General features: G+C 39.7%; 1 protein-coding gene across 3 annotated transcripts; it reads right to left on the bottom strand.

Annotated features, from left to right (window-relative positions):
- Positions 1–60,130: 60,130 nt before the first annotated feature.
- Positions 60,131–137,334, bottom strand: Lrrc3b (leucine rich repeat containing 3B). 3 transcript variants are annotated; one of them, XM_090355243.1, is made up of 3 exons: positions 137,151–137,334; positions 134,892–135,036; positions 60,131–61,422 (listed from the first exon to the last, which is right to left on the bottom strand). In XM_090355243.1, the coding sequence occupies exon 3, from the start codon at positions 61,258–61,260 to the stop codon at positions 60,481–60,483; it is 780 nt and encodes a 259-aa protein (XP_090211369.1). In that variant the 5' UTR covers positions 61,261–61,422; positions 134,892–135,036; positions 137,151–137,334; the 3' UTR covers positions 60,131–60,480. The 3 variants fall into 3 exon arrangements, with proteins under 3 accessions (XP_090211369.1, XP_090211374.1, XP_090211380.1); XM_090355248.1 differs by lacking the exon at positions 137,151–137,334 and adding an exon at positions 136,651–136,716; XM_090355254.1 differs by lacking the exon at positions 137,151–137,334 and adding an exon at positions 135,607–135,661.
- Between the last annotated feature and the right edge of the window lie 6,845 nt (positions 137,335–144,179).

Below are 144,179 nucleotides of genomic sequence, written 5' to 3'. Positions count from 1 at the left end.
TAAGAAAGAAAATAGAAAATATATCAAAACAACTAGCCAACCTTTGCCAAGAAATTCTAATAAGTCTGTTCATGCTACACAGAAAAAATGACTTATTTTCCACACACTTTTTCCCAAGAATACTTGAAAATGAGGTTTAAATAAGCAGATTATAAAATTTATCTGAGAAGGAAGATGGCACAGAGACAATAGGGACGCTGCCTAGCTCTCTCTCACAAAAAGAGAGAACCAGGGAGTCCCACGAGCCAACTACCTTAAGAAATCCACAACAACAAACTCAAAAAGCAACAGAGAAGTACTCAAACCGGAAAAGAAATCCAGATAAAGCTCACATCCAACTTTCTCAAAGAATTCGGAACGCGAGGGCCCCTCCCCCACCTCTCGCCGCTGGATCCAAGCCGCGAAAGCCACGGAAAGCCGCGAAAAGTGGTGGCTGGCGCCGGCTCCAAGCCGTGAAAAGCGGCTGCGGGTGCCGGCTCCACACCGGGAAAGCGGCGGCGGGCACCGGCTCCAAGCCACGAAAAGCAGCGGCAGTGGAGGGCGCCAGGCCGGGAGCCCAACTGCTACAGAAACCAGTACAGAACTGGGCCAGCGAACGGCGGAAGCAGGGGAACCCAGACTTAGACGACAGGCAGCAGCGGAGACCCGAGGGGAGTGAAAGACTCCCCACCACCGTGGAGCACCCGCAGACGGACGCAGAGGCATGAGTAATACAGCGCGTCCCCAAACACATCGGGAAAGCAGAGCAGGTGCCAAGCAATAGAACTTAACTCAGACCCCAACACCCCGCGCCGAGAAAGACTGGCGGGAGCAGGGGGGCAAGGAATTTAGAATCCTGTCCCTTCCCTCAACAGCCCCCTCCCTCAGGCCATTGACTGGAGATTGACAGGCGGGCTACCTAAGACCCAGCACCCCACCAAGGGAGCCGGAGCTGTCCCAACTCCCACCCGCCCAACGGGCTCAACCCCCAGCCCTCTGACTGGAGACTGACAAGCGGGTGGACCCTAAGACTCAGCACCCCACAAGGGGAGACGGAGCTGTCCCAGCTCCCACCCGCCCACCAGGCTCCTCTCCCAGGCCTCTGGATCTGGAGAGTGGAGGGCACTGGGACCCTGCCTTACAACAGTGGGTAGGGGGTGCGGGAAAATAGGAGCCAGCATCTGCCCACCCTCAATTCTTGAGCGGGGCATCCTCCAGCTGGGAATCCTGAGCAAGACAGCACCGAGGGCCCCCCGGCAGTCACAGACTCTGACAAAGCAGTGGAAACACAGCAGGGATCTGAAGGGCCGACCAGCAGCCAAGCTCCCCTTCTGAGAACCAAAAAGGCGCGGCTCCGCCCTTGGAGCCCACGTCCCCCAGCTGGGCCCCACCCCTGGGAACAGAGGGGTCTCTTGCTGGTCCTGCTGAGAGCCCCTGAAACTCTCAACCCCAGACCCTTGGCTGGGGGCCGCCTCAGGAAGCAGCACAGGAAAATGTCCGCCAACCGCGCTCAGATGGAAGCTCGCAGATCCATCCCATGGTCCACAGTGAGGCCACTGGATGGGCGAAGAGCTAGTCGTGCAGCAACACATAAGTTTTATTCTAATGCTCTCCAAACTTTGTACTCAAATACGCTACCTACTTACCAACTTAGGTCAGTTATCCTTATGCTATACCTATTCTTCATTACTACAATATTCTTACACTCCTACGTTAATCCTCTTGTACCTCCCCTGATCTCTCTCATTCTATTTTTCTATCTCTGGACATCTGTTCGTCTTTCAACCTTTATACTCCATGGATCTACACTTGATGGCTGTTGAGCAATACTGTATATCTAGGTGTTTAATTATTCTCTGGGCTCAGAGGGACTTAAAGACAATAGAGATTGGATTGAGAGGCTTATTGTTTTGGGTATAAATCGCTTATCAGTGGATGTATTAGACCGGTCGGTAACTGCACAAAAAGAAAGAGTGATAACACCAATCAAAACTTGTGAACATCTAGTGTCTGCCAGCTACAGAGGTCTAGGTTGGTTATATCTGAAAAACTATAATCGTGTTTAGTATTAATCTTGCTCCCATTTTCAAATGGGCAGAACAAGAAACTCAAGAAAAATGTCAAATCAAGAAACAACATCCCTTATAGAATTCAGCTGTGAATCCATCTGGCCCTGGGCTTTTCTTAAGTGGAAGTTCTCTGATTGCCATTTCTATTTCAGAGCTTGAAATAGGCCTGTTGAGTTGGCTTAGTTCTTCTTGGTTCAGTGTGGGTATGTTAATATTGGCTAGGAATTCATCCATTTCATCTAGATTCTCAAATTTGTTGGCATAAAGGTTTGAGAAGTATTCCCTCATGATATTCTGGATCTTGGTAATTTCTGTCGTGATATTACCATTTTCATCTGCAATTTTGTTTATTTCGATATGCTCTCTTCTTTTTTTGGTAAGATTTGCTAAGGGCTTGTCAATTTTGTTAATTCTTTCAAAGAACCAACTCCTTGTTTTGTTGATACTTTCTATAGTTGTTTTGGATTCCAAATCATTTAATTCTGCTTTGATTTTAATAATTTGCTTTCTTCTACTGGGATTAGGGTTGGTTTGTTGCTCTTTTTCCAGGAGCTTAAGGTGAGACATTAACTTGTTGGTTTGCAATTTTTCCAACTTGTTGTTGTAGGCACTCAGCGCTATAAATTTTCCTCTGAGTACTGCCTTTGCTGTGTCCCAAAGGAGTTGGTATTTTGTGTGCTCCTTACTGTTCAATTTCATAAACTGTTGGATTTCTGTTCTGATCTCTTCGATGACCCATTGGTGATTCAACAATGTGTTGTTCAGTCTGCATGAGTTACAGGGTTTTCGTTGGTAGAGATGTGTGTTCAGTTCCAGTTTGATGCCTTTGTGGTCTGAGAGTGTGCATGGAATAATTTCTGTGTTTCTGAATCTGTCCAGGTTTGTTTTATGGCCTAACGTGATCTATTTTGGAAAATGTTCCATGTGCTGCTGAGAAAAATGTATATTGTGTTGTTGCTGGGTGGAATATTCTGCAGATGTCTGTTAGATCTAGTTGGTCTATATAGTTGTTCAGTTCTAAGGTTTCTCTGTTGAGTTTTTGCCTTGTTGATCTGTCCATAGGTGAGAGTGGTGTGTTAAAGTCACCGACAATCACTGTATATCGATCTATGTATGGATTCAGTGTAAGTAAAGTTTGCTTGATGAAGTTTGGAGCTCCGGGATTGGGTGTGTAAATATTTAGGATCATTATGTCTTCCTGGAGGAAAGATCCTTTTAGTAGTATGTAGTAACCTTCTTTGTCTTTTCTTACTAATTTTGGTTTGAAGTCTATTTTATCTGATATGAGCATGGCAACTCCAGCCTGTTTATGGGGGCCGTTAGCTTGATAGAGTTTATTCCAACCTCTCACTTTCAAAAGATGCTTGTTTTTTTGAGTAAGATGTGTCTCTTGAAGACAGCAGAACGATGGCTCTTGCTTTTTGATCCAACTAGACAGCCTATGCCATTTAATTGGAGAGTTGAGTCCATTAATATTGAGAGTTAGGATTGAGAGACATTTATTAGGTCCTACCATTTTTAAAAGCTTTTATTTGGGCCTGTGTCTTGACAGTTCTTGTGGTCCTTAGGTGGTATGCTGTTTAGGTGCCATTTCGTTCCCTATATTGCATTTATTTTGGTTTTCTATGTACAGAACATCTTTCAGAATTCTCTGTAGTGTTGGTTTTGTTGCGACATATTGTTGCAGCTTTTCCCTGGAATGGAATGTTTTTATTGTTTTCCTTTATAGGTTACTGAACCCTTTTCCCTGGCTGCCTTTAGGATCCTTTTTTGGTTTCTACTGATCCAGTTCGGATTGCGATGTGGCGGTGAGATGTTCTTTTCTGGTCAGGTCTGTTTGGGGTTCTAAAAGCTTCTTGTATCTGGATGGGTCTGCCCTTCTGGATATTTGGGAAATTCTCTGAGATGATTCCCTGAAGTATATTTCCAATACCATTGACCTCTTTCTCCAGACCCTCCTCAATACCAATTAGCCTTAAACTAGGCTTCCTAATTGTATCTTGGACCTCCTGAAGCGCTCTCTCATTTTTCCTAGATTTGGATTGACTCATTTTCTGTTCTTTCTCTATAATAACTAAATTATCTTCAGCCCTGGAAATTCTCTCCTCTGCATTGTCTAACCTGCTATCAAAGCTATCTACTTTATTTTTCATCTCCCTTGCTACTAATTGCTCATTTTTGATGCCTTGCATCTCTTCTTTTAGATCATGTATGGATTTCTTTAGCTCCTTGATTTCCATTTGAGTGGTTAGCTCAGTAGCTTTATTTTCTTTGGACATTTGCTGGAGTTCGGTCACCTTTTTATTTGTGGATTCTATGAATTCATCCATCTTTCTTTGAACAGCCTTTATTATGGCCTCCTTTATGGCTTCTTCTTTTTTACTTATCACCTTGTTTATGGTTTCCTCTTGTTCAGCTATGGCTTCCTCCCTTATCTCTTTCTTTATATTTTCACATTTTTCATTAATGATGTTTATCAATTGCATTTGTACAGCACTTGGAACTTCCACCTAAGAAAAGCTCAGGGCCAGATGGATTCACAGCTGAATTCTATAAGGTCTTCAAAGCAGAGCTCACACTAATACTCCTCAAGCTCTTCAACGAAATTGAAAATGAAGGTTCCTTACCAAACTCATTCTACAAAGCCAGTATAACCCTCATCCCCAAACCCGACAGAGATTCATCAAAGAAAGAGAACTATAGACCTATATCTTTGATGAACATCGATGCAAAACTTCTCAACAAAATACTGGCCAACCGTCTACAACAACTCATCAAAAAAATTATACACTATGATCAAACTGGATTCATCACAGGGAGGCAAAGCTGGTTCAACATACACAAATCAATTAATATAATTCAACACATCAACAGGAGCAAGACAAAAATCACATGATTGTCTCAATAGACGCGGAAAAGGCATTTGACAAGATCCAACACCCCTTTATGTTAAAAGCTGTGGAGAAACTAGGAATCCATGGAACATTCCTCAATGTAATAAAAGCTGTGTATGAGAAACCTACTGCTAGTATTACACTTAATGGTGAAAAGCTAAAGCCATTCCCTCTAAAATCAGGAACGAGACAAGGATGCCTACTCTCTCCACTACTATTTAACATAGTACTAGAATTCCTAGCCAGTGCAATAAGGCAAGAAGCAAGCATAAAGGGGATCCAAGTAGGGAAAGAGGAAATAAAACTATCCCTCTTTGCAGATGACATGATTCTGTCTTTAAAGAATCCTATAGACTCTACTCCCAAGCTCCTTGAGCTGATTCAAAACTTTGGAAGAGTAGCAGGCTATAAAATCAACCCTCAAAAATCAACTGCCTTCCTTTATGCCAACAGTGAGAGGAACGAGGCAATAATCAGGAAAGAAACTCCTTTCACAGTAGCCTCAAAGAAAATAAAGTACCTAGGAATTAGCTTAATTAAGAATGTAAAGGACCTTTTTGACGAAAACTTTAAAACCCTAAAAAAGGAAATTAAAGCAGAACTAAGGAAATGGAAAAACCTCCCATGCTCCTGGATTGGAAGAATCAACATTGTGAAAATGACAATCTTGCCAAGGGATATCTACAAATTCAACGCAATACCCATCAATATCCCAATGGCATTCTTTAAAGAAATAGAAGAGGCAATTCAAAATTTCATATGGAATAATAAAAGACCCCGTATAGCAAAAACACTTCTTAGCAGAAAGAACAGCACAGGAAGAATTTCAATTCCAAACTTTAGACTCTATTACAGAGCTATAATTATAAAACACCTTGGTATTGGCAGAACAACAGGCCTGAAGACCAATGGAATAGAACTGAGGACCCAGATATTAAACCACAGACCTATGGCCACCTAATCTTTGACAAGGGAGCCAAAAAAATAGAATGGAAGAAAGACAGCCTCTTCAACAAGTGCTGGCAGAACTGGTTAAGCACATGCAGAAAACTAAAGTTGGATCCTTCTTTGTCACCCTGCACTAGAATTAACTCCAAATGGATCAAAGACCTGGAGGTAAAAGCTGACACACTGAAAACTTTACAGGAAGGAATAGGAGATACACTAGGCCTCCTTGGCACAGGTCGAAACTTTCTTAATAAGGACCAAGAATCACAACAAATCAGAGAAAGGCTGGATAAGTGGGACTGCATTAAACTGCAGAGCTTTTGTATGGCAAAGACATAGCTAGCAAATTAATCAGGAAGCCTACAGAGTGGGAGAAGATCTTCACCAACCAAACAACAGACAAAGGCCTCATATCTAAAATATATCAACAGCTCAAAAAATTGAATCACTCCCAAACTAATCTCCAAAGTAACAACCATCCCATTAAAAAATGGGCCAAAGACTTAACGAGAATCTTCTCTGAAGAAGAAACCAAAATGGCCTATAGACACATGAAGAAATGCTCAACATCTCTGGTCATAAAAGAAATGCAAATCAAAACAACTCTAAGATTCCACCTCACTCCAGTTAGAATGGCCAGGATCAGGAAAACGAATAATAACAGATGCTGGAGGGGATGTGGCCAGGAGGGATCACTACTATACTGTTGGTGGGAGTGCAAACTCGTTCAACCACTATGGAAAGCAGTATGGCAGTGCCTCAAAAGGCTAAACATAGAGCTCCCCTATGACCCAGCAATTCCACTACTTGGCATTTACCCAATCATCCAGAAACAAGGGCATACTAAATCCACTAGCACAACAATGTTCATTGCAGCACTATTCACCATAGCAAAGATATGGAACCAACCTAGATGTCCCTCAGTTGATGAGTGGATCAACAAGTTGTGGTATTTGTACACAATGGAATTCTATGCTGCTGTCAGAAAGAATGACATCACCCCATTTGTTAGGAAATGGAAAGACTTTGAAAAAATCATATTAAGTTAAGTAAGCCAGACTCAAAGGAACTTAGGCTCAATGGTTTCCCTCGTTTGTCATAATCAGTAGAAACCTTGGGCTCTACTAGCAGAGATCTGCAATAGAGCAAAATCTTGATACATAAGGCCATATAGTATGAAGCTAATTGAAAGGACCTTCAGGATATCAAAACAAAAGCCATATAACGAATGATTGTTGTCCTTAATGTACTATGTTGTCTCTCATCTCCTTTGCTGTCCCTTGGTTATCTCATATTGTTATAGTATCTCACTTTGTTATCTGATATATTGAATTTATTTGTATTTGGTTATTTGAAATTTGATAGGGAAGGGGGGAAAACCAAGATGGGTGGAGGGTGTGGGGGTGGGAGGGAAATGGGTACGAAGACATGTGAAAGGGTATCAATGTATGTGAATTAATGCACCTTCTATCTGGCAAATATCATGTAACCCTTTTACTAATTACAATAAAAAAATAAAATTTATCTGATGATTTCTGGATCCTGTGTTTATTTTCAGAAAAGTAATATTTAAGTGTTAGATAGTACTTGATCCCTAAACTGAATCTATTGTGAACTAATATGCTTCTTATAAATAGAAACAGGCCACAAAGGTCAAATAACACTGCAGGATAAAAGGGGACATAGCTTATAAATAATGGGCCATAAATGATCAGAAAGATTTAGTTTAGAAGTTGCTTCTGCTTTTGAGGCTGGAGGACAAATAGTTTATTTGAAAAAGATGCTGAGTTACTGTGGCCTATACATACATAAAAGACATTAAAATTTTAGCCAAGAGCAATCCTATTTCTACTGTGTGTGCCTGCATTTATTTTATGTCATTGATTACATCCTAGGTATACAAACAGCCTTTGCTTTTGTTGGCTACTAATAGAAAAAAAAAGTAGGGGAGGGAAACATTTCTTAGGGAAAGTATTAAAGGCTAGCTTCCATGACCCTTTTTCATATTTTAACTTTTGAGTGTGTGACCTGAATATCTCAGAAACAATCTTTGAAACAGAAGCTATTTTCTTTTCTCTTCAAATTGAGATCTATTTTAGGAGTACAAAACAGCCTGTATGTGTCTTCAGATTAGTTTTTCTTCCAAAACAGTCTTCTCATAAAATTATTTCTCTGAACCTTTTCAATACAACATTTGATTAAGTCATTATTTTTCATTATAGCTATGCAGTTTTTTCCCGTATTTCTCAGAATTAAATTTATCATTTCATAGAGTTGGTGCCTGGCTTATTTTACTCATACATTGGGAATAAGATTTTACACGATTATTTCATGCAATGATTTAAAGTGCTGCATATCTTTCCAGCCATTCATGGTTTCATGATTGAATTGCTGTTACAGAACTTTTAAAGTTTACTAAGTTAACTGTTGCCTATTTTACATTGGAAGAGTTGCTTGAAAAAAGAAATGACTGCTCTAAGCATGTTGTAGGTACATTTTTAGGAATAGAAAATATGTCCATCTCATTTTTTAGCAAAGCAACTGAAACTAACACATATCTTCATTTTTTTTCTTACAGGAAGTCTGCTTTACTACATGATATGTGCTTAATGTTTGTAAACCTTCCTCGATTTGTATACTGAAGCCATGTGGTCTTAGTGTGATCATTTGGAGAAGTAAAGTTACATGGAGTCAAAAGGTTAAGCCCTGCTGCATTTGGCTACAAGAAGAGGCACATGTGAGTTCACTCCTGTTCTCTTCCGGTGCACATGTATGAACATACGGAGGACTGAATTCTGCAACTCAAGGGCAGATATCAACTCAGGAGGAACCTGAGGTTGGATTTACAGTCTAAAAAACCATGAGAATGTAAGTTTCTGTGGTTTAACCACCGAACATTTATTTATTTAGTGCTGGTAATGAAGCTTGAACTGGTATTGCTTTTTTGCTCAAGGCTGGAGTGCTACTTCTTGAGCCATATTTCCATTTCCAGCTTTTTGCCACTTACTTGGATGTAAGAGTCTCACAGACTTTTCTGTACAAGCTGACTTTAAACCTTGATTTTTAGATCTCACCTCCTAAGGGGCAAGGATTATAGACGTGGACCACCAGCACCCAGCCTAATATTGTATTTAGTTACAGCAGATTGAGCAGACTCAGTGCAAATTACTTTATTGAAATAATTTTTGTATGTCATAGAGTACAAATCCTAAATGGATAACTTGAATTCTGCCTTCAGTCAAGGCAACATCATATAACCATCCTGCAGTATGAAAATAGTCGATATTTTCATCACCCATGTAGGTTCTGTAGGTTCTGTTCTTGATCCTAAACAAGAGATTCATGAATTTTTATTTCTATCAGCATAGATTTGTTTCACTTGTTCCTACACTTGCATAAGTGGAACATACATAGTGTATATTCTTTTGTGTTCTTTTAAAATGGTCATGATATATCTCCATATTGTTCATGTTTAGAAAATTGGTATTTTCATTATGGAGTAGTGTTAAATTTCATGATAGACCAAAAATTATCAGTTCTTCTGAGAGTGGACATACAGGGTTTCTTCTTTGGCTTTAGTAGATAAAGCTATTATGCTATTAAGAACATTCTTCAAGATCTTACATTCATTTCTCTAGGGTAAATGTCTAGCAAATGAGATTATTCATAGCTCGTGCCCGTGAGTCACTTACAAGGAAGTTGTCATATTGTTTACTAAGATGGTTGTATTGTTTGATTCTCCTGCTTGCATTATGTGAGTTACAGTTGCTACATACGTCCTTGCTAATATTTAGTGTTGCCAAGTTTATGTTTTAGATAATGTAACTATACGTTATTGTGCTTTTAGTTTGTTTTCCTTGACAAAAAAAATTTGAGGTATGGCAGATTTTATATTTATTTATGATATATCCATTAAAGTATAATGCCTTTTTATTATTTACTTGTAAGCATTTTAATATATTTTATGTAAACCTCTTATAAGATATATTTATATTATAAAATCATTATATTATTTTTACAGTTACATAACAATTTTTCTCTGGTCTTTAGCTCATCTTCACTTCTTTAAAATGTTTTTGATGATCGGAAATTTTAAAATTTGATAAAGTAGTATACAGGATTTTTTCTCATAAGTGATTATTTTCAGGTGGCAACATTTTGAAGAATGCTTATTCCTGGATGGAATATTCCTTTCCATATTTTTAACAATGAATATATATATGTATGTATCTTATGGTTTCATAATAAGAAATAAACATTTTTGGGGTACAGTAGGCTTTTTATTACACATATGGCTACAGCTTAAAGGTACAGTAAAATCAGACTAGATGGATTTCATAAAAAAGGAGTTCAAGAATTATCTAACTATATATTAGCATATATATGATTTTAATTTTTAAAGACCAGTAGGCCAGAAATCTCAATAATACATGTTAGATGACAAAACATAATGATTTCATTGTCTTTACAGTCTCACTGTATAGAAAAATGAACATGAGAATGTAAATGCCTGTCATATATACCTTATTTTTAAAAATAATGGTAGGAAAAAAATGAAACAGTTTTGAAAGGAATTTCCAGAAGCTGTGTAATTCCAATCAATATTGAAGGAGCAAAAGGTTGGCGTGAAAAGCTCAAAGCTGGCAGCCTACTCCAATCTTGTTCTTCAAATCCCACAGTCAAAGTCTTTTCTGCTGTGGCTTAGCCTAGTTTTGCACTTGCTAGAATTACACTTTTTTGTGAACTTTCTCAACGATAATAAGACTAATTACAGTGTCCATAATTTAAGTAACTTTCCAGAGGTAATAAAAACTACAAATCCCAAAAGACAGTATCCTCATGATAGCTGGGGAAAGTGTTCCAGGGAAGAATAAACTTCAGACTTGCTTCACAATACCTTAGTATTAGCAGAGCAGCAGAGCATTAAAGCAAAAGATAACAATGCCATGAAACGTTTTTGTTTTACAATCCTTAAGTTCTTCCCAGTAAAATGGGTGCCTTGAGGATTTTAAAAATATATTTACCATTAGCTATTTAATGCTTTTGATGCTTCTGTGAATGGTCATTTTAATTTAATTCCCAGTTGTTTGTTTTGTTAGGAACTATAAATACTTTTACTCTTTTATATTGCCTCCACTTCTCAGGAACTTTATAAAAATGAACTTATTGGTTGTTAAATAGTCCGGTGGATTTATTGTATATAATCAGGCAGCCTATAGATAGTGAGGTGTGAATTGAAATTTCTTTATATACTACACATAGATCATGAATAAATTAAAATAGCATATATTTAATATATCTTTGATTAGTTAAATACTTTCCTCAAATTTATGATTTATAGCTTTCAGTATACAGCCTGTTAAGTTTATTCCTACACTATTGACTTTTATGATGTTGTACATTTTAATATTTTCTTTTTGTTGATTGCTGATATATAAAGATTGCACTTAACTTATATCTTGCAACCTAGGGAAATCACTGCATTATCCTTTAAATCTCTTTTTTTAAGTTGGTAAGTACATTTTACTTCTTATTTATAAATAGTGTTTATTTCTAGCATGTATCCTTTTTCACTCTATCTGCTTTGAAGTACTTGAATGATCTCTAGGATACTGCTAGCACATCAAATTATACAGCAAGACATGATAGACATTTATGTAGGTTAAAACAGATTGAATGTGTACATAAATGCTTGCTTACATAAATGATAGGAAAAGGTCTGAATTAACAACTTAATATTGGCTATTTCTGGGGATACGAGCTGGGTTTTGTGGACATAAGAGACGTTACTTGCCTGTGTGCCTGTGTGTATGTATAAAATATAAATGTATAAATGTATATATATACATTTATTTATATACATATATAAATGTATAAAATATATATAATATAAATATTTTTGCATATGTTATATAATTGACCCACAAAAATTTTCCACAGCATAGTGATAAAATTTTGAAATCTGGAGTCTTGGATTTATAGTTTTCCTTTTGGGTTACTTAAATTTTTTTAAATATATTTTTATTGCAATTAATAAAAGGGTTAAGTTTTAAATTTTCTAAACATACCTAAGCAGGAAAACGTTTGGCAAATGATCAGCTTAAGTCAGTAGCAGCAGGGAATAGACAATATAACTTTCCCCCTTAGTAATCAAAGGAAGACATTCTACTGAGTTTTCATTTTCTCAACACAAAATCAAGATCAATAATATTGACCCTTCTTGAAGGCATTCATTGTGTGGTGATATGATCTATTTATGAAGGTTTATGATAATCAGTCAAGAAAAAGTAATTTAAGTTACCCTTCATTCAGTCTGTATGACTAGAAAACAGTAGGCTAAGGAGATATGTGATCAAGTGATTAAAAAATAATGTCAGGGAAAGTTGGCAATGACTTGTCTTGAGATTATATCTTAATCAAAGGTACAAATTGAATACAAGGATTTTCTGACTCTGCTATCTATAATCGTAATGTCAGAATAAAGATCTATCTTCTTACACACACACACACACACACACACACACACACACCCTGATTCTCTGAATACTTTTGTTCACAGCTAACTTTAATTAAGAAGATAGTTAAGAAAAGGGAATCATTTCTGAATTATTCACATTCAATTTCAAAAAGATGTCACTAAGTTCAGCCAAAAACAAATAAAAAACAAACAAGGAAATACTAGGGCTTTGGAAATATTTCAAAAACTCAATGTATTGGTTTTCCACTGCAGTGGTAACAATGATCGATGTCCATTTCCCTCACAAAATATCCACCTCATCCTCAGCTCCCCCAAATGTCTTAGTCTGTAGAGAGAGTCAACTCTAGGTAACAATCTCATTCAAATCTTGCAAGTTCAAAATTCCATTTAGCCATCACTAAATCAGATACTAATAAGACTGGTTATCTGTCATCTTGGCACAAAATGCCTCCTCATTTAGAAACACACAACACTCAGGACCCAAGAAAGATAGGATAGGAGAATATGTATATACGTATGTGTATATGTTTGCATGCATCTGTCTGTCTGTCTGTCTGTCTGTCTATCTATCTCCCCAAATGGGGAAGTGTCAGGTAGTTTCAAAATCCAGTGGGGGTAAATCCAGTGGGTTTGAGGCCTGAGCTAATCCTCTGTGGTCTATAGATCTGCTCTCTGTGCCCAAATTTCTGTCCTCTGAGCCTTCAGCTCTATGGGCAGAATCATTCATCTTTCATGAAGGCTAATAAGAGTTTGAAACTGAGAAGCTCCATCAGACTTTTCAGATGCCAGATTTTGAGGGTGTGACCATAGTCATAATGATCACCCCTGTGTGCTCCCTGCTGACAGTGTTTTTTCTCCAGAACACCCTCAAGGATCATCCAGATCTGCTCTATAGCTCAAGGAGAGGAATACCTTTCTCTGAACACTAAGAGGAAGTCTCCACGTTGGTGAGCAGTGGATAAGGTACTCCACAGACTCCAGATTACCCAGATGTTTTCTAGATCATTTTGTCTTTATTTGTGGTTTCTGCTGAGACAGTCATGGGGATCCATGACTCCTATGGCTAGTCCTTCAGGGAGTCACTCTGCACAACTGAATACTGTGGGCTTTTGTCTATACCTTGCATATGGCGGCTGTGCAGCTCCTTGGATTTCCCGAGAGCTCATCATCCAGACAGTAATGTTCCTCTCACATTTCTCAAATCATCAAGTCTTTGTCCAGTGGTTCCTAGATCAACTTGCCCCATTTAGCTCTTATTTTATTTTAAGAAGCAAAGAGGAAACCAGACCTTACCTTTAACACTTAGTGTGGAAGGCTCCTCAGCTAAACATTTCACTGTACATCTGTTTTCTGTAAAACGTTAGGAAGTTCTGAGAACCTATAAAGATATCTCAATAAAAGTTCTTGCTACTGTTTGACCATGATGCTCCTCCTCCAGTTTCAATAATGTGTGGTCCTTTCTTTCTGACCTCTTAGCAGCAAACCCTTTAACTTCCAGATTTCTCTTTTTCTATTTTTACACAAATACTTAAGTATGTGCTCTGACATAGTTTTGCTATATTGAGCTGCTACATTTTAAGCCCTTTAGTGTCTGTATTCCTAACAAGGAATGTCCAAGGAAATCTTCCAGTCTCCTAAGATTTCCCCAACCTTGTACTTATTACCCAATTCTAAAGTATATAAGTACTTGTTATAAAAGCAGCACGTTTTCCAAGTACCAAAACTCTGTAACCCAGTTTTTGTTGTTGTGCACGAAAGCAAAAAGCAGAGTACTCACTGTGCTTCTGCCAGTTAGATATCCAAGTGGAATCTTGCAGAAGTGAAATTCAAATGTTGGCAGGTGTGGTTCCTGCTGGAGGATCTGAGGCCAGAGATTGTCCACTCTTAGCTTCTCTATGCCTTCCTTTCTATGCTCTTGAATTTTTCATGAATCACTCCAACTTTTTGATTTTACTGTTCTTACCATTATTCTGATCTGTTGCTCTCCCTTCCAAAAACCCTCTGAATTGCAACTCCTAGATTATTCAGGACATCTGTCCATCACCAAATCCTGTAAACTCCCTTCTGCCATGTAAGGCAATAGAATCCCATTATGGCGATCCATGGAGAACTCAGAGGACACAGATTTTTGCCCAAGGAATTTGGTCAGTCCTGCCTTTTGGCACTGTTTTCCTTATTTGGTACCTTAGTATTTAAGAATCATCCTCTCTGGACCAGGAAGGATTCCATGGGCCAGGATTTAGCGCAGGGAAGAGTTGTAATAAAATAATGGAGATGCAATCAGAATTTCATCTCAGTGAGAACCAGGAGGTTAGTGTCTATTCATTGCTAAGTGACACAATAAAATGGTCTGCTGTATTGTCCAAAAGTGACATAGTTATGCCCATTGCCAGTGGCTCTTGTCTGTGATCCTGGCTACTCAGGAGGCTGAGAAATCACAATTGTCTGCCACGAAAAAGATTTACACAGGAACTCTGCCTTAGCAGGAAGCATTCTACACATCTACCCCTTTAATTTCCACCAGTTCTTATAAGGGCCAGCAAAGTCCTAGAAGCATTGAAATGCTTACTAAATACTTCTCAAAGTAACTTCAATTAAATTTAGATTTATGTTTCAAAGAAATGCTCTTTAAGACAAAAAGCTTATTGGTGTAGGTGGAATTTGAGAAAGAACAAGAGATCTTTTTGTATGCCTGTGTCCTTTAATTGGTGACTGTAGAATGGAAGTCAGCTGTAAAATGGAGCAATAGAGAAATGAGAGAAAATAGGAAAAGAAGAGAGGAGAAGAGGAAGTAGAAAGGAGACAGAATGTCAGCGGACGGGAGAAAACAGAGGAAGGGAGAAAAGGAGAGGATTGGTTGGAGAAGTAGGAATGATCCGTGGAGGAGGAGAGGAGAAGGAAGGCGAAGGGAAAGGAAAGGGGAAGAGTGGACAGAAGGGGTGGGAGGATGTGGGGGAGGGGAGGGAAGAGGAAGAGAGGACCACTGACGGGAACTGGAGAAGTGGTGGTGGTTGGGAGAGGTTTAATGTATTCCTTGGTATCTATCCATAGAGCTTTGATGATTATATCTTCCCCCAAAGCCTTGATTATAATGGAAGCACTGCACACCCAAATGTTTGAGAAGAGAAACATCTGTCTTCTACTTGCCTGCCTTTGGCCAGTAGCAAAGCTGCCTCCATCTGCAGTTCACCAGCCCTGCCAACCACAGAGGAAGCGCTGGGCACCGAAGAGGCTGTAAAAGATCCAGGCTTGTCCAGTCTCCACTTCCAATGCAACTACTAATGGTTTATGCCCCAGACACAAGGTCTGATACTGGCTTGGAAAAGAACACTAGCTCTGCCCGGTGCTTCTCTGGGCCACAGTGCTTTGCATTTCCATGCTGCTGAGCTGCAATGTGTCCTTTCCTTGTGGACCAGTTTCATGAAAAACAACAGCAGAAAGCCCATTAAACAAATGGACAGTAGAAACACCAGCAGTGTTGACCTGCCTGAAGGGGGAAGGCCAACAAATTAATTTCAATCTCTTTAGCAGATGCTCTGGCATTCCCAGAATGAATGTGATAGCTATGCGTGTCTCTATCCCATCCGTTCAAGCCTTCCAAAGATGTACTAAATGCTGGCTTCCCTTTCTCACCAACCGGGTGGCAGTGTCCTTGCTGCTGTTTCAGGAGAGTCATCCTAAGTGTTATTCAGCTACTATCTGTTCATTGCCCATTTTCTATCAGGCACCTCAAAGGAGGGTTATGTTTACTTGGCCTCATTCATTTCATTTCACCCTCGTGTATGAAGGATGTCTGGCTCCTGAATCCGAATAGGGTGCTCTTAGTCTTCTCATTTCTCCCTCAAACTTCAGGAACTCCTGTGTCTTGAATAGAGCAGTAAAAGCGATGGCCTTTAGAGACGCAAGCACGGACATGGCGACAGTCTGTCTATCTAGTCCTGATGAGTGAGATGATAGGGTCTCTGGTGTGGCCTGGGCCGGTGAGGAGCCTTGGAAAACTTCATCTGAATGAGAGCTTAGGAGAACTCCCTTACCTTCCTCCCCCTGAAACAGTGGGGATTTGGGTTTTGTTTCTCGTATCCTTAACATTCTACAGACTTCCTAAGCCTGGACGCACAGATTTCCAAATCTCTCCAGATTTACTTTTTTCTTCCAAACCTTTAATCAGGTCAAATTACAAAATGTCTCAAAATCCTCACTACATTGGAATGATTACACCTCATTAATGTATGTAAAATACTTAGGAGAAGAAATTGGCACTTAGCAAAAAGTGATTAGTATTGATATTCAGGTGAAGCAGGGCTCAGGCACTAGAGCATGAGCTAAGAGCAAGAAAGCTGAGTGACAGTGCAATGCCCTGAGGTCAAGCCCTAAAGTGACCTCACTTTCCAACATTGCATAACTTTACGTGATTTGTTGTACATTATTCATGAGGCATTCCCTTTGCTCTCATCACATGAGTGAGAGCCTTTTATTGTTATATCATACTATTACTTCTTGCTCTGTAGCTTTCCATTCAGTTACTGTTCTACAATTTCTTTACTTGTCCTATTTTTTATGGATATTTGGATATTTTTTAGCCAGAGGTTCTTATGAAATTATGCAAATAATGAGTCTATATCATTAGTGTACTTAAAAGAGGATTTTGGATAAGCATACATATGTCAGCCCTAACACCGGTATATAGTTTGTGGAAACTGCAAACATTTTTTGCCTCTGCTAGTCTACAAATTTGTACGTTCCACAGCTGTGTCTGAGTTCAGCAACTTAAATTTCATGCCAAATGGTTTCCTTTGTTTTTAAAACCAATGTAGTAAGTATATTTTAATATTAATGTGTATGTCTATATTAAATCTTCATTGAAATATATTGAAATACAGTGAAAATGCACACTTCTTAAGTTGAAGGAATTTTGACACATACGTCTTTGCAACTATTTTAAGGAATCATATAAGTAATGATAATGGCATAGATTAGGTTCATCATCACAGAAAACATTTCTTCATACCTCAATTCAGTCATTTATTAATCTCTTCTAAGGCATGCTTGTAGTCCCTGAACTCTTACAAATGTGCAGTCTTCACACTATTGGTTGGTCATGAATTGTTCTTTCTCATTGCTGGGAAGTAATCTAAGTTAGGGTCTCATACATACTAGGCCAATGCTCTAACATTTGCTTGCATTTTGGTTTTGAGATGCGATGTTGCTATTTTTCCCAACCTGGTCTCATACTTCCAATCCTGTCTGGGTAGCTGAAACTACAACTGTATGTCACCATGTCCAGCATTGAATTTAAATGTGCGTGTGTGTGTGTGTGTGTGTGTGTGTGTGTGTGTGTGTGTGTGCTCTATGTGTGTGCTAATATAAGGGCAGGAATTCAGGGCTTGAAGCTTAGTTATTTTGCACATTGCTGGCACTCTATCATTCGCAGTACACTTCCGCATTCAGTTTTCTGCTGATTAATTAGAGATGACTGACTGTTGGAATGTATGTCTGGGCTAGCTTTGAATATGAAGCCTCAGATAGCCTCATGAGGTAGCTAGGACAAGTGTGAGCCATTAGCATTCAGGGGAATAGTACATTTTAAAAGGAGAAGGCCAGCCCCAATCAATCTAAAGCTGATCTGTCCCCATAGTATTCTGGGAACCTGCATTACACCACTTCTCACTCCAGTGATTCTTTATAGAATCCTAACCTTTTGACCATGAATGTAGACTGACTTATCTTGCCTAGTTCCCGTAGTATTTTCTCACTGGAAAAATTTTATTTTGTAAAATAAAAGTAAGTAGCTTGACATGAACATTAATACCAAAATACCATTCTATTCCTCGATGCTAGCTTCCATTGTTCACATTTTCCTCCCACATACACTTCAATTTATTTCCACTGGATTTATAAGTCAAAACATGCCACTAGAGTAAGAACGTTCATTGAAAATTGCTAGTCCTTCAAAAGCTAATGGAAATTTGACCCAAGTATAGTCTAAATCTCTAGAATTACAGCTACAGATAGTCACGGGTCCCCAGGAGGACATCATATCTTGCCACCTCAGTCAAATTAGTATCCTTAACAGAACCTTTTATTAATGAAGATCTAAGTGTCCTCTAAGAAAAATGAATGCCTCATTCAGAGTAATACACTTATTCTACGTATTCATACAGCACAAGGTATGATTGAATTGGAATCACCCTATATGCCATCACATTTTGGCAGTCGTTTTTACTCAACTATGAGTAGAGGTAATCAGTGGGCAAAAAAGCATACAATATTTTCCAAATCAATTTCATATAGGCGAGAGACTTAAATGCTTTCCACTTTTCTGTAGTAGTTTTTTTTCTTACTTGGCTTTTTCTCTTTCTTTTCTTTTGTTGTTGTTGTTGTTGTTTCTATCCACATGTAATAAGTGCCTGCATTAGCCCTCTGCGGTGGCTCATGCCTGTAATCCTAGCTACTCAGGAGACTGAGATACTGAGATCTGAGGATCAAGGTTCAAAGCCAACCCTGGTACAAAAGGACCCGAGATTCGTGTCTCCAATTAACCTCTAGAAAATGGGAAGTGGAGCTTGGCTCTACGGTAGGGAGGGTAGGGAGGTAGCCTTGAACTGAAGAGCTCAGGGACAGCACCGAGGCCAAGTTCAAGCCCCATGACCCACAAAAAAAAGTGTCTGCATTTGTGAAATGCAGTGTGATTTTTTTCATTTAATTTTATTGTTTAATTTTATTATCAGGGTGATGTATACAGAGGTTACAGTTACATTCATAAGGCAGTGAATACATTACTTCTTAAACATTCTAGTGTGATGTTTTTGATCCACATTACACAATTCACATTGTGTAATGATTGAATTGCATCATTTAGCACCTCCAGCTTTTGTCTTTCAGTTATTGTACACACTACTGTACTGCTAATCCCACTCTCTAGTGGCCTTTGGTCTAGCTCTTCTCAGGCTTGCTACAATGACTCATCTCAGCCAGGCTTTGGTTTTGCTCTGATGAACAGCACAGGCTCAGCTTGTCCAGCTTCAGTTCAGGGTTAGATTTCTTTTGTTTTGGTTTGCTTTCCTGTTGCCTCTGTTGTGTTCTCCTCCTCCTCCTCCTCGTGTCCTCTCCTCTGGGCTCCCACAATGGTGTGCATTGCAACCATCCATGGGAGAGGATTTTACTTTCACTTGGTGACCATTATAAACATGTTCTTTTGGAAATCCAAACACCCAGACTCCCGCAGCCGTTTTCTGATGTGTTTAATCTAATTTAAGCCATGCATTTGGTCCCTGTAGCACCTGTCATCATATTTCCTAATCCATATCTGGGAGATGAAGTGCTTTCATGATGAACTCTTTTGTAGGTGAGGAAAGTATGTTCACAGGGGAGAAAGAAACTTTTCGTTTTTTCCCCTACCAATAAAATTAACAAGTGCTAAAACCAGATAAGTTTAAATGAATGTAAATTATGAGGCTTTTATCATTTGAGGATGGAGGGTGGCAACACGATTGTCCAAGGAAAGGAAATGGTAACTGGAATATTTGATGCTTAGGCTACGTGCCTGGAATACAGAGCTAGAGGTGCATGCATGCATGCATGCATGTGCCTATGTGCTGGAGCTAGGGTATTGAAGATGAGGACAGTAGCCACGACAGTCAGAACCTTTTCTGGTTCTAAGAAACACATTCAGGAATGTTTAATACCAAAAGACAAAATGGAACCAGAGCATGAGAAAGCATTCCATGTTGCCCTGAGAAAAAAAGATTCATTTAAAAGGTGCTACCCACTCATCACATACCTTAGTGCAAAAGCACTAAGCTCTGTCAGGTAATAAACAGCTCATAGGAGAGGGCTATTTGACACATGACTGATGCCTTCGACTATGCATTTACCTTATGACTGACTTGAATATCAGCATCCAGGAGCAATGAATACTGCTTATTCTCTTAGCAAAATTTCTTATTTTATTTTATTTTTTTTTGCCAGTCCTGGGCTTGAGCTCAGGGCCTGGAGCACTATCCTTGGACTTTCTCAAGATTATAGCTCTACCACTTGAGCCTCAACACCATTTCTGGCTTTTTTCTATGCATGTGGGGTACCGAGGAATCAAACCCGGGTTTTCGTGCATGCTAGGCAAGCACTCTACCACTAGGCCAAACTCCCGGCCCTCTTAGCAAAATTTCTAACCACCAAACTCTGAATTGCGGGCATCAGGTGCCAGAAGTGACTTTTCTCTTTCTGCACTTCTTAGAAGAGCAAGTCCTTCTAATGTATGGAAAAATTGAGCTCAAGCCTTCTCTGAAGTGGGCTCCTCTCCTTTGCAACACTCCTACTTACATCTTCCTGTTTTCCTGCCTCTTTTTAATGTCTCATAATCCCTCTAATATCTTTCCTTCTGACTATCTAGATAGCCCCTGCATGTTCACAGTAAGGAAAGAAAGAGCCTCCTGTCAGGATATATATTGGGTTTTGATTTGCCTGATTTTTGTGGTCACCAATTTGGTTTGAAAAGGGCCAAGGAAACTCACCTACTCCTGTTAAAGTCACTATGCCTCAAGAGTGTAGTCTACTGGCAGAGTATTTGCTTAGCATGCACGAAACCCTGGGTCCGATTCCTCAATACTACATACACAGCAAAAGCCAGAAGTGGTGCTATGGTTCAAGTGGCAGAGCACTAGCTTTGAGCAAAAAGTGTCCAAGGACAGTGCCCAGGTCCTGAGTTCAAAACCCCAGGAATAGCAAAAAAAAATCAAAATAAACAAAATGAAAACAAACAAAAAAACTCACTATGCTTTCTCTATCTTCTCTAATGTGTGTTAACCTTAAAATTGCAACTTTTCCATATATTCTGTTATTCACAAGATGAATTTCAGGTTAAAAAAATACAACTGACTTGAGTAAGGGTATGTAAAATCATATGAAGTATGGAAACTCTAAGCCTAGAATTCCCAAGGGCAGATCTATAGTTGTCATCTGCTTAGCTGTGGGATCTTGTACAAAGGATTTAAAGTTTCTGTGCTCCCCATCCCACAAATGGAAACATCATACCACATAAGTTGACTATGAGGATGAGATGATCAAATATACCTAAAACATCTGGAAGCATGTTAGTTGTATGAATGCTTTGAACCAGTTTTACTTTAGTAGTGAGGGAAGAGCTGACAAAGATTCAATACAGAATGTAAGCCTTGGGCTGAAAGAGTAATATGCTAATTTCTCATCAGCCTAGCTTTCCAAGCCTTGAAGGGATGCTTAGTTAGTCACCTGTGGACTTGGTTGTGGCATGTTAGAATAAATAATGTACAGGATTAATTTTTCATTTGACCTGAATCCCCATTAACCTTTCATCATTGCTGTCCCTCTACTATACTCAGAGGTCTCTTTGTCTCAAGAATGAACCTAACAACCAAGTGAATTATATCCAGGAAAAAAACAGGGGCTATGTAAACAAGGTTTGGTTCTGTGAATGCCATGTCCTTAGTAAAGGGTGACGATAACAGGGGGTGGCCTGTTCTTTGAGGACCTACAACAACGTGAAGTCATGAAACTAACTTCCTTGGAAGCAGGCTATTTGGGGGGTCACTGGCGTTTTTCTAGGTCAGATTATGGGTAAGAAAATAATTAAAGGCCTTATTATCTGAGAACTCAATCTGTACTTCTACTCCTCATCAGAAGTTTGACCAAGTGGAAATTTGCAGAATGAGGAACCAGAAGTGCCAATCTGTTCTACCAGCAATCCAAAGCTGTCTTATCTTTGGTTGGGTTTTCCATTGTGTTCCTTAATGACTCTGACCCGGCGTGGCAGAGGGTGGACATGGATGCCATCCAGTGTACCTCACTCTGTTATAATGTCATCTTCGTTCTTATGCTTAGTAGACCAAGGTTATGCTTCTAAGGGCCAGGAGTCTATGCCTTATAATTCTTGGCTGGCAGAGATGGTGTGAAAGTTTGGATTGAGGATTTGCATTAAAATCATCACTAAATCATTACTTTATTATCACTACCAGCAATATTTAATAAAACTTTTAATTTTGAATCCATAATCAATATGGAAAATATCTAGCCACATATGACTCTTAAAATTTGACTCTTAAAATATTACTGAGAAAATTAATATTGTTTTTTTTTAATGTTCCAGTCCTGGAGCTGGAACTCAGGGTCTGCACACTTTCTCTCAGCTTTTGTGCTCAAGAATAATACTCTACCACTTGAGCCACAGTTCAACTTTCAGTGTTTTGGTGGATAAATGGAGATGAGAGTTTCATGAACTTTCCTGCCTCAGATGGATTCCAACTGTGATTCTCAGATTTCAGCCTCCAGAGTAGCTAGGATTACAGGTGTGACACAACTACACCCAGCTCAGTAAATTTAAATTTGACGCACTTTTATTCAAATATAGTGGGGAATAACATGGTTTAGAATTCTTTGTTTATCTTCCAAAACATAAAGCTGAGCCCCAGGAAGAGAAGGCAATGAGTTGGCTTAAACATAGCTGGGATTAGAGGAATGGTTGTCAACCTTGTGGCCATAATCCTGTGTCTGGTATAACAGACAAAAAAATCACTGGAGCATAGTAGGTACCTGAGGGCTTTGCAGCCAAGTGGGTTAGGCTTCACTTAGAGTTCTGTCAGTGTATCCTTGGTCAAGCTCCTTATTTTCTTTTTTTTCATATATTTTTATTGTAATTAATAGAAGGGTTACATGATATTTGCCAGATAGAAGGTGCATTAATTCACATACATTGATACCCTTCCACATGTCTTGGTCCCCATTTCCCTCCCCCCCACTCCCACCTTTCATCTTGTTTTCCCCCCTTCCCTATCCAATTTCAAATAACCAAATACAAATATATCCAATATATCAGGTAACAAAGTGAGATACTGTAACAATATGAGATAACCAAGGGACAGCAAAAGAGATGAGAGATAACATAGAACCTTAAGAACAACAATCATTCATTATATGGCTTATGTTTCTGTATGCTAGAGATCCTTTCATTTAGCGTCCTACTATATGGCCTTTTATATCAAGATTTTGCTGTACTGAAAATCTCTGCTAGGAGACCCAAGGTTTCTACTGATTATGACAAATGAGGGAAACCATTGAGCCTAAGTTCCTTTGAGTCTGCTTACTTCACTTAATATGATTTTTTCTAAGTTTTTCCACTTCCTAACAAATGGGGCAATGTCATTCTTTCTGACAGCAGCATAGAATTCCATTGTGTACAAATACCACATCTTGTTGATCCACTCATCAACTGAGGGACATCTAGGTTGGTTCCATATCTTTGCTATGGTAAATAGTGCTACAATGAATATTGTTGTGCTAGTGGATTTAGTATGTCCTTGTTTCTAGATGATTGGGTAAATGCGCAGTAGTGGAATTGCTGGGTCATAGGCGAGCTCTATGTTTAGTCTTTTGAGGAACTGCCATACTGCTTTCCATAGTTGCTGAACGAGTTTGCACTCCCACCAACAGTGTAGTAGTGATCCCTCCTGGCCACATCCCCTCCAGCATCTGTTATTAGTTTTCTTGATCCTGGCCATTCTAACTGGAGTGAGATGGAATCTCAGAGTTGTTTTGATTTGCATTTCTTTTATGACCAGAGATATTGAGCATTTCTTCATGTGTCTATAGGCCATTTTGGTTTCTTCTTCAGAGAAGACTCTCTTTAAGTCTTTGGCCAATCTTTTAATGGGATGGTTGTTACTTTGGAGATTAGTTTTGGATCGGTTCAATTTTTTGAGCTGTTGATATATTTTAGATATGAGGCCTTTGTCCATTGTATTGTTGGTGAAGATCTTCTCCCACTCTGTAGGCTTCCTAATTAATTTACTAGCTATGTCCTTTGCTATACAAAAGCTCTGCAGTTTAATGCAGTCCCATTTATCCAGCCTTTCTCTGATTTGTTGTGATTCTTGGTCCTTATTAAGAAAGTTTCGACCTGTGCCAAGGAGGCCTAGTATATCTCCTATTTCTTCTTGTAAAGTTTTCAGTGTGTCGGCTTTTACCTCTAGGTCTTTGATCCATTTGGAGTTAATTCTAGTACGGGGTGACAAAGAAGGATCCAACTTTAGTTTTCTGCATGTGCTTAACCAGTTCTGCCAGCACCACTTGCTGAAGAGGCTGTCTTTCTTCCATTCTATTTTTTTGGCTCCCTTGTCAAAGATTAGGTGGCCATAGGTCTGTGGTTTAATATCTGGGTCTTCAGTTCTATTCCATTGATCTTCAGGCCTGTTCTTGTGCCAGTACCAAGCTGTTTTGATAATTATAGCTATAGAATAGAGTCTAAAGTTTGGTATTGAAATTCCTCCTGTGCTGTTCTTTCTGCTAAGAAGTGTTTTGCTACAGAGGTCTTTTATTATTCCATATGAAATTTTGGATTGCCTCTTCTATTTCTATAAAGAATGACATTGGGATATTGATGTGTATTGTGTTGAATTTGCAGATAGCCCTTCTCAATATTGTCATTTTCACGATATTGATTCTTCCAATCCAGGACAAGCTCCTTATTTTCTAAGCCTATTTTTCCATCTTTAAATTTTAGGTAATGATGTTTAAAATATTTGAAAGATTATTATGAGAAAAATATATTCTTGCTTGTAATATGTCCCCATATATATCACATGTACATGTAAATATATGTACATATGTATACATGATACAATATATGCACATAATGCATACATATTATGCATACAATATACATGCATGTGCATATATATAACTAATGTGGAATTGGATAGATCACTGTTAACATATGAACCATAGTTACAAGTGTCAATATCTACCTTCTTTTTTTTTTTTTCAAAAATTGGACCCTATCTCTGCTTCCCTGTGACTTCCAGCCTATAGTGTTAAAAACAGAAAATAGCCATGGCATTCAAAGTCTCCTAATCCTTGTCCCTTTGTGCCAACTCTTCTGAAGAAGGGTCTGGAAAATCCTGAGGAAGTCTGCATCCTAAGGCACATTCTGAAATCGGGGGATATAGGAGTTGGAATACCATGGCTGATACAGGTGGCAAATGCCAAGTATTCTTTAATTCATGGATTGAAGCACCTCACTTCCAATCAAAGTCACTTAGTTGTCTGAAAATAGTCACTGAGTCAAATCATTGGAGAATACAGTTTTTTTTACAATAGCACAGTCCTTCCTTTTCTATTCTGATATCCCTTCTTCAGGGGAGGACAACACTTCCCTTTAGAAACACCTACTGGCCCTTGTCTGTTGCAACAGGAAGATGTGTTTGGTCTTTTGAATTGCACACTGTTAGGCAGGGGCTTGCACAGCACTGCTGGGATAGTGCATCGTTTCAGAACATAGCCATCTCTATAGACGTCTTATAAGTACATCTGTGGCCTCTAGTGCTTCAGATCAGTCATACACACGTGTAATACAATGGCCAGTCTCAGGAGGTACATGGATGAGAAGCAACTAATCTTAAAGGATTTGATCACAGGATGAAATGCATGCATCAGTATATGTTTAGAATATGAAGAATGATGGAAAAGCATTATCATTACTTTTCTAGAGAAAGGCATTCGTGATCTGTGAATGTATGGGTTTTGAGAAGGGGTGACATTTCCCAAAAGAGGCCCACCGCTAGTATTCAAGGGATGATAGCTGTTGAAACTTTAACAAAGTTGGAAACCTCATTTGTTGACAGGAATTTGTTTATTGTATTGGGCAATTAGGTAGAGATGGTAAATAGTCATAAATTCCAGTGAACTGGTCAGTTAATGAAAGATTAAAATTAGTTAACCACTTAATGTTACAGTAAATCATATTGATAAGAAATATAAAACATAAAAAAATGTTAGATGATGTGGTATTTATACACAATGGAATTCTATGCTGCCGTCAGAAAGAATGACATTGCCCCATTTGTAAGGAAATGGAAAGACTTGGAAAAAAATCATATTAAATGAAGTAACCTAAACCAAAGGAACATAGGCTCAATTGTTTCCCTCATTTATAATAATTAGTACAAACCTTGGACTCTTCTAGCAGAAGATTACAATAGCTCAAAACCTAGATACACAGGCCATATAGGATGAGGCTAAATGAAAGGACCTCCAAGATATGGAAACAAGAGCCATTTAATGCATGACTGTTGTTCTTAATGTACTATGTTATTTCTCATCTAAAAAATAATGTTAGATCAGGAGTCATGGAATGAAAGCCCACAGCTGTCACAGTTCCCATGAGGCCCTGGAGTAGTTGCCACTTGAAGACTTGGTGAGAAGGAATGTCAATCAGCTATTGCTATCAAAGCCAAAGAAGAAAGAAGAAAACTAGTTCTGTTAGATAAGGAATAAATGCCCGCATTTCTGTAATGTAAGGTGAAATGTGAAATACGGGTGATCTCCTTGAGGAAGGTCTGATTGGCTGCAGGAGTTTGGGAGAAGGTCTTCAAAGTAAAGCCATGAAGAAGATATTTGAATGATGTATGATGAGTAGATGGACTCCTGTGGACAGTTTCCCTCTTCAGTTCATAAAGTATGTGCATTAAAAACATCATTTAAGATCATTCAGTCTGAGCCCTGTAAGTTCCCAGATGTTTCCTGTTTCAAGCTCACATAAAAACTGCCCCAAAGGTTATCAAGATCCCAATTCTTAGGCCTAGGCCCCTTTTTATTTTATTTTATTTTTATTTTTTTAGATTTTTTATTGTAATTAATAAAAGGGTTACATGATATTTGCCAGATAGAAGGTGCATTAATTCACATACATTGATACCCTTTCACATGTCTTGGTCCCCATTACCCTCCCCTCCACACCCCCCTCCCCCGTCTTGGTTTTCCCCCTTCCCTATCCAATTTCAAATAACCAAATACAAATAAATCCAATATATCAGATAACAAAGTGAGATACTGTAACAATATGAGATAACCAAGGGACAGCAAAAGAGATGACAGATAACATAGTACATTAAGGACAACAATCATTCATTGTATGGCTTTTGTTTCAATATCCTGGAGGTCCTTTCAATTAGCTTCATACTATATGGCCTTATGTATCAAGGTTTTGCTCTATTGCAGATCTCTGCTAGTAGAGCCCAAGGTTTCTACTGATTATGACAAATGAGGGAAACCATTGAGCCTAAGTTCCTTTGAGTCTGGCTTGCTTCACTTAATATGATTTTTTCTAAGTTTTTCCATTTCCTATCAAATGGGGCGATGTCATTCTTTCTGACAGCAGCATAGAATTCCATTGTGTACAAATATCACAACTTGTTGATCCACTAATCAACTGAAGGACATCTAGGTTGGTTCCATATCTTTGCTATGGTGAATAATGCTGCAATGAACATTGTTGTGCTGGTGGATTTAGTATGCCCTAGTTTCTGGATGGTTGGGTAAATGCCAAGTAGTGGAATTGCTGGGTCATAGGGGAGTTCTATGTTTAGCCTTTTGAGGCACTGCTAGGCCCCTTTTTTTTAATAGTATTGGATCCCCAAATGTTGTAATACTTCAAGTTTTCAGGCTATCTCCTAAGTAAGTACCAAGTGTGGATCCATTTTCCAGGAGAGAGTAGACAAATGTGGCCTGTATATATGCTTACATTTATTTAAAGACATATTGACCTTTGTCTGTTCTTGATGACTTGCCAGAAGTGATTAATCACAGCTCAGTAATTCCCTCTGCCAGCTCGATAAAACTTTTGGAACAAATAATGCTCAGTCTACTTCCATATGTTTACTGCTTTCCTTTCCACATTTTCTACCAACACACCATTTGCCTTTGAAATATTCCTTTTTTCCCTTCTCTAATGTTTTCATTATAATTATGCCCCAGCACGGATGAAAATGGTACATTTTTGAGGCAGTTCTTCCCCTGTTGTTCTTTAACCTTTGTAGAGCACTGTATGTTTGCAGAACACTCACATGCTATTTAATTTTCTTACCACCCCTCCTGAAAGAGTGCCAAGCTATTTATTTCTAGACCTAAGTAGACTTTAATAATAATAATAATAATAATCTTATAGGATTATAGAAGGCATTAAAAGATCACAAAAGTGTCCTGCTCCTAGAAATGTCTTCATCGATGTTTGTTTTTTTGAGTCCTCTGATGGTCTTATGTTCATTACTTTCTCATCTTTTGTTTTTAAATTTTCTAGAAATAACTGGTGCTGGTTATTGATTTTAGTCTTTTCTCATTAGGCAGAAATTTGAAGTATACACTTGCATTTTAGTTTTGGCTTCTCAGGTCCAATCTGTCAGATCTCAGACTGGTCATGTTAAGAACCCGGTGAGAAATAACCTTAATCTCTGTGAAACACAGCATTCGCAGCACTTTGAAAAACATTTGAGGAAACAGTTTTGTGAGAGAGTGGGCAAAAACTAGCATAGAAAAGGAAAGCAAGGAGCTCCAGTGGCGCAATTGGTTAGTGCGTGGTACTTATACAGAAAAGGAAAGCAAAAAAAAAATTGTGATGATTAAATTGTATCTATTGGCTACTTATTTTCTAAAAATTTTCCATGCATGATTTCCATTAGTCAACATGATAGCACCTTTTGATGTTGCTAATAATTTGCAGTTTGTTATAGATCATTGCAATGGGTCAACCTCAATGACATGGGCATTTTGCTTTTTCTTGCCAGATGGGTTTGAGGAAAGAACTTATACACATATTTTTAAATCACCAAAGGGAAGCATGTCTAATGTATTTTTCCCTAAGGATGCATAACAAATGATGATAAAAGAGCAGAAATTTATTCTCTCCCAATTCTGGAGACCCAAACTCTGAAATCAGGACTTGAGGAGATTTGATGTTCTCTTCTTGGCTTCTGATAGATTCTGGCATTTCATGACTTGTAGCAGCAGCACTGCTCTATGTGCATTTTCCCATAGGCTTTGTCCCATACATCTGCATCTCAAATCTCCATCTTCCTTTCTTCATAGAGTACTAGTTGGACAGATGAGTGGTTCAAGTGGTAGAGCACCAGCCAAACAAGCAACTGCAGCAAGTTCATGGCCTGGAGTTCATACTCACTACCACAAAACAACAACCCAACAAGAAAAAGAAACAACTTGTCATTGGATTTAAGACTTAGGGTTTATGTTTAATCTACAATCTATTTAGGGTTTATCGTTAATCCTGAGATCTTTAACCTAATCACATCTGCCAAGACTGTAGTTCCAAAAAGCCTGGCTTGCTGGTTCTAGAGATTAAAACATTATACAGCTCACTGCAGACAAGGTAGAAATAAATTCAATAAAGTAAGACTCAATTCGAGAATTTCAAGTAGCATCATACTTCATGTATCAAGAAGATTAAAGAGTAAATGAGGTAGAAATCATTAAAACAGCATATGGTAAGTGGTCAGTAATCATTAGTCAACGTTATTACCATCATTATTTGTCCCTTATTTATTATTGCTGTTGCTATCACCATAATTTAAAGAATCAATGTGACACTAATTGGCAAAGCATTTAAAAGCTCTTCTAGTGAACCAAAATAATTTTAATTGTTACTTCTCAAAAGTAACATATGTGTCTATTTCTAATAAAGAGAATCTTATTAGAGATACAGTGAATGTTTGAGGTAAATCTTTCCATAAAGTGAAGAACAGGGCTCACCACTGGTTGTCAGTGAACCAGACCTTGGATAAATCAGTTGGCTAAAGAGAAACAATGCTTACTCTTCTGTTCATGCAACATGTTACAGAATTGAGTGAAAAACAAAACTTTTTATTAAAATAAAGTAGAGACAAAAACATGGGCTAGTCTTTTATTTGGCTGGAATCCTTGGAAGCACTGAACAATGTCTATAAAAATAAAGTTTTCATATTTTCTTATGCAAATGATTATTTATCTTCCTTTGGGATAGAGAGAAGCTTGGGTTTCTTTTAACCATTCGAAGCATCCTGTGACATTTTTTTTTTAATTTTTCTTGGTGCAGGTCTTGAGGCTTGAGTATTCAGAGTGCTCAGAGCCTGAGAACTATCCCTTAGTTTTTTTTTTCTTCAAGGCTCGTGTACTACCACTTGAGCCACACTTCTGCCTCTAGGTTTTCGGTAGTTAATTGGAAATAAAGGTCTGTGGTACTTTCCTGCCAGAGTTTGTGGTGCCAGGACCGCTCCCACAGTTTTTAAGCAACCTCCTTCAATGAGAGATTATAGTTTCTTACAGGGAAATGTCTTTTGTGTTTTGTAGTGTTCATGTTTTAAAATGTGAACATGTGGTTTTATGGATTCATTGCAAATCAAATGAGACTTGGGTTGCTGTTTCTGGTTTGGTTTTTCAGATAGACTCAGGTTGATCTTTCCAGGGTTATAAGAAAGAGGCAACAAGACTGTCAGAGAGAGAGAGAGGGAGCTGTGTGAGAATGTACCTGGAAATGTCCTACAGTACACTGAAGTCACAGATTTTGTTCAGATGGGTGCACGTTTATTGGAAACATTTCAAATATCCCTTACTGGAAGAGGTGATAATAGCAGCTAGTCATGGGCAAAGGAGTCATGCAAAGGGAACTTAAAATGAAGGATGAGATCACAAGGCTTCTAAGAAAACATATTGGACTTAAGGTTTTCTAAGTCACAGGTAACTTAAGCCTTGTAAACTGGATCCAGTAACAGGAATTCCTTACAAGCAATCTCAATAAGTAGTCAAAGGCTAGTGCTGTCGTTCACACCATAGATACAAGCTATTTCCAGTCTATTGGAAGTACATTTGTCACAGCTACTGAAACTGCTTTGGCTGCCACAAGTTGCCTAAAAGCGGGAATAAAGCCCAGAACTGGTGGTTTTCTTTTGTGTTTGTCAACATTCTAAGCTGTTTTTTTTCCCCGCTGTTATTTTATAATCACCTTGAGTTCCAGAGAAGACAGGATTGATCCATAACATTTTTATGATCAAGGTCGTAAACTTCCCCCCAGGGAACAGCAAAGCCGTGCAGGACAGATCACTCACAACATGAGAGTGATTATCCATAATGTTGAGGCTGCATTCTGAGGCCAGAGAAGTCATCTCATGGGGTCCAAATTGCTCCACACAAATGATGACAGCAATCATAATGGCTCTAGAAATGGGGAAATGAGATAACGGCCAGTCAAGCTACCTATCATGAGTTCATAAATTGCATTTCTGTGTCTCTCACACCTAATTTTCTCCATTTAAATCAAAGGGAAGGAGGTCATGTCTATACCCTGAAGATGTGAAATTAATTGAGTTGTCATGTTAGATTGGGGGGGGGGGTGCAGTCCTGGGGCTTGACCTTAGACCTGAGCTTCTTTTGCTCAACGGTAGCACACTACCACTTCTGGCTTTTTCTGTGTATGTGGCACTGAGGAATTGAACCCGGGGTATTAGGCATGTTGGGTAAGCACTCTACCACTAAAACACATTCCTAGCCCTGCTAGATTTTTAATCCAGTAAGCTTCCAGTATCAACCTCATTGGTATTCCAACAACAGAATCCATGCCAGTATATTTAGTCTATGGAGACAGCATCTTTCGTGAAGCAGTTAAAGTTCATGTTAATCTCTCAGAATGAGGCATCAGAAAACAAATTTTGGGGTTCTTTTGGCTTCTCCACCAAGGGCTGTTTCAAGGGGGAAATCTTGTGAGAAGCCAGTCCTGCTGTGAGGGGATCTGGAGGAAAAGCAAAATGCTAAGGAATTGCTTACACATGAATAGATTCTGTTTTTCATGTTTTAATTTGAATACTTTCATGTTTTAATTTTCCTCAGAGAGTGTAGATAATGTATAAGCATGGTGAGAATTTAAATCACAGGCAGAACTTTCCAACACTGAACTCTCCTGTTAAGAAGAGACACAATCCCTGGGGTCATGGAGAAAGAAGTCATCCCCATTCCTGTAAAAAGACATTTGAGCAGCCTTGTTTCAGTCTTTCTTGTACCCAAATATTCTGTACATATCCCTTTTTCTGAAGAGGAGGTGCAGTCTGCCTCTTTTCTGCTTCATTGTCTCATGTGTATCTTTGAGTTTCTAAAAAAATATTTTTTAGCATGTAGGTCCTAAGGCTATAAATCTTTTTTAAATATATTTTATTGTAATTAATAGAAGGGTTACATTATATTTGCCAGATAGTAGGTGCATTACTTCATATAAATTGATACCCTTTCTCATGTCTTGGTCCCCCTTTCCCTCTCCCCACCCTCATCTTGTTCTCCCCCCTTCCCTATCCAATTTCAAATAACCAAATACAAATATATCCAATATATCAGATAACAAAATGAGATACTGTAACAATATGAGATAACCAAGGGACAGCAAAAGAGATGAGAGATAACATAGTACATTAAGGACAACAATCACTCATTATATGGCTTTTGTTTCTATATAAGGATATAAATCTTAAATCCTGGCTTGCCCCAAATATTATCCGCAATTTCATGGCTTATTTTAGTCAGTCTTTCTGAGACTTAGTTATCCTCATGTGTAAATTAAAGGAAATAATGAGAATCATCTCATGGAAGTTTATTTATAATAAAATGTTTATAGAGCGGTCGCCTGCTATGATAACTCAGTGGGCCATCCACAGCACATTTTCTTTTCACAGGAAACAATTGTCCACTCAGAGACTACATTTCCCAGATCCCTTGCATGCAGAGGGGTCATATGACTCATTCTAGCTAGAGGCCTGTATGTGTAATGTGCGCCATCATTGGCCTTCGGGGTTGAGGCATCTCTGTGTACCTTCTTCCCAAGACTTCTGTCTTTTCACTGGATCCTGTCTAAGTGTTAAGATTTGAATATAAATATTCCTTCAGAGATTCACGTTCTGAATGATCGCCACGTGGTGGTACTATTTTGGAATCTTTAGAGGATGTTGCCTAGCTGGAGATATATCCTTAGGGGGAATCTGCCTGTCTGTCTGTCTATGCTATCTGTCTGTCCTTGTCTCTAATGTCTTTCTTGTTCTAGGGTACCCTGAGATAAGCAGCCTCTTCATCATGACAATCTGCCTCAATGTGGTCCCAGAATTAATGTAGCCAAGAATGATTTAGGAAAGCCTAGTCAACTGTGTGCCAAGGTAAATAATTTCTGTTTATGTTGTTTCTGTCAAGAATTTTGTCACAATGACAAAAAGTTGGATTACTATGCCAAGGAATGTCAGGACCACCAGGTAGAACCAAATATATCTCTAAGTGAGCCATCACCAGATAGTTTCCCAAGAGAGCTTTTCTCACAGGTAAGTTTTCAGGAGCTGAAACTTTTTATTTTTCACTCTATGTCTTCAGTGGATCAAATTCCATGTGGAAATTTAAGAAACAGAAGGATTCTGTTTTGGATCTAGTCTTTTATAATGACTTTGAGATATGAGGATCATAGTTCAAAGCCAGTACAAACCTGTGAAACCCATATCTCTAATTAACCAAGAAAAAGCCAGATGTGGAGCTCTGGCTCAAATGGTAAAATGTTAGCCTTGAGTTGAAAAAGCTCATGATAGCATCTTGTCTCAGAGTTCAAGCCCCAAGTCCAGCAAACACACACACACACACACACACACACACACACACACACACACACACACACACACACACACACACACACACACCCTTATGTAGCTAATTCAGGTAATTTAGGATGATCATCCTGTCAGTGTTCTTCCTCATATTTATAAATCCCTTTTACTGTATAAAATCAGTTATATCCATGGATTCTAACTGGACCTTTTTTTGTGGGGAAGGGATCTTAGTCTATCAACCTTAAGAAGGAAAGTTTGTCCACCACCGATGAATTAATTAATTACAAGGAAATTATGATTACCACTTTGAGAAGGCAGAGATTATCTTTTGACATTAATTAATAGATTATAATATTCTATGGATTTAAACAAAGAATACAGTCCCAGAAAGTCATCAAAGACCTAAACAGGGTTTCTACGTGGAAGAAACAGGACAAGTCTCCAATTGTTGGAACTAGAGAATGAGGAAGGGACTGATTGTTATATGATCTCTGGCTGGCTGATTTGTCTAAAATAACTACAAGTGTCATTGCCTCTCAAATGTCTTCCAGATACAAGCTGTCACTTATATGAAGAGCCTTGAGGTCTTGGACATGAGAATCAGAGAGTCCTCCAGCAGCACACCCCCAGAAGGACAAAATCTGTTTAACACTGTGTTTATTTTACAAACCATAATTTAAAAATATCTGTGTTTGCAAATTAAGAGGCTTTGCTCATACTAATTAAAATATCCTTATTAACTTTTGGCAGGCAAGTGCTGTTCTTAATTTGAGATGTACAAGAAAGGTTTTGGAAATACTGCAGAAGAAAAATCTACTTTACCGAATGCACAAATATAATACCAAATTGACTACTCTTCTGGGAGTGAGATCTCTAATCATGTATCAGCGTCATAATATTAGCAATTACACAGAGATAAAGTTTGAAATTAATACAGCTTTTTACCTTTTCTGACACTTGGTGAAATTTAAACTTGGGGATTCTTTTTGGCTCCCATAAGGTTGCCAAGGTAGAATCTTCCAGCAGGGGGCAGCAGCGAGCCCTTAGCGTTTGTAGCTAGAGTACAGCTGGAGACCAAAGAGGAAAATCAAGTTCTGCTCCAGATAGACCCTATTAATCACTAAGCAAAATTAATAACTTATCTGTAGACTGTATTTATCAAATCCTCTCATCTGATCCAATGTAGCAAGAGATTTTGCAAGGTCATCGTTAATTGATGCAGATGTAAGTTTCTTCACTTTATACCTTGTAGGCTTTGTAGTTGTCAAAAAAAAAAAAAAACTAATATGTAAGTCAAGGGTGTAAATAGTGTTGGCAGCACTGACCTCAAGGAAAGTGCATGACTTAGAAGGAGATGAGGAGAGGAAGCTATGGCCATGCCAAGCTCCAGACATTTCATGAAAAAAAAAAAAAAGTGTACAAGCTGAGAATGTTCATGGTCTTTCAGGACTCCTTAGGGCACAGACCAGCCACCAGGAGTTAGACCTGTAAGTGAACAGAAGATGTCCCTACCCTTTATAAATGCAACTGTCACCTACCAATACTTGAAAATCAACAACGTTAACTGCTTGTTGTTAAATAATAATAATAAAAAAACAGCCCAGAGAAAGCAAACACATCATGCCCTTTTCTTTTAAAAGCATATTTACTAAGTACTTATAATGCTCCAGGCTCTGGGGGAACCTGGCTTTCCAAGAATAAAAGACAGTTTATACTAGGGATTTATGGGGACAGGTGACAGATGTGAATAGCTGTGTGAACCTCACTGTGAGAGTGTTTACCTCCTGCCTTATTTAGAATTAATCACCAGGAGACAGGGATGAAAGAAAGAGGGGGGCTTATTCTGTAGGTCAGATTGTTGAGATCTTATAACACTAATATGATAAATCTGAACTTTGCAAACCATAGAAAGAGATTCTCCTTGTTGAAGGAGAAGATTTCAAAATGATTCAACGATATTGTATTTGCTGACGGAATGGAAGAGGTGATAGTGATTCGGGCTTGTACTAAGATTGAGGAGGAGAGTTTCAGGTCTCCACGCATTTACTGTGTAGTCACTGACATAGGGAAGAACATATTACTAGGAACAACAGCAAATTGTTGCTGTGATTTCCAGATCAGGTGCTGGCTTTCTTTCTCTTGAGAGTCTCTTTTGCAAAATGCTATATATGACTAGGGAAAGGAGTTTAGAATTGAGATTCCAGCTTGAACTAACATCATGAATGGCTGAGTGAAAGACAGAAAGACCAAGTCTTATCTGTAGCTCTTAATTGTTCTGAAGTTCAGATTATTATTTCAGATGTATAAATGAGAAAAGTAAAGAAGAATAATGACATACATGTTTATTACTTGCAACAGTAAAAAGAAAAGAGGGGAGGGGGGAGTGTGTGCTAACCCATTCGGCTTTCATACAAATATAAGCCAACAAAGATAAAATAAAACACTAATCTTTAACTCTACTAATAGAGACAACAGTGAGAAGAACACAGAGCCATGTTTATACAAGAATTTGTTAAGCATTAGTGTAGAACTTACTGTATAATATTCAGAATACCATAGATGCTCTGTTGAGTTGACTGGAACATCGCTTTTCTAAATGATCTCCTTTTTAACAAAGGGAGGCTGGCTGTGTCTTGACTGGGTTTCACTGCAGCTCTCAGCTTCATTGATCACAAATGCCAGGTTGGGATAGTGGTTATGCTTGTGGATGAAGAATCCCTGTGCAAGCCGGGTTGTCATCTCCATCTTTGGATACTAAGCAATTGTTCCAGAAGGGTGCTGTAGAATTCCAGAAACTCAGAAAGGAAAGATACTTGTTCTTGAAAGAATATTGTTTGTATAAGATCTTTACAAATGCTATGGTGTTTCTTTTTCTTTCTCCTTAGAATGGAAATGGATGAATCTTTGTCTTCTTTCAACTTTTAGAGTGATAAAAAAATCACCTTCAAGCATAACTGTCAACTGGAAACTTCACAGATAAAAATAGAAACTTCCTGCCAGTCACAAGTTTCCATTCTTCCCTTCATCTCCAGCTCCAAAGAAGCCAAGAGTTTTGAAACATTATATCAGCCAAATTCTACATTTCATTGCAAAGGAGACTGGGATTATATGAAAAGAAACTCTTTGAAAAAAAAGATGTTTTACTGGAACTTTCATACAGAATATGTTCTGGGGTGGTTCTACACTGGATAGCAAAAAAAGAGAAAAGGAAGAAAGGGCAGAATGGAGCAAAAAGAATGAGAACTGGAAAGCAAAATAGAGAAAAAGTTAATGATGATAAACATAAAAAAGGGAAGGAACTCTATGAAATGGGCTACTTTAGGAATAAGACAATTTTGCAGTTTTGATGAATGTTGTTATTGTAATGCCTACAATGCCTTACCTTATTTTTAAATGATGACCAAACATTAAGTGTAAAAGACTAAGTAGTATTCTGTGCTAGGCAGTCATCTGGGTGGGAAGGTCTGCTTTTGCAGATCTGAAGAAAAGCTCCCATGGAGATGGAGGCTGAAAGGCCCCATTTTTTTTTTATGAGGCTGTAATCACCTGCCCCTCACAGCAGGATTTTCAACTTTACCATTTAGAGTCAAAGAATAATTCCTCCGTGGTGTGTGTGTGTGTGTGTGTGTGTGTGTGTGTGTGTGTGTGTCCTGGCACTTGAACTCAGGGTCTGCTGTCCTTGAGGTTTTTTACTCAAGGATGACACTGTCAGTTGAGTCATAGGTCCACTTCTGGCTTTTTGTTGGTAAGTTGGAGAAAAGAGTCTCATATGCTTTCCTGAACAGGCTGCTTTTAAATGGAGAGCCTCAGACCTCAGCTTTCTGCATAGTCAGGATTACAGGCGTGAGCTACTGCCCCTGGCTGGTTTCTCTATTTAAAATTAAATTTGACATCTAAATCCAAAGCTTAGAATGTTCAAATAAAACTCGTTAGCTGGTGATCCAAAGGGAAGGATGGATCCAATGACTTGAACTCAAAACTGGGTTCTCCTGAGAATGAAGATGGCTGATGGACTGTGTGATAAGTTTGTTATTAATACTGTAAGCATGGACAACTGTTTGAAGGAGAGTAACTGGATTTTCCTTTTTTTTCTTTTACAAATGGTTCTTTGTATCACTTGAGGCCCATATGTAATAATAATGAGAGATGAAATGGAACGGATATCAGCAGTAAGTGAAGTATGAAACATGAAAATGAGAGCAAGAATGTTAAAGTTTAAAAGCCTTCCATTTTTGAGTTAGCAAAGATGCTATTTATAAGACAAGAGGTTTGAGAGATCTGAGAAAATGGCTCTTGTTCATGCACGTCAGCATCAACTTTGCCCCACACTGGAGCCCACAGGGTGGAAAGGAGGGCCCCAACTGTCTACTTGGAATGAATTCTGCAGGAAAGTGATGGATGGAGGGAATTTCCCCAGCCTGAGAAAGAGCAGGAGGCCATAACTTTAGTCATAACGACACAAGGGTCACCTGGAAGCTTTGTGGTCTGGGCTAAGGTAATAAATGGGATTTTCTATCAAATCCTTTGATTGTGCTTTTGATTTGATAAATGGGATTTGAGCCCATTCAGTGTCACACCCTGGATGCCATGTATAGGGGCTTCACAGAGCTGAATATTTTATATGTCTGATCTAAAGTGAGATGGACCTAAATCTATCTCTCCTATGCACTTACCTTCCAGGGTCCTGTGCTGATGGGGACAGGTTACCTTTCCATTTAATCTCTCTCATGTAAGCTTTTGGCCTCTCACCCCAGCCTCTAATTGGAACTCAGAATACATTCAGGATCACTCAGTCTCTTAGATCTGGGCATATGCCTTAAACTGATCGCTCTGATTCATTGAGTAGACAGTGACCTTATAATATGCAATAGTCATGATTAATCAGAGTTGGGAGTTCTCCTGAACATCATCCAGTGCCTCTTCCCAGACCCAGGCCCCAGATGCCCATTCTGCGCAACTCCCTGAGAGGGTCTGTCTCCTGTCATCTGCTCAAAGTGGGAGGCACTCAGCTCCAACAGTGAGCAGAATGGTGCTTTGAGACCAGCATTTTCTTTTTGGTAGGTCTATACTGCATTCCAGCACATCACAATACCATTACGTTTTCATTTCTTTGATGAATTTTTAACTTGAGCAAAATCTATTCCTCATATTAACTAAAATTCAACTTGTGAACTAGTAACATGGCCTTATATTGACTAAGAATGAATTTGCTTTTTTCCTGAGTTAATTCTAGAGTATTGTTCATTGCCGTGGCAAAGACTGTCAAATACAAACCACAAATCCTTAATCTCTGAGAAGGCTACTCACCCATGGAATTTACTATGTTTCTAACTAAATGGAAACATCATATCCTTCAGAATTTTTTTCTTTTTGGTGATTGTAAGATATCAAGAGAAATTAATCAGACAAGCAGAATCAGATTGTACTATTCATAGGCATCGAAATAAAAACTCCATTCCAAAATAATAAATAATAATAAAATTATGTTTGCATATGTATATTGAAATATGATAGCCAGAAGCTATTTACATAAGCCATAAATATATTAAGATATTTTCTGTCTTATATCTTTCTTATTCACAATGCAGTTAGAATAATTTCTCAAAAAACTATTTGTTTTATTCTGAAGGTTACCAACTCTTTCCAAGGTTGCTCATGTGATTTTGTCCATTAACCGAGGCTTTGAGGACTATATTTCAGTTTCCAATACAATATTTTGACATAGAACCACACCCCCTCTGCAGGAGGAAACAAGTTTAGCTTCATGTCTTTCCTAAAAGAATGTCTCCTAGAGGGCTTCCTATTTCTGCAATTTCTGGGGATTAATTTTGAGCTTGAAAGGTACCATTATATTCCTTTAGTTATCCTATTTTATGTCACATTTCAACTTCTATGCGTCAAATAGTTGTCACCTCAACATTGCTTTGTCAAGTCTTCATTACACTGTGGCTTTGCTTCATTACACTGTTCCACAGATGACGCACAAGAGTGTCCTGGGGAAAATATCACAGTTTATTTTTGTCTGAGATAGGAATTTATTTACATTGTCTATCTGAGTATACTACATTGTCACACTGAGTATACTACATTTCACTGAGAAGAACATTCAAAATTGATCATATAGCTGTTCAGAAAAAAGCTAAATGGGACACAATTGCTGCTCGTTCTCTCCAAGAGAAATCCTTCGATTGTGCCTTTGATTTGGATCAGTGAAATAAGGTAGACTCTGGATGACAAGATCCCATGTGTTCTCTCATAAATGGATGGTAGAACTAAAAGACAAACATATAAACACACAGGATTATACAGTCATACACTCACATATAACATGTCTGGAATTATGGGACTATTAGAGGAGAATAAAGATAGTAGAATGGAACTCACTGACAGCTGTTGAATAATCGAAGTTAAGAGGATGAAGGTGAGCCAATCTGATTAAAATACTATATATATATATATATATATGGATGGGTATATATACATTCATATATGTTCATATATATATGAAATGCCCATAGAGTGAAAAAGAAAGGCAAGATCATTAAACAAGTGGTGTTCTAGGTAGAGGTACTAGTGTGTCTGTATGTGTGTGTGTGTGTGTGTGTGTGTGTGTGTGTGTGTGTGTGTGTGTGATGAATGAAGAGAATGAGGGTGAGTGAATATGGTGAAAACTTAAGTCCTTACTTGAAAGCTGGAATGAAGATACTTGTTGAGATTGGTTTTGGAAGATAGGAGGGGAGATGAGAAAGTGATGGAGGGGATGAGTTTGATATGTGCATTGTGTGATTATATTGATATGCCAAAATCAAACTTCCCTTGTACAACTAATCAAAGCTAGCAAAAATGGAGGGACAACAGCCAAAAAGTAAAGTTTATAATATTTATACTCTTATTGTACTAGGTGAATCAAAACATATGCAGTTTTAAAGCACATTAATACGATCAATACTGAAGAACAGCAGAAGATGGCGGCGGTTCAGTGTGAGTCTTTCTGAGCTCTCGTCAAGATACCAGTTCTAGGATGGTAGGGGATAGTTCATACCCAAAGATCCATCCTAAGTAAGCTTTAGCACACAGAGAGCTCAGTCAGAGAGCAGAAAGGCAGGAAACCAGAGCAAGAAGACAGCGTGGAGAGGCCCCAGCCACTTGGACCCGCCATGGAGACAAAGCCTCCCTCCTGTCCCTGAGCAGACAGGGCGGCACAGACCTGCCAGCTCCAGACAGAGCCACACAGAGCCTGCGCGAGCCCAGAGCGGACCTGCCAGCTTCAGGGAACCAGAAAATCCAGCAATTTGTGAGTACCTTCATGGGGACTTTTCCACTTCTGCTCGTGGAATGGCATTGGGAAGGAATCCCCTCCCCCACCGGCCAAGAGCAGCGCCATCTTGCCTGCTGGCACAGACCCTGCTAAACCAACTGGAGCCTGAGAAGTGGTGCTGGCAGTGCCATCATTCAAAAGGGCAAAGGTTTTCCCAGAGGCAGCTTAGCCGGATATCCGCACCGAGTGCTAGCGGAAGTTCCTCCCCCTGGGCCGGGGCACAGTCCTGGTAAACAAAGCTGCTCATGACTCCACTGGTTTTTTTACTCTTTTATTTTTTTCTGCCCAATCAAGCAAACTGATCAGAAAAACTGCAAAGACAAATCACAAGAGAAAAAGACTTTTTTTATTCTTTCCTTCCCCCTGCCCCCCACTTTCCTTCTGTCATTGTGGTCATTCCTAGAAACATAATAATAGCACTGAGTACAGACTGGATACAAATGATATTTATATTGATAGTCACCTGCTTTTTAATCTGTTGGTTATTAATCCTAGTATTTCTTGTCAAAGAACTCACAATTGTGTGGGATATCCCCCCACCTTTTTTCTTGTTTCTCTTTTTCTTTTTTTTTGTATATTTTTACTTTTTAAAATTTTTATCATTGACCTCTTCTATATATACCTTCTTCTTTTCTCTATATATTCTTCTTATTACTCTTCTTATTTTCATAATTTTTATCTTATTTTTTCTAAATTTTGTACTTAACTATTTTATCTTTCTATCACCTTAGGTCAGTTATCCTTATGCTATCCCTTTTCTTCATTACTATATTAATCTTACACTCCTACATTACTCTTTTCTTACCTCCCCTCTTGTCTTTCATACTATTTTTCTATCTCTGGTCCTCTGTTCATCCTTCAACTTTTATAATGCATGGATCTACAGTTAATGGCTATTGAACAATACTATATATCTAAGTGCTCAATTATACTGTAGGTCCAGAGGGACTTAAATACAATAGAGATTGGATTGAGGGGTTTAGTTTTTGGTCATAAAATAGTGATTGGTGTTTGTATTAGATTTGTCTGTAAGTGAACAAAAAGAGAGAGAGTGATAATACCAATCTAAAATTGTGAACATCTATTGTCTGGCCAGCTAAAGAGCTCTAGGTTGGTTATATTTTAAAAATTGTAATGTTATGCAGTATTAATCTTGCTCCCATTTTCAAATGGGCAGAACAAGAAACTCAAGAAAAATGGCAAATCAAGGAATAGCATCTCCCACCCAATATAAGCAGGCAATGGAGCAGTCAATGGCAAAATTAGAGGAGAGTCTTCTAAATGCTATACAGATGCAATTGATAAACATGATTAATGAAATGTTTGGAAACATACAGAAAGAGGCATGTGAGGAAGCCATATCTAAATGAGATAAAACCATGAACAAGGTGATATGTGAATGAGAGGAAGCCATAAAGGAGGCCATAATAAAGTATTTACAAAGAAAAATGGACAAATTCATAAAATCCACAAACAAAATGTCCAATGAGAGTAAAGTTGCTGAGCTAACCACTCAAATGGAAATCAAGGAGTTAAAGAAGTCCGTACATAATCTAAAACAAGAGATGCAACGCATCAAAAATGAGCAATTAGAAGGAAGGGAGATGAATAAAGTATTGCTAGCAGGTTAGACAATGCAGAAGAGAGAATTTCTGGGGTTGAAGATAATCTAGTTGTTATAGAGAAAGAACAGAAAATGAGTCAAACCAAATCTAGAAAATATGAGAGAACACTTCAGGAGGGCCAAGATACAATTAGGAAGCCTAATTTAAGGCTAATTGGTATTGAGGAGAGCCTGAAGAAAGAGGTCAATGGTATTGGAAATATACTTCAGGGAATCATCTCAGAGAACTTCCCAAACATCCAGAAGGGCAGGTCCATGCAGATACAAGAAACTTTTAGAACTCCAAATAGACCTGACCAGAAAAGGACATTCTACCACCACATTATAATCTGTACAGGATCAATAGAGACCAAAGAAAAGATCCTAAAAGCAGCCAGGGAGAAGAGAACAATCATCTACACAGGAAACCCAATCAGAATAACCACTGATTTCTCAGCAGAGACCATGCAAACAAGAAGAGATTGGAAGGATATATGTCATGCCCTACCAACCAAGAATATTGTACCCAGGTAAGCTCTCATTCATAACTGAGGGAACAATAAAAACCTTCCATTCCAAGGAAACGTTGCAACGTTACATAGCAACCAAACCAGCATTACAGAAAATTCTCAAAGATGTTCTACCCATTGAAAACCAACACAAATGTGATACTGACAAAGAAATGGCACCTAAAAATCATACCAGCTAAGTACCACAAGAACTGTCAAGCCATAGTCCCTAATGAAAGCTTTTAAAAATGGCAGGAACTAGTAAATATTTTTCCAACTTAACTCTCAATATCAACGGACTTAATTCTCCAATTAAATGGCATAAACTGTCTAGTTGGATCAAAAAGCAAGATCCATCGTTCTATTGTCTTCAAGAGACACAATAGAATTCTATGCTGCTGTTAGAAAGAATGGCATAGCCCCATTTGTAAGGAAATGGAAAGACTTAGAAAAAAATCATATTAAGTGAAGTAAGCCAGACTCAAAGGAACATAGGCTCATTTGTCATAATCAGTAGAAACCTTGGGCTCTCCTAGCAGAGATTTGCAATAGAGCAAAACCTTGATACATAAGGCCACATGGTATGATGCTAAATGAAAGGACCTCCAGGATATAGAAACAAAAGCTATGTAATGAGTGATTGTTGTCCTTAATGTACTATGTTATCTCTCATGTCTTTTGTTGTCCCTTGGTTATCTCATATTGTCACAGTGTTTCACCTGGTTATCTGATATATTGAATATATGTGTATTTGTTTATTTGAAATTGGATAGGGAAGGGGGGAAAACAAGATGAAGGGTGGGGTTGGGGGAGGGAAATGGGGACCAAGACATGAGAAATGGTATCAATGTATGTGAAGTAATGCACCTTCTATGTGGCAAATATAATGTAACTCTTCTATTAATTACAATAGAAATATATGGAAAATACGATCAATACTTTATCTAATATGTAGTTGTTAAGTGTCTTCCAAATTTTACAGTGGCCCTCCTTTAAAATTAGGAATTTGAATAACCCACAAAGTGTTTTTGTCTTATTTCTAGCCACTCTCTTGCTAAATGATTTCTCTATCTCAGGTCCTACAGGCAATCATCTCATGCTGAGAATGAGAGTAGAGAACTGGCTCCCCAAATCCTTGCCTCAGAATCTTATAGGATGCAAACAGAACCCAGAAAAATCAGACTGTAATTTTCCTCTCCTTCAGACTGTTTGCTCACAGCCTGGCTAGGTCACCATACATCTCCATTCTTGTATATCTTCCTATAAATTGTAATTCCAGTGTGGGTTTGGGAAGGTTGATTAGCAATCTTCCTTGATTGGTTGACCTGTAAATAAGATTTCTCTTTTCAGTCAGCCATAGTGATGTCCAACTGCAATTCTAGGATTCCTAAGGTTAGGTAGGAGATCACAAGTTCAAGTCCAGCCTAATCAATATAGCAAGAACCTGTCCCAAATGAAACAAAAATGAAATTAATTTTCATTCTATCTATGTTCCTCTTACTGCTAATGTGTTTAGGCAATCAAATCCAGGTGATTGAGACCCTCCTACCTCTATAATCAAGTTTCTGACTAAGGCCTGTAACAGTAAGGTCTTGTTCTAAGTGCTGTAAAGCAGCAGTGAGCAAAGCAAGCCCTATGATTCAGTAGAATAGGTAAAACTTTAGGAAGACATGTGTCTCAGAAAGTAATTGATCACAGTAATTAATGATGGTTGGTTTCCATATAGCTCTCTGAGGCCCTAGGAGGGCCCCTTTGATGGCTCATCCACATGGGGGGAAATATCCAGGCCCCAAATTAAGAGTTTCCAGGATACTGGGCAATAGCTATTAACTAACCTATTTCTGAGCTGGTTCCATAAGACGAGAGTGGATGAAAAACCTTAGCACTAATGAAATAATTGGACCTGACTTTTTATTATTCCTGTTTCTTTGAATTGTAGGTCATGTCACACAGGAATCATGTTGATGAAGGGCCTTTTATCTTTTATAGGGATGGATTTGATTCATTTCACTGATGCCCAGTATCAAAATATCAGCTCTGGGCAAGCAAAAGCAACTGCTAGAAACCTTTTGGCTTTGGGAAAAGCTACCCTTGAAAGGGTTTAGGAGACTGAAAAGCAGTCTTAGGCACCATGAGGATGCTAAATGCATGGCAGCATGCACTGGAAAGAAGAATGGACAACTATATTGGTGACATTTACTAACATCTTCGGGGTAAATAAACAACACACACCATAAAGAGCTGCACAGGGATTGCCTCAGTACCAGAGTAAATAGCCAGCAGCTGTGGGAGGCAGCTTTGTCCATGGTATCAAGAAAATGAGTTGTCCCCACACCCCAATCACCACAGAGAGATGTGATCAAATGTCTTTGAATAACTCTGCGAGCAGTAGGAAACCATAGCTTCTTTCTCAAAGATAATGATTTTGCTTTGCCCCCTAGTGAGGAAGGCTGCTTTCTAGGGGGATCTGTGGACTGGAGAAAGGATAACAGAGTGTCCAGTAGGATCATTTGTACTCTTATGGATCATACTGGGTATCAAGGCAGCCCATAATACTGAGCCTTAATTTAGGCTCTTACATTATAGTGTTATACTGTGCACTTTAACTGCACTGTCTAATTTAACCTTCTTAATAACTCCATTAGAGTTATTACTGACTCTTAGCTTAGAGTCAAGGAAGCTGAAGTTCAGAGAAATTAAGTCACCCCACATAACTTCCTGTAAATGGAAAATACAAGCTTCTAGCCTGGATCTATCTCAGTCTGTAGCTGTGACATGAATAGTGACATGGATTAGGAGGTTATGCTTTGTGAATCATAACAGGCCACACTTCCAGTTAACAATGCAATTCAATCTATTTTGAGTTAGCATTTATTAATCATATAAAATGAAGGGTATCATTGCAACATTTTCATACATTTGTCTAAGTACTTTAATTACTTTCACCCCCTTGTCTCTTGTCCCTTTCTTCCCTCCTGCTCATTACTGATCTCTTTTATCTCCCTTCTATATTCATGTGTTCTAATGTTTTTAAAATATTATGACTCTAGATATGAGAGAAAATATGGTTAATTATTTTTCCAATTCTGCCTTATTTTGTTTAATCTTATGATCTCTAGTCTCTCAGTCTTTTTCCTACAAATGACATTCTTTTGTTCTTCATGGCTGAATAAAATTCCATTGTATATCTACATCCTATCTCCTTTGCCTATTCATCTGTTGTGAACCTAGCCAGATTCTATAATGTGGCTATTGTGAATAGTACTTTGGTGAACTTGGGCATGTAGGCATCTCTATAGTGTATACTGACTTGGATTTCTTTGGGTATATACTCAAGAGTGCTACAGCAAGATCATATGGCAGTTTAATCTTGAGTTTCTGCAACAATGTTCACAGTGGCAACTCTAGTTTACATTCCCATTAGCAGTGAATAAAGGACCCCTCCTCCCCACACACTACAACTTCACCAGCACTTCTTATCTGTTTCCTTGATGATGGCTGTTTGGAATGGTGTGTATTGGTTTTGATTTGTACTTCCATTACGGATAAAGATGTTTGAGTTTTTTCATGTATTTATTGGTCATTTAAGTCCAGAATTTGTAGGAAAAAAAAACTGAGAAGCCGGGCACGGTGGCTCACACCTGTAATCCTAGCTACTCAGGAGACTGAGATCTGAGGATCGAGGCTCAAAGACAGCCAGGGCACTAAAGACTGTGAGACTCTTATCTCCAATTAATCACTAGAAAAGGGGAAGTGGGGCTGTGGTTTCAGGGGTAGGATGGAAGCCTTGAGCTGAAGAGCTCAGAGACAGTGCCCAGGCCCAGAATTCAAGCCCCCTTACCCACAAAAATGAGAGAGAGAGAGAGAGAGAGAGAGAGAGAGAGAGAGAGAGAGAGAGAGAGAGAGAGAGAGAGAGAGAGAGAGAGAGAGGCAGAGGCAGAGGCAGAGGCAGAGGCAGTAGAAATTCTCACCAGTGCTGCCACCTACTTAGTGTGTTTTCAGTGAGTTGTAGCTGTGTCGATAGGAACCATGGGGGTCAGTGAGTAGCTGGCCTTTAAGCAAAGTGCCGGTAATCTAACAGAATTCTGACAAATTCCTTTCCCATAGGTTATGAGTCCTTTGACTTTTATGAAATTTCTAGGCCAATCTTAGAGAGGCACTTTGGGTTAAAATGTAAACACTCAAAAGAGTTCTAGTCAAATGTATTTATGGCAATTTTCAGAAAGAAGCTCAATATTAGCTGATATTCCATGCTTACTATCATTTATCTTTAATGTCAAAATCAGACTGAACATAAGGGAGGAAATCTGATACTGATGAAGGCTTTGCCCAAATAATTTTTACAAAGGAAGAGCTTGACTGCTTCTAGGCACACCATTCACGTCATTTATTTCCTCTTCAAATAACTGGATCAAGCCCTCTAGGCTTGAAACACAGCAGTACTAACCATTTTTCCCTTACAAATTTTGCAACCGTTCACTCATACCATCTGCCAGAATTCTTTTTCCTTCAGGCATATTTTAGGGCTATTTCTGTGGCCCTCTCTGTGCTCCTTGCATCAGTGGCTACCTGTGAGCTTGCAGACATGCAAGAGGATGATTGGAAGCATTTGATACCCATTTATGTGTCATCATAGGATGCGTACCCTGTGACTTCTGTCTCAGGCCTGGCAGAGTGAGTATCTTGGCATAGGGCAAGAAGTGATAGGGGAATCACTATGGGGAATGTGTTGTCTTCCTATTGGCTTTTGAACTTTCCCTCCTCCCCAGATTTCTCTTTAAATACATATCTATCTCCATCTATATTGAAAGCCTCTATAAATGGCTGCATAAAAAGATACTTTTTTTTACATTATAAATTTTAGTGGAAATCATCTTGTTTCCATATCTTGCAGTTCATTTCGATTAGTACCATTTTATATGGTCATATTCACCTAGGTATTGAGCTACTGTAATCCTCTTCTAGGACTATCCTAAATACATACCAGTACCAATTTATTACAAAAGAGAGAGACCATGGAACCTATGTTTCTTTGGGTCTGGCTTACTCATTCAATGTGGTTTTCTGAAAAGATACATTAAACTGACATGTAATTTAAATAAAGATAAACCTTAGTGAAAAAAAGGCAAAGTAATTGGATCAATACAGGTGCCTGCGTGCATTCTTTGGCTTTAAATGAATGAAGTGTCAATTGTCACCATCATGTAAAACACAGGGACCTGTGCTCCATGGTTGAACATTGCTGTGAAGCTGTGCCTTTCTGAGGTGGTAGGTAAGAGTCAGATTGCTAGAAGGGAAATCCTTGCTCTCCACCCTCCCCAAGACAGGGTCTTAGGTAAGTTTAGTATCATCACCGAACTTCAGTTTCCTCAGTGGTGTAAATATAAGTTGTAAGGGCATCCTCTCAGGACTGCTGCTGTGAATACATGGAAGGAAGGCTTACGAAGGGTTTGCAGAACACCTGCACGTTGTCATTGCTTCGGAAGAGCAATCAGCTAAAAATGGACCATTTTTGTTATTCTGCAATGTATGTTGATTTATGCAACACAGAGGCATCCTGGGGAGCATTTTATTTTAGTGAGCCTTGAAAACAAGATACTCTATCTTGTTTTGACAACCAGGCATTAATTCTTTATAGTATCCTTTATAAAATTTACTGGGAGGTTTTTTTTTTAAGATTTCATAAGATGGCATCTGTGTCAGTTGGTAAAGAATATAACATTGTTTCCATTCATCCCTAAAAAGTCTCTTTTGGTGAACTAATGGCATCTTTAACTTTGATCTCCTGAACAGAAAGCATAAACACAGCCCAAGAAAGAGATTCATGCATGTGTATGGACATATGGAAGGAGCTAAAAGTTAGTGATTTTAGCTGGTGGCAGCTCTCAGGTCAAGGACCAGACAATTAATTTAGTAAAGCATGTTAACATGAGCATCGTCATTTTTTTTCCTGCAAAGTGACAAGCCGAGGTTATAGATAAAGCCTCGATTAAAAGAGGTCTTCATATAAAATTAGCTCCATCCTTTTCTGACAACCACAGGAAAAGATTTAAGACCATTTAATCTGTGAGGCAGTTTAAATCAAATCTATTTTTGGTTACATCAAGTTGAACTTGACAGCAGAACCATGTCGGTTGGCTCAAATAATTAAGCTGGGTTCACAAGGCCTCATAGATTCACACACTTTTGTCATCATCACTGAAGGGCCAGATCACAACAATTGCAACAACAACAACAAACATGCTGCAGCAGATTGATTGCCAGCATTTAAGACAGGCCTAATTGCATCTATCAAACACGTCTCAAATTTACCTACTTTCCATCTCTATTCCATAACTTACTCTAGGCCACAGTTTTGTCCTCTTGGTCTTATACAGGATTCCAGGGTTCCTTGTCTTCAAGCTTCACTTGGTCCCTGATAATTCCTTCTCAGTGTTGTAGCTAATTGTCTTTCAGAAATAAAGTTAGCCCTATTCCCATCTTAAAGCATCTCAAAGGGCAGGGAAAGGTCATTAGTTAAAAAAATGCTAAGATTGGAAAAGAGCAAGACTAGTTGGTTTATGAGGACAGAGGTAACAGATGACTCTGGAAAACTTGAGAGGTTAGATTAAAATGAACTATATTCACAGTATAAATCTGTGATGAAAAGAAATAACATGGTGTTACTGGAGATTGAGCCCAGTCTTGTGCATGCTAGACATGTGCTTTATTATTTGAACCACCCCTTAGTCATTTTGTTTGTATTTTGGTTTTGGTTTTAGGTTGAGTTGCAACCATGCCAAGTGGTAGTCTCAAACTTGTGATTTTGTTTTTGAGATGATTCTCTATGTGCCACTATGCCCTCTGGTAGGAACCTTATTGAAAGACTATTTGCATCAAGTGATAGACACTTAAAATAAAATCAAACCGATATATGTTTTCTCTCATATGTAGATAGATTAGAAACATATAAATCATATAGGGTCATATTCACATATATACAAATATGCAAAAAGGAAAATTCCAATGGCATAACCCCTTTGAAGAACTAACTTATAGTTTAACAAATATGACCATCAGGCAGCTGAAACATGTTTTGTCAGATAGAGGGAGGGAAGTGGAATGGAGAGAGGAAGGGTGAGTGAATTTAATCATAAAACTTAATGTACGTACGGGAAAATGGAGCCAGGTAACTTGTGGGGATACATAGGAAAGATGAGGAAGACTGATGGAAGGGGTGATCCAGGTATGTTGTACTCATTAAACTGACATGTTAGATTAAAATTCCTTTGTACAATTCCTTAGAGATAATAAAAGACACACCAAAAAAGAGAAAGACTGAACACTGGACCATATATTAAACAGAATACTCTTCAGGCACAGAAAGAATGAAACCCTGTCATTTGCAACAACGTGGATATAGAGGTCATTCGGTTAAGTGAAATAGGCAAAACACAGAAAGATAGCACATTATTTCACTTATGTGCAGAATCTATGATTTTATATGTAGAATCAATTATGTTTAGATAGGAGCAAGAAAGTCTGATGTGTTATTGCAAAGTTGGTAACTAGGTGACAATAATGTAGTATACCTAGTAAAAAGAGTATACTATAGAGCAGTATATATACATTTTAATATACTGTGACAGTTCAATAATATACTATGATATTTCAATATACTGTATTGACATACATTGATTGTATTGATACATATCAATGTTGATATATACTAATTCATATTGATTTGTATTGATACAATGAATTATATACATGTGTGTACAAATGTATACTGTATTCAATGTTCAGTATACATTAATACACATTTCAAATAGTTAAAGAAGGTTGAACATTTTCGCCATGAAGAAATGATCCTTGTTTGAGGAGACAGATATGTTTATTCTGACTTTAATACTATACAGTGCATAATACATCATATGGTAGCCCATAAATATGCATATTTTATGTTTTTATTCATCAATCAAAATAGACCTAAAAAGGAAGAATAGATAAATAGATCTGAACAACATGCATGATATATCTTCTTATATGAAATTTTATAAATATATGTACACAGAGGGAGATCTGGAAGAGATTTATACATTGTCTTCATCTTCCTTAATATTGTTTTTATTTTCTAGATAATTCTGTGTCCTTAGATTTTAAATACTGAAATTATTTTCATTTGGTGAGCAAAGCAAAACACATTCTCTGGTTCTCCACCTTTCCTTTTTTAATTATACCAAAATGCAAGTTAAAACAATGGATCGATAATACTAGGTCTCCTCATAGTTGAATGTGTGACAGGATAACCATTTTCTAAAAGGCTTTCCATGGCCTCTGGCTTCCAACCATTTTTGGTCTATAGAAATCTGCTGAGTCTCCTCTCCCTGGCAAACCTTCGTTCCCACTTGCAGAGCAGACCCAGCTGTGTATACCACTGACCAAATGGTAAGCCAATATTAATTAAAACGTTTTTGCAACTCTGTGAGAGGTCAGAGGCAAGATCCTCCCTTACAAACCCAGCCACAGCTTTTAAAGCTCCCAATCTGAGAGCTTATCATTGGGGTTGTTAACAGAGCCTGTCTACTATGAGAATTGCTGGAATAGAATTGAAAAAGACCTCCTTTTCATCTGAAAGTAATTGTTTTTAAGGATAACTGTTTCATTGGGATTTTATTTCTATCTGAGAGGAAAATTCCTAATGAATCTGGCATGGTGAGTCCAGTAATGATATCATTCTTCTCATTAAGGTATTTTATTACCTATGACCATTTCTCCCCTTTAAAAACCAGTATCTAGAAATGAACAGTACAATCAAGCCATCCATTCATATGTCACATTTTATTTCATAACTGTACACAAAATCATCATGTCTTAGCCTCTACATCATTTTTGTCCTGGATCCTTTCTAGGGAAAAAAAGTGGATCCATTTCAAAAGCAAAGTTGTCCCTGACAGCTAAGGACAACACAGAAAGATGCAAGTATGGCACTCTCCGGGATGACATTTCCCTCATATCACCTTCCAGGAAAGCCTTCTTTGGTGAGCACTGGAATGCTAGTCACAGAATGTCACAGATGTGTGATGTAAAGGGGAATCCACCGTTTTCTCCTAGCTCTTGAGTCTAGAAGTCCAAGATGAAGGTGTTGGCAGGTTTGGTTTCTTCTGCATTTTCTCCTTGCAGATGGTCACTCTTCACCATGTTCCCGTATGCTCTCATCCCGTCTGTGCATCCCTGGTGGCCTCTTTTCTTCTTATGACCCTATGAGTCAGACTGGATTTGGGCCCAGCTTAATGACCTCATTTTTACTTCATTATCTCTTTAAATACAATCACCTTCTGAGAAATTGGAACTTGGGCTCTAAACAATAACTCTGAAGAATCACCATGCAGCCCACAATATATGCTGTTCATTATAAAGAGCAAATTGGAAGGAACAAAACACTGATGCAAGTGAAATCTCACTTGTGGTGTTAGAATATCAGACACAAGGCCAGTGGCAATCTGCCCAGTCTGAATGAAGAGGTGAATGTAGGTTCGACTCACCCCAAACAGAAGATTTGAGGTGAGGTTCCCCTCTTCTGGCCCTTCCCTGAGGCCTCTCCTCAGGGTTCATAAGAATTTGACAGTGAATCAGCATCTGCACCCGGTGAGTTTCCTGCAAGCCTTTGGCTCCTTCATCCATTCGTGTTTCATGTTAACTGAATATAATGTGGGCAGACCACTTAGGCAAGCTGGGTCTCAGTTTCCTTAACTGGAAAGTGATGCTTTTATTGACTCTACTTTCTTCTTCCAAAAGTGGGTGGAGGGATGATAGGAGCAAAAGTTGGGAGGGGATGACTACATATATTTGAGCATGAATCTTATGATTGTGGCATAATTTCATAACAATGAATGAGAGGGTATTGGACATTTCTGGAACATGGAAATAAGTTGGAGGAAACAAATCAGTCTACACAAAATGGTAAATGTGTCTGAGAACAATTCATAAGTGTGAGAAAAAAAATTGAAAAGTACCAGTTAAATATATATTTTCTTTAGTTATATAACAAAGCCAACCACTGTGGTGTGAACCTCTCCAATTCTAGCACTCAGGAGACAGAGGTAGGAGAATTGTGAGCTTAAGGCTAGCTTGGGATATACGATACATTTCAAGCTAGTCTTGTTATACATATATGTATGTTTGTATATATGTATATATGCAGATGCTTTCTGAAAATACAAATATATAAAAGGCCAGGCACTGGTGGCTTCTTTCCATAATCCTAGCTATTTAGGAGGCTCAAATCTGAGGACTGCAGTTCAAAACCTTTCTGGACAGGAAAGCCCATGAGACTCACTTCCATTTAATGACCAAAAAGCCAGAAGTGAAGCTGTGGCTCAAGCTTTAGAATGTTAGCCTTGAGCAAACAAAGCTCAGAGACAGTGCTTAGGTCCTGAGTTCAAACCTCAGGTCCAGCACACACACACACATACACACACACACACACACACACACACACACGCACACACAAACACACACACACACACATAAGCACATAAGAGATTTGAAGAGCATTAAGTACTTCAAATAGAAACATGAGTACAAGTAAATTTAAGATAATCAGAATAACTGATGATTTACGTATAATAGACAGAAATTAGACTACAATTAGATGGACTATGAAAGCATGTATAATCAATAAATTTGAAGCACAGTGTTATCCCCTACCCCTCAAATTTCCCAGTAAGTGGAGTTAAAAAGGCAATTTCATTATAGGTCTATAACGTACTACTTGAGAGGACAGAGTTAACTTTCTTCTGGCAGCCAAGTTTTGTCAAGCATAATATTGCAAAAGAAATCTCTGCAGGATGCCCTGCCCTGTGGGCTAGTATTAATAACCCTGATGGATTACCTTCCATTTCCATAGAGGAAGAAGGTCACCAGACATTACAGGTGCCTGAGCCCAACTCAGGAAGATGAAAGTAAAGCACAACTAGTGCTTTTCAAAAGTGACCTTAACATACTTGATGTTTCCATAGGTGGCAAAGTGAAGTAGAGTAATATAGCCAAGTACTTTACATTTTGCTTCTCCAGTAGACACTGAGACTATAATTTGACTACAAAGAATATGTGGAAGAGAGAGAAAACATCCATAAAGGAGTGGAGATGTTATCTGAGAAAGATGAGAGAGCAAACACATACCTTGCCAAACCTACAATGGAGGGGAAGAGTTTCATCCTATTGGGGAATTATAACATAGGATAAGACATTGGCTTTAGAGAGTAAGTAGATATAGTATTGTCACAGCAAGCTCCCAGTTGTCATTGGTTGAGGGCTGCTTCTACGGGGTGACAATGCCACAGCGCCCCCAGTCTCCTCTGTAAATTGACAAAATATATTGCAGTGGTCAGACAAGAACTTCAAGCAAGTGCACTCAGCAGGTGCCAGTTAAATTTTCCTCATGTATGAGGCAATAGTTGGAGTGAGAGGCCAAATGGCTGCAACTAAGCAAAACATTGGCTCCCACCTTCATTTCCTCACAGAAGCAAGTCTGGAACCTTATTGTGACATAACCACACAGCATCCCCTGGCCAAGAGCCTTCTTTGGGTCTATGGAAGTCAGAACTGGGCATCGAAGGTGGTGATGAAGAGGGGACAGAGGTTGAGAGATCGCCAAACACGAGGTCCTGACAACTAGCTAGACAGCAGGCTTTAGTTCTTTGGTAGCTCACTTAAAAGAAAATGTCTCCTAATCTGCCACCACTTACTATCATGATTCTTCAGAGAAGCTTTTATAAAACTCAAGATGATAGTAAATTAGCTGGCAAGGTGACAGGGGCAGGGCACGAGACTGCAAATGATGGGTCTGACTCTTCTACTACATGGAAGATCACTAAATGGAGAAACAATAATGTGCACTAGTCAAGAAGTAGGAAAGAAAGGACTAGATCCCTGAGCTGGGAAAAGCAAATGATGACTGCTATTAGAGAAAAATGGGATTATTTGACATGAAAATCTTTATTCATCACTTATTCTATGATTTATTTTTTTAGTGCCAATCTGAGGTTTGAATTCAGGGGTGCTGTGCCTTAGCTTATTTGTTGTTCTATCCCTTGAGCCTTAAGCTCCAGTTCTGGCTTTTTGGTGACTATTTGGAGAAACTCATGGACTTTTCTGCTCAGGCTGGTTTTGAACTATAATCCTCAAACCTTAGCCTCCTGAGTAGCTGGGATTACAGGTGGAGCCCCTAGCTCTTTGGCTTACTTTAACACGAGCATAGATGTTTCATCAGGCATAACGTGATAAAACGCCAGTTTCTTGCCCGTGTTTGCCTCACCTCTTATGTCCTTCACCAACATATAAACATATATATTTAAGCTGTTCCAAAATTATATGAAAACATATGTAATTGTCATTAAGAGTAATTGAGTTGATCATCGTCATGAGTTGGGATGTTTCTAAGGCCGACACATTCTCTGCATTCACTCACTGTTTCAAGACAGATTTTTTTAGTATTTGCTTTACTTCTGTGCAGGAATTTAGGCAACCAAATGATAGGCATTTTTTGATGCTGACTTTAGAAATGAGGCCTTAAATAAACACACAGCTCTATCTGAGTTTGGGACCAGAACTTCGTGGTTTTGTTTGTTTGTTTTTGTTCGGTTTTAATTTTTCTTTCAGAGAAACACTTGTAAAATAGAGAGTCATTTGAAACTCTGATGAATAAGCTGTGTATTAATAGCACTGATTGCAGAATCAATTTTAACATAAAGTAGCATGTGGGGAATAGGATGGGTTAACTCAAACACCAGCTTCTTTAGGATTTTTTTTTCATTTCCTCTGAAAGAAAATATCTGAAAGATGCTGTTGTTTTCTCAATGTCTTTCATCCCCCAGAAAACTGCCAATTACTAGGTTCTCTGAGAAGCCAGCTACCGTGACAAGAATGAGAAATAATCACCTGAGGTTTCAATTCAAGCACTGTGCTGGCTAGGTAGGCTTTCTACCACTTACACCATGACTTCAGCCCCTTTTGCCCTGAGTCTGTCTAGACTCCCACTTTCTTTCTTATACTTCTATCAACAGAATCCTCCCAACTTAGCCTCTTGAATATCTTGGATGGTAGACATGAACTACTGTATCTGGTGTATATGTATATTTCTTAAATGATTCACACTAGTTTATTTTAATAGTAAAGAAGCTAGAACCATGCCATGGTGTTCTTTTCTTTTCTTTTCTTTTCTTTTCTTGTCATTCACTCAGGAAGTCACCGGATTTTATGTGCATCAGGTGGACGTAAAAGCATGTATTTCCTGAGTTGGAAGGAAAGCATCTTAGACCTTGAGGATTGACTAGATTGGGTCTGACCCACCAAATCTTCTGCTACCTTCTGAATCTCCCATCTTATAAGGTTGGGTTAGCATAGAATGAAGAATGCAGCTCTGCACTGCCCTGGATTCAGGTACCTGAATGGATTTTGGAAAGAAGTAGGAGAGCTATGTAAGGGTGTAGTTATTGAGTTTGCTTCTGGCTTATCTTGTCTTGGTCAAACAAGACCAACTGGGTGAACCAATGATACTACTTTGGGAAGCCAGGCTGAGTTGGCTCTGGAGATGAAGGGCATCATTCAAGGGCACCCCTCTCGCCTGCCAGCCAGTCACACCAGAGCTCCTCTGCCCTTCTTACTCGGGGAAACAAATGATAGTCAACTCCCTCTGCAGGGAGCTGCCCTGAGATCCTTTCTTCCAACTCTCCCTGAGGAAGGCAGGTCAGGCAGAACATTGAATATGATATTGATCTATCTTGGAGGATTTTTTTGTATATACATACAGCTCCCCTCATTCTATCTATCTCCCCTCTTAAGAAGGTTTTATTTTTCTCAGAATCATAGATATTCTTTATGATCACATTTGTAGCAATGTAGGAACCTCTCTTACTTTTTGAATTCCCAAATAAAGTTTTGGATAGACAGTGGCATTTTCATGACATCCATGGTTCTGATAGTTCTATTATTCTGTTTCTTTGATGAGTGGGAAATAATTCATCAGGAGAGGTAATTGGTGCCCTGGAAAAGGTCATTAGAAAGGAACTTGGAGATGTAAATGCTAATTGCAAAGCCTTCAAGGTTTTCATTTTAGCACTGGTGCAAGAAATGGGGGAGTTCACATTCCTAGAAGTCATTTAGCACTGGCATTGTAAGGGCTCACCTGTCTTCTAAAACCTGAGAATTTAATTAAGCACAAGTTTTTTCCATTCTCCAACCCTAGATGAGAGAACTGTATGAATTCAAAGTCTTATGTCAATACAGAAAACTTATCTCCTGCCCAGACAGTTGTGTGTGTTCATGGCAGAGCAAGGGTGACACTGCTGGGCATTTGAGACAGGCATTAAGAAGAACAATGCACACCTGGCAGATTTTGTTTACCAGTGTGTTCTGATTTGCCAAAATGATACTGAAAGCTAAATCTCTCATTATGTAAATTTATATCACTTTCTTTAAAAAATGTTCCAGTTGGGCTGGTATAGTTTATGATTTTCCTTGCTTCAAGGATAAGCACATTATCAAAGATGAGACTAAAATTCCCAGGCAGTCATTTTCTTTTTTGATTTAAAGGGATGATTCTCTTTTAAGAGAATGTTGCCAATGGAACAGTTTGAGGAAAGGTACTATATAAAAATGTTTAAGGCATAAGATTAGGCTTGCTCAGAGAGTGAGATGACAGTTTCAGGAGTCTTCACGCCATTATAACAGGTAGCTCATTATGATATGAACATCTGGCTTTGGAGAATTAAGATACAAGCAGGCAGGTGGTGGCTCATACCTGTAATCCTAGCCAAGCAGGAGTCTGGGATCTGAGGATGATAGTTCAAAGCCAGCCCAGTGGGAAAGCCCTTGAGACTTTTATCTCGAGATAAAAACTAGCAAAAAGCCAGCAGCGGAGCTATGGCTTAAGTGATAGAGTACCAACCTTTAGCAAAACAGCTAAGGAGAGGGAGAGGTCTTGAGTTCAAGCCCCATTACCAGCACATAATCATGCACCAAGAAAAGGAAGATCAAGCAAGCTTGTGTCAAAACTGGAACCTGGAGCCTGTACACTGGGGATTTTTCTACATATAAGTAACAGGAAGTCATCTCTTTCACTCTCTGGAACCAGGTACTGGTGACCTTAAGAGAGACACCATCCCTGTAGGAAGATCTGATCACACAGAGACTCTGTACGCTGACATCTTATTTATTTACTTGATATGATTTGCCAGTGACTTATACTCAGTGCATAACACCCTAAATAAAGTTTGCATCCTCAAAGCACTAAAGGGGCACTGCTCACAGTCAGTCTTCAGCCAGAATTCAGGGAGGGGAATTAGGACATATCTCTCAGTGTCATGTGCGTGGAGATTTAGAGCTAAATGTATTGAGTTTTTAATGTTTCTTTATATCTGAAAAAATATGGTTATGCTTACTAACTTGAAAGTGTGACAGGGAATAGATTATCTAATTCACTGGAGAGATTTTTCTAAGGTGAATGTGATTCATGCACTCTACTAAACACAATCTAATCATTAATGGATTGTCTTAAAAAAAAAAAAAAGACTTGATTTGGTCTCTTTTGAAAAACCAACAATCGAAATGTTAATGGTTACAGGGACCAATTATAATGTTGTCCTGCAGGGGGCATTAAGTCGTCAGCAAAACCTTAGTTTCAGTGGAAGGCACTCAGATCTGTTCTGCAAGAGTAAAGAAGTGGGTGAGGTACTTCCCATTAGGAGGCAGCAGTTTTAGGCCCTATCTCCAGAACATCATACCTGGGAGTTAGGTTGGGCTTTGATACTAGACTTAACACTTCTTAGATGGGCTAAGGTGATATGAAAATACAAAGACCTCGAGTGTGAGCCTTAGCTCTGCCACTTTGCTCTCCATATCTTGCTATATTCCTGGACTAGTTAATCTCTCCAGTAAACCTTTAAATATACTATCACTGTAGGTCAGAAGCTCTTGGTGCTGAAATGACCAAATTTCAGTATCTGCTGTACCTTTTAGAAGATCTCAGATTCTGGATCATAGAACTCTGTGGCTGTGCTTCATGGAGCTGAAAAGACTAACTCATAGGGTAGGAGTAAGGCTTAGTTAAAATAATCCAAAGAAAGTAATTGGTGCATGGTAAATATTCCATAAGTGATACTCGATACACATCATTATTGTTCCTCCATCTGGAGTGAAGAGGCCTGCCATATGGTGCCTGCCCTGCCTCCTTCATCCCACAGACCTCCTTACCCATTTCTCCCTTGGCTCCAGGGATTTTATTACTTTTGCCTACATTATCACTTCATGAAATCCCACCTACATTTCAAGGATTATCTATAATGACGTTTTAAAACAAAGAAGCACAGTGTTTCCTTGCTCCTTTCCCCTACATCTGCCCAATGACAAGGACACAGAGTCTTCATTGTGTTGGATAGGTATGTATGCTTTTCATAACACACAATACTTTCCATTTAAATCAGATGCATTTGTGTGTGTTCTGGTGTCTGGGTTTGACCACAGGTCCTAAGCAGTATCCCTGAGCTTTTTGTTCTCAAGACTAGGGTTCTGCCACTTGAGCCACAGCTCCACTTCTGGCTCCCTTGTCTTTTCTCCTGTGTCTAGCATGGAGTAGAAACACAGTGAACATTTGGTCTTTATAGCCCAATGTGCCTATTTTTGAAGAGCAAATGCAAAAGGCATTCCAAGGTAAACACCTGGATGCCTCACTTCTACTATCACCTGGGATTGCTAAGATTGTGTGTTTTGAAGTCTGGTCTGACAGACACTTAGGTGTATGAACAATTGAGCCACAGCCTCCCCCTACTCAAGAAAGATAAAACACCTTCTATTCACACGGTCATCTATTATACATGGTCTGGTATGGAATGATTGTAATGCTTTCTCGACTAATAAGGCACTCCACTTTTCCATGGTTCAAAGTTAAGCTTTTATTTGGTTTTTAAATTAAAAAAATAAATTTCATTATTAAATAGTGAGATGGGACTAACTAACAAGAACGACTGAATAGTAGCTTACTCAGGAATATACCGCCAGGGAGGATACAATTAAGTGGGGGAAGGAGTTGAGGGAAGAGGGAGGGTAGATCACCTAAACTAAAACTGTAATGTTGAAATGCTTGTGAAAAGTTCAACAGTGATGTGATCCAAAAGGAACCGAAATTACAAAGTTTCAAATGTTTACAATGAACGGGCGCAGTAAACCATGTATTCTACTGGCAATCACCAATGGATTCCTTCCTCCGGGGCAGTCAGTGTGGGAGAGATTATACCACAGTGCTGATGTCGTCAGGTTCATCTGCCTTCTTCTGCCTGCTGGGCAGGGATTTCAAGTATTCCAGGTGTCTCCGGGCGTCCTCCTGGTTTTGCCTCACATAATAGACCACATAGGAAATCACCATGGTGAACCAGCCAAACATGGTGACCAGCATGGCATAATCTGTAGTCTTTTTAGGGAGGTTACAAAGGTCAGCATCATTGGCAGCATTGAGGAAGGGTCTGCCTGCGTGCTCATCCAGCACGGACGTCTTGCAGATTACATTGTGGGCTGTCTCATGATTGGATGCCATGCTCCTCAGAACTTGCTGGAGAGTACAGTCGCAGTGCCAGGGGTTGTTGGCAATTCTGGCCCTGGCCTTCAGGTTATTGAAGGCATTTTTGTGCACACTTTGAATCCGGTTGTCAGACAAGTCCAGAGTCTGTAAGGTCTCGGCGACTCCTTTGAAGGCATGCTCATCGATGAACTCAATGCCATTTTTGGATAGGTTGAGAACCCTCAGCTGATGGAGGTCCTTAAAGATCTCGTTGGGAATGGAGGTGATCTGATTGGAGTCCAGATACAGTAAAACTGTCTCGGGGGGGAGATCTCTGGGTATTTCCTTGAGGTTTGCATTGCTACAGGTGACATTTAAGCCCCCAGAGGAAGAGCAAAGACAGCCCTTGGGACACATACTGGCAGAATGAAAGCACAGTATCATAAGAACAAAACTTTGTAGGAGGAGACACATGGAGAGGGAGCGGGTTAGCCACAGGTCTACCAGATTCATGCTGAAATGTCAGCATAATCGTATGTCCATTCCTCATTTACTCCGACAAGTGTGGCAATGGGTTCCGGCCCTGTCCACACCGCCGATTGCCTTCTTGTGGGGCTTTAAAAGGTGGCAGCTAACACATGTGCCGCTTCATGATTCTTGTCATTGCTTGGGAACCTACGGAAAGGGAAGCAGAGGCAATTAGCTCGCTTGCAAAAGGGAAACCCATTGCAATTAAACAGTCTCTCAGGTGTCTGTCTGGTGTGCTCCTTGGGAAGGAAGGTTCGTTATGCAGGTAATTTCCATCAGGGCCACTGGGAGTTGCCTGTGGAATGGGAATCTCCTGCTCAAATCCCAGGTGCCCGGGAGAGGGCTGTTAATAAAAGACAACATTTCCAAACTCTGTCACCTTGTTTTCAGCTGGCTAGAATTAGAGCCAACAGTCTTGATTTCTCTCAACTCTGCTGTTCGCCCTCCTAGACTCCTTCTAAATTCTACAACAATAAAATTTAATTATATCTTTCACCCTTCCTACAGTAGCAGATGCATTAATGCAATTTAGTCCAGCACTTGGGCTGCAACGAGAAATAATCCCAGTATTTCATGGCTAATGACTATAGACAGCGATGTCTGTCATGGCTGTTGAATAGATGCTCGCTTTAGAATACTGGCCCACTCGAAGAAGCATCTTTAATTTGAGTTAAGAAATGCACACAAGCTTTCCAGCCTTCACCACAAGATGTTTCTGGGGGACAGATAAACACGTACTTCCCGGATTGTTGCTTCCCTTGTGACTTCCTGAGATTGCATTACACCTGGGAAAATGCTTTTAACTGAGTTTTCAAAAGACCCTCTCTATTTTTGAAACAATGCATTCCCTGTACAGCACAACTTCAAGTGTGACACTCATCTGTAAGACTCTTTTTTTAATTACTGAGAGAAATACTAGTTTCTAAGAATTTCCCCAATGGACATCCCCCCTCCTTTTTAAGTACTATAAACATTGAAAAAAATCCATAGAAATGAACTACACTTAAGAATTAATTGATCTAAACAAGGTGATAAATGGTACACAGCAGCAAAGAGCAGTGATGTAAGTATAAATCTGCTCTCCCAGGGCCCTTTGATACGGATGTGCTGGTTCATGGAGGCATGCGTGATGCTGCTGAGATTAGGTGACTTGTCCCAGGTTAAACAGCTGGTAGGTATATAGACAGATCTCCGATGAAAATCTGTTTTCTTAATTCTCATAATTCTTCCACTAAAAATTTGCAGATTCTGGTATCTGAGCTGTAACCTAGATCCAATCCCCAAATCTGCTGAGGACTATATTAAGGAAATATTATATTACATATATGAATCTGTTAGTTATTATTTATTGTTTTTGTAAAGGTGATGCACAGTGGAATTATACATCAAATAAAGGGTACATTGCTCTTTTAAAAAATCTTAATTCTTCTACCCCCATTGCTCTCTTCTGATTCCATCTCCTCTATGAACATAGGATCCCATGAGCACAGCTTTGGGAAATCTCATATGCTGTTTTGTTGTTTAGGTTGTGGATCTTAATTCCTGATTCTCCTTTGCAGCCTGTAGAGGGATCCTGAGAAACAAGGCAAGCATTCACTCTTGCTATACAATGAGCATCCAACGACTTTCTGCATGAGCAACTCAAGACTTCATGCAAACATATCTTTTCTAAAGATCCCAGATGGATAAATACAGAGGGAAACAATCCAAATGTTACCGAACTCACAGAAGAGATGATTAATGTAAGCTGAAAACCTAATGAACTGGGTTGTTAATTATGGAAAAAATGAGATTAGCAGCAAGCAGGATGGTGAGGATGTGCTTTTGGAATAGTGTATCCCTTAAATGCCAGAAAATGCTAAAGATGGATCCCTAGGCTTGCTAAGTCATCTGTCATTTATTTGCAAGGAAGTGTCCCTTCCCTTCTTGTATTTTCCTTCAAAAGTGCATTGTATGGCACCTGAGTGGGGTCTCTCATAACTGTCTAGATGAGAGAGGCATAGAAGTTATTTTGAGAAAGAAGGGAGGGGCAGAAGTACAAAGCAGCAGCTAGTGGGAGGAGGACAGGAGAAAGGACATTACAGAGAGGATGCTAGAGGAAAAGTGGGAGTCTATGTCAGCCAAGAAATTTCCATTAACCAAGCATGTACAATCAGCTACCTACTAATCTACTAAAAGCTTGGGAACCGCACTGGAAGAGGCTTTACCTTTCTCCTGGGATTATTGTTAGTAGTCATTCTCTTTTTTATTTGTTTGTTTGTTGGTTGGTTGGTTGGCTGGTTGGTGGATTGTAGTGCTTGAACTCAGGCCCTGGGCGTTGTCCCTGACTTCTTCAGCTCAAGGCTACCACCTTACCCCTTGAGCCACAGCGCTTCTAGTTTTCTAGTGATTAATTGGAGATAAGAGTCTCTTGGTCTTTAGTGCTTGGTCTGGCTTTGAACAGAGATCCTCAGACTTCAGCCTCCTGAGTAGTTAGGATTATAGGCGTGAGACACCATGCCTGGCAGTTGTTTTCTTTTTTTATGTATGTGTAGAAGTGTTCAATAATTCATACTGTAAAAATGTGTGGGGACAGGGGATTGTTTCTGCCTCATATAGAAACCACAGTAAACAACAAAAGTAGTTTATATATCAGCTTTAATATTTGCTGTCAATATTCTTTGGGGATGTTATTCAAGTGATATTTATTTATTAATTTTTCTAAAACAGAAATATAACTGAAGTTGATATCTACTGATTTTTATGTGCCAAAGATCAGATGTATCGACTCCAGGAAGCCTATGGATGCCCCAGCTGAGCCACCACTCACTGGATGGAAACAAACGAGCCACATACTACAAATGAATTCTACGTTTCTTGGAACAAAAGGACTCCTTAGTGCTTTCCCTCATTTTTATCTCTGCTTTCAACTCAGGACCAAGGAAAGAAAGCTTCTAACCAGTCACATAGCATATTCTGCTTCTGGCTAACCTGACTTCAGTTTCCTGGACAGACAGCCCTCAATCAGAGGTCAATGAAGGCCCTTCTTTGATTTTCCACTGTATATATCCCTGTCTGCCTTTGAGTCTCTGCCAAGTGCCAGCGTGCACTGGTTGACTCTCTGGCTAGAGAAAACTCCCAATAGATAATCTTTGCACTTTTTTCCATTTGTGAAACTGTCATCTACTAAGTCTGAAGTTAATATTTGCAAGAGAATTGTTTTCAAAATTAGCTTTACGATTATAGGAATTACATATACTGAGTTACTTATATCATTAGATTTTTCAAAATAATAAATTAAGTATGGATTACATAAACTATCAATCTATATAGTCCTTGGCCAAGAAATATCAGGGAAATTGAATTAGAACTAAATAATCCAGGTGAATGAATTGAACAGGTGAATTTTTTTTCTTCCTTTGCTGCTTTGGTAAATGTTGGTTGATACAATTTCTTCATTAATCTTTACTATTGAATTTTATCACAAATTTAAGTTTGTACATTTCCACTCCTATCTAACTCTCATAAGAAGAGCCCATTAGAGCCTCATCTGGGGTGTATCTAAAACTAAGCTCATAATTTTCACCCTTTGATTCCATCCAGGGGTCTTCTTTCTCCTCCACCACACACCACCTGTTTTTCCTTGCTGATTTTTGAAATGGGTTCATTGTTACCTTCTACCACCTTTCATATTTTACACTCCCTGGGCCTCTTTCCTATTTCAAATCTCTATCTTGTTCTGAAAAAAATAACAAAAGCGTTTTCATCTTCAGGTTTCCTTTGCTTCCATTCTCTTAATGGCAAGTCATATCCAGGTCCTCCCTCTGACAGAAAAGACTCAATGCCCATGATTTTTTGTGACAAGCTCCTCTTCATACACTTCTTCCCAGGCACAGACTAATGTTGAAAAAGTTGATAATAAACACCACCACATCTTGCATGAATCTCCCACAAACCATCCCAACTGAACGGCTCTCAATGTAGAGTGGAGTTTCCTGGTTGAATTCAGTTTTATTGTAATGTGGCTCAAAAGTTACAATAGCTGTATAATTTAGTCCAGGAAGCTAACTGATAAAGATCCTTGCTTCTAAAAGGAATGCAATCTGAAGATTGATCCGAATTGCTAAGGCAGGGAGCTCCTGAAATCTCCAAACTCCCTGTTATACTCTAACGTCTGATGTTCTGTCATTTGCAACGTTAGAGACTTGTTTATCTTCCCCACTAACAGAACAAAAGATCCCAGAAGGAAGGATCTATGGTATTTCTTACCCATTTTTATATTTTCACATTTCCCATGGTAAAAGTTTAATAAATATTTATTGAAATGAAGTAGGAGCCATTCTCATTTTGTCATCAAATAGTCATACTTTCCTTGGCACTTATTATATTCCAGGCATTTGTTGTGATGAACTCATACAGCAGGATGTTAAAACCAAGGTTCTGACTTGGCCTGTTACTTAGTGAATGTCTGTAGAGTTCCTAGGTAACTGGTTAAGTATCCTATGATGCTTGGCTAACCTGTGTTCTTGGACGAGCATCTCCTTGTATAATCATGGATAAGAAGAGTCTGGAACTGTCGATCTTATCACTTCCCTTGGAACTGGACGTGAAATGAGTTATTTCAGACTAACAAGCCTTATCTGCCAGTGGAGGTGGAGCAAGTAGTTTTTCTAATGCTAGAGTGAGCACAGCCTCAGTGTGTAAATATGTGATGGATAGGGTCACCAGTGGGGAGGTGTTCCTCCAGGGGTAAGTGTTGGGTTCTAAAGGATGTTACATCTATAAAGAATGGTAAGGCATCAGGGCCTCAGTAACAAGAGCCTGAGGGTGAGGGCTTAGGTTGGAGAGGTGACCATCTTAAAGGCATGCACTGTCAAAGCCAGGGAGTTAGATAGAATACCTCTAGCAAGAAGAGTCTCAGGAGAAAAATACCAGGCCCGAGACCCTGAGTCTTTCCAACTCATAGTCATCTCAAAAGCAGCTGATATCCAATTATGCTGACCTAGCATGGAAGGGAAGGGAGGGACAGCGAGGAAAAACTGAGCAGCCTACCATTGCCCATTCTGGTTTTTTTTTTTTGAGCCTGAAACAAAGACCATGAAGAATAGTTGGATATTTTATATAACCTATTTCACAGTGTTTTGTACTAGACATCTAAGTAATGATATATGATTTTTTACCTTTGTTTGAATTAACTGTGCTTCTGGCTTGAAATAATGGGAGGGCAATGTCTCATCTTAGACTAAGCATAGAACTGCAAGGCTGATGACATGGGCTGAGAGGAAGACCAATAATGGCATAAAGACAGGGAAGAGTGGAGGGGGAAGTGAAGTTGTAGTTTTTTGTGGCTACACATAAACCATCACACAACTATCATAGAGAGAGAGACTGTGACCTCTGCACAGATGACGAAATCAAGGCTCAAGGTTATGTGACATGTCATGATAGCAGCTGCTCCATGTCAAAGCAAGAACTTAAGTTCTTTGGCCTCTGTGCAATATAGCACTGTCACATTTCTCTTTCCTCTGCAGCTCCACTAAGATAGGGAGCAAGAACCAGGACACATTCTACATTGAAGTAGTTGTTGCGTGTTGTAAAGAGAAATGGATGGCAAGGAAAAGGCTGCCATATGCTTCTAAGTCAAAAGCTCTAAAAGTAGGGTTGGAAGTGTGGCTCAGTTGGTAGAGTGCCATCCAGTGAAGGAAAGTGTCAGGAACTGAGTTCAGGTCCCAATCTCACAAAGGAAGAAAGAAAGAGAGAAAGAGAAAGAGAGAGAGAGGGGGGAAGGAAAATAGGAAGGAAGGTAGGAAAAAAGGAAGGGGAGAGAGAGGTGGGGAGAGAGACAGAGAGGAAGAAAGAAACAAGGTACTGGTAGTTTACATCTATAATACTAGCAACTCAGGAGACTGAGAGCTAAGGATTGTGGTTCAAAGTCAGCTTGGGTGAGAAAGTTTCTGAGACTCTATCTCCAGTTAACCATCCAAAAGCCAGAAGTAGTGTTGTAGCTCAAGGGGTAGAGAGCTAGCCTTGAGCATAAAAGGTCAGGGACAGGGCGCAGGCCCTGAGTTCAAGACCAAGGACCAGTGCAAAACAAGCCTCCAAATCTTGAAAAGTCCATTTCTGCCTTGTACATGTAACCTTCTTTAAATATGTGGTGTTTATGAATGTCATCTCATTTGATTATCTCTCAGTCATCCACAAAAGGATATCATTCCTCCTATTTTAGGACACTAGAGGAACTCCTGCAAAAGAACTCAAAAGCACAAGATTGATTAGCAAAGGCAGAATTTAAATCCTGGATGTTCCCCCACACAGTTTTAATTCAATATGTACTGGTTTATATATTTTTTACTGGTTGTTTTTGATAAGGACCATCTGTAAGTGTAAGCTGAATTTTAAATGTCAAACTAGTTCTCCATGGACCTCTTCCTATCAAATTTGGAAAAAAAAAACAGTAGGATACCTGCATCCTGTTAGGTTCTGTTTAAAGTCCACTCTGAAATGGACCTTTATATGTTTATCAAAAAGACAAGAAATCACTAGGTGCAGGAAACTCACACTTGTAATTCTACCTCAGGAGGCTGAGATCTGAGGGTTACAATTTGAAGCCAGTCCAGGCAGGAAAGTCTTGAGATCGCCTATCTCTAATTAACCAGTAAAAAGCCAGAAGTGAATCTGTGGCTCAAGTGGTGGAATGCCAGTCTTGGGTTACAAGACAACATGTTATTCCCTGAGTTAAAGTCCTGGAACCTGTGTGCGTGCACACACACACACACACACACACACACACACACACACACACACACACAATGAGGCAAGCAAGAAATCTATTTGAATCTACATCAGTCAGTTCAAGAGTGGTTTTTCCACTTTTGCAAATGATTTCTGAGAGTAAAGCCTTAAGATAAACAGAATAAAACAGGATCCTCTGTGCACATTGCCTATTTCCTGTGCAATCGAGTGCTCATATATATCCAGGGTAGATTTACAAATTCTTCCTACCCAGAAATTCACTGGAGAAACACAAATTTAAAACATTCTTTCAGAAAACAAAAAACAAAAGCACACACAACCAGTCATCAACCCTCTCCGGCTACCAAGCACAAGGTAACAATATCACCATGGCTTGGCTAATGTCCATGATTATTACACAATTTGCTGCAGGTTTATGAGGAGATGAAGTGGGAATCGGACCACTTTCATTTCTTTCTGCTTCTCTATTATTGTGTCCCAGCAAGTTCCCATGACATTTCCAACAGCGAGAGCATTGCAAACTTTAAAACTATAATCTACATAAATTCACCTCCCAAACACTCACAAGAGATCAAGATAACTTGAAAGCTGTTTATAGAAAGCCCAAACTTAGGCAGAATTCACTGCAGATATGTGTATGAAGAGTGGTTTTCAGTTACTATTCAAAAGAAATGAACCTGGTTAACCATGCATCATCCTTCTGACATTACATTCTATGACCATCATCATTGGCCAGGTGGATAAGGCACAAGACTGAGATGGAAAACCAGAGTCTAAGAAACTGGATTTATATGTGAGCATTCTAAGAATGAACTCCAAAATCAAGCACCAGTAGCTCATGTCTACAATCAGGAAGCTGAGAGCTAAGGATCATGGTTCAAATTCAGCCTGGGTACCAAAGTCTGTGAGACTGTTATCTCCAATAACCACCAGAAAATGGGAAATGGGGCTATGGCTGCAGTAGCAGAGCACTAGCCTTGAGCTGAGGAGCTCAGGGACAGCACCCAGGCCTATAGAGTTCAAACCCTGTGGCTGAAAAACATGGGAAGGGATAACAATGTTCAAGAAGTAATGTACCCACTACCTGGTGAATATATTGTGCTATGCACAATAAACTAAAATAAAATTTAAAAAGAAAAGAATAGAGCTCATTGTAATGCTTGTTCAACTTGCTTCAAAGTTTCAAAGTTTCTGCACAGGACTTAGGTGTAGAACAGCTTCTAAGTTTTCAAAAAATGAACTTATTCTCTCCCTGTGAAGGAATTCTAGTTGGAGTGTATACAAGCCTTTTGAAACCAATGTAAAACTTCTGCCTTTAGAATATGTGTGCTGTATAATACATAAAATTTATGGTTGTTTATTACATAAGCCTAGGGAGCTGATTAATCAATAGAATGAGAATAGAACTTGAAGTCATTTTTGTCTAACTCTCGTCTTCAGAAATGGAGAGCTTTAGCTGCAACTAAACTAAGTCAGTTTAGCTCCAAATTTCCTTTAAGCCAAAGGAAGACCATACAAAATACAAAATGGTTCTTTTCTGATACAATGAAAGATAATTCACTATTAGCAGAGATTGAAAAAGCCTTCAAGTTTCAGAATCTTTAAAAGACTCTGAAGCCAGATGCTAATGGCTTAGTGCCTATAATCCTAGATAGTCCAGAGACTCTATCTCAGGATTGTAGTTTGAAGCCAGCTTGAAAAAAAGTCTGTGAAACATTTATCTCCAATTAACCAGCAAAAAGCTAGAAGCAAAGGTGTGGCTCAATTGGCCACACCAACGCTGTGAAAGCAGGCAGCCGTGAGTTCGAGCTCTGATGCTGGCAAAAAAAAAATATTCCAGCAAAGGATCATTATAATCACTATACAATATAGTAGAGGAGAGTTTTCAAAAGATCATCAGTGCCCGGGCACTGGTGGCTCATGCCTATAATCCTAGCTACTCAGGAGGCTGAGATCTGAGGATTGTGGTTCAAAGCCAGCCTGGACGTGAAAGTATGATTCTTATCTGCAATTAATCACCAGAAAACCAGAAGTGGCGCTGTGGTTCAAGTGGTAGAGTGCTAGCCTTGAGCTGAAGAGCTCAGGGACAGCGCCCAGGCCAAGAATTCAAGCCCCACGATTGACAAAAAGGTATAGAAATATTCTTCTTTTGCTCAAGAATAAGATGAAATCATTAATCTGTTAAAAACAAAAGCTAGATGATCATCTAAAGATGATCTTAGAGATGTAGAGTAAAACCAGGCTGGGACAGAAAACGAGGGAGATCATCACAGTTAGCAGGTGACTTACAAACCTGGGAGCCACAGAGTTGTCTGTATTTACATTTAACTGAAAAATCACAGCTGTGTTGGATAACTGGTTCAGATAGGAGCTGCCTCCATGAAACATCCTTAAGAGTTAGGTCTCAGGGAGAATCTGTCAGAATGGGAGAAGTGTGGCTTAAAGGCCATCCTGGACAAACAATTTGAGAGAAGACCCCCTCATCTCAGCATTAGCTGGATCTGGTGTTATGCACCTGCCAGTCCAGTTATGCAAGAGATTAGGATGACTGCAGTGCCAGGCCACACAGGGCCAGTCAAGTTTGTAAGATCACTTCTGACCAGAGATAGCTGAGTGCAATGGTGCTTGTCTGTGATCCAAGCAACGGTGTGAAGTATAAATAGGATGCTGTTGGTCTAGGCAGGCCTAGGCTAAAGCAAGACAGCATCTCAAAAATAAACAAAGAAGGGTTATAGGCGCTGTTGAAGTACTAGAGTACTTCCCTAGCAAACTCAAAGACCTGAGTTCACATCCTAGTACTGCCATAAGATTTAAATTTAGTCAGTTTAAAAGAACATATATATATATATATATATGTGTGTGTATATGTATATGTTCGTGCGTTCTAACATTTGAAATCTGGACCTAGGCACTGTCTCTGAACCACTTTTACAGTTGCCATTTGGCTTAGGTAAGAATTTTGAGTGTCATTTTTCTTTAAAGTTCTAAATGACCATAACTTGTTAGAAACCCAGTGAATGAGATTATATATTTCATCCTTTTTCTGCATTATGTGTTGGACATTTAGATTGTTTCCTATCTTTTGCTATCATAAATAATAACAAACTGAGATGATATCATCCACGCTTTACATCATTGAAAGAACCAGTGAATGAAGACAATGACTTTAAATTGGAAGAAGTGGCTGTGTCCATTAGTCTGTACAGAATATGAGTCCACAGCTTCAAAGGTTAACACTATACACAGACATTCTGGCCTATGTGGGGAAATGGCAGCTCTCTCCTGATTTTAGCTATTGTGGACCTTAAACATACTGACTAACATCAGAGAGGAACCAGGGTCTAAATCTCTATTTCTTGTCTAACTCAACACAGTGGAACAAAAGTCAGGGTCCTAGTTACTTCCAAAATTTGTATTTAAAAACAGCCTATTTATTTGCAGCTCCAGTATCATTTTCTCTGCTTTTTTCTGTAAGAATAGTCACTATGGGGGAATGATTCCTTTCTGTGATTTCCATGAAAAACAACTGTGCAAAGGTATGTGTATTACAGCAAAAGAGAAAAAAGGTTTAGCATGGTGCAGTGGCTTATGTTACGATTCTAGCTACTTGGGAGACTAAAATATAAATCACCAAGGTTCCAGACAAGGCTCAGGCAAAAATAAATTGCAAGACCTCACATCAGAAGACAAAGCTGGATATGATGGCAAATGACTGTTTTCTTAGCTAGGAAATGTAAATAGGAGAATTATTGTCTAGGCTATTCCAAGTGAAAAGTCAGAACTTATCTCAAAAATGAGCAGATCAGGGATAGGAATGTGGCCTAGTGGCAGAGTACTTGCCCAGCATGCACAGAGTCTGGGGTTCTATTCCTTGGTACCACATACACAGAAAAAAACAGAAGTGCTACTGTGGCTCAAGTGGTAGAGTGCTAGCCTTTAGTGAGAAAGCCCAAGGATAGTGCCCAGGCCCTGAGTTCAAGCCCCAGGACTGGCAAAAGAAAGCAGATAAAAAGTGGCTAGAAACATAGTTCAATAGTTCAAGTGGTAAAATTCCTGCCTAGCAAGTCTAAATTTGCGTAACCTTGTTTTTGCTACTCAATCACTTACTAGTTATTAGTTACTGGTAGCACTTGGATATTTATCAGCTTTGTGAATGTTTCAAAAAGCATTTTATTAGCCTATTTTAGTGAGGATTTCGTTGTAACATTTCTATATACACACAATAATGTACCCCCATCAAATTCACCCCTCCCATCTCTTCTTTATCCCTTCTCCCCCAACTCTTAAAACACTTTCAGTAACTACCATCATTTTTCTTTCATATATGCTTATTAGAAAGCATTTTGTCTAATTCATCTTCTTCATTTGCCCTCATTCTTCCTACTGGTACTAAGGATTTAGTATTAGCATGCTACTTCAATATTTTCATATATAAAATTAGTATGATAATACTTGGTTCATATGGGTTTGGTAATTGTTTCAAAAAGTAACTTTCCTTATCTATTATCCTGTATTATTCATGCCCTTTTACAATCTGATGTTAAATCTCCTCCCTTTAAGAGTCCCTCTACCAGTCCTTAAATACAGTCGGTTCTGGTCTTGATTTGAGCATACCAAGTGCAGAAGTGACACTGTGCAGTTCAGATGCAAGATCTCTCCACAAGACTTTTGTGTTCCTGCTTTTGCTTTTAGAACCCTTCCCAGAGGCCATGTAGACATGCAGAGGCCTGGCTCGCCTGCTGAATGATGAAGAACCATACAAAGGAAACTCCAGCTGTTCCAGAGGGAGCATCCCAGTTTATACCTGACATTCTGAGAAAGCCCAGTCTGGGTGATCAAAGCCGATTATCTAGTCTGCAGCTGACTAGGTTGATGAGTGACACAGCCAAGAGAACCACTAAGATGCTTACAGATTCATAAGTAATAACAAGTGCTCCTAATCATACATCCATAATTATGTAGCTAAAGCTGATTAACACACATGCCTACTTTAACTATCAAATATGTTAATATATTTATTTCTTAGCACAAGGCCTGATTGATATTAGGTTGATCTTAGGCTAACAATGAATAGAAGAATATGCTTCTAAATAAAAGTAGGATATAGACACTATTCAAAAATTTTGTAGGGCCAGGAATGTGGCCTAGTGGTAGAGTGTTTGCCCAGCATGCACAAAAACCCTGGGGTCGATTCCTCAGTACCACATACCCAGAAAAGGCCAAAGTAGTCCTGTGGCTCAAGTGGTAGAGCACCAGCCTTGAGGAAGCCCAAGTTCAATTCTTAGGCCCTGAGATCAAGCCCCAGGACTGGCAAAAATTGTAGAAGGCCAATGCTAAAAGACATTAGTTCCATTGTGGTAAGAAGCCAAATTATTACTGACTATAAAGTCAATAATATCCCAATTTGTTGCAGCCCCCAAAATGTCATCCACAGCTAGAAGATACTTAAGCAAGTGTGGGGTCAAATCTGAGTACGAAATGTAAATATTGTGTACTCATGTATCCTGGTGCTCAGCACAGTATCTGATATTGATCAGGCTTCTGATAATAAAGCCCAATGGTTAAGGACAAGGACTCAAGACTCAAGACTGGTTGAGTTTAAACCGAAGTCCTTTAAGTAACCTTGCTTTGCTTTCCCCATTCATTAAATGAGCATGACTACAGTTCTTACTGTTTTTTTTTTGTGTGTTGTAAAGATAATGTGAGATCATTTAGATAAAGTACCTAGAACAGAACCTGGCACTTGTCACTACACAATAAATGTAAGCTATTTCTTCTTGTTGAGCAATTTTTGTTCCAAAATTACTCTTGGCACAGAGCTGGTATGGCATTTCTGAGCAGGTCTGTGTGCTTGTTGGTTTTCTGTAGCTCTCCGAAGCTATAAACACAAAGACTAATAAGACTACCAAGGAAACAAAGGTTGCTGAGATTCAGTGAAGAATTTAAATGCCTCAGCTCAGCAACCCTTGTAGTATAGAAGTGCAACAAATGACATTTTGCTAGTTCAAGGGTCATTATCAGCGTTGGAATCCAATTAAATAAATGAAACCCCAATCTCCATTGTCTAGTCTGAAAGAGTGGGACCCCAAGCAATTCTCCTTCCACCCCATTTTACCTCAGCCATTTGTACCCCAATAAGCCTTGTACAGAGCTGTGAACTTACACAAATTCTCACAAAAGTACCTGGGCTTTTTATAACTGAGACTGATGCCTTGTTCCTAATTTTGCTGAGAGATTAGTCAAGAAACCATTTGTCTCAGCTTATCTTTTTAGTCAGTGTTCTTCCTAATCAAAGTTTCAAAAATCTGATTAGAAATGATCTAACCGACAAGGAAAGGCCTGGAGTCAAATTCATATGTATAAAGTGAAAAGTCAGGCAATCAAGAGTGACCTGAGAATGTATGCAGCCCTTTAGACTCTCATAATTTGTCCTTTCCAGAAGCACCGGCCAGAAAATCAAGTAGCATTTTTACCCTCCAGTCTGTACGGATTCCCAATCTTCATGTATTATGCTTTTGATTTCAAATTTTAGATTTGTCTGTTCGGCATCCTAATGTGCTTTTTCATGTTTCATCTTCTCAATGAGCACATAAGGGAATCATATCAGATCAATGTTTTCCTCACTTATATCATCTTCTGATATGTAATTTAAAAAATATACTGAAGGCTTCGTAGAGAAGACAGAAACATAAAACTCACCAATATTTGTAGAACTAGGAAGTTTTAGGGGGAACTTGCCTGCGTACTGTCGATGGAAATTCAATTCTCACAGTAGTGCCACCAGCTAGGCTGTCTCCTGCTCACCTAATTATGCCAATGGATCAATGTCTTTGCCTCTCTCTGTTCTCCACCTGAGCCATTTACCTTCTCAGTTAGGCACAGGATTTTTTTTCAACCAAGGAAAAACTCTCTTCCCAAGAGAGAAATCCCAGTGATCAAAAAAAGGAAGTGAGAACTGAGATTATGGCCTGTCTTTTTCATTGTGTACAGTTTATCCAAGTTGCACAGGTGTTAAAAAATAATGAAAGAAAAGGAGCCCTGAGTTGGCTTGATTCTCCACTGGGAATTACCCGGAAAAATTAACAGCTATCTGGGGATTCAGCTTTTGTCAACAACAAAGCAAACCAAACTTTCCAAGCCCATTTAATTGTTTGGCATGAAACAATAAGACTTCCACTATCTCCTGGCTCAGACATAACCTATCAGTTTAATAAATCTGAATCAGTATTCTGCATCCTCACATGTACTGTATCACAATGAACCACCCAGCAGATGAGATATGTGAACAGGGTAAGAATCTTTCCAAGTAAACCTGAGAAAATCAAGCAAGGGGGGGAAGGGAGAGGGAGGAAGGGAGAGCATGACACTGTAAATCTCCATCTTGTATCTGCTAAATGCCTACATGACTTTTCAAGAGTATATTCTTGCCATGATGACAGTCAGTAACAGATATCTTTATCAATTATGTCTAAATAGTCCATTTTCATACATAGTTCACACAGTTCTGGGCATAGGTTTGTGAACATATTATTTTACCCAGGCATAGATCATGAGAACAGGAAAATGTACCTGCCATGGTCTCCCCAATTCCCTGATTGAGTAACACTTAAGCTAAGCAGGAGCACATCCCAACTGAGCAGCTCATTCTCTCTGTTTTTACTGCTGCCATTCCTCATGTCACAGATGGAAGAGCTAAGCCACCCTGTATGTTCAGGCCAATGGGCTATCTGAAAGTCACAGATGTGAGCCCCTCCAAGAGCCCAAAGCTGATGGCACACACAAGTTCAGGGCATGTTTTCTCAATGAAAACATGGCAGGGCATCCCAGGAACCTCACAGCCTGATCAGAGGGGGCTGGACTCCGACCTTTACCGGTGGTGACTGCTGGCCTCTCCTGTCTGCATAGAACTAGAAGAGGAGGGGCTGGAAGAGAGCCACAAATGGTTGAGCTGTTCCTTGCACAATTAGGTTCCAAAGAAAAACAGAGAGCCTCCCACTGCAGAAATGGAAGAGGCAGCATCCAATAAATGAAAGCTGACATCTGGTCAGTTTAGAAGGATGAATCTCTACTGCTCTCCAAGAGCCGTCCAGATATGGCTGTAGTTGGTGAGAGGCCTGGTTAAAGGACATGGTGGTTCCACATGTTAGGGCTGGTCCTGGGTTCCCAATTAACTGTCATCAAAACCATGGCACTGATCTGCCCACCAGGCCCAGAAACACATAGTCAATGATGAGTGAGGTAAAAATATTTACAGGGAGTGAGAACCAGGAAGAGACTGAATCTATACTAAGGAGATTCTGCACTTGAAATGGGTCTGCAATTCCTTCTCTATCTCAGGTTTGGAAGAAAAGACATCATTACCAATCCTTAGGGAAATGAAGCATCTGAGCATTGGCAAGGCCCTAGTGCTCAGCTACTGGAGTCAGGCGAGAACCTCAGGTCTATAGGCACTGAGTTTACTCCAGCTACAGAAACAGCTGACACTCACCCTGGTCATGTGGGTCTTCGTCATGGGAAGAGCGGATTCAATGCTTTTCAAGCAGTAGATTCTTAGATATAGATCCTGGCAGATCTGTTTCTAACAACCAACAATACTGTAGAGACTGTGATTGCTAATTTATAATCAGGACTAGGAGAGGAATGGCAGAAAATATATTTCCAGGTATCTATGAGGGGAGATGGGAAGGCAGTCATTAATTATTCTCTTCTGGTGTTGGCAAATATTCTGGCATCTAGCTGAAAATTTCCCTGGCACAAAGAACAAGCATTATTCTTTCTGTTGTTTTTTTTACTAAACTGTATGCTTGGGCTGGGTGTAGTGGATTATGCTTAAAACACCAGCTGCTTGGGCTGGGAGTTTGGCCTAGTGGTAGAGTGCTTGCCTAGTATGCACTAAGACCTGGGTTCAATTCCTTGGTACCACAAAGAAAAAAGCCGGAACTGGTGCTGAGGCTCAAGTGGTAGAGCTCTAGCCTTGAGAAAGTCCAAGGACAGTGCTCAGGACCTGAGCTCAAGCCCAAGACTAACAATAAAATACCAGGTGCCTTTGGAGTCAAAGATCATGAGTATTGTACTTTAAGATCAGCCAGGGCAACAAAGGTAGCAAGAAATCTATCTCAACTAACAAGCAGGAAAAGACAATCCATGTCTGTGATCCCAGATATGTGAGTAGCATGGATAAGTCCAAACTGGTAGTCCAAGGTTGAATCTAGACCCCATCCAAAACATAACTGAAACAAAAGAAAGTTAAGGATGTGTCTCATGTGATAGCATGTCCACCTATCAAGCACAAGGCCCTGAGTTCAGTAACACTTGTACAATAAAGCAGATGTCTGTTGTCTTCTACAGAGTAGCATTCCTCTCTGCTTACCACAGTGGCTAGAATGAATTGTGGGTGTAAACATTCATTCCTTTATGAGTCATAAAGCTTTATTAACCATGACATTGCCATATTGTGATCCTTGGTAATCCAGGAATACCTCAGTCTCTTTGGAAATGATGAGTTGGGGGCTTCTGTGAGACACTAGAACATCTTAAGGGGGGAAGAATCTGACAAGGGACTTTCAGAAGGCCATTGGAAGAATGTCTTAGTCTTCCCAGTGGCCACCATGGTGGAATGAAATGAAGCTGTGGGAGGAGGTAGAATTAGCCAAGGCTAATTCCTGACTATTTAAGCTGTGGATTATCTCCATGCCTGCTTGTCTTCCCTTCCCATCTGTTTCCTTCGTCCTGGGTCATTTTCCCTGCTCATTATCACCAGCACCAGAGGGAAGGCAGAGGAAATGAAGGGAGATGAAATTCAAATGAATCAATCCTGCCACTTGTTAGCAGCTCAGCTCCCAAGGATTCCAGGGGGAGGAGACTGCAGCTCTTCTGGGGGTTTCAGTGCTCTGTGCTATTCTTGTCCTCTGTGCTGCCAGGCAATGTGGAGTGGGTTGCATGGGAATGAATCTGGAGGATGAAAGAAGGAAGGCAGGCGCTCTCTCCAGCAGTAGCTTCTTCCAAGAAAAGCCAAAAGAATGATAGGCTTGGCGGCAGCATGCCACACGGAGTAGCACAAATTTGATTAAACAAACTCACGTTTGGAAGCACACTGTCCCATTAGAACTAGAGGAACAGGAATGTGAAGCTGTATTTAGAGCCATTGCAATGCAGAGAATGCACTGATTGTCATAGCAGCAAAAAGAAAAGGTTTCCTTAAAAGAGCTCATGCCTGTCAGCCTAGTTACTGGGGAGGCTGAGATCTGTGGATCACGGTTCAAAGCCAGCCCAGGCAGGAAAGTTTGTGAAACTCTTATCTCCAATTAACCCCACCCTCTCCCCCAAAGGTGAAAGTGACACTGTGGCTCAAAGTGGTAGAGAGCTAGCCTTGAACAGAAAAAGGTCAGAGACAGCACACAGACCCTGACTTCAAGTTCCACGGCTGATAAGAAAAAATTAAAAAAATGAAATAAACACTAAATGGTAATGAGGAGGAAGAAAAATACATAAAAGACCCTTAAAACCATATAAATGGGATGGCAGAAATGGGGAGGCAGAACCTAAGGGCAGAGAGAATTCCCTTCTTTAAACTCACAGAATAGGAAGGAAGTAGACTCTTGTATTCAATTTCCCAACTTTCTCTGTGGTGGGTCACCTGAGACAACACTGATGTCCTGTCCAGGGAAGGGCCTGTCTTGGCCACTGAAGAGACTGTTGGTATGGACCCTTTAGGGGATTCTCTCTGGCAGAGAGTTACTTTGCCTTTAGGGACAGCATAACCCACATGATTGGTCATTAGCAAGGGAGGAAAAAGTTTGACCATTTTACCCAGTTTGGGACAAGCCCTGAAGGGTTATTTCTAGAACCTGAGCTGCCTGTGGGTTTGGCCTATATCATACCTTACCTTACAAATCTCCAATCCTTACCCAAATGTGAACCTCCAGGGTGTTCCTGGATAAATCTTTAAGTCTTATGCCATAGTTTGTCCGTGATGTAAAAGTTACTGTTTTTTTTTTGAATGGAACATTTGTCTTTCCATCTGATGGTAGTCACAGAAGAGAGGTATGGGACAGAAGGAAAAGTAACTGTACCATAGGAGGAGAGGGTATGCAATATATCAATACAAGTTGCCGCAATGAAGGATGCAGGAGAAAATTGAAGCTACACATGACTCAGATGTGAATTGAGTAGGAATATTGGCTTCATCTGTGAAAAGAAACAGTCCTGAGGTTGTCATAGCACCCATGGAAGGTCCCAAGCATTGGGAATAGAACAACAAGAAGAAGATGGACTTGCAGTTTCTCTGGACAAGGTAAGAGACGTAATCTGAGAATAGAACCTTCCATTGTGATCGAGTCTTTTCACAAGCAAGTAGTCATTTTCAGCTCTGCCTAGGAACACAGTGTATCCTATTTGGGGACACTGTCATTGTACAATCTTAGATAGAGCTGAGAGACCAGATTCAGTTATCCACAGAATACATTACAAACTCTATAACCCAAACACTAAAATAGTCTTAGACACAACATTTAAACTCTAGATCTGGAGGGAATAAAGGAGGAAACTACTCAGAGAACAAAGATTCATCAAACAGGAATATTTCTAAATGATAGGAAATTTCCATCAATTAAAGAGCCAAAGTAAACTGTACTATGGTTATAAGACGGAAGAACAGAAAGTGGTTTGGGAATATACACATATTCCAGTCATTTGAGGGAATGGGTATGCTTGGTTAGGCTAGATACTTTGTCCTTATAAATTGATCTGTTGAACTAAAACCCCTTTATATAGCTACTTAAAGACAATAACAATCTAGATAAACGAATATTTGTATGTCTATGTGTATGTATATATAATTTAAATTTCTTCCCTCCTGCATCACTGAAACTGCTCATATTCTTGCAAACAGGATTCTGAAAGCACCTGCCATCTGAACAATGTCTTGAGGTTTTCATGCTCCCTTAATGGAGGTCAGCGTAACATTACAGTGCTGCTGTTTCTGGGAGGTAGTATACTCCTTTTGACCTTAGAGCTGGCCATGCAATCACTCTGGCTAAATGAATTCCAAGAAGAACATATGGGAGTTACTTTCCTGCCCCTACACTTCTGCCTTCTGGGCAACATACCTCAGTCTTCCTAGGTCTGTGATGGATATATTATGTGAATGAGAAATAAACCTTGCTCCTTTTAAACCCCAGGGAATTAGGCTTCAGTCAGTACGACCAAACTAGGGGGCCCATACTCATTATTACTTTCAAACCTTCATCTTCTGCTAAAGAAACAAGGTTCCAGGAACTCTAAGGCCTTGTCCTTGGCCACATATTAACAAAATGGGCAGCACTTTGATATACAAAGAACACGCAGCAGGTTTATGATGAACTTGTTGAAGTTGTTCACAGATCCAGTGCTATGGTCTGATACTTTTCCCCTCAAAAATGCATACTAAAATCTGTCTTTGTAATAGTATAAAGTAATGGACTTTCAGCCATGGTTAGGCCACAAGAGCTATACAGGTATCTGGTGTTAAGTCATGATAAAAACACTGCTTTCCTTTCCACCATCTTATGGTACTACAAGGAGGCTGTCTTAAGATGCCAACACCTTGATCTCAGACTTCTCAACATCCAGGATTGTGAGAAATTCATTTCTGTTCATAACCTGGGTATTCTTTATAGCATAAAACAGACTCTTGCCTACTAAGATTCTGTCAGTAAGAATGGGAATGTAATGTACCAGTACATTGTTGTCAACAAGAGACAGAAAACAGTCTCATACAGATGTTAACGCATCTACACTCAAGGTCAGAAGTGGTTGAGATTTCTCAGCTTGATTCCTCACACTGCTTGACACTTTGATACTTTCAATGCTGTATAGATGGAGGCTGACTTGATCTCATGAGAACCAACAAGACAGAGCAGTTCCATAAAATGCGCCTAACCTTTTTTTATATAGAAGGGGGAAGGGAATGAAGCTTCCAAGAAATTCAGCCAGCTATAATCCTCGGTGAATAACTTGAGCAAATCAACTAAATTGGATGATTCACTGGCAGAAATGGACAAGCCCACAGTAGACAATTCAGCCTAAAGGATCCCAGAGAAAATATTGAAAGGAACAGGCCCTGTGGAATAAGAATCAGTCTATGTCAGACATCAATATCAAGATTAGTCTGTCCAAGTGCTATAAACTACGAAAAGAAGTTGGATTCTTTGAAATTCTGTTGCACTTATCTTAGGACAAGTGAGAACCCCAGATCTGCAGGGAGTATTCCAGAAAGTTAGCAAAGCTACCATCTCAGGCCAGAATAATTGATGGCTGATGAGGTGTACAGGATGATGGAAGAAGTCCTGCTTTGAATAGGCAGTAATTCAGAAATAGGGTCTGGGAGTAGTTTCACGGTTTTAATGTCTTGTTTATGCCTTAGGCATTATGAATCCTCCTAGCCACCACAATTCCCACATGAGAGCAGAGTCTGAAAAATGACTGTATCTATTCATGATGCATTTAAGATCTCCTGTTGGGGTCTAGCCATGCTTCTTTGACACCCTTCTTCATTTTCCAAGACCTTTCTGAGTGCATACTTGGCTTGAGCTGGTGGCCTGGAGGAGGCAATATTGTGAGGTACAACAGCTGCTTCCACAGTTTACCCAACAGGTCAGATAATTGTGGTGTTAGAGCCCATCCTCAGTAAGCCAGTGCTTATTGTGTCCCATAACTCATTTTCTTTTCCTGGCTGGCATGTGGAATCCCCTGGTAACTTCTCAATTTTCCTTTCCCTGCTCTCCCCTTTCCTTACCTCCTCCCATTCCCAAATGGCACCCTGAAAATTAGGGCCTGTCCTGAAACTAAGCATGGCTAGTATAAGCAGGCTCTCCAAGTTGCATACTGGTAAGTATTGACAAAAATAAGTGGTATCTCCAAGATGGATTACACTTGCAATCTGTCACTTGGGAGGAAGATATAGGGAAGTTATATACCACTGTTGAATACAGAGGCCTGTCTCAAGAGGAACTAACAACAAGAAAAGAGAAGAGAAGAGATACGATCTCAAAATTGGGCTTCCCAGGTCCAATGAAAATAGATGGAGTTGTCTGGCATGTCTTTCCCTACAGCTACAGAATGCCTGAAATTAGGAAATCTCAGTCCTTACATTATTTTGGGTGAACATAATGGAAAAGTGAAATAGAAAATAGAGAGCTAATGGTTGTAGAAGGAAAACAGTAATCTGATATGGATTGTGCTATGGCTGAATGCCACGGATGTGATACGGTAGAGAGAAAAAAAACTGTCCCAACTGGATTAATGGTACCCTTGAGTAAGAACCATGAAGAACGAAACTACAGGGAAGTCTGGTCATGGTGAACAGTAGCCACCTCCAAATGGAGCATTTCCTTTTGTTGAGGCTGGAGGCTGCCTTTCCAGTGGCATTAGGTCAGGAAATGTATTTTCCTGTATCAAACCACAGGATTTCCGGGGGGCAGAAGGGCAGGGAGAGGGAATGAACAGCTCTTCCTACTTGGAGCCAAAGCAAAAGGAAATGTAGTTTCCCAGTAAGCCAAGGGACTTGACCTATGGCCTGGGAGTGGGATGGAGAAGAGGAAATAAAGAAGAAAGAAGTGAACTAAGAGTTTCTAGGGCATTTGGGAGGAGTAATGGGGTAAATACCTGTGTGCAAAGGAGTCTAAATCTTATGCAAAATGTTATCAAAGCAGAAAGAATGTAGAATAAGATTTGGACAAGAGGAAGAGCTAGCTACCAGTCTATTGACAGCATCTGTCTGAGAAGGTGTTGAGGTTGACTACCTTGCCTATAGAGTAAAATTGAAGCGATGCAATAAGCTTGACTTATGTCAGAAATATTTGTATTTATACCAAGCCCATTCATTATTGGTTGCTTCTCTCAATCCAAAACTAATCTCCAAAGAAACAACCATCCCATTAAAAGATGGGCCAAAGACTTAAAGAGAGTCTTCTCTGAAGAAGAAACAAAAATGGCCTATAGACACATGAAGAAATGTTCCACATCTCTGGTCATAAAAGAAATTCAAATCAAAACAACTCTAAGATTCCACCTCACTCCAGTTAGAATGGCCAGGATCAAGAAAACTAATAACAACAGATGCTGGAGGGGATGTGACCAGGAGGGATCACTACTACACTGTTGGTGGGAGTGCAAACTCCTTTAACCACTATGGAAAGTAGTATGGCAGTTCCTCAAAAGACTAAACATAGAACTCTTCTATGACCCAGCAATTCCACTACATGGCATTTACCCAATTGTCCAGAAACAAGGACATACTAAATCCACCAGCACAACAATGTTCATTGCAGCACTATTTACCATAGCAAAGATATGGAACCAACCCAGATGTCCGTCAGTTGATGAGTGGATCAATAAGATGTGGTATTTGTACACAATGGAATTCTATGCTGCTGTCAGAAAGAATGACATCACCCCATTTGTTAGGAAATGGAAAGACCTAGAAAAAATCATTAAGTGAAGTAAGCCAGACTCAAAGGAACATAGGCCCAAGAGTCTCCCTCATTTGTCATAATCAGTAGAAACCTTGGGCTCTCCTAGCAGATATTTACAATAGAACAAAATCTAGAGACATAAGGCCAAATAGTATGACACTAAATGTAAGGATCTCCAGGATAAAGAAACAAAAGCCATATAATGAGTGATTGTTGTCTTTAATGTACTATGTTATCTTATCTCTTTTGCTATCCCTTGGTTATATCATATTGTTATAATATTTCACCTTGTTATCTGATATATTTTATATGTGCTTAATTGGTTATTTGAAATTGGATAGGGAAGAGGGGAAATCAAAAAGAGCGGGGGGAGGGGGAGGGAAATGGGGACCATGTCATGAGAAAGGGTATCAACATGAGAAGAGGTAGGAATGATTATTAAGTAATGCACCTTCTATCTGGTGAATATAATGTAACCCTTCTATTAATTACAATAAAAAATAAATTTAAAAAATTGTATCACCATGACTTTGTATTCTGGTTCTTGGAAAAAATAGCAATAAATACATTATCAAAGGAGAAAAAAAATGATGATTCTCTGTAATGTCTGGAAATCTGTGATTTAGGATAAACCAAAATAATCCCTTTTCTGAGCTAGATCACTTTTGTTTTTAAATCAGAAAAGGTTAAATCAACAAAAGTTGTTGCAAACCAGAGGGAAAATCCAGCTCTATGCAGTAGCACACGGCTTTCCCATGTTCCTTAGGCTTTTTGAATTCTGGAAGAAGGAAATGGATGGCAGTCATTCAGTCATATTCCTGCTACGGTGACATGGGTGACAGAGTAGCTTTAGGCAGGGCGAGGGGTCATTTGTGGGACACCCTTTTAGGACATGGTGAGCTGTAAATTCATGTTTTCCAGGTCCATGAGAATTTAACCATCTCTGTGGGCCTCAAGTGGGAGAAAGTCTAGCAAATATTCTTTTACTTCATTTCTGAAGCAAGGGCTCAAGTGAGCTCCTCAATTGATGGGGACAGGCAGTTCAAAATGGAACTTGGAAGGCTTTCCAGTCCTGCTCACCTTGATGACTTGTCTCTGATGGAGCTAAAATGAGACGCTGCCTTCTGACCTCAGGACTAGTCTGCCATAGATCTGGGCTATTTCTATATGATGACAATCTTTCATCTCCCTCCTGTTTCACATTTCCATTGTGAAGCACAGACATGCCCAGTAAACACTTCCATTCAAGTTGCATCTTCATGAAAACTGGACTCCCATCTTCCAAATCATACTGTTAGGCTCATGATCATGGACGCATAAACAAAACAAACTAACAACTGAGATACAGTTGCCATATCCTATCTTGTCAACTGCCACCATTGCTTCATGAAAGCAGTGACATGTTGTCCTATACAGAAGAGAAGGGGCAAATTTTAGAAGAGCAGTTAGGTTCCCCCCCCAACCCATTAAAACACTAACCATCTTATATCATCTTATTTCAGAAATATAAAAGCTTGGAGCCATGAGTGTGACCTAGTGGTGGAGTGCTTGCTCAGCATGCATGAAGTCCTGGGTTTGATTCCTCGGTACCCATACATAGATAAAGCTGGAAGCGATGCTGTGGCTCCAGTGGTCAAGTGCTAGCCTTGAGAAAGTTCAAGAAGTGCCCTAGCTCTGAGTTCAAGCCACAGGACTGGCAACAACAAACATGTGTGTGTGTGTGTGTGTGTGTGTGTGTGTGTGTGTGTGTATCTCCATATATGTATATATACTTCTAATTAGGTTCTCTTAACTGTGATTTGTATGCAGTCATTGATTCAAATTTGTCATTTGTATTTGTAGATATGTATATATTCAACAATACAAGAAAAGAACCAATTATTCTGATCAACTTCTTTTTTAAATCAAGACCAACGGTCTCACACAGTTTTTGCAAAAATGGAAATAACAGTTGCTGAGCTTCTTCACACACCTTAGACTATTCTGGGAGAATTGGAGAAGTTGAAAATCATTTTTATGCATCAGTCACTGTGTCTACCATTTCTCTGGAGCACCCCAGAAACAGTGGTTAGTTGGCAGACAGTGTCTAGATGAAGGTAGCAAGTGCTACCAGAAATCAATACGTACCTGGAATTTCTGCTGAGACTTGGGGTTTATGGCAGAGGTCTGACTCACCCTGTCAACTGCATTAATATAGTGACAGCATCTTAAGACCCTGCCATGCAGGCATGACTTTAAGAATTATGTACATGCTCTTCCTGAGTGTAACCCATGTGTGTTAGGGGAATGACTGAAGTTTCCAGCTATGGTGACTTCCCATCTGTACAAGTTATCTACTTACATGCCTGACAAGTGAGATGGGAGATATCACATAGAGAAAGTTCTGCTAAAGTACCCAAAAAGCCAGCTGAGGTCAAAGGCCGGACAGTGTTGGAAGAATCATTTCCTGTTTCTCTGTCTGTGTTGCCTCGGGGAGAGTCATTCCCAATCAGATCATCGACATCAACACAACAGCAAAATGTAGACCTATGTAAAACCTAATTATAATCATATTTAAGCATAGGCTACTTGCGGAATATTCAAGGGAGAATGTTGGACAGACCAGAGGCAAGATAGTGACTCTCCACTGAGAAAGACATGAGCAGATAAACAAGAGGCAAGCCTGGGTTCATTTCAAGAAATGCTCAGTTTGACTATACATGAAACTTCTGGGTTGTAATGCCTAGTGTGTGTGTGTGTGTGTGTGTGTGTGTGTGTGTGTGTGTGTGTGTGTATCCAAGTACTCATCTAAAATATGTATTGAAGTTGAAAAAAGAATATATGAGATTCCCAAGAATTTAAATACATACACAGATTGAGAAAGAATATGAGCCCCCATCTTATGGAGAACAGATTTCAACAGCAACAATGTCTGGGGAAGAAACTAGTAGAATAGCTTTATTCTTTGAGAAAAGGCATTTGAAAATACAAAATTTGGAAATTTTAAAGCCTATCCTTCATTCATTTTTGTAAGAAAACAAGATTAGATGCCAAGTATAAAATTATTTGCATACCATTATTTTACTTTATACTGATCTGACTAAATTAGTCAAAAGCTTAAATTTATTAATTTCATTGGAATGTTTTCTTCACATTCATAAGTTAATGTTTTGCTTCTGTCCCATAACATCATAACAAATGTTGTAATTAACCTATTGAATTAGAGCTTGGGCAGCTTTCTTCAAACACCTCCACCCATGAAACTCTGGGAGATGAAAGAGCAAGCACTAACTTTCTGTGGTGTTGCCTCATTTTCCTATCTTTAATATCTTCTGAATCTCCTGGAAAATTGCTCCAAGAAGCACGGTATTTATAAACTGCCCAGGCGAATGGCAACGTCTTTGTACAACTATGTAAAGACAGTATAAACATTTTTTAAAATAAATTAAATCCCAGCCTTTTATCTATGTCTGTGGTTTCCAAAAAAATAGAAAAGAAAATGGTTTCCATCTCTTAGGCAACTTGTATTAAGCCATAGAATTGACTTAGATCCATACTTCACTACTACCAAAATTATTTGTTTCTTATCTCATATTTGTTGGTTGCAATCCACCCTAGATCAGGTGAGAAGATTGACCCCCCCTCCCGCAGTATTGCTTGGTTTTCCAATTTATCATAAAAGAAATTCCAAAGAATGAAGTGGATAGGGTGTCACTCCCAAATTCTGGTGGCAACACTGATTCATCCAGACATTTTTCCCTCTCTAGGTAGAACTCAGAACCTTGTAATTATTAGGAAGATACTCTAACACTACAACTATGTCCTTAAACCCCTCTTGCTCTAGTTATTATTATTTGTTATTATTACTTGTAGATAGGGTTTCTAATTTTTGCCTATACTAGCCTGAGATGGCAGTCCACAATCCTCCTACCTACACCTCCTCGTGTATAATTTGGACAACAGGTGTGAGCCATCGTATTTGGCTTATTTGTTGAGATAAGACATTGCTAACTTTTTGCCTGGGATGTCTCTTGGACCACAATCCTCCCATTCTCCATCCCTGGAGTAGATGGAATTATAGATGTGAACCATTGTTATCGGACCCTTTTTTATTAGGCTTCTAAAGGATCAAAGGAAGCTGTTACCCCCAGGGTAGGGTAGACAGAAAAGTAATCGCAGAAACATGACTTCTGGGGCCGCACAGGTCATGTAACATGGTGGAAAGAAGTGAAGCATCCAGGAAGCAAGACTGAAGTAACTAGTTCTACTTCTACTCTATGCTGGGGGGCTGGAAGTACTAAACTATCTTGCTTTTTAGGCAGAGCCTGTTTCTTTGTTTTTGTTTGTTTGTTTGTTTGTTTTTGTTTGGTTGGATTTTTTTTTGTCTGCTTTTACATGATTCTCTGAGCAGCAGAGAAAACTAAAAGGGTCCATTTCCTGGGGGTAGAGTTCTGAAGTCATCTTTCTTTCCTAAGTACTGCCTCCAAATCTCCCTCTCTAACTGTCATTTTTGGGTTTTCTCACACAAACTAACTTGGAAAAGTGTAGGCTGCACTGAATGTAGCTTGACTTGAAAACTTGAGGATATCAAAAAGAAATGTACCCTTTATCTGACTTATGTAACTGAACCCTTCTGTACTTCACGTTTATAATAACAATAATAAATTTTAAAATAAAAAATAGTAATAAAAGCTTCATAAGCACAGCTTCTCTCTTTTTTAAAAAAAATATGATTTGTGAAGGGAATAAAGCCAACCCACAAACAATTTGATCTTTAAAATTTGATATTTGTGCAAAAAAAGTTTGCTTGACACCACAGCAGACCTTTATTTGGACAATTCAAGTGTAATCCCCAAGATTCATTTCACAGGGGCAATGCTGATATTTGCCAAGGATAGTATTTGAATCTCAGACGCTTGCAAGGAAGTACGGGCAGGTGAAACTTTTGAACAGTGGGTAAACCTAGCCAACTGCCCAGTCTCCTCCCTTCCCAGGCAGTCTTGCTGACCTCTGGAAATGATCTTATATGGAGGTTCTCTCGAAATGCTAAAACATAGTTATTTTCCAAAATGGGTCCCGTCTCCCTAGAAATGCTAGCCATAAAGTTTTATAGAATATGGATGCTCCAGAAAGACTTGGAACATTTTATTAGAAATGTGCTTCAGAAGTCTGGTGCTGTTGATGGACCATGCCTATAATCCTAGCTACTTAGAAGACTGAGATCTGGGGACAAAGGTTCAAAGCTAGAACAGATAGGCAAAAGCTGTGAGATGCATCCTTAATTCACCAGTTGAAAGCTGGAATTGGAGCTTAAGTGGTAGAGAAGTAGCTATGCACAAAAATGCCAACAAAGGATGAGAATCAGGGTTCAGTAGCAAGGAAGGAGGCAGTGGGAGGGAGGGAGGGAAGGAGGGGGAGGGAGGGAAGGAGGGGGGAGGGAGGGAGGGAGGAAGGGAAGGAAGGAAGGGAAAAAAGACTGGGGAATGAATAGGGAATGGTTGAGGGAAGGAGGGGAAGATGGGTAAGGGAGGGAGGGATAAGGAAGGCAACAAAGAAGGAAGAAAAACGTTTTTCAAAGATACAAAAAGGAGAAAGATACACAATATTTAATTTTAAAATATTAAGAAACCACTTAGATACTACAACTTGAGCAATCAATCTAAGACTGAGGTTGCACTTGATGGAACCTTGACAATGAATTTGCGATTCTATGCTTTGTAGGAAAATATACTTCTGTAAGACTGCTAAGTAAAGAGAGCTAAGTACAGAGTGGGTTCTGAATAGCAGGAATGCATGCCAGAACTGATATTCTCCCCTGTGTTATTACCCAAATGAAGCTTGTCCCTTGCGAGGATATATTAACGTGAAACGATTAGGATAAATTCCACATGTTTGCCTCATAGCATGTCTTATCAAATAGCTAAGAATTGCTATAACACTTGAGGTGGAAATAATAAAAAATTAGATTGGTAGCAGTGTATGGCCTGCGGCAGCATATTTCCTATCACCTCAACCCTGCATGAATTAACTACCTCTGTTCTCTAGGATATTAGACAATTAAATAGTGTTTCTTGATATCTGCTGCTTTACTGTTTAAAAAAAATCATTCTCTTCAAAACACATTTTGCCTCCTAGAAAAGCCTACTCTATTCTAATCTTTTTCATTCCTTTTTGAGATAGGATCTCACTAGGAAGCCAGACTGGTATGTTCACAATTCTCTGACTCCGTCTCCTGATTACTAGCTTGTGTCATCCTGGATCCCAATTTTTTTTTTGCCAGTCCTGGGCTTGAGCTCAGGGCCTGAGCACTGTCCTTGGACTTTCTCAAGGCTAGAGCTCTACCACTTGAGCCTCAGCACCACTTCCAGCTTTTTTGTATGTATGTGGTAGCAAGGAATCAAACCTCGGTCTTTGTGCATGCTAGGCAAGCACTTTAACCACTAGGCCAAACTCCCAGCCTCCCTGGATCCCAATTTTAACCAGAAGGATTGCATTTTAAAGGAAAGCATGCCTAAGGATGTGTGTGTATGTGTGTGTGTGTGTGTGCGTGTGTGTATGTGCATGTGTGAATGTGATGTGTATGTATACACACATGTGTAACATATAATTAGTATTTACTTGTCTTGCATAGTGTGTTATATGTATTATAATATATATACATCTGTTTGTATATATTTGATATTTATTCCATTTTTCCTGTGAATTAAAATATATAAAGAACTGATGAGTTGCTTTATCAGAAATAATTTGAGGGTAGGCATAAACATCTCGCTACTGGATAACAGTGCATTTCAACGGAATCTGAAGGTGGGAGTGTTGTGTACAGAACACGCTGTTTTATAAAAATGTCTGAAATGAATTAGAAATGAGTTTAGCAAGCTAGATGTCAGAGGCTCACACCTATAATCCTAGCTACTTAGGAGGCTGAGATCTGAGGATTGTAGTTTGAAGTCAGCAGGGCAGAAAAGTCCCTGTGAGGCATTTATCTTCAATAAACTACTCACAAAGCTGTAAGTGGCACTGAAAGCTCAAATGTTAGTGCCCAGGCCCTGAGTTCAAGCCCTAGGACTGGCAAAATAAATAAAGTGAGTTTAGCAAAGGTTCATGTTAGTTTATTAGGTTTTCAATTGTTTTTCAACTAAATAGATCATGCGTTTATAATCCACTATCTTTCTATTTTGGGCCTTTTAGGGGAAGTTTTCTATCAGCAAAAGATGTCAACCCCAAGTTCGTAAATGTAAAAGAATGAGTCTGAGGAAAAAATCTGAGAAACACTAATCTTTTTCTGGTTAATTTGCTTTTTGTCTTGAGTATGATTCTTGTTGTGAGTTTCAACGTCTTTCTTTACATAGGGAAGACAGTTTTCCACATTATATGCATAGAATGTGTTGTATAAGAACCATATAAGATGAGACTAAGCCCACCTGTCTCAAGGCTGGGTGCAGCACACTGTAATGTGACTGTATGGAGAGAAGAATATCAGAACTGCCATAATGGGCAATTTAGCTTTCCTGTGCCCAAAATCTCTTGGAACTTTCTATGGAGATTTTGAATTTTTTTCCTGGGCTGCTACTGTTGTAATTAGGATTGTGTCCACATTGTTCTTGGAGAAACCGAGACACAAAGAAGTCAAGCAACCTGCTTAATGTCTCAAAGAATTGAAGATTCACATCCAGACCTATACTATTGCTCTATGTAATAAAGAAACAAATGACTTTTGCCTTCAGCTTGTTAATAAAACCTTTGATGTGGTAATAATTCTTGACATTTTTATAGTGCGTGTGATATTTTATGAGACTCCAAGACAATTGAAAATATCATTTGTTTCGATTTATAGATTTTACCAAAAAAACAAAAATATAAAACAAACAAGGCCCAGAAAGAAGAGATAAGCAGCAGGATGAGTTAGAATGCAAGTCTTTTGAGCCATACTACAATGAGTATGTCACTATATACTAAGCTCTAGCAAGTAGTCCATATGGAAGGTAGAAGGAAGATCTGAAAAATCAAGCCTTAACTTAATTTGGGAAAAAACTTCCCCAAGTCTAGGCTGCCATGTGTCTCTCATTGCTAAAAGGCAAAGGGATAAAATGACTTCTTTTTGTAACTGGGCACCCATCAGGAAATAACACCATCTCTCTTAAGCCATCCTCCAATCTCCTTCTATGATGAAAGAAAAAACTAGATCAATAGCTTAACTGCACACAGGATAAAAACAAATGGAACAAAGGAAACTGTGATTAGAATGAGATACTAAACTGATAGCAAGGACAATCAAGAATATTAATTCAAATAACAAAAAAGAAAAAAATATGCTGGGAAGAGAGAGGAAATGAATATTTTGTTAAACTCAAAGAAATGTGATTAAAGTTGGAAAGTAATTAAATGGACAAAGGAGACTTCATCTTTCACCTGGAAGCCAATCCCCACTCACAAAGAAGCAACCGGACCCTAACGACATTCAACCAAACCAAGTCAAAATGAACTGAAATAATCAAAATGGAGAGGTATCTGCCAGCAAAACCTGCTCTCAAAAAAATCCAACAAATCATCTTTCACCAGAAGACTTTCGTGTGACTCTTTAGATTCAAGACATGAAACAGGAACTGTCTTTAATAGCAAATAAACTTATTACTTTCCAAATTATTGGTTTCCTTTCTTCAAACACATATTTTACTAAGACTAAATCTTAGTAAGATTTTGGTAAGAATCAAGTAGTGAATTTATATCTTGCTACATAATTCTCAGCATTATTATAGGTTAAAAGGTCATAGTTACAATCTATTTTATAGATATGCATTAATTTAGAAAATGATTAAAAAGAGCGATCTATTTCATTTTCTGGATGTAGCTAAGCTAGTTTAGGTTTATTCAACCAACGTGGAAAAGGCACTACTCAACAACGGGAGCAATTCTCTTTCCATTAGAAAGCAAAGAATCGGTGAGCTTTGGGTCTACAAGGCCATAACAGAACCACAGTCTGTGACTAAAAAGTGGTTGGGCGCATTAGTGGGGTAGGGTCAGAAAGCTTTTGAGACTGTGGAATTACAGTGCGGATGAATGACAGAGCTGTGGCTGTACTTCAAGGACTGTAACAGTGTGACCTTTGCAATGGAAGATGATTCTTTTCCAGAAACTTCGCTATTGTGCAACAGAATTCATGTTCAGTTTTCTATAGTCCCAATGTCATGTTGTAGGAATTGGTCCCAAGGAAAAAGTTCAAGCAAGTTCTTAGGAACGTTTCCCCAAAATCTCTTTTTTTGTTGTTTGGTTCTGCTTTTTATTTTTTTTCCTTCCAGAATCAGGATTCAAACTCAGTGACTTGACTGGTGCTCAAAGACTTGCATGATGCGTCCAGCCTGGGTTTTTGCTTGTTATTTTAGAGTTAGAATCTTGAAGACTTTTCTGACAAGAATGGCTTCAAACCGATATCTGAGGCTGAGCACCTAGGATTATGGGCAAGAACCATTAGCACCTGGCTGTGAACCTGACTTTTAAAATTTGCAAGTACTACAAGGATTTTGCTGATATAGAGGAATTGAGACTTTTTGTTAATATTCTATTTTTTTCTTTTTGCAAAATAATTATGTTTACTCTATAAAATAATTACTGGTGATTAATTATTTAACTAATGTTAATTGATGTTAAGCATTAATAAATTAGTGTTTTCACTCTAAATAATTATTGTTGAAAATTGGAAAGCACAGGAAAGTAAAAACACTCAAAATTATATAGCTCTCAACCAGTAGTTACCATTCCAATGCATACTTTTTCAGTACATATAAGACAGGAAACTTTTGTTGTATAAAATACTAGAATGCCTTCTACACATCTATTTTATACTATGTAGTTTCAGAAAAATAAAGAAATGGTTCTATAGTTCCCATCTGGCAGTTTAAGAATCATGATGAACTATATATGGATTACCTATTAATTTCCTCCAGTCCACAAGCTTATCAAACACAAGTTCAACCATTGGACAAAGATACAATGGTGCTACTTACTAAGATTAGTAAATGCAGATTGATTTAAAAGTCCACAACATGTAGCATAACTTGCTACTATTGTTTTTTCTTTAGTCAAGGAACATTAAATGAATGAATTCAACCATGTTATGAGAAGACCACAGATGATCACTCATGATCCCACCGGTCCTTGTGTTTGGGAGGTGGAAGTGGGATAAGGATTAATGAGTTAAATTAATTAATTACTTAATGATTTCCTGTGGGCTGCTATGTAGTCATGATTATTTTGTATGACTTGTAAATGATGTTACAATATCCAAATGTTCCCTGGCATCATACTCATGAATCAATAGGTTGACTTAAAATCCCTTTGTACAATCCAAGATAAAGCTGTCTAAGTCATTACAACAAGAAAGATTAGAAACTTTCATATACCATAGGAGTTGGAAGTGAAGTTGGAAGAGGATGTGGACCCTGAACTCAGTCTTGGAAAAATAAAATATGTTAATGGAGAAACTTCTAACAGCTAATAATATTTGCAGTTCAGGGGATAATAATGCACCAGTGTTTGGTGCCTTACTGGTGATAAATGACTAGAGTAATGTAAGCCACAAACCGAAAGAATTACTGGGATTTGTACATAAGAATCCTCTGTTCGGGGCCAGGAGTTTGGCCTAGTGGTAAGAGTGCTTGCATAGCATGCACATACACCCGGGTTCGATTCCTCCATACCACATACATAGAAAAAGCTGGCAGTGGTGTGACTCAAGTGGTAGAGCACTAGGCCTTGAGAAAACTTAGGGACAGTGCTCAGGCCCTGAGTTCAAGCCCCAGGACCAGCACACACACAAAAAAAGAATCCTTTGTTCTATTATGACAACTTCTCTTCACATTTTATTTTTTTTAAAGTAGTCATTTCTATTGAAAAATTGTTGGGAAGATCTGTTGGGAGGGTGTTCATTCACTTGAAAATGGTCCTATATTTCCTACCCTTTACTTTTTTTTCACAGCAATAACCTATTTATCTTCAGATTTTCCTCATCGTTTCTTTTCTTTCTTCCATGGTATCCCTTTTTTCTCTTTACTTTTCTTAAACTCAACACATTTAGCTAAATTTGAGACACAAATCACACTCATGTTCCCACAAAGCCACAAAGCTTTGTATAAACAAAAGTCTTCTTTTCTCCATGCTTCTTCCTTTTCTTCTTTACACAGAGTAAGTACTTGGTATGTTTCTGTTAAGTAGGTTTGGAATTAATAAACAAGAAGTATAGTACAAGGGCTCTCATAATTCTGGAATGATTTATTACCTTTGCAAACATTCCAGCATAAAGTCAGATTTAATTACAACACTTAACTTCTAGCTTGCTCATATTTATTTCACAGTGCTAACTTGGACAGATTTTCCAGTACATGAGCCACTCTGTTTAGCATCAGAAGTCTCTGGGAGCTCAGTAAATTCAAGTTAACCAATGGGAACAGAGCAAAGAAGACCCTATTTTTAGAAAAATTAAAAATACAACCATGCCTTGAGATTGACTGCAATTCCTACAATTGCCAAAAGACTCTTCATTTATTTACAAAGAACAACTGCAAATCAGTGAAACTAATTTTTTTCATATATTTTTATTGTAATTAATAGAAGGGTTACATTATATTCACCAGATAGAAGGTGCATTAATTCACATACATTGATATCCTTTCTCATGTCTTGGTCCCCATTTCCCTCCCCCCCACCCCCACCCCTCATCTTGTTTTCCCCCTTCCCTATCCAATTTAAAATGACCTAATAAACTAATTTTTAGTCTGGATCCTTCCCTGCTTATTTGATCAATTTTAATATCTATTTCTTACTGTATCTTGGTGGTTTTGTTGCTTCACCTCGTTTCAATTCTTGTCAATACTGAACTCCACTGCTTTCTGCCCTGATAACTTTGGAAGTTTGTTTTGGTAAATTACCAGGAAAGAAAATATGCAACACTGTAATCTGGGAAGAAAAAAAAAAACCACATCAACAAGACAAAACAACGACATTTCCCAGGAGTATTTTTAGCAGAACTGAATGTGGAAGGGAGAAGGGAATGAAAACATGATAAGGAGAATTGTTTTAGTACGTTTATCTTGAAACTCCACGAAGGGAAGCTTGATTTAGAAGTTAAATCTAGAGCTCAGTCTGTCCAAACTGGAATCTGGCCTTGGAAAGAAATGAGACTAGAAGATCCTGTTGATGCTCTGCCTACGCCCACTGAGTCCTCTGCTGACTACCAACCATACCACATTCGGGTGAATTTTCACTCCTGACTGCCTGAACTCACATCACGGAAAACGGACCTCAGGTAGCCATAACGTTTTGCTTCCACCAGTGTTTCCCAAAGTAGTGAGTAGTGTCACTAGCGAACTTGTTGAAAATTCATATTCTTGGACCTCACTGTTCATATCTACTGGATCAAAAAGGCTAGGCACAGGGACTGACAATCTGGACGCTAGTAAGCTCTATTAGGATCTCAGTTTTGAGGCCTCCTCACTTTCACCCATGGAAAGCCAGTCACTGGGGGGAACTCAGCCATTAAGCCAATGCTAATGGGATGAGTATCCATTCACTGCATGTCTCTTCTCTGTGGGGCTAAATCTGAGTTGGTATTTCAACTGCTTCTAGAACCTCTTGTAGAGCTGAGCCAAAATTATCTTCTGGAAAAATCTTGGGTAGCCTTCTTTCTTGATTTCTCTCTCTCTCTCTCTCTCTCTCTCTCTCTCTCTCTCTCTCTCTCTCTCTCTCTCTCTCTCTCTCTCTCTCTCTCTCTCTCTTCTTCTCCTTCCTTCCTTCCTTCCTTCCTTCCTTCCTTCCTTCCTTCCTTCCTTCCTTCCTTCCTTCCTTCCTTCCTTCCTTCCTTCCTTCCCCTCTCTCTCTCTCTGTCTCTCTCTCTCTGTCTCTCTCTTTCTCTCATTCTCTTTCTTTCTTTCTTTCTTTCTTTCTTTCTTTCTTTCTTTCTTTCTTTCTTTCTTTCTCTTTCTTTCTTTCTTTCTTTTTTTTTTGCCAGTCCTGGAGCTTGAACTCAAGGGCCTGAGCACTATTCTTGGGCTTTCTCAAGGCTAGAGCTCTATCATTTGAGCCACAGCACCACTTCCAAACCTGGGTCTTTGTGTATGCTAGGCAAGCACTCTATCATTAGGCCAAACTCCCAGCTAGGTCTCTTTGCCTGTCTGCCTGCCTTCCTTCCTTCCTTCCTTCCTTCCTTCCTTCCTTCCTTCCTTCCTTCCTTCCTTTCTTTCTTTTCCTAGTGGGTCATGGGGCTTAAACAGCCTGGGTGCTGTCCCTGAGCTCTTCAGCTCAAGGCCTCCGCCCTACCCTTGAGCCAAGCCCCACTTTCTGTTTTCAAGGGGTTAATTGGAGATAAAAATCTCAGGTCCTTTTGTGCTGGGGCTGGCTTTGAACCTTAATCCTCAGATCTCAGCCTCCTGAGTAGCTAGGATTACATGTGTGAACCACCAAGCCCAGCTCTGCAGCCTCTTTCTCTTTAATCTATGCCCTACTCACTCCCTGAGCCCCACAACAGCGATTTGCAGGAGTTGCAGGACTCCCCCACTCCAATAAGTGCATTTCACATTTATCTTCAGCCCAGGGTTGGCTTCTAGAGGACTAAATCAAAACTCTCTTCTTGTTGTTGGTGGTTTTATGTTCTATATGAAGTTATTTCTTTATTCTTTTCCCCCCTCTTTTTCTTTTTCCCCCCACTTATGGTTTATCCTCTGTTGTGGCTGCATCTGACTTTGGTACCTGATGCATTGTATATACATTTATTTGTTTATTTGAATCAGGGAAGGGAAGAGGAAAAATAAGATGATAAGACAAAGAACAAAGGACCATCCACTATCACAGTATTATTCACAGACAATATATTGGAAATGAACTTTACAACTTGGGAGGGAGTAGAGGAAGGAAGCAGGAGAAAAACATTGGAAGAGGTAGCAATGTTCAAGAAGTAATGTACTTACTACCTTTGAATGTAACTGTAACCTCTCTATATATCATTATGATAATAAGACAAAAAAATGCCTTCTTTGGTAGTTCAAACTTCAAACTTAATCATTTGGTCTGATCACCTGGCATTAGCAACAGCTTCTAGACTCTAGACACTGAACTACAGGCTAGAGATAACAAGATAAATAAGATTCTGTCTGTCCATACAGAACCTAGAGCTAGGGAGAAAAAATGTGATCAAGTCTTGAAATTCTCAATAGTGGTAGGAAAACACTTTGCCAAAGTTCAGTGAAATTTCTATAACTTTGTAAACATTTGCCCAATGGCTGAAGTGTGGATAAAGTTTAGTCAGGAAAATGGGACAAAACTTTCCAGCAGGAGCGATGAATCAAAACATACGAGTGGGGACACAAGAAGACCTATAATGTTGATATATTAAACTTAAACTGGAAAGCAGAACAGTAGGTGATATAGTAAATGATCATTTTTTTAAAACGAGGATGTTCAAAACCACAAGAAAATGTTTAAGAATTGAAATTGGCAAGATTTTTGACTCAACAAATGTGGTAGATGATGCTGAGTAAAAAGAACTCCAAGATACGGAAATGGGACCTTTTTCATTGCTGTTGTTGTTGGTGGTGGTGTGATTGTTTTAAATGTACTGCATGAAGTTATTTCTTTTTTCTTATCCCCTGTTGTCACTGTATTTGATTTTGATACCCCACATCTTGTATATACTTTTATGTGAATTGGGTAAAGGAAGGAGAACAACAAAACGGTAAGACAAAGGATAAAGGGCAAACCAATGTAACACAGATACCTACAAGACAATGTGTTTGAAATGAATTTCACAACTTGGCTTGAGGGGAGGTGGCAACAATGTTTGGCAAGAAATGTACATATTACCTTACATATGTAACTGTAACCCCTCTGTACATTACCTCTACAATAAAATTTAAAAAAAATGGAACAACAACAATATAAATGGCGTCCTATAAAATAGGAAAGAATGGAAGGAATGAAGCAAAGGTAAACCTAGCTTTCTAGAATGAGCAATGTAATAATTTCCATTTGGCCAATTTTGAGTGAGGATTGAAAAGTCATGTTAAGAATTGCTCGCCTATCTTGGGAAAGCTAGATACAACTATTATTCTCAATCAACACAATCTATGGAAAACCTCATCATCAGGGAAAGACAAAACAGATTTGATAAGCATAATGAAGTTTTCCCTGATCAACAAATCATCAGGCACAATTAATACACAAGCCCTTTTAGCTAAACACAATTAATGAATAATTGCTTTAAATGAAAAGTTTATTACATTTTCTAGTGTTTTTTTAAGCAACTAACAACATTCTAAGCTTTATGAAGACTAGACAGAGAGATATGCAGCAATTTAGCTGAACAGCAAGTGATAACGACGATGCATTTGTGGGTTGGTGGTGGAAAATGAAACATAATCAATGTAAAATTCAAAAAGGAAATGCAAAACAAATACCACAAGTGACCACAGGATTAGAGCAAATACATGTAACTAACTCACAAGTGTTAAATATGTCCTTTTTTTCAGACAGGTAAGTCAGAAGTTGGATGCAAAGGGACAGGCCTGTGGAAATGGTTAGAAAATGAACATCAGTGAGCTGGCATGAAAGGGCCTAATGGACAATGTGATAACATACAAGCTTTTGAACTTATGGCATTGGGAACAAAAACAACAGAGCAGCAGGACCAGAGCAAGAATTCAGTTCCTTTATGTCCATGTGTTCAACCTGCTGACTTCTAGAATGGCTTCTTCATGACAGGTGTCCGCGCTTACATAACTCTTTCCCTCCATGTTTCATTTGATTGCTAGCTCTTGATATCTAAAATGAGAGACATAGGCATAGGTCCATAAACCAGTGCCTGGCTTTCTTGTCTGCTTAAAGAAGCAGTTGGGTCAGCAGGAGAGCGAGGCAGTGACTGAGTTGTCTTCAGCTTCCAAGAAACTCAGTTACATATTCAAGTCCCAGATTGAATAAATAAAGGGTGTTGTCAAAATAGGCAGCCAGCCGGGAGTTTGGCCTAGTGGTTAAAGTGCTTGCCTAGCATGCACGAGGACCCGGGTTCAATTCCTTGGTATCACATACATACAAAAAAGCCAGAAGTGGTGCTGAGGCTCAAGTGGTAGAGCTCTAGCCTTGAGAAAGTCCAAGGACAGTGCTCAGGCCCTGAGCTCAAGTCCAGGACTGGCAAAAAAAAAAATAGGTAGCCAGACACCCATCTATCTATATTTCACCTATTATCTATCTATGTATCTATGTATGTATCTACCCACTCAGCTATCTATCTACCTATCCTTTGATCCATACAGACAAGCTACAAAGCTGTAATTGCACAGGGTTGAGAGTAGCTGGCGAAGATTTCAGTGGAGGAATAGGAGGGGCTTCCAGGTATGTTGACAGAGGGGAGTTGTAGTGGGAAATGGTAGAACCCCACCAAAAGGATTAATACTATTATGAACTTTAATATTATTAGCATTACTATCAGCAATGGTATGATCGCACCATATATATCAGATGATATGAAAATAAGATCGCTTTTCCCATGTAAAAGTAATGAGATTCCCAAAGGTGGAGTGTGAGTGGGGCATGACACAGAGTCCAAGGACAGTGAATCAATTTAATTGCCTCCACTGGTCTAGAGAAAGAAAGACTAAGTTAGGATTAGTAGCTTAAAAAATGCCTTTCAATTATTTAACTTGAGTACAGAAGACTTTCACTGAACGCTCTAAAAATCATTTAGAAACACTGATGTTTTTTTGAATATGTGTATCCTGTTATTAAGGAAGCTGACATTTCTTAGAGGAGTTTTCAGAGCCTCTAGCCTCAGGAGTTACGAAGGGATCACACAGATCAGAACTTGTTCCTCTGAGAGCACAGACATCTGTACAAGTCTTCTAACTATCTGATTTTAGTTCTGGATCATTCTGTTATTTACCAAGCTTCTCACCTTTTAAAGAGACCCATTGTGGCATTGAATTTAAACTAGAGGAAAGTAAGGGTGAACAAGAAATGCATTGTGAGAAGTTGTGGTTCATACAGGGGAAGAAGAACGATTCCATGGTAACAGGAGATGAGCACAAAAGAATTAGGAGAGTGGCTGAAAATCATGGAGAAACAGAAGGACAACAGACAGTGGTCAGAAACAGTGTGTAGCTGCAAACCCAACTCCCTTGAGTTGGGGAAAGTGGAAAGCCACACCACTGGGAACTGCATGTAAATCTAGTGTCAACAGACTGACTGTTAGTCCTAGTGGCAAAATAAGCTCACAGTCAGTGGGGGAATTTGGCACAAAAGAGGTTCCTGTATGGCAGACTAGCATTGGAGAAGACGTTCGGTCATCCCTTGTACTGTGGAATATAAACCCTAGGTATTTGTGGAGAGTGGGAAGGTCAGACATGAACCCAATGAGAAGCTAAAGCTGCGAGCAGTTCAAGCTGTAAAGAACCTAGCGATTGGTGGCCTCTCCTATTAGAACAAGTCTGATGAATCAGTTGGTTTTCTTAGTCTCTTTTCTCCTCAGGGTGGTAAACTGCTGGACGAGGTGTGAAAGTTCTGAGGATGGAGCACAGAATGTCTGATTCCTTCGATTTTCCTCTTTCAGTCCAGAGCTCAGTGCTGTGTTTGTTTTCCCTCCACATGGATGAATTTAAGAGACTGGGATTCTTGTTCTCCCTAAGGACACAAACTCAGGGCCCTGTAAAGAAGGTTGGAACACGCACACCTGGCCAACAACCTGTAAACTTTCTGTTGGTCAACAGCAGTGGCTGATACATAAAGAAAGGAAACTTCTAAACTGAAAGCAGCCATTAATTAAGTGGATTAATGATCTGTAGTGGGTCCCATCCTTAGTGCACATACGTCAAATGGCATACAGGAACAATCGAAGACCCTGCTTAGTCTTGGTCTTTCTTTTCTTTTCTTTTTGCTAGTCCTGGGCTTGAGCTCAGGGCCTGAGCAAGTTTTGGTCTTTCTGAGTGATGCCTTGCACTGAGCTCAGCACACGAGTGAATGCTTGGATACTAAGATCCACCCTTTTCCAGTGGAACGAACTACAAGGCAGCCCTGCTATTATCTAGACTTGTCTGAGTATTAAGAATAGTAACTGAAAGAACACAAATGACTAAAACTTGCAATCACTGAATTGGCCTCAGATGTGCAAGTCTCAACACAGCAACAGAGGTAATGTGAATAAGATATGGCAAATATCATGCTCTGAAACTCAGTAATTCCACATAAGAGACCACAGTGACAGTGAAGTGGATAGAAAGTCAAAGAATTCCAAAGAATGATTGTGAGAATGATCAATGAAACTTAGGAAAATGCCAATAAAAACCTGAAAGAATTCAGATAGGAAGAAGGCAAATAAGTACTTGAATGAAATAAAGACAACTATGCAGGATATGAGATAGAAAGTCAATTTAAGAAACAATGTTCAAGAAATAACATACCTACTACCTGATGAACATAACTGCAACCCCTCTGGACATCACCCCAACAATAAAATAAAATTAAACGAAAAAGAAAAAAAAGTCAGAAAGGGTATCAATGTTTGTGAAGTTATGCACCTTCTATCTGGTGAATATAATAATGTAACCCTTCTATTAATCACAATAAAAATTATTAAAAAAAGAAAGTCAATGAAGACATAGCAATCTAAAAAGAGTGAAACTGAAGTACTGAAAATAAAAAGCTCACTAAGTCACAGAAAAAATTCAGTTGAAAGCCTCAATTATATAAGATAGAATACAGAATATCATAAATTGAAGTTATACCATACACTAGACTGATAAACAATCACACATTTAACAAATAAGATAGCATAAATGAAACAATGCAGATACCTGTACATACATGCTTATTGAAGATTGATTCACAAAAGCCAAGCTATAGAATCAATCCAAGTATTCAGCAACCAATGAATGGTTAAAGAGAATGCTGTTACAGATATACCATGTATGATTCAGCCACAAAGAAGATTGAAATTATGTCATTTGCAGGAAAATTCATCATTTTAAGTGAGATAAGCGAAACAGAGATAGTCAAATGTTCTATATTATAACTCTAAAACTAAATTATATTATATTCTATATTATAAATCTAAAACTAAATTATAATAACATTATATGATTGCAAAATAAGGGCTGTGAATACCAAAAAGAAATTGGGAAGGGAAAAATTGAAGGCAAAGGGAGTGAGACCCATCAAAGTTGACTATGAATGTGTACATGCATGTGTGTTTGCATGTGACAGAGAGAGAATAGCATAAGGAAATTCACTAAAACTGTTCATCAGTGGGGAGGAGGGAGAGAGAAAGAGTAACAGAAAGGGTGAATTTGACCATTATACATCATATGCACATGGGATAATAATTTCAGTGAAGATTCTTTTTACTAATAACTTATGATAATAAATACGTAACTAAATAAAAGAACTCACACAATTTGATTTTAAAAAATGACCAAAATATGCAAGACTTTGGAATACCATTAAAAGACCAAAGTTATAAATCAGTGACTTCCAAAAGAGTTCTGCATACTAAAGACATAGAAAATGTTAAATAAACTAATAGCAGAAAATTTTCTAAATATTCTGAAAAATAATGGAGATTCAGATACAGAAGATTTTTCAGATTGGCTCAGAAAGGAAAGTCCCTGCATCATAATATAGTTAAAATATAAAATGAACAAACAAGGAAAGACTACTGAAAACTTAAAGAATTGCTATGACACAGATAAAGGCAAACACATCAGAATAATAGCAGGTATCTCAACAGAAACTTTAAAAACAAGAAAGCCATGAAATTATATATTTCAGCCTCTGAAACAAAATATTAACAAAATACTACTGCATCTAGCAAAGCTCTCATTTACAATTGAGGAAGAAATGAAAACCTTCTATCAAAAGCAAAGCCTAAAGGCTTTAATTATAACCACTTAACCAGGACAGTGGAGGGCACTGAAAAGAATCCTAGACAGAAGAATGGAAAGTAAAATAGTCATAAGAATATGGGAAAGACTATGGGCAGGGAGTTTGGCCTAGTTGTAGAGTGCTTTGCATAGCATGCACGAAGACCCAGGTTAGATTCCTCGGTACCACATACATAGAAAAAAGCCAGAAGTGGTGCTGAGGCTCAAGTGGTAGAGCTCTAGCCTTGAGAAAGTCCAAGGACAGAGCTCAGGCCCTGAGCTCAAGCCCAGGACTGGCAAAAAAAAAAGAATATGGGAAAGACTAAATTTCACTAGACGAATAGACAAACAAAGGAGTATGAGGAATCATTCCTATATTATTACAACAAAAAATAATAGGAATTACTCCATATATTTCAATAATGTAACTGAAAGTAGTGGTCTCGTTTTCTGTTCAAAGCACAGATTGATTGATTGGATTAAAAAAACTAAGATCCAGCCATTGTTACCAACAAGGAACAGATCTCAAAGGCAAAGATAAACCTAAGCATATGTAAACAAGCAAGCAGGAGTACCTACACTCACATCTGAACAAGAGACAAAAGCTGATAATCCTTCAAGGCAATCTATCAGCTGTCAAGATGTATGTGCCAAATGTCAGCAGGAACAAATTTCATAAAATGAATGCTACTGGACAGAAAATCAAATAGAGACCTAACAAGACACTAGCAGATGGCTTTAATATTCCATAATGATCAATATATACATTATGATTTAAACAAAAATATCAGCAAAGCCAGGCACAGTGGCACATGCCTATAATCCTAGCTATTTAAGAGTCTGAGATCTGAGGACCAAGGTTCAAAGCCAGCTCAGGCACTAAAATGTCCATGAGACTCTTATCTCCAATTAATTACCAGAAAACCGGAAGTAGTGCTGTAGCTCAAGGGGTAGGGCAGTAGCCTTGAGGTGAAGAGCTCAGGGATAGTGCCCAGGCCCAGAGTTCAAGCCCAATGACCGACCCTCCCAAAAAAATACCAGCAAAGAAACTTCAGACTTAAGTGCAGTAGATATAACAGACACAATAGAATATTTCACACCACAATTTGCAGAACAGGCATTGTCTTCAGGAGTCTATAGAATGTCCTCCATGATCTTATGATCTTAAAATCTTACCATTTCATAAAGCAAATCTAAACACACATTGAGGAAACAGAATAGGTCCAAGATGAAATCATCTAAAGTTATGTTGACAACTTAAAGTTATACATAAGGATATTTACCACATGCTATATACTGTGGTTGTATAATCTTTATCACAATTCCTCAGGATAGGTATTGTTCTTATCTCCATTGTATGGATTTAAAAAAGAGGGATTTGAACGAAACAGGAAATTAATACATGTTCATGAGACTAAGAACTGAAAAAGAAATACACACCTAGCTATACCATAAGCTAGGTATCCATTCTCAGGCTCCTTGAGTTCTTATAAGCACACAGTAGTTCAGTTCTGAAAGGATCTCTATGATTTTTTAAGCTGAAATTTGGAAAGTGAAAAATGTGTACAACTGGAAGACTGGTACTCAAAAAAGTGGGAGCTTTTGCAGAATGCAAAATTTTCTGGGGTGAGTCGAACAGTAGAAAAAAAAAACGTGAGCTAAATTTGAACACAAAATTCTGTGGCGAGATAGTGGTAATCAAAAACACCTAAGAGCTAAATACAGGATGTATGAGAGAGCCAATTTTATGCAGATGTCCTAACACCTCAGAGAAAGTCTATAGGAAATAATCTTTCATAATGTATGAATGAATAAAGGCAGTTCATGGATCCTTTCATTGGTTTTTAGTATCTATAGAAATAGTCTATTTTCAAACAAACAAACAAAAAACCTAAACAAAGGAGATTCAAAATAAGTCATTTAATTATTTTCCATTTAAACTTTCAAAGCAAAATGGTTCCTTCTGAAAAAGTATTCAAAAATGTGTGTGTGTGTGTGTGTCTGTGTGTGTGTGTGTATTGAGTAACTTCAAATTGACTCAGTAACAATCAAATATACTATTTATGTTCTTCCTTCTAGTCCTTGAACCTACCTGTCTGTGTGTATGTATTATTTATATAATGCTGCATGAGTTATTTTATCTCAACTTCCCAATGACAGTGAGAATCACAGAATATCACTAGGCCTGCTTCAATATTGGCAGCACTGAGCCAGAAAGTCTGAAGTATTTACTCAAGGACAAAAGCTAGAGGAAGGATTTGAACTTAAGTTATATATGTGAGTCTATGAGAGTCATATGTGAAAACAGGGAAGCATAGCAACAGAATGGATCATGGACAACCTGCCCAGATTCAAAGTCAGCTCTGCTGATCTGAGGAAATGTAATTAATCTTCTGGAAATTGAGTCACTCTATCTATCACATGGAGATGATAGTAGGATTAAATGGGTCAATATTTATAGAATGTCTGTCAAATGCCTAAGTAGCATACATGTTGCGGTTGCTGCTGCTGCTGTGTGAGTATCTGTATGTTGTACATATAATGTATTTGTACAAGCATGCAATTCCTAATTTTTATATTTGGTTAGCTCAGAACTCTCCCATGAACTGGAAAAAATCAACAGCAAATAAGCTTGGGATTTTAACTCAGGCCTTCATGGTCTGTGGCTTTCCACGCACACACTGCCCTTCGAGTGAGCAGTGTTGGGTAATTTGATGTAGCTATGCCTTCCCCACTGCTCAGATGGAATGGGTTACTTTTTGCTGTCAGCAGAGAGGCAATCAGAGATATGCAGCTATCTAAATGATGCGAACTTGCTATGACCTAAAGGAGGCAGTTGGCAAAAATACTGTAGATGAAAGAAAAACAGAAAAGCACAAAAGATCTCTCCTGATTGCAGTTTCCTTATTACCATCCTGAAGCTTCTTCTGATCACTGAGATGACATCATCTACAAATGTTTTGTATACACAGTGAGGCTTTGCCAATCATCTCTCCTCCTTAGTCTGGGATGGCAGAGTAACAGTGGCCCTGGAAAACTTGAGATAAAACCTAATCCGGTCCCCATCCTCCATTTCCTATCAACGACGATAGAATCTATAATTTAAGAAGAGTCCAAGTGATTCCTGTGCACATGAAAATTAGAGAAACATCAGTCTGCCTATGGATAATTTATTTACAAATTCAGTTTCATTGGAGGTGTGAAAGAAGGACATTGTGTGATTTGTTTAATGGTAAAGTCAAACCAATCTCCTTTTGATAGTCAATTCTATGAAGCAATGTAGCCATCATTCTGGAAGCAAAGGCAGTTAGTTTCTTCCTGAATGTCCCTCATCTCTCTTATTATGTACTTATTAAAGCTTGAAAAAGCAGATGTGGCCTCACCTGCAGAAACCCAGGAAAGCAAAGGAGTGAGTCATCACACTCCACTATTAGAACAGGCTCGGCTGGTCGATTCATAGCTGGGTTAGCCCAGAAATGAATGTAAACTAAGGTCAGGTGACTATTCCTCTGCAGTACAGCTCAGGAGGCAGCCTAGCAGGTAACGAGCACCTTGATTGGAGGTAAGAAGTTTCAAGAGTCTCCAAGAAGAAAAAGAAGTAGAAGAAATAAAAAGAGCAAAGGGAAAATAACTTAATGAATCACGTCAATGCTGGAACTATTCAACTTGTGAAAGCAAGCATAAATCTGTTTAAGTGACTAATGCTGTCAATTCAGAGAAGTGACTTAGCAAATACAAAGGTGGAATGTGATCTCTCAGGACAAACTTCACCCCCAAGAAGAAACACAGAAGCCATGAGAGCTCTGTGCTTCATCCAAGAGAGAGTTAGTCACTCTTGTCAGGCTGTGTCACCTAGACACTTCTGTGGTTAGCCAGAAGGTAGAGTGTAAAACAGAATGTCATTCAGTGATCAATTAGCCACAAACTATATACAGTATCTGGTATACTAGGAATTTCCATCATGGTTTTTCACAGTGATACAGACTGTTTCCTGGTGGAGGAGTTAACAGCTCTCTCTGTGTTGAGAGTGAGGCATTTTAGATTTTTGGCAAAATTTGATGCTTGCATACATAAATGATCTACTTCATTCAATTGAACAGGAGATTGGTGTTCAGAAAGCAACTCTAACAATATGCCCCTAAGCATATCAAGAATGATAACTTCAATATCTCCTAGACATTGCATGGCTCTCAAACACTTTCTTATAAATCACTGATAAATCACTGACTTGTATACTCTGGGCCCTACAAAGAAGGGGCGAAGGAAGTGCTTTGATTCCCAAATGAACAGAAACATCTCTATAGAAGAGAGAGCTCCAATGTGTGTTATGACTACACAGCTATAAAGTGGCAGTGAACAGAATCTGAATTTATATTCCATATCCCAGTGTAGGTTTTATGTTTACTTTCTCATGGAAGCCCTAAGTTGCTTATAAAGCAGTCTGTAACTGTCTTTTTCTCCACTTGTGTTCTTCCATTACACCTTAGAGCAAAAAAGCAAAAGGCTGCTTGCTTTGGACAGTCAGATGGAGAGAACTGGTCAAGTGCTGTAGAAACTGGTCTTCAGGACCAAAGTTCTACCTCCAGAGTCCTAGTTTTGGGTGCCTTCCTCTCCTTGCCTGGTATGGCATAGATAGTCTGAAATTCACTTCCTTATCCTCTGGCGGGCTTGTGTCACCTTGCAATGTGACACAAGTAGCCATATCCATGCCAGAATTCTGACACATGAAATGGGAACGCAAGGAATGCATGCCTTTTCTGAGGCTCGGTAGATAAACCCTTCCCAAGCATGTTCTATGCCTTTGGACATTTTGAGTGACTAGAAGAGAAGTAATGATGGAAGCCTTAGAAGCCATGCATTGAGATAATAGAGTCACATTCTCGAATGACAGACAAAGCCATGTGATCTTCACTTCTCACTTCTCCACCTACCTCCAACTGTCCATACAGTAAATTAACCAAGAAGTCAATTTATTCTATGTTAAGTCATTCTATGTTTGGGCTAATATGTCACTGGACTGTCAGAACAATACATAACCATTTCTGCATTCCCACTCCTTGGGGATGTAGCAGCAGCAGCAGCAGCAGCAGCAGCAGCATACTTCTTTCTCTACTTCATGAAACTATCAATTGTGGTTAATACTTCAGGGCACTTATAAATCATTGGCCCAAACTCATCTGCAGGAAATGAGCATGCAGGCTCAGAGAAGTGAATGAGATCAGGCTTTATAGTCAAACAAGCCTCGGTCTGAAGTCGATCCCTGTCCTGGCTAGTCCCTCCGTCCTCTAAGTCTTGGCTTCCTTCTCAGGAAAGTGGATAGATAGCTAGCTGACATGGAGAGTAAGCACATTTTCTTCGTGGCAATATCAAACCCAACAGAAGCTTCTCTTTCTGCAGGCAGAAAAAGGTGATGAGTTGATCTGATAGCAACCCCGAAGATGGGCTGCTGTTATTTTCACCCGATCATCAGCTGCATCCCCTGTAGATACAATGGGCATTAGCCTCTACACTCATGCAAAGTACAGAGGGTTCTCTGTCCAAAGGTTGCCTGTCTGCCTTTGCCATTCCTGTTCCTTCTCCCCTCCTGGTCCTCAGGATAATCAATCTGGATCAATGCTTCGTTTAAATACCACTTACAAATATCCCTTTCAGTACGGGGACCAGGTCACATATTCACCATCTGTAGCAAGCATGAGAACTTAAGCAATTACTTAGCTTCATTTTTATAGTACCAGTTTCTAAGGCTAAGCTTCTATTTATGAAAAAGAGATATTAATTTTCCCCCAAAGATAAGTAGATAGAGGGTTAGGTAAGTAGGTATCTTTTATAGATATGTTTAAGTAAAATAAAAAGCTCATTTAAAGAAATATATCAGAAAGGTCTGCACAAAAATTATGAAGAGAGTAAGAATCACTCAGTAGGTTATAAAATTCTATAGCAGTATTAGTCTCCTACTGGCTCATGGGCCCATAATTTTTGCTTTCTTCCAAGTATTTTTTACATACTGGTCTATGTACTTCCAAAAAACCAAACAAGCACTTTCTTCCTCCAGGGGTTAAACATTACCTGTAAAATTATCAGTAATAGTTCATCAATATGATATCCAAGCTCCTCTTCTACAAATTCTGAACCATTCTGTTGTACCTTCAAGCCCTCAATGCTGTGGCTAAAAAGAACTTTGCCTTTTCCACTCCATATTCTCATCTGATTTTGCTTCTGCTACTTTTTTTCACTGGCCAGAACACCCACTCTGTTCCCTGCCACAGAAACCTTTGCTACTTCTTTTTCCTGTAAAGTACTCCTGGAGCACACAGTTATGTCTTGTTAACGTTCATTATACCATGCTTCATGTTATGACTGTGTAGCAGAACAACCTAGGGAAATCTGAAAACTGCTGTTACCTTAGCCCCAGCATGGAAACTCTGTTTTTGAAAGAAGTATAGCCTGGGACGCTGATCAATTGTCACAGCTCTCTGGAAGAGTCTAGGTTCCAGACAAGTTTGAGAATCACAACTATACACACTCATCACTAAGCCCTTGCCATTTATCAATCAACTTGCTTGCTTGTCTTGATGCTGATGGAATACTAGTGAGGAACTGAAAGCAACACTTTCTAATCCAACCCGGTCTTATTTCAGGACATTTAGGTCTCCAGCAAGTTTGAAACCATGATTATATTACATAATTATCAAGCTATTAGAAGCAGACCATCAGAAAAAGAAAAGCACTACAGCAATTCAGCCTGGCTTCAGATTTCTTCTCCCATCTAAATGTACCTTGTATCTAAATGTACCATCTAGGAAATGTACCTTGCAGGCTATTTTAAGTTGTTAATTAGTCATGAAAAGGATGGGCCATCTGGTACCACCAGGTATGGACAGCATAAGCATTTCTCCCTTCTTTTGAAAAATAATATCTTAATTATCTGTAAGTAGTTAGTTGTGCAAAGGAGTTATCATTCAACATGCCATTTTATGAGTACAATGCATCTTGATCCACATCACACCTTTCATTATTCTCCCCTCCCAACCCATCTGTCCCCTAAATTTCCTAGTTTCATGAAATATACACTGAATATTATGGCTACATTTCCCTTCCCTCTTCTCCTTTCTTCACCAGTCTCCCACCCCTTCCCCAGATACACTTACACAGTTCAAATCCCAGCTCCTTGGTCCTCATTTTGTTAGACTTGAATTAGTTGTTCTAAGAAGTTACACCATCTTCTTTCCTGAATATTTATAAACTCTGTGTAACTGACACTTGGACCCACAATTAGCTCAACCCGGGAGAAAATCTTGTCAACCCTGCCTCCATTTCCATTGTGCCTGCTGTAAGCCATTCTCTCCCAATCACCTTGGGTTCCAGGAAAGACAATGGCTGACCACAAACACCTTTATGCAAGGAACTGAGAGATCACTTACAATGACTTGTTGGTTCTGTCCAAAATTGTTCCCATCAAGTGATGATAGTAAAGACAACTGGAACCCCTCTATAAAAAAACAACCAGGCCATATTCTGAACTTTGATAATTTTTAATAATTATGAGGCATACCTCCCTCTCCTTGCCTCCCAGTTCTTTGTCTATGTAAACCAAAAGCTCATGTGTGTACTTCAGAGATGGCTGAAGATAAACTTAAATGCTCTCTTCCCACAACTCATGCATGCCATGCACTAAATCTCCTTTCTCTGACCTTCTCCAAATGCCTCTGTTTGACAGATAGGAACAAATAGCTGAGAGTGACATGGTGGGTTTCAGGAGTTTTGGCCTGGGGTCTAAAAACTCCAGTTTTAGACTATTAGATGAACTAATAAATGCTGATTAGGTGAATTAGTGTCTTTGTGTGGTATCTTTCACTGTGATCATGCTGTTAGAAGGTATTTCTCTAAAATAAACTGTCCCTAGTGAATTTAATAAGTAAATATGATTTCTGGTAAAGGTCTAACACCTGGCCTAGAGCTGTAATAAGAAAATGATTATGTAAGGGCTCAAAACACTTGGCATGATCAAAAATTCTCAAAATCACCATCAGCCCTGAGATTGTTTCACTGTGGCTGGAGGGCCAGCCTCAGCTTTCTTTCCTGGGAGTTGTTCGCTTTGACAGGTTACATGTTTTGTTTCATACTGCATCCCTCTCAGCCTCCCAGAGGCTCCGTCAGTGAGAAATGGCATGTCAGCGGCTCCTAAACCATTATTAATGACAAGCCAATTCCTGCAACATCTGAACTCACATGTAGATTGGGTCTTTCTGAGGTCTTCATTTGTTTCTGGAGAAACATGACACGATTTCTAGGTTTTGCAGAGAAACTCTTGAGGCAGAAGCACTGGCAAGCACAAGCAGCAGATCTGCATAGAGAGGAAGAGCAAGACAGTCTTCCTCCACAAGCCATAATAATAATAATAATAATAATAATAATAATAATAATAGTTTTCTCCTTCCTTCCGATGTCTATTCATTTAATCTTAGCCTGTATTTTAGGTAGCTGTTCTTTGTCCTGAACATCTTTCCTGATGTCTCTCCATTTATATCCCACCAATTCTATCCCAAGTACTCCTGTCTAATTTGTGACATTATCAGGGAATAATGTCAGCCAGACAATGGCTCATGCTGGGGGCCAGTGGAAACAATTTCATCCAGAAATGCATTTAGGCAGATTGAAGATAAGGGTCTCTGACATCCTAAAAAATCCTGCATAGATAACCACAAGAACTACACAGGGGAGAAACTAGAGAAAAAAAAGTGAAAATATTTTCAGCATGGTGAAATGTAGGGAGATGCTTTATTTATTGACTTAATTCTTAATGCTGTGATAACTTCATTAATAAAATTTCAAATAACTAAATATGCACTTAAAAAAAAGAAAAATAAATAGCTTATTTGACCTGGATATAGTAGTTACATTTGTAATCCTATTTGGGAGGCAGCAATTGAGAGGACAGGGTTCTAGGCCAGCCCAGGTAAGAGCCTATGAAGAGCTAGCTGTGAGTGCGGGCATGCACCTATTATTCTAACTGTACAAGAACCATGAATAGGAAGATTGTGATATTGGAAAGCCTAGGCAAGAAGTGAGAGTCTGTTTGGGAAGTAACAAAGTGAAAAAATAGGCTAGGGGGTATAGCTCAAGTGGTAGAGTGTTTGTGTAGCAAGAGAAATGCCCTGCATTCAAATTTTGGTAAATAGAAAGAAAGAAACCAAAGGACAGAAAAAAAGAAAGAAAGAAAGAAAGAAAGAAAGAAAGAAAGAAAGAAAGAAAGAGAAGGAAAGGAAGCAGAAAACAAGCTGGTTTAAACCATCTAGAAATTGCTTTTGAAAAAGCTGTTTTCAAGACTGTGCATCCAATAAGTGAGACAGAATCCCCTCAGAAGCATTCGTAGCTCGTGGCCACAAGGACATGGCTATATCTTATGGGAAGTTGATGATGGGGCCCCAGGGATTCCTGTACATTGTCACCCAGAGGATCAGCTCCTTTATACATGAGTAGACACTGCTCTCCTGCCCCTCTGGAGCCTTGCATTTTATTCTCCCCTGCGTTAGTGACATTCCCTTGGCTTCTCTCTTCCACCTCACTTCACAGCTGTGAGCTGACACCTAACACTTTCCAGAAGCATATGTTGGCAGGAGCAGGTGCCAAAGCAGCGGAGACTGTGAAAGAAATGGAGACAATCCCACCCAAGCTAGGCTCTGCTGACTCTCTGGCCCCAGCTGTCCTTGCCTCCTGGTCTCAGCAAGAGGGCAGCCCCACTTGGTCACACCAGTGTTTGCACAGGCGTATATGGCATCTCTGGCCTTGCAGAAGTTAAACATCATCGCAACCTGTTAGCCAACCCCCAGCCCCTGTTTCACAGGAGTGCTATGGGATCACACCCTAGGTGCCATGCTTTCTTTTGCTACCTCACAGCACTGCACAGAAGGCTGCAAAACATAAGGAGTCTGTGATAGCCAAGAACCCGGCTCCACAGCTTCACCCAGAGTCAAGTCCAATGTACTTTCTCATGTCAGGATGTGGCAAGGTCAAGCATGATTAGCTGTCATTTTCTTATCTATACCACATGCTATTCTTGACAGCTCATTGCAGTAGTAGGTCTTCACGGATCTAACTCAGGAAACGTCAATCCATGGTGATTTTTGCAGGGTGAAAGAACCAATATGAAAGCAGGACCTCAAGGGGTGTCCTCAAATAGAGTCTCAAGGGGACCACATACTTTGGGTTATAGGAAAGTCACTTCTTCACCTCACTGGGAGTTCAGTGTCCTTATCCCCACTTCTGATAAGCTGTGGTGAGAACTGGCTAGACTAAAGCTCTCTTCTGTGTGATGCTTCTCTCAGCCATTCACTTGAGAAATATGTACTCAATATTGACTTCATGTTAGACACTTTTATAGATACCCAGAGTGTAGAACTGATATTCTATTTCCTGACCCCCATGAAATCAAGAATCTATATAAACACTAAACAAGCAAACCCACTTACAATAATTCAGTTTATGTAGGGTTTGTGCAGAAAAACAAATGGGTGAAAATGACCAAGAAAGAGGCAGAGAAAGGAAAGGAATGATTACGTATTTGATGTGGCGATTAGAGAAAGCCTTGCTAGTAAGGTGATATTTGAATAGAATCTTCTCTGAAGAACCTCTGGAAAAATCATTCTTCAATAAGGCAAAAACCACACAGAGTCCAGGAATTGCTAATATACATGACTCTTAGAGAAATCATTTTTAATGAAACCTTCCTCTGTGTGACAGAATGATGTACAATGATAATCCTGAACTGGAACAAATATAATTCATGTGCAAAGTGGAATGAGCACGCCCTCACCAAAACTATATTCTTTGAAGCAGCCAAATATTAAGAACAAACAAAACCCTAGGAGTTTAATAGGTCTGTTTCTTCATGTTTACAGTCACTGTGCTCTCATTATTGATTTCAAATTAGCTCCCTCCCCCCCTCCCCTCTTTCTCTCCCCCTTTCTTCCTTTTCTTCTTTTTGATTTGGAGACAATGTCTAATTATATACCCCAGGCTGGCCTCAAACATACAAACATATCACCTTCCATTCTCTGCCTCCTGAGTGCTAGGATTACAAGTGTGTAGCACCACCCCCATCAACTTTTCAATACAGGAGTATGTGGTACCAACAGTGACTGATGCAAGAGGTAGACCCGAAGCTAGAGACAGATGTAGAATAGTCATACACTTACTGTGGAGACAAGACTAAGACCCGTTATCAGTAGGTGCAGGTTGGAGCTCTCAGAATTAACTTGCATGTAGAATATTGTTACTTCTGGCTCATACATAAATATGGTCATTATTAAGAACAACAGGGATAATAATAATAATATCTAATTGCAGTTTGTATGTATGATTAGCAATTCATAGTGATTTTAACAACAAAATATACTTGGGAAGGAAAGAATATTTTATCACCAACACTAGAAATACAAAGCCAATAAAAAACACAGAATGTCTCTTTATTGGTTTTAGGATGGTTTTAGTACTTGCTTACTGCCTGTATCTGAGGGGTACTGTTCCCTTCACATTTTCTAGATATGCCATGGAGTCAGGAGGGCTTGACACTTCCACTACTCATTTCCACACCCTGCCTCACGAACCTTTCAGACCTTGGAATACAATAGCCCAAATGGCAGAAGTAAAGCAATCTAATACCGTTACAGACACCCAGAGAAACTGTGTGTCTCTGTAGATAAAGGCGTATTCCCTTTGGAGAGCAGGGCACAGCTATTACCTGAGTCTTTCTTTGGAGTGTGCATGATGAACAGCTGGGCTCTGACTGGGAATACAGAAAGTGTGAGGCACGGTCTTCGATACTAGGTTGTTGTTGTTGTTTATCAAGATAGAGAAATAGACTACAAGAACATACACAGCTTCAAAAAATCTGAAAACACGGAGCAAAGAAATTCAGATGTACTACTCAACAGAAGGGCTCCATTCATCAGGCTGACAGTGTCAGTGATAGGCTTTGTTCCATGGGGTAAGTAAAAAGGAAAAGGCACAGAGAAGGTGGAGAGGCTGAGAAGTTAATTATCTAATCTTAAGAAGTAAAGTGAGCCCATCGGTGGCCAGGTTAGGAAACTGGCCCTTATACATAGGTGAAACAACGAACACTTTAAACAGGAAGTAATCAAATTAGAGTGCTATTACAGCAAGATGTGTCTGGTGACAATACCAGTTGTAAGGTAAGGGGAGAGGGAAAGTCAAATTGGGACTAGGCATAAAGCGATAAAGGCCTGCATTGAGGAAATTCACCTTTGAATAGGATGGAAACTGGAAGTCTAACATCACAAGAATGAAACTCAGTTTGAATTTATTTTTAACGAGAAAAAGGAAGAAGAAAATGTCTATCAAAAAGAAAATAGCCACACAGTTGACATTTAAGGAAGTCTTCTTCAGTTTATAGATGTAATTTTCCTTGTTACGTATTGAGTTAAAGATTCCCTCCTCCCCACAAAAACAGAAAATCAATCTAGAGGAAAACTCAGAAGCAGGAAGCATGTCTTTGCACATTGTAACTGAAACCTTGGTTTCTCCAATGCTTCTTTCTACCTGGCTAGACCAGTCTTGAGTCAGATGATGTGAAATAAAAGGACTCTTTCAGGCATTGAGGAGCTAGTTTCTATTTCTAATTCTTTTACTTAAAAATACAAATAATTTCTATTATAAATATTCTTTAAAAGCTTCATTTTAATTCATCCTCTGAGAGATCTGTGTTTAAGGCCACACCACATTCATGCTTTTTATGTCATTTGATCCTCCTCTTCTTTTAAATAACGCATCCCACAGGAAAATCTGTATCTTCCCCAACATAAAACAAAACAAAACAAAGGCTCATTCTTGTTTTTGAGTTCCCTTAAGGGAGAAATGAGAGTTTTAAGACAGCCAGTCTAATTATTATTTTTATTCCAGGTAATTTGCTTATCTAAGGCATAGTTCAGTTAACAAATTTGATGCTGCTGTTGCCATTAAAATATTATGAATCAAGCATCCGGCTAGGAGTTTAACAAAGAGACTGTATCATGTGCTCTGATGATGAGATTCTGGTTACCTGGGAAGGGGAGAGCAGAAAAGAGGCTGAATTTTTTTTTTTTAATCCTGGTGCTTTGATAAAGAGGAAGAACCCCCAACCACAAGTGAGGTGACTTTTTCCCAGATTTCAGATTGCATTTTGTTTTCTTTAACTGGAGATTAAAAACTTTCCACAAAAAAGGAAACCCTTTCTATTTCTCAAGAAAAAAAATATAAGCAAGGCGGAATGCCAATGAAGGCACAGCACCTTTTTATACTTCATCCACAAGGTGACAGGAAAGAAGGAATTTCCTCTATCTGAGATTAGTGCCAGCCGCTGCCTGATTCCGTCTCTATCAGGGTGAGTTTCACATTTCTAAAAAAAAAAACACATCTTTCTAAACATCATGAATAATGGATTGAGAGATCTGAAATTCCCTTGCTTTCCCTCCACAATTTAAATCAAGCTCTTTCAAAGGCTACATACTACATATTGATTGAAGCTTGAAAAAGGTTATAAATAGTACAAGTTGAAATGTTTTCCACAAAGGTAAGTAAATGAGCAAAAACTACTTCCAGAATTGTTCTTCCTAGGCCATATCCTTGATGACTGCCTATAATGTCCTGAAGGCACAGAACAAATGAAAATGGTCATAATACGACCGTGCTTGCCTCTAAGCTCAACTCTTGACACCACATTTCTGGCCTCCTCCCAGCCTGGGACACAATGTCATTTTTTTGGTCTAACTTGGTACAGAATGTGTATAGTTTTTATTCCAAATACAGTCTTCCTCTCAAGGTAAACATTGTTGAAATGCTGTTTGCTTTCTATGTTCTAGGGTATTGAAGTATCTGGGGGAAAAGTAAAAATGCATCAGCTGAGCAGCAAGTTCCAAGCTGGAGAAATTTTTTCTGTTGCTTCAAACTTGTCCAGATTTCACTGAAACTCTCACCAATGAGCTAGAAATTTTGTGCTAGAAAGAGGAGGTGTACATTGATGCATAATGCTAGAAAAGGATGGAGAGGAGCCAGATGCTAATGGCACATGTGTATAATCCTAGCTACTCAGGAGGCTGAGATCTGAGAATCGATTTGAAGATAGCATGGACAGAAAAGTCTGCCAATTCTTACATTCAATTAGCCAGCAGGAAGCTGGACATGGAGGAGGTTTAAGTGGCAGAGCATCAGATAGGAATGAAGAGGCAGAGGGACAATACAAGGCCCAGAATTCACGAAGTGTACTGGCAACAAATTGTGAAGAGGAAACTTGAGGCTGGACCAAGGGAAGGGATTCTTCATGGGTAAAGTAGCCAAGGTTTGAGGACATGACTGGGGTTGAGAGAGTTGGGGACAATTATCAAGGCCAAGATACATTTTACTCACAGACTGACGTGATGAAGTGAACTATTTAAAGATAATAATTAATATTGAATAAAAATAAGGTACTTATCTGTGTCATGTTTTATAATTTCCAAAGGGCTCATGATTGCTATTGGAGTCTTGAACCACGCAAGAGTAGGTGGCCCTGGGACTTAAGCCGTGCTCTCTGATCACTGCTGGTAGTGCTCAATGTTGCCTCATACCCCCTCTCCATCTAGAATCAGCTTTGCCTCACCCAAGTGGGAGAAGGAAACAGAGTGACACTCTGAATTGAACATGGGAGCCTGTTCATCTGATGGCTATCACCTAACTGACCTTTCATGAGGTGCCATTATTTTACTGTTCGACTTTTATTATATTGCATGTACATACTGTATTGTATTGTACTAGGACTTGGACTTAGGACCTGGAGACTGTCCTTAGCTCTTTCACTTAAGAGTAAGTGCTCTACCACTTGAGCCACAGCTCTACTTCTTACATTTTGGTGGTTCATAGAAGATAAGAGTCTCACAATTGTTCTTGCCTGTACTGGGCTTTGAATCTTAATCCTCAGTTTGCACTCCTGCTGAGTAGATAGGATTACCAGTGCGTGGCATTTGTCTGAATTCTAAAAGCTGGAATTTCCCTAAATGCTGAGGAAAATTGCTTTGACATACTATCTTGGTGGCCTTTGGACTGAAGAATCAGCCGACTGGCTCTAGCTCTGCAGATAGAATGCAATTATCCATGGAAACAGGAAAGGTGACTGAGAAAGAAAAGGTAAACCATATTTAAAAGGTCCTGATGGGTGTTGCAAGGAGAATGAGTTATCTATCTCATTTTCCCCACTTCTTTAAGCAAGTTTCAACACTCTCTTTCTCCTGCTGCTTCTCCATGAACTCAAATTGCTTTAGAAGCCTGTCATATTGAATTAGCAAAAGTGGATAGTAATTCAGAAGGGTGGCCAGGTGGCATTGTTGAAAATTGCCAGTTGGAAGGATTCTTGTAACATTATTCAAGGGCTCTCACTCACATTTATCTCCACGTATCAGTCTGAGCAAGGAAGGAAACTTCTGTAAGTTATGGTTAAGCATGTTAAGAAGTCCATCAAAGAAATGAAAGTATCTGGACTGAGAATGATAAGCATCCAGGGAAGAAAACATCTATAGTTATTAGCAACCAGAGGAAACAGGAACTTAGCCTTGGCAGAGTCCAATTTGTGGTCACTTGACATGGGACACGACTACATTGTGGATTGTGGTGGTCCAGTAGAATAGCCTGAACCTTGACTTTGAAATTAGGGTCACTGCAAAGCTTGGAAGAATTGAAATTTTAAATTAAGACATGGGAAATAAACCATTCTTCATAGTGGGACTCAGTGGCTGACCCATTTCTCAGAATACCTACTCATAGTCATACCCTGTCAGGCTACTTTCTTGATCTGTTTTTTCTTCACAAGATTTGCTAATGTTTGAAATATCTGCATTCGTTCCGTTTCTCATGTGGCTACTTTGTGATACTTCACACCCCAGGCTGTAATTTCTGTGAGCAGTAGATTCTGAAGTGCTTTACCATCCAAGGAACCGTGGCTGTAGAATAATAGGCACTGAAGAACTATGCAATGAAAGATAACAAATACACAGACAGACACACATCCACACCTACACCCATACACTAAACATTTAGACACAGCAGAGGCCATGCCGTGTGTAGCAGTTATTGTCTGATAGGCTCGAAGACCAAAGTTTATGTAAGCTGGAATCTAGGCAAGCATGACCACACGCTACATTCAGCTGTGCCAGCCAGAGCTCCCCTTGATGTCTAATGGCTCCTTTGCAGACACAGTCTTGTCTGTTGGATAGAGAGGAAGCAATTGCCAGTCTCTGCACCATGCAGACATGCTCCTTACTAAGCTCAAGACAAATTTTGTTCAGCTTTTCAACACTTGTTTCTTGATCTACAGGATAAATACTTTAGATTTATCCATGAAATTTCCTTTGCAATTTTATTTTTGAAATATTTTAAATGTGAATGATTGTATTCGGGCTGAGAGTATGGCTTAGTGGTAGAGTCCTCACCTAGCATGCATGAAAGCTCCGGGTTCAATTTGTCAGTACCACATATACAGAAAAAGCCAGATGTGGTGCTGTGGCTCAGGTGGTATAGTTCTATCCTTGAGAAAGCCCTAGGACAGTGTCCAAGCCTTGAGTTCAAGCCCCAGGATTGGCAAAAAAATAAAAATAAAAATAAAAGAAATCAAAGAAAGATTGCATTCGTTGCAAAATTAACATTCTAGACAGGTTGGTGTCTTCTTATTCTATTATGTCTGGTTTTTCCCCATGTTTATTAGTAGTTCATGCACACATGTATTTGTGTATATGTATATGTACACACATAAGTATATGTGCCTGCATGCATGCATATATGTATGTGTGTTTTATGTGCATATATGTTCATAAGGAAAAAATTGTGTAAGACAACGTGTAGTTGTGCATATGTTGATTAGTTGAGTATTCATTATAGATATTAATATACTTTATCCTTAAATATTTCAGTATGAGTCTCCTAAGACCAAAATAATAAGGATATTATCTTATTCTACAATAATTACCCTTAGAAAATCCAAATTTTTTAAGTATCCTACTTTTTAATAAGCAATTCATTTTTCAAATTTCTTCAGCTTTCCAAACTGTGCTTTATGACTTATTTTCATCATCACTCCAGGGAGGACCACCCATTATATTTAGTTGGCATTTCTCTTTGGCCTTCTTTAATTTAGAATGGATCCCCAGCCTTCTGTTTTCTTTTCCTTTGCAATATTGACATTTTTGTAGAGTCCAAGGCCAGTTGTTTTGCATAATTTCTTTTCAGTTTAATTTGCCTGCTGTTCCCTCTAATTATATTCAGGTTAAATTCTGACATTCTAAATATCAACCACAATCAATGTGAAGATGGGAACTTACCAGGGTTTCCAAGAGGACATTTTAGGTTGAATTACCAAATCCATGAAGAATAAAAACTTTCTGATGGGTGTCACGTGTCACTTGATAAGATGATCTCCTCTCAATTTGTTAAGACGAAATCAGATCATGTGATTAACTTAGTGTGTAGCACCTATGACTTCATACTGTCCTCAAGACTTTGGGTATTTAAATAATGTCTTTGAAGTACTTTAGTTAAATTATTTCTTTTCTTTAAGAGTAAGAATGATTGAAAGCATTTTCCTATATTTTTCTAGTACCTATTGAATTATGAATAATTTAAAGAAAATATTCTTTGTGTCCGAGGTGACCTAAAATACCACCTGGGGAAATACTGAACAGAGAAGATGTGTGTGTGTGTGTGTGTGTGTGTGTGTGTGCACGTGCATGTGTGCATGTGCATGCGTGTGTGTGTGTGTGTGTGTGTGTGTGTGTGTGTGTGTGTACATGGGCATGAGTATGCCCCTGGATGAACTTAGCTGGCCAAAAATCCTTCCCAAGAAGTGAGAAAAAAAAAGATGCCAAAGTTTCCAGACCAAACTGGGGACAACATCCAAACAAATGACAGGGCCAGCACCTCCCTAGATATGTGGCTGCTATATTTAGACCTCTGACATCCAATTGATTGCTTTCTTGCTCATTTCCAAATCACTCAGCAAGCAAGACTGGAAAGAGGTTAGGGAAATGCTACTCAGGCAAACCATGAGTTTGCCCAGTGATGGGATCCCTGTGTCCATAAGAAGATTGCGCTGTTTTGACCTGTCACAGGAATCCTGACATTTCACAGCCTCTGCACTTCAAAGAGCCAGAGCCCAGAGACCCCTGAAACACCACTCAGGATCACACAGCTCGTGCTAGGAAACCAGAAACTCCATCTCTGACACTAAATGTCAGTCCTTCTCATTTCTCCATGATATGCTGAAGCCTGGGCTCAAAATCACCCATAGATGAAGCCACCTGGGTACATATTCCACATACAGAGGTTTCATAGACTGTATATAAAGCCATATATGTGTACATACACATTCACATGCAGATCTATTTGGATATAATAAAATCACTTAACCATTCTGGCTGCCTGAGGCCCTTCCATGTTCCTTAACTACCATAAATGCATCAATCCCAAAAAAGAGAAGGGCATTCTTTCTCAATTTTCATGTCTTTGTGTCTTACCAAGAAATTGTTTTCAAACTAGGCAAAATAATGCCTGCTTTGAAATTACCAATAAAGTCAATTCTTTTTTATCAATATGACAATATATTGGTTCCAGAAATACTGAAATAGCTATGCACCAGTGGCTCATGCCTGTAATCCTAGATACTCAGGAGGTTGAGATCTGAGGATCGCAGTTCAAAGCCGACCTGGGCACGAAGGTCTGTGAGACTCATCTCCAATTAGCCACCAGGAAATTGCAAGTGGCACTGTGGCTCAAGGGGTAGAGCTGTAACCTTGGGTTGAAGTGCTCAGAGACAGCGCCCAGGCCCCGAGCTCAAGCCCCTGACTAACCAAAGGAAAGAAAGAAAGAAAGAAAGAAACCCAGAAATATCATTTTTTTTTTACTACAACTTTAAAATCAGACCGATTCCTTCTGGCCATTAGGTTCATAAGACAGACCAGAAGTGCCAACTCGTGGTAGTAACCCAGCCCTTGATGTGTCTTCCTACCCTGGTGACAGAGACAATTTGTGACTCTTATGTTCCTTTCTGTCTCTGCCTGCTTCCATCAATCCATGGGGGGTAAAAAGTCAGCCATTTAAATTAGTTGCTATAGTTTTGGAAAAAATGGGGAGTTCAAATGAGAATAAATTTTTCATTAAGGTTATCTTTTAAAATAGGATTATTTATGGTTATAAGTATAGCCTAAGAAAATTCAAACATATCTATCTTATGGTGAAGCAAACTATTGAAATGCGTTCCTTAAGATAAATTTTTGAATGTTTTTATTACTGATGACATACATCATAAACAGCATTGAAATTTCCGGGAGACTCAGTGCTTTGTGTTGTTTTGCACTTTGGAATTCCATATATTTTATCTTTTATAACAAAGCAGCACTCTCCAATATTTTTTTTCTGCCAGTCTTAGGGCTTGAACTCCAGGCCTAGGTGAGTGCTCTACCACTTGAGCCACGGTGCCACTTTTGGCTTTTTCTATGTATATGTGGTACCGGGGAATCAAACCTAGGGCTTCATGCATGCTAGGCAAGCACTCTACCACTAGGCCTCCCTCATGACTCCATCTCCAATAATTTTTTAAAAGAAGAATTTAAGAAAAATATACTGTTCTGAGAGGATGTAACAGATTCGACCACACACAAGCTGTAGCAGATTCCATGGTAAAATCTCTGCTCTTGCTATTCTATGACTAACTCATGCTAGTAACCACAAAGTATCATTGAAGATACTTGTTTTCTGTGGAATGAAGAATTGTTGCTCAGATATTCCACTCCCTACACAGTCCATTAGAAAGAAAATGCTGCCATGCCTATAAACACAAACGGAAGGTAAGCAGCTAGGCACCAGAAGCTCATGCCTGTTGTCTAAGTTACTAAGGCTGCTGATACCCAAAGGAACACAGTTTGAAATCAATCAGGGCAGGGAAGCCATCTTTGAGAGTCTATCTTCAATGAACCAGCCAGACTGGAGGTATGGCTCAGGCGGTAGAGCACCAGCCAAGCAATTAAACCAAGCAAAATCCCAAGTTCAAACCCCAGGATGTCCAAATGAATAGACAGACAGACAGACAGACAGAGTAGAAGAAGGCACACAACCTCTCAAAAAATGATCTATAGGTTAATTTGAGGAAGTGCTAGGAGCTAAAAACAAATTTGTGGTTGTGAAGCAAACAATACTTTCCTGGTAACTCAATAAGTCAGTGTAAGTTTTTCTAGAAACTGTTGGTTTCTCCAATTTCAATGGAAAAAAGAAAACTTACCTGTTATCACTGAAACTTTTCTTAGTTCTTGAATACAGCACAAATGTCTATTTGATTACAAAACAGCACTCTGTAATAAATTCTTTAAAGTAAAAAGATGTGGGGGTTTATACAGTCTGGAGAAAAGAACACAGTACATATCTGAAGGTCTATATTTCTCAGTGCTGTTGCCCAATAGTTAGAAAACCCCTGGAATACAGATGGTGTCATTACTTTTGGAAATTTTGTTCTTTTTTTCCCCCTTACACATCCAAAATGAGATTTAGCCCATTCTTTATTATTGTCAGTACATATTCTTCACTACACAAATGGCATGCCGACTGTTACCTAAGCACTTCAGACTTCTAACCTCTAACCACTTGACATGAACTCGTCTGAACTCACAACGAACAAAGACAAAATGAATCAAAATAAGTAGCATCCTGTGGAAACCACGACTCCACTCACAAAGGCATAAAGCAAGGTCCTGGTAGAGTCTCAGACATTTCTTACAGCAAAAAATCCTTCCAGAGTCACCATGTTACTTGAAGGGGTGGACTGGGGGTTGGGAAAGAGGGGAGGGGCGAATGATGGAAGGAATGATGTTGATCAAGATGCATTGTACTGGCTGGGAGTTTGGCCTAGTGGTTAAAGTGCTTGCCTAGCATGCATCAAGACCCGCGTTCAATTCCTTGGTACCACATATAGAAAAAAGCCGGAAGTGGTGCTGAGGCTCCAGGGGTAGAGCTCAAGCCTTGAGAAAGTCCAAGGGCAGTGCTCAGGCCCTGAGCTCAAGCCCAGGACTGGCAAAAAAAAAAAAGATGCATTGTACTCACAAATTGTACAAATGCTTAAATATAGCAACAAAATAAAGAAAAAAAACAAGTCACCATTTTATCAGAAAAGAGTCCTGTTCTCATATAGTAGCTTACCCCTTGGGGATTTCAAATTAAAGGGACCTCAAAAGTCCTGCCAATATCAAGGTTCTACAATTCTTTTTACAGAGGAAGGAAGATCTTTTCTTTTACTAAGCTCAACTAAATTAGGTTTTGGCAGGTTGACATCCCAACTGCACATCTCTTTATTGAGAAGAGTTCTAGAAGACCTTCATGAGACTGCACATGACTAGAAACAGATACTTGCTTGCATGCTGAGTAAATAGGAAAGCATACTGATTGCATTTATTTTACTACCATTATGTCTCCATGGGGTGAGTAAGCCAGTAAGTAAAGGTTGTTAACATCTTAAAAAAATACACATACATTCTCTTTCTACATATATATATATATATTCCTAAGATGGTTAATTTTTCCTTCTTATAGAAGTACGATTTTATTATTATAGGAAGTCTTTAGTATTGGAATGAATTGTTTCCAAAAGATCAAATTTTGATTTATTTATTATTATTTTCTTCTAATACAATGGATTTGAACTCGGTGACTCTTGTTTGAAGGCCTGCCAGTCCTGTTTGTGTTTTTAGCTTGTTTTTCAGGTAAAGTCTTGAGCTAACTTGGCATGGGCTTGTCTTAAATTATAGCTGGGGTTATAAACATGCATCACCATGGCCGGCCATAAATTGGATATTTTTTCACCTCATTCATTCAGGTTTATGCCTTTATTCATTCAGTAGGCAGTTACTGAGTGCCTGGTCTGTGCCAAACTGGTAGACCAACCTGCCAGACCAGATTCAGAAGAATGGACACATTTTTATCCAAATTCCCTAGAAATGCTAGTGACTTCTTGTCTAAATTAGCTGAGGCTGTCGTAGCAAAGTCTCATTGGTGAGTTGGGTTAAGTGACAGGAGGTCATGTCTCATAGCGCTTCAAAAGGGGCTAGGTTGGCATGGGCTTGTTCAGATTGCAGATGACAATCTTCTTGTGCTCTCACATAGCTTTTTGTTGATGTAAGAGAGGAAGCAAGCTCTCTTCTGTCTCTGGTGATAAGTGGACAAAACCTACTTCATGAACTCACCTAAGCTTAATGTTCTCCCAAAGACCCCTCCATGCTCACATCTCATCACAGTAGCGTTAGGACTCTGCATGGTGCTTGATATGAAATGTGTCATTTCATCTAAATGTGAAATCAATAGATAGAGAGGTTTTAAACCCACTTCTGAGGGGAGAGCATTGGCTTCTCAGGAGCTCAGATCTGCTAGTGGCCAGTAAGATAGGGCCCTGAACACCAGTAGTAGATGGAAGCTATTGTTACATCAGACAGCTGAGGACTCAGCTTGGATGTTGGAAGAGAGTGGAACTTCTTAGGCTTAGGTCACCTCTAGGAGTAGTGTTGATTAGAATTCTGCAGTGGAGTCCCAGACCCTGAGAGACCTGATCTTTCAAGCCAGTTATGCCTTCCTCAAAGCCTATCTGCTTCTTTAAAACTCATTATGGCCATGTTCAAAACAACAAAAGGAACAAAGGCAATGCCAAACAGATGGCACTGCGTATCATAAGCCTGAAGGCCCAACAAGGCTGTAGTTTCATTTTCTTCCACCAGGCCTAGTGAATCAGACTGGGTACACATACATCTCTCTCCAGTGTCAGAGCCAATGTTCACTTAGCCCCTCTACCAGAAATAACTGGATTCTTCTAGGGTTGGCTCCTAAAGGTTTGCATGGGAAAGGAAAGGGATAAAACCAGGAGAAATACACAGAGGTAGTGTAGATTTAACAATGGTGACTCACACTGGAAGCAGCTGGAAGAAGCCACTGGCTCATAGGGCAGACATGTGCCTGCTAAACCAATCAGGAGCTCTGGGCTGGATTCCTGACATGGTGAATTCCAAAACAGAACTTCAAGCTCCTTGTGATTTAAAAAAAAAAAATTTTTTTTGCCAGTTCTGGGCTTGAGCTCAGGGCCTGAGCACTGTCCTGGGGCTTTCTCAAGGCTATAGCTCTACCACTTAAGCCTCAGCACCACTTCCGGCTTTTTTCTATGTATGTGGTGCCCAACCCGGGTACTCCACCACTAGGCCAAACTCCCGGCCCCTCCTTGTGATTTTTTTTTTAAAAACAAAATACAAAGGGAAAACACACCCAATCTTTCTCTCCCCCCCCCCATCAATTGCTAAAATTAATGAGGCAGGAGAGAACAGTCAGAGATCTTCTGAGGATTTGAAAGAATACTTGGAGTTGTACTGGATGTGACTGGATGTGATTCCACCAGAGCTTAGGGATAATTTCAACATTTGTCAGGTACCTTGCAAGGACTCATTCTTTTGGCAAGGAATGGAGGATAATATGTAACAATAGACATTTGGTAGAACATTGAGGCTTAGTGAGCTTAAAGAGCCCCAGTCTTGATGCCATACAGGCTAATGACAGAATCACATTCCAACTCAGGAATATTAATTGCATAACTTAAGGGGTTTTTTGTATGGTCCTGGGGCTTGAATTCAGGGTCTGGGCACTGTCCCCACGCTCGCTCAGGGCTAGTGATCAACCACTGAGGCACAGCTCCACTTCTAGATTTTTCTGAGTAGTTTATTAGAGTCTCACAGACTTTCCTGCCCAGCGATGACTTGAAACAAAAATCCTCAGATCTGAGCTTCCTCAGGCACTAAAATTACAGACATGAACCACTAGCACCTGGCTATATCTTAGCATTTTTCAACAAGCTTGGAATTTAGAGCTCCACTCTCCTGTGGGAGGCTGAACATAGACTATGGTTGTGTTCTGTTTTGTTGTTATTGTTTTATTTTGTTCTTCATTGAATGAAACAGACCATTAGACATCAGGAGTTTTCATGTAAAATCTGGATTTATGACCTCCCCTCCCACCTCCTGGAAAAGCCAAAGCGTAGAGTTGTTCTGGGGCAGACAACAGAGAGAACTAAAAGAAAAGTGCAGCCCACTTATGGGACTCTTGGTATCATTTGAAGCACATTGAATCTTTCGTCTCCTTCCAAGATCTCAGGTTCATGTTCACAAATCCTAATAACCACCCTCTGGCCCCTCTTCTGTCTGTGCCCATGTCTTTCCCTTCTCTGTCCTGTCTGTTTTGTCAATTTGCTCAGAGTGTGTGACCCTCCATTAGGAGTCATTAAAATGTTCCTGTCCCTCTGAGATCCATTTGGATAACACTGGAATAACTAACTGGGATTTAGTCAGAGCTCTTGAATATTTTCTTTGTTTAACTTCTTTCCGTGTGGACATATTCAGAACTAGACATTGAATTTAACAGTAAATAATAATAAAAACGATGGTCTACTTAATACTAATAAAAGCTTACATAGTATCTGCCAAATACCTGGCATTATTAAAAGTACCCATTCAACTCATTTACACCATTCACATTCTTATGGTTGTACCCCTTTCACATAGAGAAACTGTTAGAAAGTTACCAAATGTTCCCATAGTCCTTTATTAGCCCCAAAATGGCTGAAGAGAAAGGAATGATAGTTTTGCCTGGCCACCTCTGAATGGTGGTTGGTAGGCAGGTGTACAGCTAGAAAGAGAAGAAAGATGAGGGAAAGAAGGAGGGAGACATGAGCAGTTAGGAACAGGATGACAAATAGATGGGACAGAGCTCCTTAAGTTATAAGACCACAATGTCCTTTGATGGTGCAGGGTCAGTGGCCTGGACTGATAAATTCTGTAACCAGATTTTTTGGGGGGAAGGGGAAGCTGTAATTGTTACAGCCCATGGTGTAAGTACACCAGCATAGAGTTGGAGAGAAAAAATGTGGACAGTGGCAAACATGAGCTAGTATCAATTCAGCAGGAAATTCGGGGGCGGGGGGGATGCTGAAGAAATGGCATATAAAGAGACAGAGAAGATAGATATTGAAAGGGTTCTGAAATCACAGTAAGGGTATGATCCTACCTACAATCAGGACTCACTTAAAGGTTTTAAATAGAGTCTTGTCATGACTGAGCAAATCACATTTCAACATTTCCTTCATCTGTCTTCCATCTTGCCTGCATGAAAAGTAAACAGGAATATATCCATCTTACCTCTTTCCTACTGTGTCCCCTCATGAGTGACTTTCCCTCTACAGCCTTCCACCTTAGTCTTGCTACTCTGAGACGATGAGTGTTATAGGTAACTCCAGTCCTGTATCCTAGAATGCCAGTCGACCATGGCATGAAAGGCTTAAACAAGGTCTTTCCTGCACTAGATTCAACCAGGACCCATTATATGAAGTATAAATAAAAGTAGAGCTGGACTCTGGTGGCTCACATCTGTAATCCTAGCTGATACTCAGGAAACTGAGGATCTGAGGATCATGGCTTGAAGCCAGCCCACGTAGAAAAGTTCTAACTCTAAATAAAGATCAGAAAACTGAAAGTGGAGTTGTGGCCCTTAAAGTAGTAGAATGCCAGCTTTGAGGAGGAAAAATAAGCTCAGACGTGGTGCCCAGACTCTGAGTTCAAGCCCCATACCTAAAACAACAATAACAATAAAAGTGTTAAGACGCATCTTGATGTTTTAGCTCATCAACTGGAAGGGGCTTTTAAAAACATTTACTCTCCCACTGCCCTGTCTCTGGGCAAGCAGAGTGCCTTGAAACTGACAGCACTTGCCCTAGGCCACTGAGTTGGTCAGAAAAAAAGACAAACCTAGAACCAAGTGACATTGTGTCAAGTCCCTTGTCCCAATCAGGTAATTTATATGCAGAGGATGTTTTCTGAGATTTTGCCTCTTTCTACTATGTCAAAGAGGTTTTTAAGAGAGATTTTTCTCCTACGAAGCTGATTTCCTTTCATCAGTGACAACAGGAGAAAAAAAAAACAACAACAAAAGCAAGAGCAGAAACAATCTGTCACACACACACCCCAAACTCTGCACAATGAAAGTTCTTTGTTTAGGAAATACCCTATGACCACAATTCCCTCTCCAATACTCAGTTAAAGAATGCTTTAGCTCCTGAGCTTTTCCCATGACTCTCCATCCACCTGCTTGCACCAAGGTCATTTCCTGATTGCTAGGAGGTGGGCAGGGAAAGGAAGTGAACCTTAAAAAAAACTATTGTGGTAGCTCTATTGAAAAGAAAAAAAATGCTGGAAAGGAAGCTGAAACTTTTGGCAGAAATGTGATGTAGTCTAATAATTCTCCCTCACTTCAGATGATATTGGCCAAGGGGACCCCTGGGAACTCAAATGCAAGCCAGTACTTATCTAGATACGATTCAGGAACTCCCGCCACACCTAAGAAGTCCATTATTTTCTTCTTACAAAGGCACCCATAGATAGGCAGGAGCACAGTGCTGATACCAGCCCTTCTTTCACTAAATGTTAGCTCCACTTCCCAACCAATGATAGGGAAGCTAAAGCCAATTCCCTGGTGCGGAGAAGTAAGCATTGCTCCAGGAAGAAAAGATCTCTGTGGGGTGAAATAGCAGGGACGACCCTATAGAGTCAAATATGACAATTTGCCCAATCCCAATTTGCTTATCCCTACTTGCATCTACTGTCCTGCAAAAATAACTAAGGTCTCTTTCACTTTCCACAGTGTCCTTGTGATAAATGACAAATAACATGGTCCCCCTGGTCCAGAGAACTTGCGATCATCTATTTCTAAGGCATCTACCCGTGGACCCCAAGACATCTATCTATGAACTTGAATTGGAAAACTGTTAAAACTTCCCTCATTAAAAGGACATACAGGGTAGCATTTTATTCTTTCATGCATTCCAGTCATAAACCTCAACTGTAATATTGGAATCAGTGGCTCCTGTCACCAGTATGATCAGGCAATTTTTACATTGTATTATTATTGCTCTAGTTATGCATTTAGGCTAATCTCTACTCCAAAATGGCTTAGCCATTAATGGGTCTCAGCATTACCATTTACTGTACAGGTACATATATCATATATTTTAACTACATAAATGATTTACTAAAATGTGTGTGTAATCCTGTATATTATGTTTCATGCATTCAAGAGCATAAGTCTGGAGCCTCTTAGGCTTCATCAGATTGCCAAAGGGCACTATGGTACACAGCAGTAAGAGCCTTGCATCTGGTGATTGAGAAGCTACACTAATGAGGTATTCTGGGATATGAAGATGCCAGGGCCTCGAGCTGAGGATCTCACCTGGTCTAAGCAAACACAGACAATTAAGAGTCATGTCATGCATTCTATTTACTTGTATACCTTTTCTTTTTATTCTTTTTTATTGTATTTTATTGTTGGGGTAATGTAAAGAGGGGTTACAGTTACATTCCTCAGTAGTAGGAACACCTTTTCTTCTTCAGGACTTACTAGCCCCACTACTTTGGTTGCCTCTGTCTTTATGTTTTTCCCTTTTGTCTACGGGTTTCAGATACAAATGCTCTAAATCTGTCTGCACCAACTGCTAGGCTCGCTTGCTTAGAATGAATAGTTTTCTTTCTTGGTCTCTCTTATTCCCCTCCTGTCTCACTACCTCTCCTCTGCTACTTTACTTTGCCTCTTTTGACTTAGCTGGCCTTATATCACCTTCCTTCAAAGACTCTATAGCAGAGGCTTCTGATATGGATTATCTAAGGTAACTAGACCTTAGATACAATTGCTCATTGCAATTGTAGCATCTATTTATGAAATACAAATGAGAAGAAAATCCAGCTGGGTAATCAAATAATGACAACACAATATTCCACAACAGAAAGATAAGAGCTTTGTGAACTTAAGCATCATTGTGTTTTTATAAAATGGGTAAAAAGTACCCTTCTTCATAATCTCTTTGGGTCTTGTGCCTATGCCTGTCCAGAAGCTTGGACCAGGATTCTTTTCAGTGGCCAAGTTCCATTATAGCGTACAAAAGATATACTGCTTAGTCACTAACAACAGGGAAGCCCTCAGAAGCAGGCCAGATAACTGCTTCTTCAAATCAAAGCTGAACTAAGAAGACTGGGGCAGATCCAGTAAAAGACCTCATGACCTTGGTGTTTTAGCTTTGGACAGTGTATAAATACACTCTGCCTTTAGCCTTACCCTGACCTGAAAAAAATAGTCATTCATAGGAAGGTATTGAATACTTACTTTGTCAATGATCTAGAGAAGAAAAGAGGAAAGAAGGAAGGAAGAGAGGGAGGGAAAAGGAGGGAGGAAAGAGAAGGAATGGGGGAAGAAAAGAAGGAAAAAGAACTTAACCTATTTTGTATTTGAACAAAATACTACTTTGTCAAACATTGCTCCATGGGGAGAATGGCTTGCTGTATTTTAAAAATATATATTTGTTTCCATTTTTTCTAATAAAAGGTACAAAAGCACCTGAAAAATATACCTGAAAGGGCACTGACATTTGCACTGGGTAAGTATTAACATTAAATGTAGCTTGGAGAGCTTAGGATAAAATGAAATCATAAATTTTGTAACCTTTCCTAATCTGTTCATTTATCCGCTTAAAGAACAAAATCCATTTTTATTGGGGGTAGTTCTTTTTTCCATATTTATTCCTTTATTTTTAAAGAATTATGTGGCCCTACCTATTACCTTTCCACTTCAAAGAAAAACTATTCATTCATTCATTCATTCATTCATTCTTCCTGTGGTTGACTGAGATGTGCTAATTTCTCAAGTTTTTATAAAGTGTATGAAAACAATATTGAAACAATTCAGATATGAACTGCCATTCCGATTCCAAGCCATTTTTGAACAAAGCTTCAAGTTGTAATCTATGGATAAAGCTTTAGTTAATATTTTCTTCAAATTCTTCTCACAGAATCTTATTATTTGGCTTTGTGATTCAGAATAGTCTAAGTCAGATGATGGAGATATTGATTTTTATTTTATATTTCAAACATCCAACCCCAAAATGAGAATTATAACTCATAGCATGTATTACTTACACACATGTATTCAATGTGTTCTGAATATAAACTTTTAATTGTCCACATTCTTTGTATTAGATGGAAGTGTGTTGCTTGATACTACTTGTTATCTGAATGTCAACAGACTCATATTTATAGGACTGGAAAGAAACAGATGCCCAGCATCCTGTGCCAGCAGAGAGTCATCTGGGCCTTTGATCCCACACCACACTGGAGTCACAGGAAACCAACAGGAGGGACGTGACCCACATGGATCACATGACACGAGGCCAACTCCACTACCTCCTCTGAAAAAACCTCACAGTGGGAAACAAGGGTGTATGCCAGGATCACATGAACTCTCTTTTCTATGAAAACTACCTTTTGGTATGTTATCCCGTTGGGGACAACACTTCACTGCCTTTGTCTACCTAAACCAGTGTCCCTGCCCCCAAAAGGCTTCCTCTTAGGGAATGACTTGATGGTTCATCTTGATGAGTATGGCAGGTGTGCAATATTCTCCTCCTTACATAAAAATAGGACTCATTTCTAAGGAATTCTCTAGAAAGTGAATATCCACCTCCCAAGAGCTGGAAGCTCTGTGATTCACATCCATCACACTGTCATCAATGTCAGATTACAGGCTAAGGATGGGGTGAGAGCAGTGCCTGGTGTGTGAGCATTTGCTGTAGGCATTTCTGTCCCACCAGAATTTGTCAAGAGTTAGATCTCCTCTCCTCTTCAGGCCACTATCACCTTACCTTTGCTTGCTCCATTTCAGTCACTCCCCAGAGCCTCTGTCTTAGTTCATCACAGCCTTCACGCTGGAATGTTTGTCCCAGGTGACATAAGTGCTATCAGCTTTCTTCTGCCTACAGGTAACTTTTGCCATCTTGATGGGACTCAGAGACAGCTGCTCTGTGTTCACTGGCCATTTCCTTCAACACTTTTTCTTGGTTTTCCTCCCAGAAGAGGACATTCTGGTACTATAGCTTTAGAGAGAAAATATGGGATTTCCCTAGAAACTAGAATTCCATATACCTGCAGGTGTGCATACAGGTATACGGAATCCCCAAGAGGCAGAAGAAACATCCTCACTGTGGAAGGGTTTCAGTAGGTGAGGAAGTGGAGAAGATGCATAATTCACATTTCTAAGTCCCAGGTGTATCTACTGGAATCCATTGTTCTATTGAACAAAAGGCTCAAGTCAAGGGCAAGACTTCCAGGAGAAACCATACCAACCTATTTTATTGTATCAAAAGTGATTCCTCACAGATATCCTACACTGTCTCATATTCTCACAAATACTTGGGAATAAGGGCAGAAGAGAACTACTCAACCTGATAGAAGGATTGTACAGAAATGGTTGAGATCCATTTCATCTTAATTAGAATCATTAAAAGATTGCATGGTTAGTTAACTTTTGTTGTTTTGAAGGCTTGCAATTCTTCTATTCTATTCTATTGCAATCTTTTACAATAGAGACACACGAAAGGGGGCTGCCCCTTGTACAACACTGACAGAGAAGCATTTATGAAAAATTAAACAAAAACAGTCCTTTGTGAACAAATGAATATTTTTCTCTAATTGATTTTGAGATGCTGAATAACAGCAAAAAATGACCATTATCTATGTATGTATAAACATAGTTCATTTGACTAGTGTCAAAGACAGATTCTGACAGAATGGCCTGAAGTGCAGAATATCACTTGGATCTGGATTGGAAAAGATAATGTCTGGGATGCCTCAACTCTAACCTTCTGTGACTTAGTCCCCAGAAGGGGACTCATTGACAGAATAAATACCTAGAACACCTCTAAATTTTGACTTAAACCAAAAAAGTAAAGCGTTAGCCTCATTTGGACCTCTCCTTTTTGTCTTGTGTTTTGAAGGGGGACATTAACAAACGGCTTTCCGAGACCAGTGCTGTATTCAGTTTCTTTGATGGGCTGTTGTAGTTGCTCTCATCTTATCATAGTGTACCCCAACAGACTGAGGCAGGTGACACACAAAAGTACAGGAAAAGCTGGCACCCACCATTTGCCCCTGGGGTTTAAAATAAAGACAAAGTAGTCAAATCCATGCATTCTTGGAGATAATTAAATAGGTCTGAGAGTGTTCTCTGCCCAGGAGAGAAGCCAACCTCTCTGTGGACTGGCTAGTTGGAAAAGAAGCCAATACTTTCTCCATAGTTTGGTTTTTCCTATCTATGAAATGATTAAAAATAACTTTATCATCCTTCATGATTAATAAAAGCACATACACTATGGCCGAAAGTGCTTATCACACAATGAAAATTCAAGAAACTTTAAGTAGCATCCATTGTTATCATTCCTAATCTCCCCAGAAAAGATGCACAACTTGGGGGAAAAGAAGTCCACTGCAATGCTTCTGGAGTCTTCTCTCAGGTTTCTAAGAGATCTTTTCTAATCAGTTTCTGAGACAAGGGAAGAGCCCGAAAGCACAAATCCAGGTGACAAATATTCAGAAAGAAAGCAGCTTTCGGGTGTCAGAAACTAAATCTTACGGAGTGAGGAGTTTGTAGAGGGGAATCATACCTCAGGTTTCCAGGCAATCCGGGAGCTGCGTTCTGTTCTGTCACCAGCCAGGCCCAGCCTCTGAGGTGTGGCCTCCACCACGGTTCAGTTGTTGCTCCAGGACCCGGAGTTGAGTGGATTCCTGCTCCTCCTGCTCCTTGGGGCCCTGGGAAGGCAGGAAGCTAGCTGCTCCAAGAGTACCCAGAATGACAGGGACCCTTGTGGCACATCCTCCCTGGACAAGCCACGTGTCCTCTGGAAGGATCTGACCAAAAGGTCCATAAGCCAGTGTCCAAGTACTGCTTGCTCCTCAGCTAGCACGGGGCAGCAGGAAGGATCCACAGGGTAAGGCCCTGCTAGGGAGAACCCCAGAGCTGTATGGGGCTCCAGACCAGTACAATCTCCAATACAATCCCCTATGGGTGGGGGCACAGGAACTCCCAATAAGACTCAGCCAGAAGTGTCACTTGGAGAGGGGAGGGGCATGCACTTCGTCTGGGGGAGCAAGGTTAAGTGAGGCGCTCCCAGCCTGGCTACCCAACTATGTGTGTTCCTCATGTGGGAAAGGTGGGTGGGGGATTGAGTGCTAAGAGAGAGGGAGGCTGTCTCTTCTTTGCAACAGCAGACTAGCCTCCCCCCCCTCCTGCAAACTGTCTTGCACTCTGGATTGCTAGGGTGCAAAGGAGGGGCCTCCCCTTCTTGCATTCACCAGAAAGGAATAGGCAGAGGGGTCTACCTGAGGGCTGCGGATGGGGAAGCTGGGTCTCGCCTCATCAGCTGCCCACACCCCCTTGCTCTCTGTGTTTTCCTCGCACGCCCGGCCCTCCAGCCCCAGCTCCAGCTCGGCTCCTACCAGTCCAGGCACTCCCCCACTCCGTTGCTCCGCCCAGGTGCGATTTGTGGGGCAGCGCGGCGGGGGTGGGGGGAGGATGGCGCCCAGGGCAGCCTCTCTGTTGGTATGCTCCGCCCACCGCTGGGACCCCTGCCTATTTGCTGGGGCGTTGGGGACTCCCTGCCAACCTCCAGCCCCCACCCTGCACACATATATTTCACTAATGGCCAGGAATTTCGTTCCCACCCTGAGGCTTGTGGAGACTCGTGGATACCCAGGTACCGGCAGGGGCGGTGGGCATGGATCTACCCATCTCTGCAGAGATGAATGGGTGTGAGAGCCAGAAGCTGCTCGACGAGAGAGAGGACTGGACTCCTCTAAGAGCCAGAAAAGCATCCTTATCCCTGACCAGTCAGTCACCGCCCAAGATGCCAACGCATTCAGATTATAGAGGGAGACCGCTGTACCCAGGCACCCAGCAGCCTGCCTTCCCCAGCAAACCCCCTGCAGGAACCCCAAATTCCAGGCTGCATTCTATCCCAGCACCTCTCCAGGTACCCAGCCCCTCCCCCATCTGCATGCACACACCCGGGCCAGCGCCCTCCGGACTTAAATCTTTTTTCCTCCTCCTCTGGCCATCACCCCCCTCGCCTTCACCAGGAGAGCCTTTTCCTTCCCCTTGGCCCTCCCCGAGCCTCAGCTTCCTCCCACACCCCCACCAGCAATCTCTTCCCTCCCCACTCACTCACTTCACCCTCCCACTCCGCGCGCCCCACAGCTGCACTTGCCATTCCCGAGGCGCACAACCCAAAGCCACTCCACGGGGTTCATTGTGGAGTTGGGTGGGTGGCATGCTCCAGTGGACTCGGGATAGAGCCCCAGGAGTGGCCCACAGCCTTCCCCACCCCCCACGCCCCACCCCTCCGATGTCACCATCTCTCTTCCTACCCAGCTTGCATGGATAAGTGGAAGGCACTGCCGGGTCCCAAACCCTCGCCTCTGGAGCGCCGGCCGGCGAGCTGCTGCAGCGAGTGCAAAGTCGACCGCTCGAGGAAGAAGCACACACAGATCCAAGCGGGCACACGCGTCGCACAAGGGGGGGGGGGGAGCTGGGGGAAGGGCGCACGCGAGAACTAAACGTGCAAGTGCACCGCACGGGGAGGGGGGGCGGCGAGCATGGCGCTGGGAGGGCGGGGGTCACAAAAGTTTGTAGACTAGTGCAGGGGAGCCGATGTACCCAGATCGAAACGGGTAACACCACCCCCCCTCGCCAGTTGCTGCCTCCGCAAGGGTCTGCACCGACTGGACCAGAGGTTTGCACAGCCATCGCTCCCGAACTGGGGTGATAGTTCTCCTCTACTTGTTCCCAGAGGGTCAGACAGCCGCTGCAGCCTCCGAGGAGAGACGATCCCGCGCTCTACGAAAAGCAACAGGCGTCTGCACCTTACCTTGCGCCAGTCCCGGCTTGAGATGGCTGCTCCATCCTCGCGGCGCAGGGAGGAGGTGTTCCGTGCGTCTGTCTGCCTAGGGGTGTGCGCGCTGGCAGGGCTGCAGCGGCCGCCACCTCCAACCGGCTGCGAGCTGGGCTGCCCACCCCTTCCCTCCCTGCTCTTTCCCCGGCGGGCCCCGCGGAGCTCCCGATCCTCCGCTACCTCGGGCTGGTGGCGGCGGCGTGGATGCGCGGTGGCTGGGGCGCGGGACGCAGGCGGTGCGTGGCGCGACTGGCGTCTCCCGGCGCCGCCACGGAGCCGAGGGTGCGGCCCCCGAGCGGCCTCGTGGGGCCCGGCGTGGTTCCGCCTGCGGCTGCGGTGACTGCAGCAGACCCTGCGCCGGGCGCCGGAGCGTGGAGGGGAAGGGGAGACAAAAGACAACAGGAGAGGCCAAAGCGACCGGTCCTCAAATGCGGTGGATTCAGTCACTAGAGAGGAGTCGACTCCGAAGCTGGGCTGGGAGATGAGGGAGGAGGGGCGAGGCTGCTGTGGACTGGGAAGAAAAAGCAGCCTGGAAAGGAGCGTGATCGCTGGAGCCTCCCTATTACCTATTGCACCTTTCCCTGGTCTTCGTGCCAGGGGGTCCGGAATGGAGGCGAGGTGCGGAGAGAGTTGGAGAGATGAAAGAAGTATTAGTCCTCCCCCCTCCACACACACCGAGAGATTCCCCCTTGCACAATCCTACAGTTTCTGCACGTTGCCATGGCCCCATTCTGTCTCCTGTTTGTGAAACTACTGAGACCTGAGCTACATGACTCCAGATTGTCTTCAGTGGGGGGGAAAGCAGATGCTTCAAACCCCTTGCACAAATGATTGCCTAATGTGCCAGGCCACAGTGGGACAGGAGGGGTTGAGTAAGCTAAGATCTCCTCCCCCAAGCCAGTGTCATCCCACGAGGAGTGGGTGAGGTCCAGATTTGAAGGGTAGGGGCTCCTCATCTTGATCCCCAGTTTCCCCAAAGCAAAGGATTGCTAGGGTTCAATTTTTATTTCCCCTGGCCTGACAGACTTGGAGTGTATCTTGAGAAAGTGTGTGTGTGTGTATGTGTGTGTGTGTGTGTGATGTGGCTTCAGTGATTTATTATGATTTTATGATTTTAATTATTTAATTTAGGACAGAAGAATCTGTGTCCTCCGGCCTCAACAAATACCATCTTTCCAAAGCTCTTTTTCCACTGTCTCCTAATCCCCATCCCAGGCAGAATTCATTTTTCTGACTGCTTTTCTCTCTCACTTCACTCATTTAGGAATACTCCATTTCCATTTGTTCCCAATCCAATCTCCAATAGTGGTTAATATCTAATAAGTACTGAAAGAATACTTATCTAATTGAAGATCATTTTTTTTTACCTCAAGACTAGCTAGATCTTTGAGTTGTACTTAGAACTGAAGAGAGTCGGGGTGATGATACCTTTAAGAATTTCTGAAGGCGAGGACTCAGGGTTACATCCATAGCCCAAATGCTGGAAATATAAAGGTCCTTCATTCATTTTTCTCCCTAGTTAATCTTCCTTCTCTCACTGACTACCACAATTGGATTTGCTGAATTTTCAAAGGCAAAAGAAAACCATGCTATTGAGCAATTGCAGAGAGAAGGGGTTATACATTCTGCCACTGGCACCCAGAGCAAACCCATTTCAGGGGGAAAATGGCCAAATAAAATTTATCATTTTGTGGCCTATGTCAAGTGTGTTGAAAACCTGCCAACATTTTCTCCTTTCCAATGAGCTTCTCTTATTCTGCACACATTTTAGAACAGCTTAGCATTGTTTCACTGTTGAAAGGTAAAGAAATATGCCTGGTAGTTTGGATATCCTAAATCATTCTTTATACTCTATTTTACCTTCTGTGAACTACAGGATTGAGTCACCAGATCAGAGAGGCCCATTATAAAAGATAGTAGATTCAGTGAGTTCTGATATATGCTTTATTTCTAAGACTTTATAATGTGATTTGAAAGATCACATTTTTTTTTAGTTTCTGGCATTAAAAATCAGGCTTTCAGGGTCCAGACACAAATACACATGGGTAATTATTATATACAGGTAATTTGACATAATTGGTCAAAGTGAAATTTGCTATTATTGAAGTTATTAAATTTTTTGCATGCCATTGGGCCAGTAACTTTACTTCTGAAAATTCCTCCTTGGGAAAGAATTTAGGATGGGCAATAAAATTTATCTTTAAGGATATTTATTGAAGTGCTGTGTAAAGTGGTATACAGTTGGAAGGAAACTAAAATAAAAGGAAAATGGTAAGCTATTTCATACATACAATACAATATTGGCATAAATATTAAACCACTATAACTGCCTACATTCATAAGTGAGAGTTACAATTTTCATTGAGAACTTTCAGATGCACAAAGGTGACCCATAAATTTGCAATTAGAAATGAACAGCTCTGATTTTAAATGAGGAATTTTTTACTTGATGGATACATGGTTTAGACCTTAAATCTCATTTTTCAAATATATTATTAGGTTGATGGTATTTAGTTCCTAGTATTGTGCTTTAAATGAAATAGTGCTTGTAAAATACTGAACATGCTTAAGACTACTCAGTAATAGTCCATCCTTAATACTTAATTTCAATATGGTTTTCTTTGGCAATTTTTAAATAAGATCAAGTGATGTTTCCTGACTAAAAATATACTGTGACTTATATCCACAATGATATATACTCCACTATTAACAATGATATCTCTACTCATACTGGTCTCATGAGTGCCTTTCAAAAATTTCTTAGAGAAATCACAAAGTAGAAATTACACAATAAAAAGAGATAGTTTGTTTCTAATTTAGTCATTTTAATTAAAATTTTAAAATTTGTGTCTAACTATTGACCAGGAAACTTCTAGACATGCTTTGTGGTTTTCTGTTTTAATTGATTCATCAACAAGTCATCAACATGACTCGCTGACTGTTGGTGTTACCCATGCTATAAAAAGGGTAAATGACAGGGCATCTAGTTTGTCACCTCTGATATAAACTTAGATCTGTTTTGTAGCAACCAGGAATCAAGTCCAGCTCAGCAAAATATGGTGCTTAGTGGAAATGGCTTATTGGCTGTTACCATGGCCTTGCTTGACAGCCAATTAAAAAAGAGAGAAGAGAGAGGATGCATCAGAAGCTATATTTGTAACATTTGGTTAGTGAACTAGAAGCACTGAAAGGTCATAAGACTCCATGACCTTCACGTCCCCAGTTCTGTGGCCCCTGAGTCACAAGCAGACTTTTTGGGAAAGTTTTAGATATTAAAATATACATTGAAATACAATTTATTGATTTTGTAAACTTTCCTTTGAAATGGAAACGAGCTATTTTACAATCAATTACATTTCAGAAAATTTTGCATATGCAGGTAATTCTTTCAAGTTTGAATTGTAGTCTCCATTTGAAACTCTCCATAGAAATAGAAATGAGTTACTCTGAACCCAGAAATTGAACTTCTGAGAGCTGGACAGATGGATGCCCAAAAGGAAAGGGATCAAGGCATGAACATTTATTACTGTAAATCCTTTGCAGAAGGTGTTCCAGCTAATAACAAACAAGTCTAGAGCTTGTTGTCTAAAAATAACAACAGACACTTATGCAGCCTGAAACAGAATTTGGACAAGGCTCACTGAGGAAGGCTTGCCTTCACCTCATGTTCAGGGCCCCTGGCTTACAGCTGGGGCATCCATACTCTGTGTGACTCACAAGTCTGGCCTTTTGTGCTGGCGCTTTTACTAGTAATTAAAGATGAACTGAGGAACCAGGAGCTATTTTCTCTCTAAGTGTGTGTGTGTGTGTGTGTGTGTGTGTGTGTGTGTGTGTGTGTTTGTCCTATATGTTCATATCTCCACAGATTATTATCACCTTCTTTACTGCATGGTAGTTGAGTTTACTGAGAGAAACCAAACAGCAACCAGACCTTTCTTGACCAACAAACACCTCAGAGGTTCAGCCCTTGCTCATGGTTAATGGTTATGCATGCTTATTTGATTATCACAAAATATTATACATTTTAATCCAAAAATATTAGCAAAGGGAATAAAAAAACTGATCTCTTTATTTAAATAGATCATTATTTTCCTACATTTATGGAGATAATTTCATTAAGAATTGGTGGGTTAGGCAGTTAAATATATTAATCATATTTTCTTTAAAAATTAATGATATTTCCATACAGTGAAGACTGGATTCCTTTCCATTTTTTTCAGCAGCCTTTGCAATTTTGTCTCTCTCTCTAGTCCTACCCCTATAGCTTTTAACTTCCTATAGCATTCTATCAAGTAATCTATATCTCTAAAACTCCTAGCCCAGAGCCATTCACAGACTATGTACTTAATATATATTTATTTAAAAGATGAATAATTCAATACTTCTTGTCTTTCTAACTCAATTGTTCCATCTCCAAAATGGCACTATTGCTTGTGAACTACTCCACAGGGGAGCTAATTAATTCTCTGAAGCTAGAAAATATTATGAAACTTCCCAGTACTTCAGAAATACTGGAGAAAATTAGTATGTGCAATAAGGACACTATTATTACTTCTGTGACATATAAATGGTGACTAATCCCTTTTTAATGTGTTTGTTTTGAATATTCTCAACAAATTTGCAGAAAGGAGTGCATTGTTGGCTCATTTCCACTAATGGACAGCTTGTGTGGACTCAGTAAGACGTGCACTCCACTGACTCTATTGTTTGTCTATTTCCCCAGCTTTCAGAGATTTATTTCTTGCTGGAAAGATGACTATAAAAAAGAATCACCCAGCTGAGGGGTATTGAGTGACATAGATATGTGCAGCTTTCTTGGAGTGTCTAGTATTACATATATTATTTATTATTATTATTATGAAGCCATCATCCTTCAGGTCTAACAGAGAGCTCTTGTCCAAAGCTGGAGTGATCTCAATCTATTCTTTGGGAATATTGTATAGGAAAACTGGAAAAATTGGAGTAACCCCTGTGGGGACTAAAATTCCAAAATATAAGTCATAGGAGCCGTGATCCAGTACATTTGTTTCATGTTACTTCTACTGGAAGTATAAAAATCTACTTTTACAAAACATACAGTATAAACCAGTTACTGCACTACAGTAACTCACTTCTCACCATACCATGGGGGGTATGGTCAGGGAGAAGACCAGTTTTCATGGATTAACAGTTTTCTACAGGACATTTGAGTTCTACAGATCCTGAACCCAGGATCATCTGTCCCTAAACTGTGTTGTCCTCTGTAACCATGATCACCTGTTAACATTCTTCTCCATAGGGTCCCAAACTCTTCAGAGTACTAAGCTGAACAGGGATAGAGTTGAATTCATTTGTAATTTCAGTTCTCCATTTGGGGCTTAATTTATAAGTGGAAGGGAAGCCTGTGGTGCCACCTCTGTTATTCCTTCCTCAGCATCTGTGCAGAAAGTCTTCTTATCAGGACAAAGCTCACCCTTGGCCTGTCACAAAACACAGTGCTCAGGGGTCACCAAAGCCTCTTGTTATTACTACTCCTAACCCAATAGCCTCAAACTGAAAACACTACTAGGTATCTGGGCTGTGGAGAAGCCCTCTGGAAACTCCAGGCAAGGACTTAATGAATACATGCCCCACATCCTGCTCCTCTCTGTCTGACTCTAAGGCATGTTCTCTGCCATCTCCCAGAGGTCCTCAGAGTGAAGGAATCCTCATTATCTACAAAACGAACTAGCTCAAAAGTGAACTCTCTCCTGACTTCCTTCTCTTCTGCATCTTACTTCCCTAAACCTATGTCAAAACTTTCCAAATAAATTACTTGAATTCCCATCCTTACCCCGTGGGATTTCTTCTCTGGTAACCAAAGCTAAGGCATCTCTCTGGCCTATTTATTTCTGCTCCCTAAAGGAAAGGGTCAAATTGCTTGATGGATGAGTTGAAAAGACGAAAATGATCTTTATGTACTGCATTCCTCGATTCGGGAGAAAGCAAGTTTAGAGGATGTAAAAGTTCTGACTTCCCTCTGGCATAGAGTGGGGATGTTCTCCTGGGAAAGTCTACAGTGGAATGGACACATCCGATTCATTCAGAAATGATGTACTAGGACATTTCCTGATCTTTCCAGATCTGACATCCTGTTTCCCATAAATCTTCATAAGAAACATATCGAACATTTCCCTCAATAGAAGAACTCACAAAGACTCAAAGGCAGAAACACCACAAATACCCAACTGAAAGACAGAAAAAATATGTTCTATCCATAGAGTAGATTATTAGTTGCCCTAAAAAGGGACTGACATTAATCCAATCTTTAAAAATAGCTGGTAGAGAAGATTTTTAATGTGCTCAGCACAAGGAAATGGTAAGTATTTGGGATAAGAGATATGTCAGTCACCCAGTTCTGTACACTTGCAATGAAATGTCACAGAAAGCTCATGTAGGGAGCATGGGTGCTCCCTACAAATATTAGAGTTGGTGAAAGAAACCACTTCTAAAGATTACTGCTTTCTTTATATGAAACAACAGGACAGGGAAATCTATAGCTACAGAAAATCCACTGACTGCATTTTGGGGACAATGTGTATGTGGGTGGGGGTTAGAAGAGGTGACACTCTTCTAAAACCATATTGGGGTGGTACGTCTATTCATGTACTAAAACAACTGAGTGTATATTTTGAACAGGTGACTTGTTGGTATGTGATATCTCAAGAAAGGGGTTAAAGTTAGGCAGGTGATGAAATGAAATGCCAACATGATGGGGAGCTGAGTACCCTTCTGTCCTTCTCTCCTTTTGTCTTCTCTTTCTTTCTTTATAACTAAAAAACCCAACTGTACAAATCTCAACCCACCTCTGTGTCTAGGGCTTCTCATTTCTTCCTAAGGTTTGCTTTATTCTTCTGTGTCTTTCTGCTGCTTTTCAGGTCTGAGACTTGATCTGACCACTTCTTGTCAGAGATTCATCAAGGGGAAAAATATCCCTGCTATTACCATTTAATAGACATAATGATCCAGCACAATTTGCAACTCTAG

Source organism: Megascapheus bottae, chromosome 2 (assembly GCF_031878675.1).
Source record: "Megascapheus bottae isolate mThoBot1 chromosome 2, mThoBot2.hap1, whole genome shotgun sequence".
Taxonomy (NCBI): Eukaryota; Metazoa; Chordata; class Mammalia; order Rodentia; family Geomyidae; genus Megascapheus; species Megascapheus bottae.
Note: the sequence above shows the minus strand (reverse complement) of the source record. Positions and strands in the feature narration are given on the sequence as shown.

Excerpts from the sequence above, each read along its gene's own strand:
- Lrrc3b (XM_090355243.1), bottom strand. The coding sequence starts at position 61,260 with ATGAATCTGGTAGACCTGTGGCTAACCCGCTCCCTCTCCATGTGTCTC.